General features: G+C 36.9%; 1 non-coding gene across 1 annotated transcript; it reads left to right on the top strand.

The window, feature by feature from the left end:
• The first annotated feature begins 69,272 nt into the window (after positions 1-69,272).
• LOC149996276 (U6 spliceosomal RNA) lies at positions 69,273-69,374 on the top strand. The gene has a single exon (XR_016507591.1). It is a non-coding gene; the product is annotated as a U6 spliceosomal RNA (small nuclear RNA).
• Positions 69,375-144,179: the final 74,805 nt, after the last annotated feature.

A 144,179-nucleotide genomic window follows, 5' to 3' on the forward strand; every position in this document is an offset into this window, starting at 1 on the left:
ATTTCTATGTATTTTTTAGTGCTTGTGTAGTTCTCAGTAAGTTCCTTGGAGCTTCCCTGAGATTCATTGTAGTTTCCCTGGAGTTCTCTGTAATTCGCCTGGGGTTCATTGTAGTTTTCTCTGAGTTTGTCAAGTTCATTGAGCTCCCTTAAAACCATTTTTTTGAATTGCATGTCTGATAGTTTGCTTGCTTGTTTCATATAGCCCTCTTTCTGGGGATGCCTCTTTTCCTTTTGTTGGGAGGTTGTTTCTTTGTCTTTCCATTTTAGATGCCTCATATTGTTTGTTTTTATTTCTTAGATTTGTCTGCCTTGATTACCCACCTTTGTGGTGTGACCTTCTGTAATAAGAGAACTGTGGGATTTTGTGGTGTATTCTTTTTCATCTCTTGATCTTGATGCTCTGTAGATGTCCTTTATGCCATTTGTTTAAGCTGTCTGGTTGTATTTCAGTTTTGGTTGTTGTTGTGTTACTCTTTGGTGGAACCTTCCCTATGGCTCATTGATTGAGAGTCACTTTTGTGGAGATGTTGTTAAAACATAAACATACAACCCAGGCAAGAAACTCACACCCTCAAAAATATCCTTGACCCACAATCACACTATCAGCAGCAAATGAGCCAGTATTAATATAGATGAAAAGAGATTAAGACTGTTATACTAAAGGAAAAACAAATAAAAGTTGGCTAACTGAAAGAAAGATGATTTTTGAGAGGGAAGGTGGTAGAGTAATAATAATAGCAAGTAAGGACAAGACAGTGTGAGACAGTAAGTAATATTTACATTGCATGTTGAAAAGGGAGGGAAGAAGGCAGAATAAAGTGAAAAAGTGGAAGCATATAGTATTAGGTTTATACAGCAGTTATATGTTATATATTTAGTGTGATAGGGAGGATAAACAAAACAAACAAACAAAAAACTTAAAGAAGATGAAGATTAAGAGGGAGAGAAGGTAGGAAACAGATTTAGGAAAGAGTTTTCCCCAGTACAACTTTTGGGCACTGTCTTCTCTTTCTGGATATGTCCCTGGTCAAAATTCCATGTGTTTCGTATCTTCCTTTCTGGCTGTCTGTCTGTGAGGAGATTTAACTTGATACTCAGGTTGCTATTTTCTCACCCATGGGTCTGCCACAGCTCTCCGCTATGAGCCGCACTGAATTGAGTACTTCCACCCTGCACTGCTCCTGTGGCACCCTCCAGTGCTCTTTGCACTTGTCTAGCAATGCTACTCTTCCAGGGAGCCAGTGTGCACACCCATAGTCCTTTTCCAGCCTCAGATCCAGTCTCCAAAAAAGTCTCTGTTGTGCCTCCAAACTGCAGCATTGGCCCATATCCCTGCCTGGTATAACCTTGGTGCATGCACGAGTGTGCAAGGTTGTCTGCCTGGGATCCCTACCAACCACGAGGTTCCACCTCAGCTTTCCCATGTGGGCCCCTCTCTGTGGCTCAGTTTTGCATTTTTGTAGGTGGAGCCTTGGTCTGAAAGCCCACAGGCACAGGATTACCAGCCCAGGGAGTCCCCAACAAGACTCAATTCACTGTTTCTCACAGTCTGAGCTGTTCTCTGTCTTCCCATGCTTCCAGCTGTTTAACCAAACCTTCTCACTGACTCCCTCCGGAACTTTGAGGAGGTGCAGTTTCTAAACAGATCCCATCTAATGAGCTGGTCAGCAGCTGCCCCTTTCGGTACAGTGGAGGCTCTGGGCTGGGATGCTCAGCGACTCCGCATGAAGAGTATGGGCTACGTTTTCTGTTCTCTTCCACACTGTTCCCATGCTCCTGTCCCTGTTTGCCCTATCTGAAAGCCGCACTCACTCACTCTGCTCCATGTTTGTACTTCAAGTCCTTCCATAATGGAAGCAAGTAGACAACACTGCTACTTACTCGGCTGCCATATTTCCCTCCTCAGAAGTAATATTTTTAAATTATTGTTATAAATATTACTTGTAATTTTTATTTTTTATGAAATGACAATTAAGTTGTCTATATTATTAATATATCAGATTAGACTATATTGGTAAGATTACATTTTTATCATTACCACCTACAAATTGGTATTTGAAGTTGTTGAAAATATTTTTCTACTTAGTATGGAGTAATTAAAATAAAAAAGAAATGTCATTTGGTAAATATGAGTTAATTTTGTTGTTGTTTTTATCTCCAGTTAACCACTTAGGGTGGTAGAATAACTTTAACAATGAATTTCTTTAAGTGTGTATGTGTGATTTATTCTCTTAGTGCAAAAATCTTTCTGCTTTACTTGTAAAGGTGGAAGGAAGTGATGGAGGGGCAAAATGAAATATTTTGCAAAGTTTCAGATTTGAGCTCTATAGCTTAGTTGTTCACAAAAAAAATGCAATGTACAACCAAATACAATAACTGAAAAAAGGTGATAAGGTATATAACAAAAAGAAAATAGTGTATATTCAAGAACTAGAGCATAACTTTTGGTATGATTTGCAGAGAATGAATGACCATTTGGAATCAGATTTTAGAAAGGTTTGACAATCATGCAAGGAGATTAAACTATATTTCTGAGGTAATGTGGGGCTCTCAGAGGGTTGAAAACAAGAAAGGGTGCACTCCAATATACATTGTAAAACATATCATAATTTGAAATATATAAAACAGATGGGAGAGAAAGTATAGAGAACCTTACTATCAAACCACTGTTTGATAATATGGATCTGACCTATTGCTTTAAGAGAAATATTAGAAGAAAAGGGATATTTTCTAAGTTCATTTTTCTAATATAGTCACTTCATGGGTTGGCCATTTAGGACATTTACAATCCCTAGTTTTGTTGTGTGTGTGTGTGTGTGTGTGTGTGTGTGTGTGTGTGTGTGTGTGTGTGTTTTTAATATAACCTCACTCTCAGCTATTTACATGCTTTTCAGAACATCAGAAAAACTCTTTTCTTTTGTAAACTTCTGTTTATTATTTAACACAATGTATTTGTCTCTTGTAGAAAGCATTTTCTCCCAACTTTGCACTATTGGATACACTTCTTTGCTTCCTAGAATAGAAAACAGGGAAAACAAATATAATTTAAATTTAATTTCCAAAGAAAACTAATATGATTCAGATACAGAATCACATTGTAATTCATGCAGACAACTCATGTAAAAAGATAAAATTACTGAAGTTAATTGGAAAGTTCAGCAGAATATAGATTATGTGAAAAGAACATTAAAGTATTCATTATACAAGAGAAACATGACAATGAACTGTTAGTTTCTGCAAACAATTACCAACATCATCAGAGTTTTTGTAGCTTATTATTTTTCTCTCTATAGAAAATATTATCACATGTCAATTCTTTCTTTAAGATATATCTTGGCTTTTTAATTTTTGTTTATTTAGGCCACATGCCTTGGCCCTACTACATACCACTTTATTTCTAAATAATTAGTACAGTTCATTTTGCTAGTTCCTTTCTTTTCCCCAACTAATTTATACATCTGATTGATCTTTCTGAAAAAATGTTTTCAACATGTCCCTTAGATATTTATATTCATTTATTTTATCTATAATATTGTTAAACTAAATTAAACTGTATGATTTGTAAATATGTCAACAATCTGGATACTTCATTTACCTAATTTCCTATTTCTTTACCCCAATCTCTTTTCTTAATGCACAGACCATGTCTACCCATTGCTGACCATATATATATATATATATATATATATATATATATATATATATATGATGTATAGATATCCATCTTTATTCAAATTATTACTCCTATATGAAATGCCGTAGGTCTTCCTTGTTTTATTGAGAGCTAGGTCTTAAGTCTTATAAGAGACAAAAACACAGTGACTTGAAGAATGTTAATTCACTTATATATACCTCTCTTAGTTGACTGATAAGCTGGGAAGCTCTGGACTATATGAACATCAGTGATTTAATGTTCTTCAATAATGTAGCTTCACAAATATCTAAGTTCTTATCTACATCTACATGACCAAAGCTGAGGTTTAAGCATATCCATGTTGTGGTTATAAAGACGAAGTCAGGAAAAGCCATGAAAGCAATTTTCTTTTAAGCAAGAAAGGTAGAAACTAAATGTTTCTGAATCTAGTTAATGGAGACTTAATTACATGGCTGGATAAATATTCAAAGAGAGAAACCAGAATGTATACACTAAATATATATCCTCATTTCTTGTTTAAACTCCATTATTATGGCTACCAGTCTCTGAAACACACCATTTTGCATATTAAATTTGCCTTATATTTAACGTTTCATAACTTTATTTCTTCCCACATTTTCAAGTATTTCTCTGTCATCTGATAAGAAATTTTGGAAAATAGGTCTATATTTTACTTATTAAAAATCAAGTTGGGAACTAATTGGACAAAAGATGTTAATGTTAATATTATGGTTTCACATCAAGATTGGGAGAATGATTAAATATTATATTAGTTGTCTGTTGCTGCTCTAAAAATTACCTAAACCTAAAAGGTTTGAAATAACACAAATTTATCTCACAGAATCTGTATGTCAGAAGCCTGGGCAATGTATGCTTATGGTTGAGTTCTCTGGACTGAGATCTAGATATTAACCATGGCTCTGGTTCTCCTGTAGGCTCAGGATCCTCTTCCAAGTTAACTGGTTTTGGCAGAATTTCTTTCCTTATGGTTGTAGGATTAAGGCCCCATTTTCTTTCTACTGTAGTGGGAAACAACTATCAGCTTTATACATGTTCCATAGTTATTTGCTATGTGGCCTAGAAAGCAGTTCACAAAAGGGATCTTTGCTTATTCACACCAATGAAATGCGCTCTCTTACTTCCTCTTTTGTGACCTGCTGGAGAAAATTTTCTGCTTTAAAAGAAGACCTATGTTCTGGCTCAGTTGGTTAGATCATTGGCCCAATATGCCAAGATTGTGGATTTTATCCTTTGATCTTGGATCAGAGCACATACAAGAATCAAGGTGAATGTATAAAGATGTGAAACAACAAATTAATTTCAACTTTCTCTCTCAAATAAATTTATTTTTTTTCTAGGATTATATCAGGCTCACCTCAATAATCGTCCTGATTTGAAAGTCAACTGATTTGAGATTTTAATTAAATCTACATTTTTAATCACAGCACCATCTAGATTAGTGTTTGAATAAAAAGCTAGTCAGGCCAAGACAGACATGCTGCATCTCCCTCCACAACTAAGGAATACAACTACGTCAAAACTAGAGACAATCAGAAAGTCCAGAATACTAAGCTGCATGGAAGTCAAACAAAGAAAGACATAAAGGAGAAATGCTCATCCAGACAGGTAAGAGGGGTGGAGCCAGTGCAGAGAAAATGTGGTGTGGTAGCAGCAGCAGTGGTGGCAGTGGCAGTGTGCCAGAAAGTGCAGTCACACTTTTTAAAAAGTCAGGAGGGACACCTGGGGACCACTCCCAACACCAGACCAGATAATGCAGCTCATGGTCCCAGTGCTGGGGAAAATAAAGCCTCATTGCTTCTGACTGTGCATACCAGTGGGGTTTGGGGCAGCCAGTCTCTCAGCAGAGTCTTCTTGTTTAAAGGATTGCCACAGTCATAGAATGTCCGCAGACCCACCCACTCTGGGAACGACAGCCAGGGCAACAACTAGAGAGGTGCCAGTCCCATACAAAGTGGGAAAAGTGCTTGGAAAAGGGGCGAGTTCTGAGCAAGTGACATTGTTCCCTCTCGGACCCTTGCCCCACATACAGTGCCACAACATGGCGAAACAGGTTGCCTTCTAGTGATGAAGTGACAGTACTTCCTAAGACACAGAGGCAAACAAACACAGGAACCTGTCAAAATGAGGAGACAGAGAAGTATAGCCCCAAAGGGGGAACAGATCAAGGTTCCAGTGGGAGAACTAAGCGATGAGGCGATAGCCAACCTAACAGATGTAGAGTTCAGGATACTGGTGATAAAGATGCTCACAGACCTGACAGATATGCTCAAGTGTGGCAAATGCATAAGGGAAGAAGTGAAGGCTAGGCTAAATAAAACTAAGGAAAATCCACACAAAACCAATGTTGAAGGGAAGGAAACTGGTGTTCAAATGGATGATTTGGAACAAGAAGAGGAAAACAACAGTCGACCAGGACAGAATGAGGAAACAAGAATTGAAATAAATTAGGAGAGGCTTAGGAACCTCTGGGACAACTTTAAACGTGCCAACATCTGAATCATAGGGGTGCTAGAAGGAGAAGAGGAAGAACAAGAAATAGAAATTTTATGTGAAAATGTAACAAAGGAGAACTTCCAAAATTTGGTGAAGGAAATAGACATACAAGTCCAGGAAGCACAGAGAGTCCCAAACAAGCTAGACCCACAAAAGACCATACCAAGACACATCATAATTAAAATGCCAAAGGGTTAAGATAAAGAGAGAATTTTTAAAGTAGCAAAAGAAATGCAGGTGTGCCTATAAGACTCTTAGCTGATTTCTCAAAAGAAACTGCAGACAAGATGGGATTGGCAAGAAGTATTCAAGGTGATGAAAAGCAAGGACTTACAACCAAGATTACTCTCTTCAGCAAAGCAATCATTTAGAATGGAAGGGCAGATGAAGTGCTTCCCAGACAAGATAAAGCTAAAGGAGTTCATCATAATAAAGCCATTATTACATGAAAGGTCAAAGGGACTTGCTTAAGAAAAAGAAGATCAAAACTATGAACACTAAAATGACAACAAACTCACAACTATCAAAAACTGAATCTAAAAAATAAGAACAAAATCCAACTAAGCAAACTAGAACAGGAACATAATCACAGGTATGGGGATCATTCGGAGGGTTTTCAGCTGGGAGGGGGAATGGAGTGTAGTCGGGAAATGGTGCAGGGATTAAGAAGTGTAATTGGTAAATACAAAATAAACAGAGGGAAGTTAAGAATAATATAGAAAATGCTGGAGCCAAAGAATGTATATGCATGACCCATGGACATGAACTAAGGGGGTGGGATTGCTGGAGGGAAGGGGAGTAGGGTTGCTGGGCAGAGGGGAGCAAATGGGGAAAAATCAAAACTACTGTAAAAACATAATCAATAAAATATATTAAAAAAAAAAAAAAACTCAAAGATTATGTGGGTACTCTAGGGCTTGGGAATCTTAGAATTCTTCCTATCACAAATACCATTAGGAAAATATTAAAATCAGATTTATGAGAAGATCTTCAGATAAAAATGATTATGGAAGTTACACAGGTAATCTAAATAAATAGATCCAACTGTTAGGGAAATATAACAAAACTTTAGCAATAGAGAAAGGATGGGATCACAGTGAACTGAGTGCTGGGAAATCATTCACATAAGAATTAGAGTTGCCATGAGAGAAACAGTGGCCAGTTTGCCAGATTTTCAGTCTTTTTAAAAGAAGCCAGAAGCTCAGATTTTTATATATCTCCCACTTTTTAAATGTTGGCAACTGTTTCAAAAGATTTTTAACTGCAGACAGGCCAAAATTATGTAGGCCAAACAAAACATACCTGAGGGCAAAAGTTCTTGCCTGTAGATTGCCAGTTTTTGACCTGTGCTCTACAGTAATAAGATTAATTTTTAAAAATTGCTTATTAAATCACTCATTTATGTGTAGTTATACCTCAGGCTGGAGTAAGTCAGACTGTTTTTGAAAAAACCGAGTGACCTCAAAATTACATTTTATATTTTTCTAAGTTAATTTAAAGTGTCTTAATGATAGGTATTTTGTAAGGTTATTGATGTAGAAGAATGAAATGTGAATTTTACTATTTTTAGAAATTATGAAGAGGCTTCTGGAAATTTAATTTGAATGGTATTGCTAATAGATATTGATAAAAGTAGAATTGTAGAATTTTTCAGACAGTATAATTCAGATTTATAAATAGATTAGCCAAGAGGAAGACAAACTCACCCTATAGTGGACATTTTGCTTTATATCAAAGCATTACTCTATAACAGGGCTTCATAGGCTTCCTAACATCTGCACAGAGGTGCATTGTTTATTGTTAACAGCTTTTATGCATCAAGTATTACATAAGGATGCACATACATATTTAAAGAGTGATGCACATATTAGAAGGAACATTACCATATAACAGTAACTAAGAATAAGGTGTTGAGTGAGATTCAATAATTTTATCACCTTTGGTCCTGATTTTAAACAGTGTCATTAAACTAATCTTCACTTTACTCATCTGTCAAATGGAGCTAATAATATTACTGATCTTTATGGTTTAAAACAATATATGAGGTCTATCCAAAAGGTATGCACTATGAATATGTAATATGAAAAACAGAGGCATTTATTGAAGAAGATGCAAGAAACATTGTATATAGGACAATGGACACTTCAGCCTCCTTCAAAGTAAGCACATTGAGACCTCACACCATTCTTCCAGCTTTGCTTCCACTGTTCAAAACTGCAAAATCCTTTGTTGGAATTGCCATTAGGGGTCCCATTGTACTTTTCTGAATCTAATCAACAGTTAGAAATCTCTTTCCTTTTCAGAGGAGATTTTCGTTTTGGGAAAATACAAAAGCCACAAGATGCCAAATCTGGCCTGTAGGGGGGCTGAGTGACCTGGGTGATTTGATGTTTTGCCAAAAACTCTGCATGAGATGTGATGCATGAGAGAGCATATTGTTGTTGCCCATAGCTATGGCTGTTTTCCTCACATTGCACTTCACTACTGAGAAAGAATATTGATGTAGTACTCCTTATGAATTGTCTGGCCTGGAGGGGCATTCTTGTGATGGGCAACACTTACCCAATCAAAAAACAATTAACATGGTCTTGATCTTGCTGTGACTTTGCCACACCTTCTTTGGGAGTAAAGAACTAGGTGACTTCCACTGAGATGACTAGGCCTTCGTTTCCAGATCATAGACATAGACCTGGTATTCATCTCCTGTTATGACCTTCTTGAGGAAATCTGGTTCATTGGTAGTGGTTTGAATCAAGTCATTAGCCACTGCAGCACAATGTTCCTTCCACTCTGGTAACAGAAGCTGTGGAACATATTTTGCCATGACAGGTTTCATGCCAGGATTGCCTCAAAACTCTAATACAGTAGTTTTTGGAATCCCCAGATAGGTTTCTAGCTCTTGCAATGTCAGCCACTGATCTTTGTTGATTGTAGCCCATACACGTTCAGCATTTTCAGGGGTTCTGCTTGTTTCAGGCTTTCAAGGATGTGGATCACTTTCAACAGATTCTCAGCCATCTTTGAAGCATTTGTGCCACACTTTTATTTATGCTACAAAAAAAAATAAAAAAAGATTTGAAAGAGAAAGAGTATTTTCAAGGTCACTGTGAGTGATATTCATTGGAAAACTATGGCCAAATGCATCATTCAATTATGTAGAGTACATAACAGGAATTTGCATGCAGCATATGTGGACAGGATCCCTGCAGACAATGACCTCAGTGGACAAAATTCAGCTGCAGAGAAAGATATAGGTGTATCAAAATCACAGACTAAGTACTTCCATTACTTCCCTGGCTACTGTGGCTCAGTGGATTGAGCGTCGGCCTGCGAACCAAGTGTTGCTGGTTCGATTCCCAGTCAGGGGACATGACCAGGTTGCATGCCAGGTCCCAAGTTGGGGGTGCATGAAAGGCAACCACACATTGATGTTTCTCTCCCTCTCTTTCTCCTTTCCCCTATCTCTAAGAAAACAGATAAATAAATGAATGAATAAATAAATAAAATCTAATAAATAAATATATAAATAAGTACTTCCATTACTGAACATCATATCCACTGAGTCATTAGTAAAGGCATAATTCTTAAGTGTCAATAATTAGGCATGAACATTGTAGAGATTAAAAATCTATCCAATGACACAAATGACAGTGCCCAGACTTATAGCCAGGTGTTTACAGTAAGGTCCCTGTAGCTCCCATAGAAATTTATTTTTGCATTTATAAATATACTTTGCTTCACCATGTTGCCTTTATAAAATGTATGCAGGTCTGTCTCTTTAATTAACTATTTACCTTGAACATACGATTGACATCTTTGTTTCTCACGTATCTAGTAAAATTGTGCTAAGTATTATTTTAAAATAATTGAATGATGTATATCTTTATATATTTTAGAAATAAAAATGATGTAGCCTGAAAAAAAGTTTACTTTACATGTTATCCTTTTAATTCTCATTGTGAGATATAAAACGAATATCATCCCATTTAGTAGATGAAAAAAACAAAGGTTCAGAAATAGAGTTCTGATTAAGTTCACATGGATAGTAAGTGGCTCAACAAATTTTTGAGTACTGTATAGATATTTTATTTCCTAATGAAATGCTATATAACAGACCTTGAATGTTCTTTTATTAAAATATTGTTATATAAATTTGAAATAATTTATATTTCAGAGTAAAATTTTTTGCTTTCCTGAAGTTATTGGACAACATTTAAGATGGAAAAGGAGGCTATGGCTTGTGTGGCTCAGTGAATTGAGGACCAGCCTGTGAATTGAAAGGTCGCTGTTTTGATTCCCTGCTAGGGCAGATGACTGGGTTGCAGGCCAGGTCCTCAGTTAGGGGAATGAGAAAGGCAACTGATTCAATGTCTCTCACACAATCTCCTTCTCTTTCTCCCTTCCTTCCTATCTCTCTAAAAATTTTAAAAATTGATTGAAAAGGAGAAGAATTTTGCTGCTTGGTGCTATAACTCACAATAAATCCAATCAAAGACAACACATTTTCTTAAAAATTAAAATTTCATAGCCTATTTTTTCAGTCGTTTAGTTGTTTAGGAAGATAATGCTTTTCCTTTAGTACTTGAGAATGTTCTGCCACTTTCTCTGGCGTCCATAGTTTCTTATGAGAAATTTACTGTCTTTTGAATTATTTATCCATTAAGGGTAAGATGACATGTATTTCTTACTGCTTTTAAAGTATTTTTCTTTGTTTTTGTTTTCAAAGGTTTGATTATGATGTATCTTGGTATGAATTTATTTGGGTTTGTCCTGTTTGAGGTTCACTCAGCTTTTTAATTAGCAGGTTTATTTTTTCCAGATTTGATAAGTTCTCAGCCATTATTATTGGAATATATTTTCATCCCCACTCTATTTCTCCATTTCTCCTAAGACTCAGATAATATGAAATGTTCGAACTTGTGTTTTATTCCTACAGATTCCTGAGGCTCTGTTCATTTTTCTTGAGTCATTTTCTCCCTGTTCAACAGATTGGATGTTTTATTCTTCTGTATTTAAATTAACTGATTCTTTCTTGTGCCATCTCCATTCTTCTATTGGAACCATTCACAGATTTTTAAATTTTAGTTAAGCTTTTGTATTTTTCATTTCTTTTCTTAAAGTATATTTTATTGATTAGGTTGTTATAGTTGTTCCCATTTCTTTTACCCTTGCTTCCTTCTTCCCAGTACCCCCTTCCTTCCAGCAATCCCACCCCCACCTTATTTAATCCACGGGTCATGCATATAAGTTCTTTGGCTTCACCCTTTCCTATATTATTCTTCATTTTCGCCTATCTATTTTGTACCAACCAATTATGCTCCTTAATCCCAGCACCATTTCCTCATTTCTTCCCCCTCCCCCTCCCAGCTGATAACCCTCCAAATGATCCCCATACCGATGATGATGATTCTGTTTCTGTTCTGGTTGTTTGCTTAGTTTCTTTCTGTTTTTATTTTTTTAATACAATAGTTGATAGCTGTGAGTTTGTTGTCATTTTAATGTTCATAGTTTTGATCTTCTTTTTCTTAAATAAGTCCCTTTAACATTTCATATAATAATGACTTGGTGATGATGAACCCCTTTAGCTTTACTTTGTCTGGGAAGCACCTTATCTGACCTACCATTCTAAATGATAGCTTTGCTGGATAGAGTAATCTTGGCTGTAGGTCCTTGCTTTTCATGACTTTGAGTACTTCTTGCCAGTCCTTTCTTGCCTGCAAAGTTTCTTTTGAGAAATCAGCTAATAGGCTTATAGGCACCCCTTTGTAGGTAACTCTCTGCTTTTCTCTTGCTACTTTGAAGATTCTCTCTTTATCTTGAACATTTGGCATTTTAATTATGATGTGTTTTGGTGTGGTCCCTTTTGGGTCTAGCTTGTTTGGGACTTTGTGCTTCCTGGACTTGTATGTCTATTTCCTTCACCAAATTTGGGAAGTTTTCCTTCATTATTTTTTCACATAAGCTTTCCATTTCTCGTTCTTTCTCTTCTCCTCTGGCACCCCTGTGGTTCAGATGTTGGCACGTTTAAAGTCCCAGAGGTTCCTAAGATTCTCCTCATTTTTTTCAATTCTTATTTCCTTATTCTGTACTGGTTGACCGTTTTTGTCTTCTTTATGTTCCAAATCATCTATTTGAACCCTGGTTTTCTTCCCTTTACCACTGGTTTTGTGTGGATTTTCCTTAGTTTCATTTAACATAGCCTTCACTTCTTCCCTTATGCATTTGCCATATTTAAGCATATCTGTCAGGACTGTGAGCATCTTTATCACCAGTGTTCTGAACTCTGCATCTGTTAGGTTGGCTATCTCCTCATCTGTTACTTTAGCTACCTCCTTATCTCTTAGTTCTTCCACTGGAACCTTGAACCGTTCCCTCTTTTGGGCCATACTTCTCTGTCTCCTCATCTTGACAGGTTCCTGTGTTTGTTTACCTCTGTGTCTTAGGTAGAGCTGTCACACATGTTATGTGTAAGGGGAAGATCCTTCGGTATTCTTCAGCAAAGGGCAACCTGTTTCATGACGTTGTGGCTCTCTGTAGAAGTGAGGGGTCTGAGAGGGAACAATGCCACTTTCTCAGCACTCACCCTTTTTCCAGGTACTTCTCCCACTTCCATGTGGGACTGACACCTCTCTAGTTGTTGCCCTGGCTGTTGTTCCTAGAGTGGGTGGGTTTGTGGATGTTTTGGGACCATGGGGGCCCCTCTCAGCAAGCAGACTCTGCTGACAGACTGGCAGTTTTTCCTCCACACCAGCCCCTACTGGTTTTCACAGACAGAAGCAATGAGGCTTTATTTTCCCTTGCACTGGAACTGTGGGCTCTGGGGTCTGGCCTGGTGATGGGAGCACTCCCCATGTATCCCATCTGACTTTTTAAAATGTGTGACTGAACTTCCTGCTGGCCTGGTGCTGCCACCACTGCTGCCACCACCACACTATGTCCTCTCCGCCCCAGCTACGCCCCTCCTACCTGTCTGGATGAGTATTTCTTCTTTATATATTTGTTTGTTGGACATCCATGCAGCTCAATTTTCTGGAACTTCTGGTTTTCTCTAGTTTTGAGGTAGTTGTATTTTTTCTTAGTTGTGGAGGGAGACGCAGTGTGTCTAAGTCTCCATCTTGGCTGGAAGTCAAAATGTTGTTTTGTATTTTTCACTTCTGATCTTTGATTCCTCTTTATGTTTTCTTTTGTGATACTATTTCTTTGACAAGGTTTTTTACATTTTTATTCCCTTCAATCATGTTCATAATTCTTCATTGAAATATCTTTATGATGGCTGCTTTAAAATCCTTTTCAGATAATTCCAAGATCTGTATCATCACAGTGTTGGTATAGGTTGATTTTTATATCTAATGTCATTTGAAATATTTTCTGTTTTTTAGCTTAACAGGTTATTTTTATTTTTATTTTTTGTTCTTTTAATATGCTTTATTGATTATGCTGTTACAGTTGTCCCAATTTCTTTTCCCTTTGTTCTCTTCCATCTAGTGACACCCCGCCCTCCAGTTGTCCTCTTCCCCTTAGTCCATGCCCATTTGGTTGTGCATATTGTTCTTCTCAACATCTTCCTGTCTACCACACTCCCTCCTACTATGCTTCTTAATTCCTCTACCATCTCCCTCTCTTTCTCCCTGTCCCCCCTCCCCACTGACCTCCCCCAAAATGTTCCTCATATCTATAATTCTTTACCACTCTTGTTGCCTACTTAGTTTGCCTTTGTTTCGGTTCCCTAGCTTCTGTTGTTGGTTGTAATACAGTTTTTATTTTAATGTTAACAGTTTTGATCCTCTTTCTCTTAAACAAGTACCTTTAACATTTCATATAACAGTGGTTTGGATCTGATGAACTCCTTCAGTTTTACTTTGTCCTGGAAGTACATTTTCTGCCCTTCTATTATGAATGACAGCTTAGCTGGATAGAGTAATCATGGTTGTAGGTTTTTGCTTTTCATGACTTTGAATATTTCTTGCCAGTCCCTTCTTGCCTGCAGAGTTTCTTTTGAGAAATCAGCTGAGAGACTTATTGGGACCCATTTGTGTGTATTTCTCTTCTTCTCTCTTGCTGCTTTTAAGATTCTCTCTTTATCCTTAATTTTTGACATTTTGAATATAATTGGGGTTCTCCCAGGGTCCAGTTTTTTTTGTACTCTCTGTGCTTCCTGGACATGTAAGTCTATTTCTTTCCCCCAGTTAGAGAAGTTCTGCTTCATTACTTTTTCACACAATTTTTCAATTTCTAGTTCTTCTTCTTCACCTTTTGGCAATCCTATGCTTCAGACGTTGGCCCACTTATAGCTGTCTGATAAGTTTTTGAGCCTCTCCTCACTTTTCTGACTTTTAGTTTCCTCTTTCTGCACTGGTTGACTATTTGTTCCTTCCCTATGTTCCAATTTGTTGATTTGACTCCTGGTTTTCTTTCCCTCACCACTAGTTTCATATGTGTTTTTGTTTATTTCAGCAGGACTAGCCTTCATTCCTTCCCCCATCTTGTTTAAGATCTGCTGTTATGTCTGTAAGCATTTTTATAAGCAAAGCTCTGAACTGAGTCTCAGAAAGATTATCTATCTGCTGGTCCATTAGATTAGATATTTGCGTCTGGTCAGCTGCGTCACTGGGATATCTATCATGATCTGTGCCATTCTGACAGTTTTACATTTACCTTTGCTTCCTGGGCAGTGCTGTCACACCTTTTATGCTATAGGGGGTGGAGCCCTGTGCACTCATCACAACTGGGCAACCCTTCTCACAACACTGTGGTGTTTTCTGCGGGAGTGGGGGTTCAAGATGGGTTCCTCTTATTCACTCTACATGGTGAGACCGGGAGCCTCCTCCTCCATCCCCACCCTGTCCGGACCTCACAGTCCATGGCAATGGAGGTCAGCCTTCTCCAGCTTTGGATTAGCAAGCTGACAGGTCTGGTCTGCAGCCAGGGTGCTCCTCAGGCATTTGTAGCCTTCCCTTAAATATGGTTGTCTGTGCTTACAGCTGTCCCACTGCCATCGCTGCTGCTGCCGCTGCCAGCACAGCTTGACCTCTCTGCCCCGGCTTCACCCCTCCTACCTGTCTGGATGAGCACCATTTCTTTATAACTTCATACGTTGGACTTCCATTTATTTTCTGGAACTTCTGGTTATTTATGGTTATTTCTGGTTTTGTGGTAGTTGTATTCCGTCTTAGTCGTGGAGGGATATGAACCGTGTCAGTCTAGGCCTCCATCTTGGCTGGAAGTCTCCTGTGTGTGTTTGCCTCTGTGTCTTATGTAGAGCTGTATCTCCTGTTACTTTGTAAGGGGAGAAGCCTTAGGAATTCCTCAGTACAGACAACTTGTTTCCCCACGTTGTGGCGCTGCATGTGGGGGAGGAGTCTGAGAAGGAACAATGCCACTTTCCTAGCACTCGCCCCCTTCCCAGACACCTCTGCCACCTCCATATGGGTCTGGCACCTGTCCAGCTACCACCCTGGCCCTCATTCCCAGAGTGGGTGGGTCTGCGAATGCTCTACGACTGTGGGGGCCCTCCAAACAAGCAGACTCTGCCAAGAGACCAGCAGTCTCTGCCTCCACCCCAAACCCCACTGGCCTGCACAATCAGAAGCAATGAGGCTTGACCCTCCCTGGTGCTGGGACCATGATCTGTGCAGCCCACCGAGGAGCTGGGAATGCTCCCCAGGTGTCCCTCCTGACTTTTTTAGATGTGTGACTGCACTTTCTGTTGGCCTGCTGCTGCCGCCACTGCTGCCATCACCACACTGTGTCCTTTTTGCCCTGGCTCCGCCCCTCCAATCTGTCTGGTTGAGCATTTCTTCTTTATATTTTTGTTTTCTGGACTTCTATGTGGTCTGATTTCCTGGAACTTCTGGTTGTTTCTAATTTTGAGGTACTTGTATTCCTTCTTAGTTTTTGAGGGTGTCACAGCGTGTCTGTCTATGCCTCAATCTTAGCCAGAAGTCCCGCTTTTTTCTATTTTTATGGCTGTATGTGCTGCAAGTTATCATAAGTAAGACCTTTTATAAAAATAAGAGGTTTAAATACTAGAATCTTTACAATACTTTGGAATCAAATATGTTAACTTTATAATTATTTTGTACAATTTTGAAATCCACTGGGTAGCTCATGATAAAATAATTTAATCTTTCAATTCAAAAATGAACTTCATAAATTTCCAGGGTTGGCTAAGATGGAGCAAGCCCAAGACACTTCAGATCCTGGGTAAATAGGAAAAGCAACTAGTAAAATCAAAGTGATTGGGGAGTAAAGTCAAAACTAGAAGCAATCTCTATGGTTATTTGTTTGTTTGTGGTTTTTTTTTTTTCTGCTTTCTCTCTTGATCTTGACCTGAGGATGAAACCCCAGTAGGGTTGCATGATTAACAAAAACTTGGAGGAGACTTGTATCTTTGGACATAGAAGTAGAAATAAGGACCATTATAAAAAGAGAGTGTGAAAGATCCTCCCCTCAACACACCATTTTGCTATACTAGTTCTGCCTCAAGGGCAGTTGTATTCACTGCACTGTAGCAGACAGAGCAAATGAAATAACTTAGTTTCTATTGTGATTATGATATTTAAGCTGAGGCCTATTGGCAAGTAAATGGGGAAAAGTTGGCTTGTGAAAACAATTAAATAAATATTTATATTACTAAACAAAAAGCAACATGGGTGAATCTCAGTACCAAGAGAATGATACACAGTGGGTGAAAGAGAAAAGCAGAGGCTGAATTAGGCCAGGGTTGGAAGGTGAAGTCAAGAACAATAGCTATGTGCCTTGCTTTACATGTCAGTTTGATAATTGCGGCTTTTACTGAAGATGGGGAACACTAGACTAGACACAAGCTAGTTTATGACATGTCACATGAGAGATAACTATGACATTTCCATGTAATGTTCAAATAAGTAATTATATAAGCATAACCTCAGAAAACACGACAGGGTTGGAGATATAAGTTTAGGTGTCATAAATAGTAATGGCATTTAAAGCAACAAGAATGAATTTGATGACTTTGAGGGAGGAGGCAGAATGGGAATTTTTAAAAAGTCAAAAGCAAGTTCTTACTAACTCCAATTTAAAAGGTGGTAGAGGAAATATTTCTGGCCACAGAATGTTCTCATTTTTCTTCTCTCTCTCAACACTTTACCACTTATCACCTGACACTTAATCCAGTAATTTGGTGCACTTGGGCAATTTCTGTGCTTATAAATTAGTCCCAAAAACAATGGCCATGGTTGATAAATGTTCCTTAAAAGATAAGTGAAACTTATAAGCAACCAGTGAATAATGTCTCCCTAGAATACCTCTAGTATCCATTCCTCCATGACCTTGGTTTTCTACAAGTCCATCCCACCAAAAAGGTATCACAACACAAAGATTGTAGATCTAAGGCTGGCAGCTGTGTTTGCATGTACTTTCTTGTGGAAATGCTGTATTCCTTTAGTCTTTAGTTTTAGTCTGCCAACCTGACAGCTTTAAAATTGCTGCAGAAAAGGTCATTGAAATAGATAAATCAGTATATTACCTGCATAAAAATGACAATACACCATCATGGTAAATACAATGACTAAATGAAACATAGATTCTGGGAAAAAAAACTCTCATAGGTAGGTTCAATAAGACTAGAGAGTACAGGAAAGCTAAAAACAAAACAAAACAAAATCCATATGACTATAAAGTAATAGAAAATCTCATAAATGAAAGTCTCTCTCTCTCTCTCTCTCTCTCTCACACACACACACACACACACACACACACACACAGAATCATGTGCTTCAAACATTCCTTGAAATTGGCAAGACACCTTGAGTCTGAAATTACAGTTAAGGAATAAACAAATATAAAAATTTAGACGTATATTGATTATCTTTTAGATAATCAATTTTAAGACCAAATTAAAGTTGGAATTTAAATAATAATTTAATACATTTGATCCCAAAGTCCTGATGAAGTTAATTTAAGAAATACAAAGTGACACATAAATTGGAACTATCATACCATAATATGTAGTAAAGAAAGCCTTTACTGGTGTGGCTAAGTGGGTTGATTATTGTCCTGTGAACCAAGAGGTCCTTGGTTCTATTCCAGGTTAGGGTACATGCCTAGGTTGTAGGCAGCATCCCCAGTTGAGGGCATGCAAAAGGCAACATACCTATGTTTCTCTCCCATATGGATGTTTCTCTCCCTCTATTTCTCCCTCCCTTCCTTTTCTATGAAAATAAATAAAACTTTTAAAGAAATAGGGTGGGTTTGAAAAAAAGAAATCTGATTAATTTTTGGAGACAGGGAGCTCTTACATTATTGAAAGCATAAATAACTGCTTCAATATTGACCAGCTGATAAAGTGGTAATATAAATGCTCTCAAATACTGCAGATCTCTTATGAGTTATCATAAGATAAGTAGTTTTGTGCTGCTAATCTTGTACTCCTTTGGTGATGAAAGACACTAAAGAAATTTCAATATATACTGTAGAAGCTGAAATAGGCAGATCAGAATCAATGGGTCATTCAATGTCAGGAGAAAAAAATTATGTCATTCAGAGATGGTCAACTGCTAAAATTCTCATTTATTTTTTACCAGAAAATAGATTCAAATGCTCTAATATATTCTCAGTATACTCTATGGATTAACACACAGCAGCCTTTTCATCATCTTTTATGTCATTTTTTCAAGAAATGTCATACATATTTTATAAAAAGCAAATATTTGTTCAGAAAATGTCACAATACAATGAGTTGGTGAATAGAGCTACAAAACAAGAAGAAAATAAAGAGTGCTTCTGGGAAAAAGGTGTAAACAATAATGTAAAATAAGTTTAAAACCATGTTTTCTACTATATAGTGAACATGCATAAGTCTTAATGTTACAGAAACAGGGGAGTCCAAAAACAAACCCCAGAGTTTGCAGCTGGGAGATAGCGAAAAGGAAGCAGCTTTCAGGATGCCTTTGCATGCCTGAGGCTAGTGGCTGGAAACTTTGTTGCACAAAGATCTGCTTTATTTCCAAGGCTCAGGAAGATGGGAGGGGTCTTGGACTGCGGGATGGTATGGAAGGAGCACAAAGAACCTGCGTAGGGTTCTGTGAATGGTCAGAACTGTTTTTGCAACACCCACTGTGTCAGAGGACGCAGTCAGGGAGATATAAGCAGCTGCAGACATTTTAGCTGGCTCTCTGGCTCTCTGGGGCTCGCTCTCTCTCTGGCCCTGGCTCTCATGGGCTCCCTCCATGTGGCTTGGAGGAGCAGGTATTTCCTGGCTGCTTTAAGAAGAGGCTCTTGCCATGCAGTTTTGAGAAGGAGAGGAGATCCACGTGGTTTGCAGGAAGAAGGCAGTTTACAAGGAGGCTGAGAATCCAGGGGGTCCTGCATTGAGAGCTGGCGGGCACCACAGCACAGAAAGGACCTCCCCAATCAGAATTGAGTGATTGGCAGCTACTGGTAAAGCTGAACTGTGCCTAGGAAGTAGGGAAACCGTGTCTCTGACTTTCCTAAGACTGGCCAGGTCTGGGAGGGGGAGGCAGAACTATGTGCAAATAAATAATTAATTTTTCTTTTCACTAAACTCTGGTATTGAGAATTATAATTCTGGCAGCGGGCAATCAGGCCCCTAACTAAACAATCCGTGGGTTCTGTTTCAATGGGAGCAGCCCAGGGGTTCTGTTACCTTAAAACTACCAACAAATGTTACTCTTAGACAATGCTAATATAATAGGCAAATTTTATATTCATCTTTTCAGAATTTCAAGTTGTTATCTCTTCAAGCAGGTGAAAAAGGAGAAAAACCTAATTTATTTTTTCAAATGGATGTTTCTTAACTAAGATACAAAATAATTAAATAAATATACCAAAAAAGAAAAATCAAAGAAAGTGTACCTCAATTAAAGAAAAAAACAGAAGTGATCTTAGGAATTTAGAATAAAGGAACTATATTGTTTTGATTCAAGAACTCTCCTAGACAAAGTAAACAAAGAAAAGAACTAAATGCTCATAACTCTGAATAAAAAAAAACCTGAAGTAAAATTGGATTTATCATTTCGTATACACTTTGAACAGAGACAACTGAGAAACATCTAAGCTTGTTCTCTCTTAAACACTTCTTTTTTGTCTTTCTTTAACTTTCTCATTTAAAATTTTACTTTAAATACTTAAACTGTATGAAGGCATCTACCCACAATTATGGGATTTATTTTCTAGATTAAATAAGATCCAAGCTAATGATGAAGGTGCCTATTTATGTGCATAATCTGGAAAAGAACTCTCTCACTTTGGCAGCTATCAATTTTCTCTATTAGTCATACAGTAAATCAAGTTCAGTATAAGTGTCAACAGAAAAAGAGAACGTTATTAAGCAAAAAAAAAAAAAATGAGATTGGGTCTAAAGTTCTCTGAAGAACAAGTACCTGCTCAGTTGGTAAAAAAGAAAAAAAAATGTTCTTGAGACTAGGTTAACAGGGAATTTGAATAGTAAGCATTGTCACATCCAAAATGGTAAGGATTAAAAATTGGTTTGGGGGAGTAACTGGTATAATTGTTAGAATGCTTACCTGTCCAAGAAAGTTCTTTTTCAATGCTCAAGATATTGCTTTTACATGGAGGCCTTTTAGGTGTTAAACTCATTCAATATTCAAACCCTTATTTTAATATCTGATAAATAAAATATGCAGTAAGTTTAAAGTTAGCACAGGTAAGTGTAGGAAAAGAGGTTTTGAAATGGTGTGAATTAGAGGAAAATGAAAAATATGTCACATTTAGAGAAATGTGATCTTAAAGTTATTTCTAGGGAGAAGTTTTCAGAGCTAATGTCAGTAACTTTAAAGAAAGTAAAGTTTACCATAGAACACCAACTTTCAATCAAGGTCAATTTTGACACCTCCCACTTTCCAATCCTCAGGATTCTGGGCAATGTCTGAAAACATTTTTGCTTGGCACAACTAAATAGACTTCAAGGAAGCTATTAAGCATCTTACAATGCAAAGAACAGCTCCTCAAAACAAACATTATTCAACACAAAATATCAATGCAAGATTGAGCAACTCTGTTATGAATAGTTCTGGAAGTCTAGGATTATACATTCATTATGATTACAAAGCCAAAAAGAAAATAAAGTACTAGAATCTGGGTAGTCAGAAAAAGAGATTTTTAATACAAAAGAAAGATCATTTTGTTCTTATTAATATTCATATAGTACTGTCTGACATGAAAACACCTCTAGTGAGTATGAATGAGTGTTTTCATTTCAGACAAGCCTCATTTAAAATTTTTATTTTTCTCATCCTGAGCTCTTTGCTTTGGCATATACACAAAACTCTTCAATAATAGTTATTTTTTTATTTCTGAAAGATGACATTGTTATACTTCTATTTTAGCAATGCTATAAAGAATAAAGTAAATAATTAGAAGGACCACACAGAGAAAAATAGTAACAACTGGTATTATTATTGTTGTTATCACTACTTTATATAGAATGTCAGTCTAATTAAATGCAATTAAAGTGTGCAAAGTATTAAAATACCAATTTTTTTCAGTAGAAGATACCAATAATAAAGGATAAAAAAGCATTATTGTTCTCAATTCTCAAAATTTCCAGCTGACTTGATTTCTTTCAGAAACTGCCCTTGATATAGCAGCAAGGAAAACTGACTAAGGCCAACTTGTCTCCTATATGAAACACAGAAAAATACTAGAATAGGGATTTGGTGCATTTTAAACTGATGAAATTCATTGGTTCAATGGGAGAGATTCATGTCATGTACAAAGCCTAAGGTGAATGCCAATGAATCACATTTCTGTAATTCCTTCTCCTTGTATAGAGGTCAAAATGTGACTTACATCTCATTGGTAGAATATAGTAAAGGTCACATGTCACTCCCATGCTTATATCACATTATATAAGGCTCCATCTTAGCAGTTTTGATAGAGAATCTCTTGCTAGTCTTAATGGAGAGGGTCACATGGCAGGGATCTACCAGCAACTTCTAGGACCTGAAGCTGGCTTCTAGCCAGAAGCCAGTAAGAAATCAAGAACCTCAGTTATACAGCCAAAAGAAAATGCATTCAGAGTACACCAATTATTTGGGAAGTGGATTCTTCCACAAGCAAACCTCCAAATGAAACATAGCTTGCCAACACTTTGATTTCAGCTAAGTTTTGCCTGGACTCCTGATCAATGGAAATTGTGAAATAATAAATGTATGTTGTGTTAACCCACACTGTTTGTGGTTATTTGGCATGCAGCGATAGAGGATCGATATAGATAGACTGGCCAATAATATAAATAATATCCCTAGAGTGGAAGTAAAAGCTTGGTTATTTAAGGTATAAAGAATTGTAAATACAGCTAAGACATGAAAAGATCTAATGGTTCCTAAGTTCATACCAGTTAGGCATAATAGTCCTGTCTTATAATCTTATTATCTAATTTAACATATATATTTAAACACACACAGATATAAATGCACACACATACACATATTGGCTTATAGGAGAACAAAACTAATCACAGCTATGAAAAATACTTTTATGATTATTTTACAAAAATTTGCAATTGTATTTGTTTTTATGCAAGACTTCTTTGTCATATGGAAATTAATGAGTCAATTAAGTCAATTTATTAACAGGAACTTTTTAAATTAGCACTACTCCTACAACATATTATCATGCCAGTAATCTGGAGCAATACATGAATATTTCAAAGTTATTAATGTCATAGTAAATATTATAATTACATGAATGTCAACATGAAAATTTAGGGTGCATCTATTCATTGACAAAACATAATATTGAATTAAATGGGCTTAGGAGTGACCTTCTTTCAATTGAATAATGTTCAAGTTGAAGTCAAGTTTTAAAGAAGAGCATGCTATATTACACCCTACATTTTCCTCAATGGAATAGGATGGGTATTTTAATTAATTAAGAAAATATATTATTTATGGAATTATATATAAATATAAAAGAAAGGCAGTAATGTATTAATCAACAGAAGATAAAAACATGAAGCAACATTACATTTCTGTAGATAGTTAACATACGCAATATGTGGAAGAAAAAATTGGGAGAAAAATAAAAAGTGACACTTGTCTGATGAAGAAAGGACTCACATAAAGGCATATCTTTCCCCTGAAACTATCCATGTTCTTTATATGCATCCCTTCATCACCTTTAACTCCAAGGTAAATTTTTAAATGAGCTGTGACAATATAATTTGTCTGAGTTTTAATGGCTTGGAATTTTTATTTCAGCTAATAATATGACTTGAGGCAACATTTACATAACTTGGCTTGTTTTATAAAAATGTACTGTGTTTAAATGTTTGGTGATGTAGTGAAAACCTTTTTGCTCTTGCAATTAAAACACACATACAAAGAAATAACTGGAGAGTAAAACCTCCCCAAAAGATTTTTTGACGGGATGAACTAACAGCAAAAAAAAAAAAAAAAAAAGGTTTGGTCCTGGAACAGGATTTAAAAAGAAACACAGGAGAATACATAAATCTGGATTACTTGTAGTTTCCTTGTCTATAAAGTACAATAATTATGTATATATATCACTACAAAAATGTAGTGTTTTATGACTCTAATAGAACTCTTGTAACATTGTTGATGCTGGTTTTAAGTTATCCAGTCTCTAATTTAAACCACAACCCATCATTTACTTTAATGCAAATAGTAACCACCAGAACATTTTCATAGTAAACTATTTTAAAATTATTTCAATAAAAATTAGTATTTATTGGAGTGTATTTTTTTAATTTAAGAGGCCAAGACTGTAGATGAGCATAAAAAGTTATATCTTCTCACTCAAGTGTTATAGTGACATGGATGCTCTTGCAGAAGAAATTATTGCAGTGAAGTATCAAAACAAAGAAAAATGCAAGGTTATTCCACTTTGAAGGTCTCTGTTGAACTAAAAGATTCATGATAAACCAAGAAATGGAAAAGAAAAATCCAGCATAGGTAGCAGTCACAAACCACTGAATTGTCCCTGTAATATTCTGGCTAATTCTCCCAAGGCAAATGCAACATTAGAGAAGAGAAATTCTCTGTTCTTTGCAAAACATGAGGAAAATATTGGGTTAGAGACACAATACATTTTCTTTTATTATTGCTCCATAAGTGCAGAAATGAAAGGGTGTAACAACAATTCATTTTGGGCACAGGTGGGTTTCCTTATTGTAGAGAGTAGGACTAATAAAATGGCATTGGTCTGATCAAGATAGGATAAAGTATACAAAACTAAGTGGAGTCACTCGTGTCGACCAAGATGGCTGCCAGTCAGCTATGACACTTTGGTTCAAGAGGGAAACTACATAAGTCATGATAGACACATCTGACAAGAATACACACCCAAGATATCTGCACACATGATGAGAATAGTCATGTCTGCCGAGTGGGACCACCCATAGATAGCCTCCTGGGGAAATTCCACACTTGACATCAAGGATGTCATTTACCACCCATAGTCTTCTGAGGAAAGGCCAAACTTGACACCAGATGTGCCAATAAATTTATCAAAAAGACCCAGATGGGTGGAGTATATCACTTTCAAGGTATAACAGGCATGTTCCAGACCACTGTTGAGACAGACAAGCTCCATACAGCAGAGTGCTACTCCATGCCACACTGATCTCCCTTGGCATCAGCTGCTGGAGGCTCTGCCCTGCTGGATTGAGGATTTTGTCTGTCCTGCTACCCACCTGACTCCGAAGATCATTTGTTGTAAGACACTGACAATTCCCTCTCCCACTGTGCTGCCTCCCGTACCTGCAAGCTGAGACTCTGGAACTCAGTCTGTTATCCTCCATTAATTGCTCTGTGTCTGTGTTTTAATTCTCTTAGATTGTTAGAGTGTGAGTAAGATATTAATGCATGTTGATACTCTACTTTTAGTGAGCCTGCATTCAGTAAAATCTGAGTGAATGCATAGTTACTGTGTGTGAGTCTTGTCTATTTTTTTGTGCCGGGCTGCTCGGCAGGTAGCTAGTCAAGTAGCTGCCCAGCTGAATTATAGGAAAGACTATATAATGAAACAATTCTTCTTCTGTTATTAATAGCATTAGTGATTCAATAAATATATAACTTTACATGACTCAGATGAAGTTGATTAACAAATTCAGATACCCTACAAAGCATGTGCCTCTGTTACAGAACCCCTGGGCTGCTCCAATTGAAAACAAACCCATGGGCTCTTTAGTTAGGGGTCTGATTGCCTGCCACCAAAAATTACAACTCTGAATATTATATTTGAGTGGAAAGAAAAATTGTTTATTTAACAGTTACACATATCCTTGCCTCCCCTCTACCAAACCTAACCAGTTTTAGGGGGGTCGGAAACACCGTTTCCCTACTTCCTAGGCACAGTTCAGCTTTACCAGCAGCTGCCAATCACTCAATCTGATTGGGGAGGTCCTTTCTGTGCTGTGGTGTCCTCCAGCTCTCAATGCAGGACCACCTGGATTCTCAGCCTCTTTGCGAACTGTCTTCTTTCTATAAACCACATGGATCTCCTCTCCTTCTCCAGAGCACCTCTGCGAACACTCACCAGCGAGGGAGACAGCCCCAGAGTGTGCCCCCCCCCTAAAGTGTTCACAGCTGCCTATATATCCCTGACTGCGTCCTCTGATGCAGTGGGTGTTGCCAATAGTTCTGACCATTCACAGAACCCCACGTAGGCTCTGTGTGCTTTCCATACCATCACCTGGCGGTTTGACGTTGTAGTCAACACCGGCAACTCCTGCAGCGCACCTGAAGCCAAGCTGTATTGACTCCGTATTTCCCTTGGACCCTTCAGCTGCGAAGAGAGGGGGGGTCTGCTGCATGGGCAACAGCAGACCCTCCATATCACCCTGCCCAGGCTCTGTAGCTTCAGCTTCACTGGAGAGGACACTCCAGCATCATCGCAAGATGTCGATTTAACACGGGAGGAGACAGATACCGTGTCACTCCCGAGTCGGACTGCACAACCATTCTCGGCGGTGCAGATAGACTCTTAAGAAGCTACACCATCGTCTCTCGAGACGGACGGCTGCCGCCGCCGCCGCCGCCGACATGGTTTAAGACTCCTCCCATCCACCTGAGGCTTTGGATGCATTAAAGCAATTTACATAATGAAAGACACTGGCCATCAGACTCAGGCATGTGGAGGCATTCTGAAAGCTGCTTCCTTCTCCCTATCCCCTAGCCACAAACTCTGGGGATTTTTGAACTCCCCTGTTTCTGTAACAGTTTCCCCCCTCTCAGACTTAGACCCTTTATAATCTTATAAAGGACAATGGACGAAGGTCTCATGCTCTTCTAACTGCTTCCTGGTGGATGTGGTCATCGTCCTACCTACCCTTGGGTCTAGAGATCCTTAATAAGAGTGGGGATGTAGGGGAGGGTGGCCTTTCCACATAGGGAAAGATCTTGCAGAGTCCAGGTCAGTTGGCTGTTTCTGGGTAGCGGTATGCTTATTTTCCAAGGGCTGGCACTGCTGGACAAGCTGACATCCTTGTCGTATTCTGGAGGCAACAGATTTAAAAGGCAACAGGGTTAAAAAAACACAATTCAACCTACAACCAAACCACTATATACAAAAGGCATCATTAAAACCATGATCACTATATGACAAAAAAAGCAGGGATTTATCTCTCAATGCCTCACATTACAAAAAGAAATGGCTTCTTTGGAGGAAGGTGTGCAGGGCGTGTCACACCTGTCCAAAGCCCTTTTGCCCACTTAGCTTGGGATGAGGGGTAAACTTTAAGATTTCCCCCCTCTGGGCCCTTTCTTTCCAAACCACTATGACAGAAAAGACAGACCAGTTTTAAGGTGAAGCCCACAGACCACCCCATACTTCACCAACTCAACCACTCAGTTCAGCCAAGCCGTTGAGTCTCAGGAGGTGGGAATGCAGATGGGCTTCTTAAGTGAGGTCTATATATATGGACAATCACTCAGGTAGAGATCATAGGTTTATGCTCTATGAAAACAGAAAAAAACAAAAAAACAAAACACACACGTTAATCCACACAACACGATTCACAAACCAATCTCTAAATTTGCAAGACTGTCTTATTGGGAAGATCTCCAGTTGCAAGGCACTTGCTATTCTTCTTGCCTGTAAATAAAATGTCCTTTATAATGTCACAGACCTGGCCCAACATTTTAAATGAAAACAACCTTTAAATGAAAATAACTTTAGGGACAGTTAGCTGCACTAGTTTATGGCCTACCACTGAGCATTATGATTTTCCTTGAGTCTTGATTTTTCTCCCTAAGATCACACTCCTTGTCAGTAAAGGGACTGCATTAAGTCCATTTATAATTTAGCCTGTTCATTTGCATAAAAACAACAAGAGCAGTGATTGATCACATATGATCTTTAAGTTTACTTTGCTGGAACTTGCAGTAGGAACCTTCATGTTGACTTTTAGTTTGCCCGTCAGGGCACAGGAGCTGAGCCACACACCTGCCATTCAGTCTTGTCTTTAAGCACCTGCTTTCCCAAGTCCTTCAGGTTTTCCATTATGCCTCAAGGTTCCTTCTAGCCACCTTTCAGGAAAGCAACCTTCGTTCCTTCCCTGGAAAGACTGCCATGAACCGCACAACCAACCAAGGTGCCAGGCTTTTTCTTCTGGGCTTTCCTTAGCTTCAAAAGTCAAGTCTAGTTCCTCAGGGCTTTCTGGTGACAACCAGAGCCCAAGCATGCCTTCCTCAGGCATGTCATTCCAGCCAAAGTCTTGGTAAATGCCTCTATTAGCAACTGGTCTTGTCAGTTTTATGCAAAGAAACCCAATGTCATTACCTAATTCTTCAAAATTGCCAAACTCTGGAGGGATCAGGTAAGGAGAAAAATACACAGTGTGGAGGAAAGTCTTTGTCCTTCTATATATGGTCAGTACCAATAAAGAGAATTCCAGACCTCTCCTAGGTCTCAGAAAATTCTAACCAATACAGAGAATTCCAGACCTTTCCTAGGTCTGAGAATCCTAGACCTTTCATAGGTCTCAATGGCCAATACCAATACAGAGAATTCCAGACCTCTCCTAGGTCTCAGAATTCTAGACCTTTCATAGGTCTCAATGGCCAATACCAATACAGAGAATTCCAGACCTTTCCTAGGTTTGAGAATTCTAGACCTTTTGCAACATACACAAACTTTCCATATATATTTACCCATTCAGATTTAACCATAACTTATTTTCCAATTCTTGTTCTTTTCCACACTGTAAAGGACTCTACCCAAACTCAGTATTTGGCAGCTAAAATTTTTTTCTAGATTTGCAAACACATGCCTAAAGCTAAAGAAACATTTTTATTCTGTGTTGCGGTTCACTGTCCTTTTTCAAAAGATTAATTTTAAATCTTCTTCCAGAGTACAGGTCCAGCTTTCCCTTTCGATGTCAGTCACAGCAGCAGGGTCTGTGTCCTCCTCAGGCGGTGCATGTTTTACCCGTGTGTGGTGTATCCAGGGCTTGATTCCTACTAGCTTTAGTGAAGAATGTGTTGTTAACAAAACATCATAGGGACCAGTCCATTGTTCAGCCAGCTGCTGTTCGGGACCTTGCGTCTTCCAGATCTTCAGTAAGACTCTGTCCCCAGGTCCGAATGGGTGCAAGGGTTCATCGGATGGATATACTGATCTGCAATGAGCAAACTTGTGCAAAGTGTTTAGTGTTTGCCCTAAATGTTGTACATATTGTTTAATTCTTGCCTCGTGTTCCAAATCCAGAGGGGGTGTTCCTAAACCAGAGACTTGGAGGGGTCTCCCATAAACAATTTCAAAAGGGCTCAATTTAAGCCCACTTCTGGGTGCCACCCTAATTCGGAGCAGAGCAATGGAAAGTACCTGGTCCCACTGTAAATGTGTTTCTTGACATATTTTTGCCAGAGTTTTCTTTATGGTATGATTCATTTTTTTCAATCTTTCCTGTAGATTGAGGTCTCCAAGATGCATGTAATTTCCACTGTATTTATAATGCCTGTCCAACTTTCTGGGAGATTTCCGAAGTGAACGATGGTCCATTGTCACTTTGAATGCTGTGAGGAAGTCCAAACCTAGGAATTATTTCTTTAAGCAACAGTTTTGCTACCTCAGTTGCCTTTTCAGTTCTAGTCAGGTATGTCTCTACCCATTCAGAGGAGGTATCTACAAAAACCAAAAGAAATTTGAAATTGCCCCTGGTCTTAGGCATTTGTGTGAAGTCCACCTGCCAGTCTTCAAATGGGCACGTCCCTTTATATTGTATGCCCTTTTCCATTGGGACACGCTCTGTCTTAGGATTGCTCTTTGCACATATTTGACAGGTGTGTGTGATCCTCTGAACAGTCCTTTGTAAATATGGGCCATTTAAATAGGGCCTAATGAAGTTCATTAAAGCATCCCTTCCATAATGGATCCCTTCATGCAAGTGTTTAAGGACAGGATACACTAGAGCTTCAGGGAGTAAAATCATACCATGGTTGTTGACCTTCCACACAGAATTGGGGTCCGTGTTAGTGAATCCCCATTCACGGGCCTGTTCCTCATCCCGTTCTGTGTAATGAGGTTTAAACTCCGACAAGTCTAGATGGGGAACTAAAGCCCCTAGGCGTGGCAGCTCTCTGGCTGCCTGCCTGGCTGCTTTATCAGCAGCTTGGTTTCCCTGGCTCGTTTGGGATCCATCCCTCAGGTGTCCCGGGGAGTGCATTATGGCGACCTGGTCTGGTAAATTCACTGCCTCCATCAACTGCAAGACTTCTTCTGCATGCTTAACATCCTTGTTACCTGAGGTCAAGAGTCCCCTTTCTCTCCATATTGCTCCATGGGCATGAACTACCGTGAAGGCATATCTGGAGTCTGTATATATATTAGCCTTCTTTCCTTGGGACAGCATTAAAGCTCTGGTGAGGGCTACTAGTTCAGCCTTTTGTGCTGAGGTTCCTGGTGCAAGGGCTTGGGCTTCAATTACCTTGTCGGTGGTGACTACTGCATACCCAGCTCGTCGCTGACCATTGTCTATGAAGCTGCTCCCATCTGTATACAGCTCCCAGTCTGGTGCTGCCAGCGGTTGGTCCAGAAGATCTGGCCTGCTGGAATAAACTTGCTCAATAACTTCTAAGCAATTATGCTGAAGGGCTGAGTCCTCCTCTACATCTGGAAGTAGAGTGGCTGGGTTCAGGGTTGTGGTAACCTGTAAGGTGACATTCGGATTGTCCAGCAGAATGGCCTGATATTTCCCCATGCACCCTGCCATCAGCCAGTACCCTCCTTTTTGTTCCAAAAGAGTTAATACCTAATATGGTACCAGTACTGTAGTGGGCTGGTTTAGCTCAGTGGATTGAGCGTCGGCCTGCGAGCTAAGTGTCGCTGGTTCGATCTTCCAGTCAGGGCACATCAGAGAAGGAAAACTCTGACTCCAAAAAACCTCCGCTGCCTTGCGGCATACCTCTTCAGGGGAAAGGCTAAGGGAGTAAACCCCGACAGAAAATCCGGAGCCGGAGTCCCTAAGGCGGTTCGACGTTGTAGTCAACACCGGCAACTCCTGCGGCGCACCTGAACCCAAGCTGTATTGACTCCGTCTTTCCCTTGGATCCTTCAGCTGCGAAGAGAGGGGGGGTCTGCTGCATGGGCAACAGCTGGCCCTCCATATCACCCTTCCCAGGCTCTGTAGCTTCAGCGTCATCGCAAGATGTCGATTCAACACGGGAGGAGACAGATACCGTGTCACTCCCGAGTCCGACTGCACAGCCATTCTCGGCCGTGCAGATAGACTCTTAAGAAGCTACACCATCGTCTCTCGAGACGGACGGCTGCCGACGACGACTGTAGTGGGCTGTCCCAAAGTAAATTTCTCAGCTTCCTGTAGCATGTCACAAGTAGCTGCTACTGCCCTGAGGCATGGTGGCCATCCCTTTGTTGTATGATCCAACTTATTTGAGAGATAAGCTATGGGTTGGGGTATATTTCCCAGAGTCTGGGTTAGTACCCCTAGTCCAATTCCCTGCCTTTCATGAACATACAACTTGAAAGGCTTCTGTAAGTTAGGCAATCCTAGTGCAGGAGATGAAACCTGCTTTTCCTTCAAGGTATCAAATGTTACCTGACAATCCCCTGTCCATTCTAGGGGTTTAGAGTCCAGTCCCTTCAAGGAATTATACAGTGGTTTCGCTATGAGTCCAAAGTTTGGAATCCAAATCCGACAAAACCCTGTGATTCCTAAGAACCCACGAAGCTGCCTTCTGTTTTCTGGGACTTTTAGCATAGCAATGGCTTGCTTTCTATCTGCCATTAGGCTTCTGGTACCCTGTTTCAGTTGAAATCCTAGATATGCCACCTCCTGTTTGCAAATCTGGGCCTTGTGAGGTGATACCTTGTATCCTTTTTCTGCCAAATGGTTTAGGACTGTAATGGTATTGTGCAAACAGTCCTCATAGCTGCTGCTGGTTATTAACAGGTCATCTACATATTGTAAAAGGACTCCTGACTTCAATTAAACATCCCTTAGGTCCTTTGCCAACACTTCCCTGAATATAGTTGGGGAGTTTTTAAATCCTTGTGGCAGTACAGTCCAGCAGCGTTGGAATGTGGCTTTATTTTCCATATTTTGCCATTCAAAGGCAAATAGTTGCTGAGCCTGTTCATCTATTGGGATGCAGAAGAAGGCATCCTTCAAGTCTAGGACTGAAAACCATTTGCTATTCCCAGGCACCATGGTCAACAGAGTGTAAGGATTAGGCACTGTACGATGGATATCCTGTACAATATCATTAATGGCTATCAAATCCTGTACAAACCGATACTCGTTAGAATGTGGCTTTTTAACTGGTAAAATGGGGGTATTGTAGGGTGACTGACATGGCCGAATTAGTCCTGATTTTAAAAACTTTTGCAACACTGGCTGGATTCCTTCTAATGCCTCCTTCTTGAGGGGGTACTGCTTCTTTCGTGGGACCTTTGCCCCTTCTTTTAGATTAATCTTAATAGGTTGCACATTAACTGCTTTACCTGGGGTCCCATCAGCCCAAACAGTTCTGTTAACCTGCTCATGGATCTCAGGTGGGAATAGTTCACCTCTGGGAACTTCTGGATGGGTCAAAACTGCCTGTAGTCGAAAAGCATGCTCCAGCGGGACTTCTTCACATATCTGCTGTTTTTCAGGAGAAAAAGTTATTTGTGTACGCAATTTACAAAGTAAATCTCGGCCCAGTAGTGGAATGGGACAATCCGGCATATAGAGAAAACTATGTGTTAATTTTTGATCCCCTAGCTGGCATTCCAAGGGTTGCAGGAATGTTTGTTTTTGTAACTGGCCAGTCACCCCAGTAACTGTTACTTCATCCGGACCTTTCTTGGCTAATTTTGTATTCAATACTGAATACATTGCTCCTGCATCCACGAGAAAGTCAACTTGCTTATTCCCCACCTTCAACTTTACCTGGGGCTCCCGTGGGGAAATAGTAATAGGTCGTGAGATGTCCAATGGAGCCCCTGGGCCTCCTCATTCATCATTGTCCTTCTTTCTTCTTTCCAACATTGCTTGGAAAGGGTTTTCATTTCTACTTCCCTCCTTATGATTTGGACACTCATTTTTCCAATGGCCCTTCTTTCTGCAATAGGCACATTGGTCCTTGCCCAATGGCTCTTTCCTCCTCTCTTTAGGGTCCTGTCTCTTCCTTTGGCCTCTCCAGCCTGTTTTGAAGAACATCAGGCCCTGTCTTCTCTTTCCTACTCCTCTCGCAGGGTATACTTTAAATGCGATGTCCACTAACTGAGAGGGGCTCATTCCTAATACTCCATCTATACGCTGGAGTTTCCGTCTAATATCTGGGGCACTCTGCCCAATAAATGTCATGTTCACCATTCTTAAATTCTCTTGTGCCTGTGGATCAACATCAGTGTACTTCCTATAAGCTTGGTAAATCCTTTCTAGGAACTCAGAAGGATCCTCATCTGGTTTTTGCTGAATAGTCTGTACCATATTCAGGCTTTTTGGCTTGGGTACCCCTTTTCTAAGTCCTTCCAGTATACACCTCCTATAATATTTCAAATGGACCAGGCCTCCACCATTTGGGTCCCAGTTAGGCTCTGTCCAAGGAATTGCCACAGTTGGGTCAGGGGTCCCATGGGGATCCTCTCCATGGAGACGCTGAGTCTCTTCATTAGCCTTATTTATAACCGGCCGCTTCTCATCCCCAGTCAACAGAATATTTAGGAGAGCCTGTACATCTGCCCAGTTTGGGTTATGGGTGGCAAAAATGGAAGCTACAAGCTCTGCCATTTTCTGAGGATCATCCCTATATGAGGGGTTAGAATTTTTCCAATTCAGCAAGTCTGAAGTGGAAAATGGAATATGGGCCCAATAGTAGCCAGAGGGCTGGCTTTGCTGATTTATTCCACCTATTGGGTACTGCCATAGAGGGAATTGGCCTGCTCTGAATTGGGAGGCCCCCTGACTATACTGAGTTCCTTGGCAGGTTCTGGTTGGGGAGACCTGCTCCTCCTCCTGTAAGGGTGGAGTCATTGAATTTACAGTCACTTCAGAGGCCGGCACCAAAACGGGTGGCTCAAGAGAAGTCCCTTGAGTTTGCAAAGGGGTGGGCACCGCGGAAGCCACACCCATCTCTGGAGGTGGTATGGTGGAAGCAACCTCCACCTGCAGAGGGTGCTGTACCACAGGAACTGCTGCCACCTGCAGTGGGGGCGGAGCTGCTGCCTTGGTTTCCTGAACCGCCCCCACCTGTGCCTGGTTTGGCGCCAAATTAGGGCCTTTGTCTCCCGGATTTAGAGAGTTAAAGAGGGCTACTTCCTCATTTTCCCTTTCTTCCGGCGTTTTATTCTCCGGTAAAGGCTTTGTGGCCTCTTTTTTCCTCTGCACCATTATTCGGCCCTCCATTTCTGCTAAGGTCTTATTATGCAACTCTGCAAATGCATTTAGATAATATACACCTTCCTAATTTCCCGATTGCAGACAGTAACTCTTTAATTGATTAATAATAAGGTGATTCAGAGAACCATTCACAGGCCACCTTTCCTTACCATCCAGAACATACTTAGGCCAAACGGTGTTACAGTAATAAATTAATATTTTCCTAGTCATAGGATAACGAGAGTACTTATCCCAATTTTCCAAAATTCTCCCGAGCGGGCTGCCCTCAGGGACTTGCCCAGCACTGCTTTTATTAACCCAAACATATATGACAATAGCTATATTCAAAAAAATCTCAAGGACCAGGAAACATATATACCACTCAGGCATCCATAGTTCTATTACTTCCAGGAATTCTCCTAATTGGACAAGCAAATCTAGTATCCACGATGCCATTATTTCAGAAATGAGTTTTTAGCAAACAATCTTACTTCTCTAATCCCTCTCAGTTCTGTTTTCTTTTCACTCTCCAGGCGTATTTAGGCGGTTGGCACCCTCAGAAGATGTCTTCCAAGTGGGTCGACCTGCCACGGACAATTATTAATGTCCCATCTGGGTCGCCAAATTGTTACAGAACCCCTGGGCTGCTCCAATTGAAAACAAACCCATGGGCTCTTTAGTTAGGGGTCCGATTGCCTGCCACCAAAAATTACAACTCTGAATATTATATTTGAGTGGAAAGAAAAATTGTTTATTTAACAGTTACACATATCCTTGCCTCCCCTCTACCAAACCTAACCAGTTTTAGGGGGGTCGGAAACACCGTTTCCCTATTTCCTAGGCACAGTTCAGCTTTACCAGCAGCTGCCAATCACTCAATCTGATTGGGGAGGTCCTTTCTGTGCTGTGGTGTCCTCCAGCTCTCAATGCAGGACCACCTGGATTCTCAGCCTCCTTGTGAGCTGTCTTCTTTCTGTAAACCACATGGATCTCCTCTCCTTCTCCAGAGCACCTCTGTGAACACTCACCAGCGAGGGAGACAGCCCCAGAGTGTGCCCCCCCCTAAAGTGTTCACAGCTGCCTATATATCCCTGACTGCGTCCTCTGACGCAGTGGGTGTTGCCAATAGTTCTGACCATTCACAGAACCCCACGTAGGCTCTGTGTGCTTTCCATACCATCACCTGGTTCAAGACTCCTCCCATCCACCTGAGGCTTTGGATGCATTAAAGCAATTTACATAATGAAAGATACTGGCCATCAGCCTCAGGCATGTGGAGGCATTCTGAAAGCTGATTCCTTCTCCCTATCCCCCAGCCACAAACTCCGGGGATTTTTGGACTCCCCTGTTTCTGTAACACCTCCTGTAATTCTCTCTGCCTTCTGGAGCTGCAATAGTGAAATGGCATAATTCACTGGCTCTCTAGAGGATCATAGGTTAATGGTATTTCACAACCATGGCACACACATTATATTATATTCACAGCATAGTACCATAAAGCAATAAAATCGCATAATGGGACGTACAAACCAAATGTGATGTGACATACAAGAACATCAGTGCAGCATATTACTTAAAGCACCCCAGTTTGTAAGGAAGTACCTATGGGCATTTCAAATGAATTTATAGATCATTCATTTCCTACATAATTCTGTATTTAATTTTTGTGTATCAGTAGGCTTCCACGGAGAAATCTAATGTGGGACTTGCAAACTGAGCAATTGCACAACCATATTTCTTTTTCAGAGGAAGCCATGGGATAAAATTCAAATATGTAAAAATTTAAATAAGGGTAGGTAGTTCTTTTTAAAGGTGTTTTTCTTTGCAAATATTATATAAAAAGCTATCATCTCTTAAACAGGCACAATTTTAACCTCTACATGAAAAAATAGAGCACACTTTAAAAAAGGAAGAAATTATAAAATGATTAAAAGCTATAATTTATCAGGAGAGGCCACACAGAACAAGAAATACTAGGTAGAATTGTACACTAAAGGAATAAGCAGTTATTCAGCATTAGTCTTTTATTGTAGCAGGAAGCCTTTCCAGCCAACACTACCCCAAAGCAAGGCAACAAGTTACTATGGAAACTCTCAAAGACCAAATTTCTACCACCAATCCACTGCCTTTGCATTTTGCACAAGAAGGACAGTAATAATGCTATCAGATATTCTGATGAACAAAATCTCACATCAGTTATAACAAGTACAAGGACACATAGAGGTTGTGCCAGTTAGAAATAGTTCAGTTATTAGATGGTGTACTGGTCAAGGGAGTCTGCAAACAGGAATCATTGAACTGAAAAATTGTACAACAAACTGACTGGAAATATTGGGTTAGACAAGAAGATATACTTAAGGCAATTTTAGAACTTTGAGTTTGTTATTTTTCAGTCTTTATGGCATTTTTAAGACAGTCAAAATTCTTAGAAAAATAGATTTAAAATAATACTAAAATTGTAGTGAAAGAAGTTTTTCTAAAGGTTTTCATTTTTATGCAAATTTAAAACAACCCTATATAGTTAAGGTGGAAATGTGTTTTATCATCCACTTACTTTGACTACTTCCTATTTGAAATTTAATAAGACCGGCAACATTAGCACTGCTTCTGAATCCACCAACTAGTTCTGCCTATTCCCTTTCTCCCCAGTTCTTATTTTATACCATGTTTGGCATGACATATTTTTGTGTGTGAATTAGGAATACCCCTCCCCCAAATGATCAGAATTTATTTAGAATTTAAAATAGACATAAAACCTTAGAAATTATAATTAGGGTTTTAAATAAAACAGGCAAGTTTTATATTATTATTGTTTTTGTGTGTGTTAAAATCAGTGACATTTGGTCTAGTCTATCAATCTACCTAAGCCCATGTGCCATGACCAGCCAGGCTACTGAGGCAAGAAGAGTTATCATTTGCAATACAGTCACAATATAATTATTGGGCCAAAAAAACCATAATAGTTCTTATGTATTAATTTCATAAACCAAAGTTATAAATAAATGTTATGGGTTCTTTGAATTCAGAGACACTTTCAAAGCATGGGTGTTTTTACAGGACCATTAGATACATACCAAATATGCTTATAGACATTTTCTACAGGACCAAAGTACAAGGACCTTTATATGTGAACCAATGTCCCATCGGCATTTTGGACAGAATCAAATGTCCTGCAAGGGTTGAAATGCATAACATGAGACCTACTTACCCCATAACAAAATTTTAAGTTAACTATAAGGATAATATTCTAAATAAAATCCTTCAAATTTTTTTATTCTGCATAACTGGAAATTTAAACGCTTCGAATAGCAACTTTCCATTTTCCCCTCCCCCAGCTACTAGTAACTACCATTTTATTCTCTCCTTCAATAAATTCAACTACTTCAGATACTTCATATAAGGGAAATCACGCAGTCTTTGTCTTTCTGTGACTGGTTTATTTCACTTTGCATAATGTTCTCAAGGTTCATACATATTATCAGTATGAGACAGGATATCCTTCTGTTTTTAAGGTTGAATGGTATTTCATTTATATATATACATTTTCCATTCATTAGTCTATAGAAATTTATGTCGTTCCCATTTCTTTGCTATTATTAATGATACTGCAATGAACTTCAGAGTGAAAATATCTTTTTGGTCCCATTTTTAATTTTTTTGAATAAGATAGGATCTCTGGCTACATGGCAGTTACATTTTGAATGTTTTGAGGAACCTCCATACTATTTTCCATAGACGCTGCTTCATTTTACACTCCCACCAACAGCCACCAACAGTGTATAAGGATTCCACATCTTCCATATACTCACAAAAGAACATATTTTCTATTTTTTTAAAATAATGACTGTCCTAACAGGTATGAGATTATATATTATTGAGGCGTTGATCTGCATTCCCCTGAAGATTAGTGATGTTGAGCATCTTTTCATATGGCTGCTAATTATTTGTATGTCTTCTTTGATTAAATATTTATTTAAGTCCTTTCTCATTTTTTAATTTAGTAATTTGCTTGTTTTGCTGTTGAGTTGTATAAGTTCCTCATATATTTTGGGTATTAACTTCTTATCAGATATATGGTTTTCAAATATTTTCTTCCATTCTGTGGTTTCACTTTTAACTGTGGACTGTTTTCATTGTTGTGAAGATTTTCAGTATGATGTTGTCTCACTTGTTGAAGCTTTTGATATCATAATAGGGAGTCATTGCCAAGATCAATGTTATGAAGCATTTTTCTTTTTCTACAAATTTTCTCCTAGAATGTTTACAGTTTTAGTTATGTTTTATTGTTTATGCTATTAGAGTTGTCTCAATTTTGTCCCCCACTGCCCCACTCCCACCAGCCCGACCTCCCACAAGCAATCCCCAGACCATTATCCATGTCCATGAGTGTTCTTTGACTAATTCCTTCCCCTTCTTTCAACCAGTCTCCACCTCCCCACTCCCCTTTTATAGCTGTCAGTCTGTTCCATGTTTCTATGCCTCTGATTCTATTTTGTTAATTATTTACTTTGTCCATTAGTTTCCAATTATGAGTGAGATCATACAGTATTTGTCTTTCAATGTCTGGCTTAGTTCACTTAGCATAATAGTCTCCAGTTCCATCTGATGTTGCAAAAGGTAGGAATTCCTTATTTTTCACTGCTGCATAGTGTTCTATTGTGTAAATGTACCACAGCTATTTTTATCCACTCATCTACTAATGAGAACTTATGCTGTTTCAAAATCTTGACTATTGTAAAAATCACTGCTATTAATATAGGGGTGCATATATTCTTTTGAATTAGTGGTTTGTGATTCTTAGGATATATTGCCAGAAGTGGAATTGCTGGGTCAAAAAACAGTTCCATTTTTAATTTTATTAGGAAACTTCATACTGTTTTCCACAGTGGCTGCACAATCTGCATTCTAACCAATTGTTCATGAGGGTTCTGTTTTCTCCACATCCTCACCAGCACATGCTGCTTGTTCATTTATTAGTGAGGGCCATTTTGGCAGGTGTGAAGTGATATCTCATTGTGGGTTTTTTTTGCATCTCTCCAATTGTTAGTAATGTTGAGCATTTTTTCCTGTGACTATGGGCCATCTGTATGTCCTCCTTGGAGTAGTGTTTATTCAGGTCTTTGCCCATTTCTTAACTGGATTGTTTATCTTTCTGGTGTTAAGTCATATAAGTTCTTTATATATTTTGGAGATTAAACCCTTTCCAATATATCATTGACAAATATGTTCTGCGATAGAATGAGGTTTTTTAAAATTTTGATGATGGTTTCTTTAGCTATGAAGAAGCCTTTTAATTTGATGTAGTTCTATTTGTTTATTTTTTTTCCTGTTTCCCTTGCCCTAAGAGATATATCAGCAAAAACATTGCTACATGAGATATCTGAAATTTTACTGCTTATATTCTCCTCTAGAACTTCTGTGGTGTGACAACTTATATTTAAATATTTTATACACTTCAAGCTTATTCCAGTGTAAGCTGTAAATTGGTGGTATAGTTTCATTTTTCTTACCAGTCCAGTTTTCCCAACACTATTTACTGAAGAGACTGTCCTTAGTCCATTCTGTGCTCTTGCCTTCTTTGTCAAATATCAATTGACCATAAAGGCATGTGTTTATTTCTGGACTCCCTGTTCTGTTCTTTATGCCAGTACCAGACCGTTTTAATTAAAATGGGTTTATAGTTTGATATTAGTATTGTGATCCCTCCAACTTTGTTCTACTTTCTCAAGATTGCTGAGGCTATTCATGGTCTTTTTGGTTCCATATAAAATTTTGGAATATTTGTTCTATATCAGTGAAATATGTCATGGTATTTTAATAAGAATTGTGTTGAATCTATATATTGCTTTGTATAGTATAGATATTTTAAAGATGTTTATTCTTCTAATGAAGACAGTATATTCTTCCATTTATTTGTATTCTTGCTCAATTTCTTTCTTCAGTGTCTTATGATTTTCTGAGCACAGATCTTTTAAATCCTTTGTTAAATTTATTCCTAGGTACTTCTTTTTTCTTTGCAATAGTAACTGGGATTGTTTTTAGTTTTTCTTTCTGAAAGTTCATTACTGGTGTATAAAAATGGCATTGTTTTCTGAATATTGAATTTGTATCCCACTACTTTGCATAATTCATGTATTAGGTTGAATTGTTCTTTGGTGGATCCTATAGGGTTTTCTATGTACAGTATCATGTCACCTGCAACTAAAGACAGTTTTACTTCTTCCTTTCTAATTTTAATGCTTTTCGTTTCTTTTTCTTGTCTGATCACTGTGGCTAGAACTTCCAATACTATGTTGAATAGAAGTGGAGAAAGTGGCCACCCTTGCCTTGTTCCTGATCTTAGGGGGAAAGCCATTTAGTTTTTGCCCATTGAGTATGATGTTGGCTGCAAGATATTTCATATATGGCCTTTATTATTTTTACGTACGATTTCTTTTTCACATCTTTCTGAGATATTTTTAATTACAAATGGGTGATGGATTTTATCTAATGACTTTTCTGCATCTTTGATATGATCATGTGATTTTTATCTTTCATTTTGCTTATGTGATGTATCACATTTATTCATTTTCAAATATTGTACCCACCTTGTATCTATAGGATATATACCACTTGATCATAGAGTATGATCTTTTTATTACATTGTTAGATCTGGTTTGCTAATATATTGCTGAGGATTTTAGTATTTTCATTGAGGATATTGGCCTTCAATTTTCTTTATTTGTTGTGTCTTTACCTGGTTTAGCAATTAGTTTCATACTGACCTTGTAAAAAGAGCTTGGAAGTCTTCCTTATTCTTGAATTTTTTGGAATAGTCTGAGAAGGATAAGTGTTAGTTTTTCTTTGACTGATTGGCAAAATGTGCCTGTGAAGTCATCTGGTCCAGGACTTTTTTTTGCTGGGAGTAATGTTTGTTTGTTTGTTTTCTCTGTTTCAACTTCATTAGTTGTTGTCAGTCTTTTGAAGTTTTCTGCTTCTTCCTGATTCAGTTTTGGAAGATCATATATTTCTAGAAATTTATTCATTCTGTACACGTTGTCAAATTTCTTGGCACGCAGTTGTCATAGTTTTTGTTGTTGTTGTTGATGTTGTTTTATAATCCTTTGCATTTTTTTGGTGTCAGTTGTTAATTCTCTTCTTTCATTTCTGAATTTTAATTATTTGGGTACTCTCTTTTTTTTTGATGAGTCTGCTTAAATATTCATCAATTCTGTTTATTTTTCAAGGAACTACTTCCTGGGTTCATTTGTCTTTTGAATTGTTTTTTCAGCCTCTATGTCGTTTGTTTCTCCTCTTATCTTGATTATTTCCTACATTCTACTTATGCTGGGCTTTATTTGTTGTTCTTTTTATAGTTCTTTCAGGTGTAGGGTTAGATGGTTTAATTGAGATATTTTTATCTTTTTGAGGTAGGCCTGTAATGCTCTGAACTACCCTTTCAGTATTGCTTTGACTGTGTCCCATAGATATTGGGTTGTTGTGTTTTCATTTTTATTTGTTTCCCGATACTTTTTTATTTCTTCCTTGATATTACTGATGCTTCATTTATTATTTAATAATATGTTATTTGGCCTCCATATATTTGAATGTTTTGAGGTTTTTTATGGAGGTTGATTTCCAGTTTCATAACATTTAGATCTGAATAGATACCTGATATGATTTCAATTTTATTGAATTTGTTAACACTTATTTTGTGTACTACTATGTGGTCTATCTTTAAGAATGATCTATGTGCAGTTGAGAAGAATGTATTCTGTTGTATTGGATTGAATGTTCTGTAAATATCAATTTAATCCATTCAATTTAGTGTGTCATTTCAGGTCACTGTTTCTTTGTTTATTTTTTTCTCTGAAAGATCTATCCATTGTTGATAGTGGGGTATTAAAATTACCTGCTATGACTCTGTTACTGTTGATATCTTCCTTAAAGTTCACCAAGATTTTCTTTATATATTTAGATGCTCCTATATTGAGTGTGTATATGTTTACAAGGGTTATATCCTCTTGTTGGATTGATCATTTTAGTATTATATAGTGATCTCCATTGTCTGTTGTAATGGCCTTTACCTTGAAGTCTATTTTGTCAAATATAAGTATTGCTACCTCATATTCTTTGTCTCCATTTGCATGGAATATCTCTTTTTCCATCCCTTCACTTTCAGCCTGTGTATATCTTTTGTTCTGAGGAGGATCTCTTGTACACAGCTTATATATGGGTCATGTTTCCTTATCCATTCAGTTACCTTATGTCTTTTTATTGCATCTTAAAATTTATTTACATTTAAGGTTATTGTTGATAGTTACTTAGGCATTATCATTTTTTCTTTTATACCTATATTCTTCTCTATATACACTTCTTCTTAAAAATATTCTTTTAACATTTCTTACCACGCTGGTTTCCTGGTAATGAACTCCGTTAGCCCTTTCTGTGTGTGTGTCTTGGGATACTTTATTTTGCCTTTAATTTTAAATGATAGCCTTGCTGGAATTTTCAGGTTTCTTTTTGCTTTTCATTACTTTGAATACTTCATGCCAAACCATTCAGGCCTGTAGTGTTTCTTTTGAGAAATCAGCTGAAAGTTATGGGAACTCCCTTGTAGGTTACTTTTTCTCTCTTGCTCTTTTTAAGACTCTCTTTTACTTTCAGGTTTTTCTTGAAAGGGACTCTGCTTCCTGAACTTGTGTGGCATTTTTCTTCACCAGGTTAGGAAAGTTTTGTCATTATTTCTTCAAACAGGTTTTCTATCCCTTGTTCACTTTCTTCTCCCAGTACCCGTTTGATGTAGATATGTTACATTTCACGTTGTCCCAGAGATTCGTTAAATCACCCTTGTTCTTTTTAACTCTCTTCTATTTATTTCTCTAAATGGGTAGTTTTTTAATCTACTTTGTCTTCCAAATCACTGGTTTGATCCTCTGCTTCATCTAGCCTTTTTAAAATTGCTTCTAGTGTATTATTTACTTCAGATATTTAATTCTTTATTTCAAACGTGTTCTTATCCAAAGTTTTTATGTCTTTTTTTATGTTTATGTAGTTTCCCTGTAGTTCTCACCTAGTTTCTTGAGAATCCTTATAACCATTACTTTGAATTTTGTGTGATAAATTGCTTGCCTTAATTTAATTTAGCTCTTTTTCTGGGGATCCCTCCTTTTTCTTTGTTTGGAGGTTATTTCTTTGTATCCCCACTTTAGCTATCTCTTTTTGTTTATTTCTATGTATTAGATTGATCTGCTTCAACTCTCTCTATTTGTGGAATGGCCTGCTATGGCAGGAGTCCTGTGGGACACAGTGGTGTCCCTGAGCTGGATACTCTAGGAATGTCTCCTATGTTATCCAGTTATGGTTAAAAAAAAAACCCATATAACCTTCATATTTAACTATCAAAGGTTGGAGTGTCACTGTATATTTCCTCTGTGGTGTGATTAACAAAAAGAAGATCAGATTGGAGGACATGACATCTTTGCAGCAGATGCGGAGGACTTTTTGATATCAAAGAAAACATTTATAAAGATGTTGACCTCAAAAGCAAATTCAAACGCTGCATTTTGTACCATACTAAATGGTGTAATAAGCCTTCCTCTTTTATGTGTGAAACCGTGCTTTTATATTATGACAGTGACATTTTATAAATTTAGCCCATAGTTTTAACAGCTCCTAAATATTCAGAATGCTAATTTTAAGTCACAGCATGGTTTGTTAATTCTTAAAACTCGGCCAAACCTTGACAAATTGGGCTAAATTTGAACCAGATTTTCTAAGTCTCTCAGGGACATATTAATTCAATATTATTACTGTCAAGTATAAAATATGTTCAGAAGCTTCCAGCATCACATCACACCACTTCACAGCTGAACTGCCATTTTGTTCCCTTCAACTGAATAACTTACCTGCCTTTGAAATAACCAATAATGTTGCTTATTGTTCAGGTATTTAATGTGGTTCATTCTCTTGACCAAAACTGTAGAGAGAAAATAAAAGAGAGAGAGAAAAAATTATGTTAAGATAAGTAATAGCTTAGGTAGTTAACAAATATAAACTCTTATTTTCACAAAGTTAAAAATGTCAAGAAAGAAAAAAAGCTAAATATATAAATGGTAAGTGGCTGTAAATAAGCAAAGTGGAAAAATATCTGTTCTTTCCTTCGGGAACATTTCAAAGGAAGTAAACATGCTTATTGCATTTTATCACTTATAGTGTATTATAAGTTAAAATCTATTGATATTATCTGAGAAAATTTTATTTCCTTGATATTTACCTGTGTCACTTCAACATTATCATACTTTTATAACAAAAATCCAAACCTGATTTAGATTTTGATTTATGAAAAAGAGGTTTCCTATTTTATTTTATCTGACCCTCCATTTCCCAGGGCAAGTTAGTCACACCTATAGTTATAAAACAAAAAAACTAAAATAATCTTGATGTCAATAACTTAAAAGATAAGTGGCACATTTCTTCAATAAGTTTCATCTCTTGTGGTATTTCTTCTACTTACTATTACTCTGAATAACTATCTTTATTCTTCTATCTGATGTTCTTTCTCTAAACTTAGCCTTCTCTCTCATGCCTCTGAATCTAATTCCCTTTTGCTGATTTAAGGTTTTCTAATTTGGAAATTGTTCCCCCTTTTACACAATTTTCATTTTCTATCTTTCTTATACACCTTACTTTAAAAATGCCATCATAAAACAAAAATCTTCCTTTGGCCATGCCTTTGTGTACCATTTTATTTTCTTGTCATATTTAGAGAAAAACATATTTTTAAAGTATATTCTCAAATTCCTCAAGAGCATATACTCGTATTATATAAAAATTCTGTATTTATTAATATGCTTCTTTTTTCTTTCTTTTAAATTTTTTATTTATTTATTTTCTAAAGCTGGAGGGAGAGAAAGAGAAAGACAGGGAGAGAAACATCAAATGAGAAAAAAAAATCAACTGGTTACCTCTCCTAAGTGCCCCAACCAGGAACAAAACCCACAACCAAGGCATGTATCAAGAATCTAACAGGTGATCTGTTGCTTTGTGAGACAATGCCCAATGTACTGAGCCACACTAAGGCTGCTTGTTTTTTCTTAAAAGACTATTTTTCAGAGAAGTTTTAAGTTCACAGAAAAAATGAGCAGAAAGTACAGAGATTTCCCATATTTTTTCCCCTCTCACACACAGAGCCCCCTCCCACTATCTATACCTAGTATTAGTGACACACATATTATAATTGATAAATGTACATTGACACATCATTATCACTCAAAGTGCATCGTTTACATTAGAGTTCACTCTTGGTGTTATATACAAGGTCCATCCGGAAAAATTCCAGTCATTTTTAATATAACGCAAACAGTTTGTGTGATGTTGATGTACCCTGGCTGCCAAGGAGAGTGGGCTGAAATTGCATACATGAAAGATGACAACTTTACTATACTAGTTAGTGGGGATGGTAAACATCATTGAGTGAACTTATGTACTATGTGCATTGTGTCCAAAACAACTGAGTGAATAGAGCAATAAATTTACATCAAGTTTTGCATTAAGCTTGAACATTCCTCCATGGAAACTAGTTGTATGATTCAGAAGGCCTCATCTATGGACAACTGATGATTGGCAGCTTCATCATGACAACATGCCTGCTCTTGTATCACATTTCATGCAGAGTTTTTTAAAAAACATCAAGTCACCCAGGTGACTTATCCCCCATAAGCCCACCCAGATTTGGCACCCTGAAACTTCTAGCTTTTCCCAAAACTAAAATCACCTTTGAAAGGGAAGCAATTTCAGACTATTGATGAGATTCAGGAAACTATGACAGGGCAGCTTATGGTAATTGGGAGAACTGTATGAGGTCCCAAAGTGCTTACTTTGAAGGGAACTGAGGTGTCATTATCCTTTCTACAATGTTTATTATGTATTCTTCAGTAAATGTTTCTATTTTTCATATTATGTGGCTGGATAATTTCTGGAAAGACCTCATATACTACAGGTTTTGACAAATGTATAGTCATGTATCCATTATTCTAGAATCATAAAAATTAGCTTCACTGCCCTAAAAATCCTCTGTGCTTGGTTATTCATCCCTCCTACCCCCTAACTCTTGGAAACTGCTAATGTTTTCACTATCTTCATAGTTTTGCCTTCAACATTACTTTTAAACCCATTTAAATGTTTTCATCCAACTACTACACAACTACTCCTTTTGAGAGTAATAATAATTATTTCAAGCAAAAACAATGGTCATGTAATAGCACTCAACTTAGTTCAGTATCTCATCATTGACAGTTGCTCCTACCCATATTTTTGGAAAACAGATGTATCTTGGTTTCCACGATACCATATCTTTCTGGTTTTATTTCTTTCCCCTATAGACATTTTATTCAATCTTGTTCACTGATTTATTCCTCTTCTCATGAGATTTCAAATGTTAAGGTACTCTAACTTTGGATCTGTCCCTCTCTTCCATGCTAACTACATGGACTTTATCTTATTCAACTGAAAGCTTTCAAATAACATTAGTTTGTCAAAGTTGCAGTATTTCTATATGACTTCTATTCTTAGGAGCAATATATAGTAGATATATTTCTCCACTTTTCTCTTACAAAAGATACCTAAAAATCTCTGGAAATTATATATAAAGCAAAGAGAAGATTCTGAAAGATGAACATAAAAAGACAGACCATTAAAGAAGCTCAAGACTCAATGAATGACATAGTGGTTCTCTTTTTGCTTGATATAGTCCAGACTCAGTGCTAAATAAGACATCAACCTGGAAATATCAATGAATACAGACCGAAAAGTCAAAGCAAGCTATTCTCTTTAGGCAAAATACCAGGAAAGAAGCATCATAACAAGACAGAAAATTTTCAGAAAAGCACCATGAATTAAACTGTGGCTCCACTATCACTACTGTCAGCAGAGGCCAAATTGGGAACTAGACTTCCAATTTTGCCTGTCACAAGGTTCCCCTTTTCTCACTGGGGTGGTAAAAGAATACTAAATGGGAACCTATGACTTCATCTCCACTTGGAAGTAAGGGGTCTCACTACACACACCCAGAATGTCATGGAGCCCACATGAATAGCAATAACAATGTTTCCATCCCAATCTTTGAGAGTTAAAGTGATCTTTTCAAAGACCTGTTGGGAAGCCTGAGTTATCATTCCATCCAGCAGTAATGATGTCATGTTTCTTTGTTGGCATGGTATAAGAGGACTGCTAACATGAAAGACTTAAATAAAATACATATTCTCATGGTATAATATACAAAATGTCCCAGATACATTAAAAATAATCTATTAAAAACACAGGAGACTTCCAGCCAAGATGGAGGACTAGAATGACACACTCCATCTGCCCCCACAACTAAGAAGGAATACAAATACTGCAAAACCAGAAATACCTAGAAGTTCCAGAAAATAAATGGAACTCCAACATATAAAGTTATAAAGAAATGGTATTCATCCAGACAGGTAGAAGGGGTGAAGCCAGAGTGGAGGGGTCAAATTGTGCTGGCATCAGCAGCAGCGGTGATGGCAACGGGATGGTGGTAAGCATAGACACCCATATTTAAGAGGAGGATAGAACTGGCTCCAGCGGGCAGCAAAGGAGCGCAATATACCGGCCACGGCGGGCGCACACCATTGCTGCAAGGAACAAGAACCTCTGAACCGCCACACTAGACCAGCTGCGGATGCAGAAAAAGAAGACGACACACCAAAGCTGAACTGAGTAAAAACATTTTTTTTAACTTTTTTCTTTTTTTCTTTATGCTTTCTGCTCTCTTTTCTTTCTTTCTTTCTTTCTTCTTTTCTTCCTTATTTTTTCTTTTTCTTTCTTTTTTTTCCCTTCCTTAAAAAAAGGAAAGAGAAGGAGAGGAGAGGAGGGGAAGAAAAAAGAAAAAGGAAGAAAGGAAAAAGAAAAGAAACACAAACTATATCTCTAATGCGTTTCATATAACCTCTCCTTCGCATCCCTTCTCTTTAATCGTTGTTTATTTGTTTGTGTGTCTAGTTAGCTCCCCTATCACTCTAAATAATAGAATATAATTACTATATAAACCCAATACAATACAATCCCACTTTCTTACTATATAATCCATTTTCCCACCCTTTTCTACTATTTTTGTTAACATACAATGTAAATATTACCTACTGGCTTGCATAGTCTCAACTATTATTAATCTATCATTCCCTCTATCAAAAATTATATTTTTCCTCCCTAAAAACAACTCTTATCTATTCTTCTTATAGTATAAAAACTCTAATCTCTTTACATTTATATTAATACTGGCTCGTTGGCTGACGATAGCGGGATAGAGGGTGGGTAATATTTTTGAGGGTGTGGGTCTCCTGCCTGGGCTGTGTGTTTATGTTTTAAACAGCAACTCCACAAAAGAACTCAAGACAAAGTGGATAGCGTGACTCTCAATTAACTAGCCAGAAGGAAGATCCTACCAAAGAGCATCTGAAATATAACGAGACAGCATAAACAAACGACATAAAGGGTAACCCAAGAACATCAGGCTCAGGAGATCAAAGAGACTGCACCACTGAAACCCCCAGATCTACCATAAAGAATCTCACACCACAAAGGAGGGAAGTCAAAGCAGACCATCCCCCCTAAAATAAATAAATAAATAAAAACAAGAAGAATCCAACATGGTAAGTTGCAAAAATAACCCCTCAATGAAAAGAAAAGAGGAATCCCCAGAAAGAGAGGTAGATGAAATAGACATAGCCCAAATATCAGACATGGAATTCAAAACAATGGTGGTAAAGAAGCTCAATATACTCGACAACCTTAAAAACAACTATGACAACCTCCAAGGAAGTTACCAACAGCTCCAAGAAAATTACAGGGAACTTGCAGAGAACTACACCAGCATAAAAATAAAAGACATAGAAACTATTAACAAGAACCAGGAACAATTGAAGAATTCAATCTCTGAACTGAAAAACACAGTAGAATCAGTCAAAAGCAGACTAAACGAAGCAGAGAATTGGATTAGTGAGTTAGAAGATAATGTAGAGAAAAACTCCCAGAAAATACAGCAAAATGAAAAAAGATTGAAAAAATATGAACAAGATGTAAGGGAATTACAAGATAGCATGAGAAGAAATAGTATCAGGATCATCCAAATTAGAGAGGGAGAAGAAAAGGAGCATGAAATTCAAAAACTGATAAGAGAAATAATGACAGAAAATTTTCTGAACTTGATGAGAGAAAAAGTTATACAAGTTCAGGAAGCACAGAGAATTCCAATGAAGAGGAACCCAAAAAACCCACTCCAAGGCACATCATAATTAAAATGGCAACATTCCAAGAAAAACAGAGAATTCTAAAATCAGCAAGAGAAAAACAGCAAAGAACATACAAGGGAGCTCCCATAAGGCTATCAACTGATTTCTCAACAGAAACATTACAAGCCAGAAGGGAATGGTCAAAAATACTTCAAGCAATGAAAAACAAAGGCCTACAACCAAGAATACTCTACCCAGCAAGGCTCTCATTCAAAATAGAAGGTGAAATAAGGAGTTTCTCGGACAAAGGAAGACTAAAAGAATACATCTCCACAAAATCAGCATTGCAAAAGATGCTAAAGAGAGTGTTCTAAGAAAAAAGAAGAAAAAAAAAAAAGAGGAGAGGAAAAGAAGTACAAAAGGAAATGAATCAATACACGTCAATAATAACCTTAAATGTAAATGGATTAAATGCTCCCATTAAAAGACATAGGGTAACGGAATGGATAAGAAAACAGGACCCACATATTTGCTGTCTACAAGAAACACACCTCAAAACAAAAGATTTACACAGACTGAAAGTAAAAGGATATAAAAAAATATTCCAAGCAAACGGACCTGAAAAAAAAAAAAGCCAGAGTAGCAGTCCTCATATCAGACAAAATGGATTTCAAAGCAAGGGCAATAAAAAGAGACAAAGAAAGACATTTCATAATACTTAAAGGAGCAATCCATCAAGAAGATATAACACTGATAAACATATATGCACCCAATATAGGAACACCCAAATACATAAAGCAAATACTAGAAGACTACAAGAAGGATATCAACAACAACACACTCATAGTAGGGGACTTCAACACTCCATTATCAACAATAGACAGATCATCCACGCAAAGAAACACTAAGGATATACAAGCATTGAACAACACACTAAACCACATGGATCTATCTGAGATATATATATATATAACTTTCCACCCCAAAGAAGCAAAATATACATTCTTTTCAAAGACACATGGGACATTTTCAAAGATAGACCACATGATAGGACACAAAACAAGCCTCAACAAATTCAAGAAAGTTGAAATCATATCAAGCATCTTTTCAGACCACAATGCCTTGAAACTAGAAACCAATCTCAGAGAAAAAAATCAAAGACACCCAAACTCATGGAGAATGAATAACATGCTATTAAATAATGAATGGGTTAACAATGACATCAAAGAAGAAATCAAGAAATTTCTAGAAACTAATGCTAATGAGCACACAACAGTTCAAAACCTGTGGGACACAGCAAAAGCAGTCCTGAGAGGGAAGGAAGTTCATAGCAATACAGGCATATCTGAAAAGGTTAGAAGAATCTCAAATAAAAAACCTAACCATAAAGCTACAAGAACTAGAACAACAACAAACAAAGCCTAGGGCAAGAAGAAGGAATGAAATCATCAAGATCAGAGCAGAACTAAATGACATAGAGACTAAACAAACAATCCAAAAGATCAACAAAACTAGGAACTGTTTCTTCGAAAATATAAACAAAATCGACAAGCCTCTTGCCAGTTTAATCAAGAAAAACAGAGGGAAGACCCAAATAAACAAAATCAGAAATGAAAGAAGAGAAATCATGACTGATACCACAGAAATACAAATGAGAGTTAGAAATTACTACGGAAAACTGTATGGCAAGAAATTTGACAATCTAGAAGAAATGGACAAATTTCTAGAAACATACGACATTCCAAAACTGAATCAAGAAGAAGTGGAAACTCTCCACAGACAAATAACAAAGAAGGAAATTGAAACAGTAATCCAAAATCTCCCTGCACACAAAAGCCCTGGAAAGGATGGCTTCACAGACGAATTCCACAAAATATTTAGGGAGGAACTAACTCCTGTCCTCCTCAAACTGTTCCGAAAAATCCAAGAAGAGGGGAAAATCCCAAATTATTTCTATGAACCCAGTATTATCCTAATCTCCAAACCAGGTCAAGACACAACAGAGAAAGAAAACTACAGGCCAATATCACTGATGAACATAGATGCTAAAATCCTCAACAAAATTTTGGCAAACAGGATCCAACAATACATCAAAAAGATCATACACCATGATCAAGTGGAATTCATCCCAGGGATGCAAGGATGGTTTAATATTCACAAATCAATAAATATAATACATCACCTAAACAAAATGAAAGACAGAAATCACATGATCATATCAATAGATGCAGAAAAAGCATTTGATAAAGTACAACACCCATTTATGATGAAAACATTCAGAAAAATGGGAATAGAGGGAGCATACCTAAACATAATCAAGGCTATATATGAGAAGCCTGAAGTCAACATCATACTCAATGGACAAAAACTAAAAGCATACCCCCTGAATTCAGGAACTAGACAAGTTTGTCTACTCTCTCCACTCCTATTCAACATAGTGTTGGAAGTTCTAGCCACAGCAATCAGAGAAGAAAAAGAAATAAAAAGCATCCAAATTTGGAAATAAGAAGTAAAACTATCATTATATGCAGATGACATGATTCGTCGTCGTCGTCGGCAGCCGTCCGTCTCGAGAGACGATGGTGTAGCTTCTTAAGAGTCTATCTGCACCGCCGAGAATGGCTGTGCAGTCCGACTCGGGAGTGACATGGCATCTGTCTCCTCCCATGTTGAATCGACATCTTGTGATGACGCTGAAGCTACAGAGCCTGGGCAGGGTAATATGGAGGGTCTGCTGTTGCCCATGCAGCAGACTCCCCCTCTCTTCGCAGCTGAAGGGTCCAAGGGAAAGACGGAGTCGATACAGCTTGGGTTCAGGTGCGCCGCAGGAGTTGCCGGTGTTGACTACAACGTCAAACCGCCTTAGGGACTCCGGCTCCAGATTTTCTGTCAGGGTTTACTCCCTTAGCCTTTCCCCTGAAGAGGTATGCCGCAAGGCAGCGGAGGTTTTTTGGAGTCAGAGTTTTCCTTCTCTGATGTACCCTGACTGGAAGATCGAACCAGCGACACTTAGCTCGCAGGCCGACGCTCAATCCACTGAGCTAAACCAGCCAGGGTCTGACATGATTATATACCTAGAAAATCCTATAAACTCCACTAAAAGACTACTGGATATAATAAGTGAATTTGGCAAAATAACAGGGTACAAAATAAATATACAGAAATCTAAGGCATTTCTGTACACCAACAATAAAATATCAGAGACAGAGACAAAAAAGAAAATACCATTTACTATAGCAACAAGAAAAATAAAGTACCTAGGAGTAAACTTAACCAAAGAGATAAGAGACCTGTACTCTGAAAATTACACAACATTGAAGAAAGAAATTAAGGAAGATACAAATAAATGGAAGCAAATACCATGTTCTTGGATGGGAAGAATCAACATCATCAAAATGGCCATACTACCCAAAGCAATTTACAGATTCAATACAATCCCTATTAAAATACCAATGATATATTTCACAGACTTAGAACAAATACTCCATAAATTCATATGGAACCAAAAAAGACCCCAAGTAGCAAAAGCAATCTTGAGACAGAAGAACACAGCAGGAGGAATCACAACACCAGATATTAAGCAATACTACAAAGCCACTGTGATCAAAACAGTCTGGTACTGGCATAAGAACTGACATATAGATCAGTGGAACAGAATAGAGAGTCCAGAACTAAACCCAGGCCTCTACGGTCAACTAATATTTGATAAAGGAGGAAGGAACATAAAATGGAATGAGAAGAGCCTCTTTAACAAATGGTGCTGGGAGAACTGGATAGGGACTTGCAAAAACATGAAACTAGACCACCAACTTCAGATATCTCACGTAACAATTTCTTCACGGATACATCTCCTAAAGCAAGAGAAATAAAGGAAAAAATAAACAAATGGGATCACATCAAACTAAAGAGTTTCTGCTCAGCAAAAAAAAAAACATCAACAAGATGAAAAGGAAACCAACCATATGGGAAAACATATTTGCCAATGACATCACAGACAGGGGACTGATTTCCAAAATATATAAAGAGCTTATACGACTCAACAGCAAGAAAACAAACAACCCAATTAAAAAATGGGCAGAAGACCTGAACAAACACTTCTCCAAAGAGGACATACAGAAGGTCCATAGACACATGAAAAAATGAACAACATCATTAGCCATCAGGGAGATGCAAATAAAAACCACAATAAGATACCATTTTACACCAGTCAGAATGGCCATCATCAACAAATCAACAAACAAGTGCTGGTGAGGATGTGGAGAAACGGGAACCCTACTGCACTGTTGGTGGGAATGCAGACTGGTACAGCCACTATGGAAAACAGTATGGAATTACCTCAAAAAAACTAAAAATGGAACTGCCTTTTAAACCAGCAATTCCACTACTAGTATTATACCCGAAGAATCTTGAAACACCAATTCAAAAGAGCTTATGCACCGCTATGTTCATTGCAGCACTGTTTACAATAGCTAAGTGCTGGAAAAAACCTAAGTGCCCATCTGTAGATGAGTGGATCAAAAAACTGTGGTACATTTACACAACGGAATACTATGTAGCAGAAAGAAAGAAGGAACTCCTGCCATTTGCAACAACGTGGATGGAACTAGATAGAATTATGCTCAGTGAAATAAGCCAGGGAAAGAAAGAAAAATACCATATGATATCACCTAATACAGGAATCTAAAGAACAACAAAAACAAAATAACTAAATAGAACAAAGAGCAGAATAGCAGTCAACAGGGGTAGAGGGGAGGGAGAGAAGTGGGATAAGTAAGGGAAGGGTCTCGTCAAAGAACATGTATAAATAACTCATGGATATGGTCAATGGGGAGGGTTATGATTGCGGGAGGGGGTGTGGGCTGGGTTGGGGAGAGAAATGGGGGAAAAATGGGACAATTGTAATTGAAAAAACAAAAATAAAAATAAATAAAGTTGATGTTAGTAAGCTACAAAAAAAAAGAGGAGGCTAAAAGGGCCTGAGGAGCACCCCCCGGCTGCAGACCAGATCTGCCAGCTTGTGATTCCAAAGCTGGGGAAGGCAGATCCCTATTGCCTTCAACTCTGAGGCCCAGAAGAGGTGGTGATGGAGGAGGAGGCTCCTGGTCTCTTAGCAGAGAATGAATGGCAGGAATCCATCTTGAATCTCCACCCCCACTGAGAACACCACAGCATGGTGAGAAGGGTCACCTAGTTGTGAGGAGTGCATGGGGCTCCACACCCTGTAGCGAAGGAAGTGTGACAGCCCTGCCAAGAAAGCAAAGGTAAACACAAAAGTATCAGGGTGGCACATATCATGATAGAGATCCTGGTGACACAGCGACCAGACAGCAAATTTCTAATCTAATGAAGCAGCAGATAGAAAATCTTTCTGAGGTATAGTTCAGAGCTTTGGTTATAAAAATGCTTACAGACTTAACAGCAGATCTTAAATAAGACAGGGAGGGAACGAAGGCTAGTCCTGCGGAAATAAACAAAAACACATATAAAACTAGTGGTGAGGGAAAGAAAACCAGGGATCAAATTAACAAATCAGAACATAGGGAAGGAACAAACAGTCGACCAGTGCAGAAATAGGAAACGAGAAGTGAGGAAAATGAGGATAGGCTCAGAAACCTATGGGACAGCTATAAGCAGGCCAACATCTGAATCATAGGGTTGCCATCAGGTGAAGAAGAAAAACTAGAAATTGAAAAATTATGTGAAAAAAATAATGAAGCAGAACTTCCCTAACTTAGAGAATGAAATAGACTTACAGGTCCAGGAAGCACAGAGAGTTCCGAAAACACTGGACCCAGGGAGAACCACACCAAAACATATTATAATCAAATTATAAAAAATTAAGAATAAAGAGAGGATCTTAAAAGCAGCAAGAGAGAAGAAAAGAACTATGCACAAAGGGGTCCCAATAAGACTCTCAGCTGATTTATTAAAAGAAACTCTGCAGGCAAGAAGGGACTGGCAAGAAATATACAAAGTCATGAAAAGCAAAAACCTACAACCATGATTACTCTATCCAGCAAAGCTGTCATTCATAATAGAAGGGCAGAAAATGTACTTCCAGGACAAAGTGAAACTGAAGGAGTTCATCAGATCCAACCCACTGTTACATGAAATGTTAAAGGAACTAGTTTAGGAGAAAGAGGATCAAAACTATGAATATTAAAATGAAAACTGCATCACAACAACCAACAACAGAAGCTAGGGAACCGAAACAAAGGCAAACTAAGTAGGCAACAAGAGTGGGAAATGAATTATAGGAATGGGGAACATTATGGTGGGAGTTCAGCAGTGAAGGGGAAGGGGGTAAGGGATGGAGATGGTACAGGATTAAGAAGCATAGTAGGAATGAGTGGAGCAGATAAGAAGATGTTGAGAAGTACAATATGCACAACCAATGGGTACGAACTAAGGGGGGACAACTGGAGGGAGGGGTTCACTGGGTGGAGGGGAACAAAGGGAAAAGTCATTGGAACAACTGTAACAGCATAATCAATAAAGCATATTAAAAAATAAAGAAAAAGTGAGTACTACTGTCAGCTTCATAGAGTTTTAGCACTTCTTTTTCCTTAGATATCTTTCATAACTTGAAAGATATGTTATGGCACAAGTGTAGGCCTTCATAGAATTATGTATATTAATAATAAGTAAATAATTTTCTATTATTTAAGGATAAACAAATAAATGCTAATAACAAAAATATTTGTTTTCCTCAGTCCAATGAATCATCTTGCACACTCCTTGTAATGTACCCATATGTAGATATCATTGGTTAAAAATACATAATTTCAAGTCAAAAAGAACTCAGTTAAATTCCCAGCATAGTATTTATTAGTTATGGAACCAAGGAAAAATTCCCTATTCTGAATTTGTTACTTCATCTGTAACATAGGAATCATGGTAATGATTAAATGAGATACAGTATATCTATTATAGTGCACAAAATCTTTTACAAATAATCTCTCAACATATACACCTTTATTTACATATAGTATATTTTCCACTCAAAGTTATTACATTTTTATGAACTATAATTACTACATATTTAAAATAAGATTTATTAATATTGCTGAGCCTTTATCACTGGCTGATCTTTTCTTGTCAATTCAACATCACTGCCACGCCATTTAGTTTTTGGCTTTTCATTGTAGGTTTAGACATGACATTATATTGCCCTAAAATTTCTAGGCTCTTAAATACCAACAGTGAGAAGCACTGAAGATGATTCTGGTCAGGTAGCTTAGCTTATCCAGTGGCAATTTCTTTAGACTTCACAATGTTTCTCGAACTATTTTTGTGCTGCAGATATTTTGGATCATCAGATGCAGCTCCCTGGATGCCTGATGGCTTAAAAGCAGATGCTGACATTCCCTCCCTCAACTCTTCCAACTATAAGTCTTCAGTTACTTATTTTAAATCTGTGTCTAATGAAAACAAAAACAAACAAACAAACAAAAATGACAACAGAGAGTAACTTTGGATTTGCCAAAGTTATTCTGACTGATATGTGCTCAAAAGGCTTAATGTTTGTAAAGTTTCTATTAGACTGTTAGCTACTTTTTCTCTCTTCTTCTGAGAATAAATCTCATTTCTTTTCCACATTACTATACATTTTTCTTTTGCAATATTTTTAAAGCCATAATAAAGCAATGTGAAAAATGTACAAAAATTAATTTTGAGTAGAAGGTTATATAATTTATATTGTAGAGTTATACCAACCTTTTATGATTACAAACAGATTTAAGAGATTATTTCTTGAGTAAAATAAAGTGTAGATTTGTTATTTTTTTGTAACACTTTTTTGAAATGAGTGTCTTTAAAGTAGAGGTGCTATTACAATGATAGTATTTTTCAACAAATTGTCAATTAAAAATGGAATTTCTGCCTTGGCTGGGGTGGTTCGGTGTATTGAGTGCTGGCCTGCAAACCAAAGGGTCACCAGTTCAATTCCCAGTCAGAGCACATGCCTGGGTTGTGGACCAGGTCCCTAGTTGGGGAAATGTGAGAGGCAACTACACATTGATCTTTCTCTCTCTCTATTTCTCTCTCCCTCACCCTTCTCTAAAAATAAATAAATAAAATCTTTAAAAAAATAAAAATAAATAAAAATGGAACTTCCTTATTCATACAACAGTATAAAGTATGCACACAATAGCTCTGACTATCTGACTAACCTGTTGCAGACCTCATCACTAAAGGATAATAATGAGATGTACAATGAAGCTTATTCTGATCAAACTACCAAAGGATCTCTAACAGAGAATGTCATAACATAAATGCCCAGAATGTCACTCAGAAAACATGGGACAGAATGTGCTATAATTTTAAAGGCTTTAATGAAAATAATTTTAATGAGGAAGATGGATAAATAAAAAAAAATATCAATGTAATGTAAGAATTACTGTCTCTAGGGGAAAGAACTCCAAGTACCAGGTTAACTTCATAACTTTTATTGGAAGCCAGGGTCATTTTTCCTTGAGGAAGCCATAAAGGCTGCCCCAGGCTTCAATGAGAAAAGCTATCTGATTCCCAAAGAAGCTGAAGACGGGTGCAATGATAATGAAAGTTCTAATGTTTATTGCCTGGGGAAAGATTTTCAAAGATGGCAGGATGCCAAAAATAAATTACATTTAAAAACAAATCCCTCCTCACTTAATCCTGTCTGCAGCGCTGCCTCCTGAGACTCAATGGTTTGTCTGAACTAAGTGTCTGGGTTGGTGAAGAATGGGGTAGTCTGTGGGCTTCACTTTAAAACTGGTTTCTCTTTTCTATCCTAATGGCTTGGACAGAAAGGGCCCAGAGGTCCGAAAGGGGGGAAACCTAAAATATTTCCCTCAGCCCAAACTAAGTGTAATGGGCAAAAGGGTTTTGGACAGGTGACATGTGCCTGGGACACTTTCCTCCAAAGAAGCCCTTTTTTTCTCTAATGTGGGACATTGAAAAATTAATACCTGTCTTTTGTCATCTAGTGGTTATGGAGTGAATGATGTCTTTTAACCCTTTTGCCAAATCTGTTGCCCCCAGAATACAACAAGGATGCCAGCCTGTTAAACCAAGCATGCCATTGTCCGGGAACAGCCAACTGACCTGGAGTCTGCACGTTCCTTCCCAATGTGGGAAGGCCACCCTCCCCTCCACACCCCCACTCTTATTAGGGATATCTGGACCCAAGGGCAAGTAGGACAATGATCATGCCCAGCTTGAAGCAGCTAGAGGAGCTTGAGACCTTCGCCCATTGTTCTTTATAAGATTATAAAGGGTCTTAATATCTGAGAGGGAAGGATTGTTATTTTTTATTATTAAAATAATTAAGTAATCATTTATTTATTTTAAAAAAGAATATATGAAAGGGTGAAGCGGGAGAGCTTGTATGTACAAACCATGGGCATGGATTTGGAGAGGGGATTGCTGGGGGAGTGGGGGTGCTGGGTGGAGGGTAGCAAAGGGGAAAAATTGGAACTATTGTAACAATATAATCAATGAAATATACTTAAAAAAAAACCCAAAAAACAAATCCCTGAGCCTTTGCTCTTTGTGGCTTCCCTTTGGTGTCTTGTCAAATATCTTGAGTCTGATAGCCCACTTCATATTGAAATAGGTGCATCCATAATTTATCTTAAGCCTGGCAGAGAAAACTTTTTTTAAATCCCATTTAGAAATGTTCTAAGTTATATCAGCAATACTATTATCAATATCTAAGTCAGAAACTAGTTAATATGAATATTTACTTCTGCCTAAAGTTGTATCATAGAGCAAAATTTAAAAACTGACTAGATTAATATAAAAATGTAGCTGTTATTTCTTTCTTCTGTTTTTTAATATACAGAGCAAATATATAAACTGCATAATATAGAACATATATTAAACCAAATTCTTATACATACTAGTTACTCCAGGGTATATTTTTGAGTAAGTTATTTCAAAACTCATTAAATTGAGTTTAACTAATATCTGATATAAAGTTTTTTTCTAGAGTTTCAATCTTCCCCAAGTTGAATCAAATAAACTAGAAATACAAAACATATTCATTGATCACAAAATATAATTTAAATTCATATAGATTTTTTGTATGCACATATTTTTTAACCAAAATTCACATTATGCCAAGGAGTGACTTGTGATTAATATATACAAAACCAATGATGCAAGACTGTTAATACTGTATCAATTTCCAACACAAAATGATATAAAACAAACAAAAAACATGCCATTACCCAATTATTGAGATGAAGTTAACTGCATTCAGGAAAGAGCAAAAAAAGAAGCATCAACCGGAATATTTCAGCTAAATACAAAAATAAGTCATAGCCTTTACCTGAGTTAAATAAAACTATTTATTGCATGTGTTTTTCATAATCTCTATTTTCTCTGATTTAAGTAGAATTTCATTAGATGTGACAAAAAAGAAATATATGTAATGATAATGCCCTCCAATCAATGAAGAAACGATTTCTATCAAAAAGTCTATGTTATTCAAATTATTGATCAAGAGTGAGAGAATAGAGTCTTATAAGACACTCAAAGAGATATAAAATTTGTGTCCTATTAACCCTTTCTTAAAAAATCATCTAAGGTAATATTCTAGCAAAGTAAGGGGATAAAACCAGCAAGAGAAAGTTGATGACTCAGGAGATTATTGAAGGTAAATCCTGGAACAAAATCTCACAGTCCAGCTTAGAGTAGAAGAACTGCAATCTCCAGGACAAGTAATTGTAGAAGGAAAACTTTATAGTGTAAATCTAAAATTCACATGAGACATTCAAAATAAAACAATAAAATATTTAATTAAACATATTAATGTTAAATAAATAAATTAGCAACAATGAACTCCAAGAAAAATTAAATAACTTTAAAAATGTTAGGGTAGAAATTTAAAGCAAACTAAAATATAGCTTCATTTCGAGCAACTCATTGAATGTCATTATGAGACTCAGTTTATCTTGACCATCTAATCTTATCTTGTGAATGGCATAGCATAAGTAACACTAAAAGAATTGTAATCATAATATCCCACGGTATAAATAAAAGTATTATCAATCCAATGGTAACACTTGGATTTACAGTGACCAATATTTACATAATTTAATTTCTTGAAAAAATTTTTTTCTTTTGTAATCAACAATGGACACATCACAGACAATTAAGGTTGGAGAACATAAAGTAAATGTTAGAAGTCTTGTCAATATAAAAATACATGTACATTTTACAGAGATTGGACAGAAGAAAAGGAAGAGAAGTATAAGGGAGAATCAGAGTCCTTATCTTTTAAAGTGAGCATTTTGGAATATTTTAAATCTCTAATAGAAACAATAACTAGAAGATTAAGTATGATTAAGCAGCAGGTGAACTAAGAATTCTGATATAACTAAGTTAGAAAGAGGAGAGGTAAGAGAAGTATAGTGTTGTAAATTCACATATATGAACAAAAAGTAGTTAAGGAAAAATTGGTTGACCTTTTCAAAATTAGTTAAAATATTTGCTTTTGAAAATTGGAACTGGGAGTTGAGAAGCGTAAATTGGGACCATGTTTTTTGTTAAATTTATCTGTGCTATTAAATTATTTTAAAGCATGTGTGCATATGTTTCTTTAGCCAAATTATAAAGCAATTTGAAAACAAAAATTTCATATAAAAGGAGATACACAGAATAGCAAAAGTTCTTAAGAATGGAAAGTATAATAAATTTATCAGTGCTATTCTGCAAATCCTTTAACATGCATTACTTCCCATCAAATTCCCCAAAGTTTCTTCTCCAAAGAACAATTATTTAACCTCAATTTCCCAAATTTTGATTCTCAACTCCTAAGAAGAATTTTTCCTTGCTCCCTATTTAAATAAGAAGGTAGATGCTTCTAGAGGAAACTTCTTACATTTCTTTTTTCTCACCTATGAATGCCTGCCTGTTCAGCTCTTCTTTTTCTTCTGCTCTGATAGGTATGTATCTGTTCCTATCTAAGACTAATTCTTAATGTAAGTATCCTTCTTAGTTCAATCTCAGCCATCCAACCTCCTAAATGTAATCTCCTCTATTTGTTCCTCATCTCTGCCGGTGTTGTCTCCCTTCCTGCCCACCAACATGTTCCGATATTGTGTATCAGATTCACATTTTTTAGATGGCCTGTGCTTCTAACCTTTCCCTTGTCATACCCAATCTTATAATAAGTACAACATATACTATATATATATTTACCTCTTGGAACTATTTGATAAACTTTTAAAATCTGATCTCTATTGATCTAAAAAAGAAATATATATTTTTATGTTAATAATAGCTTTGCAAATATAAAAAAATAATTTTTCTCAGTTTTTATCCTCATATACTCCCTCAATTTATCTGTTCTGATCACTCAGCAATGATTGAAATTTTCCTTTTCTATAATTTATCATCAATTTTTCCTTGTGCTTTTATTAAAATGTGGCTTTTGTTGCCATTGTTTGCTCTTCTTACTCTTTAAAATTTCTAAATGATGTTACTCTAAAAGTTTATTTTTGAAACATCTTTTTCCTATATTTGCTCTCTTTCTTTGTGATTTCTTACATTTAACAAAGCTGTATCTTTACTCATGCCTTGACAGTTACATTGCTGCATTTGAAACCAAAACATACTTCAATTCATCTTATCTATTATTTAACTTATTACTTTTCACTGCCAAATCATTTTCTCCTGCTGACTGTTTATCTCTTGTTATGCTTTCCATTACTAAGCTTAAGATTTTGGGCAGCCAGTCTCATGTCTTCATTGCACAAATGCATTCATATTATCCATTCCAAGTACATGTCCTCCAAGTTAGTTGTGCATTTATCCTCTGGCTAATATTCACACTGCTTTTGTTGTCAGCTTCCACATTTTTTTACTTCATTCTTTCACACATGTTCATCACTTACTTCTAGTTCTTAAAGCAATTTAGACTAATTTAAGAAATATTTTGATAACTTCAGGCTTACAATCTGGCAGGGCTTGAATATAAGTCATGAAGCCCATGATTTAGACATATGCTGGAGTTAAAAGCCAGCCTATATTTCTGCATGTTTTTGCACAAACATATATATATATATAAGCCCTGGCTGGTTTAGCTCAGTGGATTGAGCGTCGGCCTGCGAGCTAAGTGTCGCTGGTTCGATCTTCCAGTCAGGGTACATCAGAGAAGGAAAACTCTGACTCCAAAAAACCTCCGCTGCCTTGCGGCATACCTCTTCAGGGGAAAGGCTAAGGGAGTAAACCCCGACAGAAAATCCGGAGCCGGAGTCCCTAAGGCGGTTTGACGTTGTAGTCAACACCGGCAACTCCTGCGGCGCACCTGAACCCAAGCTGTATCGACTCCGTCTTTCCCTTGGACCCTTCAGCTGCGAAGAGAGGGGGGTTCTGCTGCATGGGCAACAGCAGACCCTCCATATTACCCTGCCCAGGCTCTGTAGCTTCAGCGTCATCGCAAGATGTCGATTCAACACGGGAGGAGACAGATACCATGTCACTCCCGAGTCGGACTGCACAGCCATTCTCGGCGGTGCAGATAGACTCTTAAGAAGCTACACCATCGTCTCTCGAGACGGACGGCTGCCGACGACGATATATATATATATATAACCCTGCCTGGTTTGGCTCAGTGGATTGAGCGTCGGCCTGCGAGCTAAGTGTCGCTGGTTCGATCTTCCAGTCAGGGCACATCAGAGAAGGAAAACTCTGATTCCAAAAAACCTCCGCTGCCTTGCGGCATACCTCTTCAGGGGAAAGGCTAAGGGAGTAAACCCCGACAGAAAATCTGGAGCCGGAGTCCCTAAGGCGGTTTGACGTTGTAGTCAACACCGGCAACTCCTGCGGCGCACCTGAAGCCAAGCTGTATTGACTCCGTCTTTCCCTTGGACCCTTCAGCTGCGAAGAGAGGGGGGGTCTGCTGCATGGGCAACAGCAGACCCTCCATATCACCCTGCCCAGGCTCTGTAGCTTCACCTCCACTGGAGAGGACACTCCAGCGTCATCGCAAGATGTCGATTCAACACGGGAGGAGACAGATACCGTGTCACTCCCGAGTCGGACTGCACAGCCATTCTCGGCGGTGCAGATAGACTCTTAAGAAGCTACACCATCGTCTCTCGAGACGGACGGCTGCCGACGACGACGACGACGACGATATATATATATATATATATATTTGCCAGCAAGCAGACACATCTCAAGAGTCCACAAGGCTACAAAATTCAGGACACTCTTTGCCTCTTGGACATGGCTCAGTCCTCTGAATTTGATTTCAAATTTAGCTAATATATCTCTATTATCTTCCCAGATTGCCAAACATGAACAGCATTCCCCTTCAGGATTTGGGATCCCACTCTAAACCATAGCTTATGTCTTGGGCACTTTTTTATTCAACTTTCCCAGATATACAATCTACTTCTTTTATATCCCCCATTGTCCAGCAAAAGTCTTGCTGTAGTTGGACAATATCTTGTAAGGACTACCACTCAACTATCTTCTGATTTTAATGGTATGGTTTTTCAATGGTAGTGTACCACTCAGTACCAATGGTGCCCCAAGTTGTGTCTGAGATTGCTGCTTTTTAGATACTATTCTTTTTTGCAACCAGGCTTTATAACTGATTTATTTCTTTTTGCTCCCACCTTACCTTAGTGACATATATTGCAAGGTAGGTTTTAGATACTGTCTCCTCCCATTGTCCTAACTGCTGTAATCCTTGGTACAAACATAAATAATACTACTATCCTAATTCAAGCCCTTTACTCTCTCCAATAATAATACTTTTAAAATAATATTTATTAGTTATAGTATACTTTCTAATTTTCTTTGTATATTACTAATAAATCATTTTTTCTATGAGTAGGGACTATGCATTTATATAAATTATTATTTTCTGCATTAGTTTATTAGTTCATTAACTCAACACACTTGGGTGGACAAAAGCAGGTTTAAAGTTGCAAGTACACAAAATGGAGTTTATTCTTGTTATTACTTATTAATTATCGTGTGATTTATTATTATTGATTTACTTTTTCCCACTATATATGTTGATTTATATATCAATTCACTAAACATTTATTAATTTGAAAACACTAAACTTATCCGATATTCTCTTTTTCAAAGACTCAGTGGCTTTACATTTTTCTGAAAAAGAAAATAGAAAACCCATTTATTTCAAACTACTTTAACTGTATTAACATCTTTACATACAACTTATATTTCAAAGAAGTTAAATTTTTTATTTTTCTATGCTAATTCTACACATATATTCCTTAAGCTAAGAATAATGTCCAATTGGCCTTTGAATATCAAGGTCTATTTCTGCATAATATAAAACAATGTATGCTGAAAAACATGAAAAACCTTTTCTTATTCTTTGCTCATTTTATCTTTAATATATGTATTTTGTGCACATATAGTTTTATTTTATTTTATTTTTTGTCATTTCATAGAGTCAAACACTGCCTAAAATATTAATTATACCTACATCTTATTTACTTTAGAAAACAGGTGGAGATATTTTCATACGAGGCTAATATTGTTGAATAAACTATTATGTTTGCTAAATTAACTGTGTCATACTCATAACTGCCTAGGTAAATTATTTTCGGGAACCAAATGGAATGTGTCAGTTTGAAGCACAGAGATTTCCATTTTTCTCTGAGGTGTGACCTTTGGTACCATTGGTAAAAAGAAAGAATGGAATTACATCTGCCCATGCCAATCAATATAAATATAACAATTTGTTGATCTAGAATTTTTCTTCTTAGTTACTGAACCTTTAAACCCTGGCTGGTTTGGCTCAGTGGATTGAGCGTCGGCCTGCGAGCTAAGTGTCGCTGGTTCGATCTTCCAGTCAGGGCACATCAGAGAAGGAAAACTCTGACTCCAAAAAACCTCCGCTGCCTTGCGGCATACCTCTTCAGGGGAAAGGCTAAGGGAGTAAACCCCGACAGAAAATCCGGAGCCGGAGTCCCTAAGGCGGTTTGACGTTGTAGTCAACACCGGCAACTCCTGCGGCGCACCGAAGCCAAGCTGTATTGACTCCGTCTTTCCCTTGGACCCTTCAGCTGCGAAGAGAGGGGGGTTCTGCTGCATGGGCAACAGCAGACCCTCCATATCACCCTGCCCAGGCTCTGTAGCTTCAGCTTCACTGGAGAGGACACTCCAGCGTCATCACAAGATGTCGATTCAACACGGGAGGAGACAGATACCGTGTCACTCCCGAGTCGGACTGCACAGCCATTCTCGGCGGTGCAGATAGACTCTTAAGAAGCTACACCATCGTCTCTTGAGACGGACGGCTGCCAACGACGACGACGACTGAACCTTTAAAAACATAAACACTAGGGAACTAGATTTACAGTTTTTAATATGTCTGGTGCACTATTACTTTTTATAATATGGGAGAAAAATTAAAACAGTCGCTCTTTATATGTTGGCTATTGCTTGGCATCTCTCTTTAAGCTATTACACACATGGCCAAATATGGACCTTCCTTGAAGATTTCTCTGGCACAGAAAAGGAGAAATTGACTATGTTGTTTGTACCAAACGTGTTGATCAAAACAAAAGACATCTCTTTTATTATAAAATCATATATATTTTCAAAAATAACAGTTTTAGTTTTGTTATATCACTCTGAAATGTAAGAATTTTTCTAAACTGAACAAAGAAAGAAAAACATGGTTAAATAATATTTTTCATCTTTAGTTCAGTATACATTAAATTACTTCCTAATACATTCTTTCTTTATGTAAGTTTGTAGTCACACGCAACACCATGGTTATTAACACACTTAGGATAAATTCAGCATATTTGATGAGCTACCTAGATTTGGGAGTTTCAGACTTCCAATAGTATGACATTTTACTATCCTTTCATTTTTTATTATAAAATGATTTGAAAATATTAATGAACTATGTTATGTAATTTTTAATGCCTATATTCTAAATCACAAGTTATAGGGGCCTAAATGATTGTTTAGTTAGTTTACTTCATTGTTTAATGACATTTATGTTGGTCAGAAGAGGGAAGGCTATGAGAGAAAAAGAGAACAGCACAAGCTTAAAATACACCAGTTGCCTGAAAAAAATAAATAAAGGTTCATTTCTTTCTCCCATTAGACAACTGTAACAGGATGAGTGAGGTGTCCTGTCTTCCATCATCCTCACTAAAGGATCCAGGCCAGGGGAGACTCCATCTCCCTTCTGTGATTCCATGATTGCCCTGGGAGTAGAAAGAGATCATGGGGTTTACACCTCAGTTCTTAAAGGTCCTACCTGGAAGTGACACATGCCATTTCTGATTTTATTCTTTAGTCAAAGAAAGTCGTGTGGCCACATCTAAGTTCAAGATGGTGGGGACTTGCAGCATTATCCTCTTCCCTGAGGGAAAATCAGAAATATTTTATCAACAAAGGTGACCACTGCAATTTCTGCTTCATCCCTATTGAATCTCAGGAATGAATAAAAAATCCTATTGTCCAAAAACTTACTCATAATCTATACTCAACATACATTTTCAACTTTATCTCCAACAAACCCACATACTCTTTGTGCATTCATGTTTATATTCCCATTGTCCTCTCAAAATCAGTATATTAAATGTCTTCCTCATTTTTGACATACTGCTTCTAATGTCTGACATCTCCTTATTTTCCTCTTCTTACTCTTTCTTTACAGTGTAAGTCAGGTTTCAATTTCTTGGAGAATCCTCTCGACTCTCCCAGGTCAACACAATTGCTTTATTCTGAGGAGCCACAGTACATGTAAAAATATTTAATTATCTTAAGTCTTTGTATCTAGAGTTTAAGTTCTATGACATCAAGTTAATTATTAATATTTAATATAGAGCAAAAATTTGATGATAAAGTAGTTTTCCTAAATTATAAGATGCTATTACTGGACACATACATCATCTTTCCATTACCTATGAATGAATTACACATAGCTTTACTTGTCTATGAGATTTAACTATAGGTCTGGAGTTGGTAAAATTCTATCTATAGGTCAAATACAGCATGTTTCCTGTTTAAGATAAAGGTTTATTGGAATGCAGACATATTTGTTTATGTATTATGCATTGTTGCTTTTGTGCTAAAGCAGAAGAATATATTCCAGGTAGCCTAAAATATTTACTGTCTGACAGCAATGGACTGAATGTTTGTGTCCCTCAAAATTCATATATTAAATTTTTAACATCTAACTTGATGGTGTTAAGAGATGAGACCTTTAGGAAGTTTTAGGTCCTTAAGGTAGAACCATCATGAATGTGGGAATGTGATTAGTGCCCTTATAAAAAGCACCCCAGAGAGCTGTTTGTTATTCATTCTACCATGTGAGGATACAATGAGAAGGAGCAACCTGAAATCTAAAAGAGGTTCCTCATGGAAACCCAACCTTGTTGGTACTCTGATCTCAAACTTCCAACTTCCAGAACTGTAAGAAATACATTTCTGTTTATTACAAGCCCTTGGCCTATTTTATTACAATAACCTGAGCTAACTATCAGGGACACTGAGCTTTTACAGGAAATGTGTGGAACCCCCAGTCTAAATAAAAATGTGATCTTCACTAAAAGGTAGAAAGAAATTCAATAGTTGTTGAACAATTTTTTCTATAAGGTATTATGCTATATTTTGTATCTTTGTTATCTCCATTAACTCTCAAAATAGACATAGATGAGGCCTGTCCTGAAATTACCCAGCCATGTAATATGAAAAATAGGCATTTATTGAAGAAGATATGAAATACAAGAAACATTGTATGTAGGACAATGATGCCTCAGTTCCTTCAAAGTAAGCACCTTGGAATCTCACAGTTCTCCCAATCACTATCAGCTGTCACATTGTATTTTTCTTAATCTCATTGGTGGTCTGAAATGTCATTCATTTCCAAGGCAATTTTAATTTTAGGAAAAGCCTGAAGTCTTAGGGTGCCAAATATTGGCTGTAGGGAGACTGAATCATTTAGGTGATTTGATGTTTTGCCATGAAACTCTGCATGAGACATGATGCATGAGTGGGCACATTGTTGTCATAAAGCTGCCAATCACCAGTTGCCCCTACAACCTTTTGAATCATCCGAATAGTTTCCATGGAGGACTGTTTAAGCCTAAGACAAAATTTAATGCAGATTCATTGCTCTACTTGCTCAGGCATTTTGAATGTGATGACCACACAGTACACATGCTCACTCAATGATGTCTATCGCTGCTACTGACTAGTACAGTGAAGTTGTCATTGTTCACGCATGGGCATTCCAGTCCATGCCCCTTGATTGCCAGGTTACACTGATGTCTTGCAGACAGTTTTCATTATATTAGCAACAGTTGGACTTGTTCTGGAAAGACCTCATATTCTTACCTCATCTACTTTTCTACATAAAATAATCATGTCTTTATTAGGGTAAATTTTCCGAATCATTTATGTAGACTTGATATCCAAATTTTTAACTGACAATATTTCTTGTTTTTCCACTTTATTACTTTATTTATGGTGTTTTTACATGAAGGACTCTGTTTATAATAATTATATAATTGAATCAATTATTTTTCAAAATTAATTTGAAGGACAAGTAATATTCTGAGTAGCATGAGATGTAGTAGAAGAATAACTATTAACTAAATTCCCTAATGCAAAAATAATCCCTAAGTTTGCATTGCAGATTTTATTATTATCACCATAAGTCTAGCTAATGCTCAACACTATACCTATTAATTTTCTTGAACCTAAACCTATCCTTTCCTTTTACTTCCTACAACTGAACATGTTTGGTTCAGGCCCATTATATGTATTGCCTGAGCTATTACAATCACCTTCTTAATTTTCTTTCCTCAAGATTTTTACTCTCGAATTGTAAGATTGACTCTATGATTCACTCCTTTTCCTATCTTAAATGATAATCTTAAGACCCCCTCACTCAAAGAAAAATAACTTAATGAAAAACTCATTTTAATAGTGCCAATTCATTTACACACACGCGCGCGCGCACACACACACACACACACATATATATATATACATAATCTAACATAACAGTCTATACTGTACTCCAAAGTAATGAGATGGTAAGATATTGGTCAAAAATAATGAATGTTACTTACACATATACTAAAACTGAAATGATACAGAGATTAGCATGGTCCCTGTGCAAGCATGACACACAAAATCATAAAGTGTTCCACATAAAGAAACAAACAAATAAATAGTCAGCAGTATCACATTTCTTCCATTACTCTATCCACTTGGATTTTATTTTGTCTAAATGTTCATATGTCTCATATTCCTTATCTTGACCTTAAAGTTTGCAGTAGAGTTAGTATTTTCTTCTAAATGTTTCTCTGATATAAATGGTACCATTCTGAATTTCTGTGGAACGTTTATATCTCAAATGAAAATGGTCACATTATATCTTGCTCAATAATAAAGTGATTTGTGTAATTTTCAATTTATTTTATGCATTAGCTTGGCTTAATGTAGTAAATATATATATTTATAGGTCCAATAAACTACAGTTCAAATTCCAAATCATTCATTTAGTACCCATTCCCATAAAAACTGAGGCAAACCATCTTATTTTTATTATGGTCAGTTTCTTCATTTATATTAATTGTAGTTATATAACTTTTTAAAGATTGTAGATACAAAACAATAAATTACTATCATTATAAACATATTAAATGTGTGTAAGTTAGGGATCATGTAAAATTTATTATTGCAATGCAAATACAATAGTTTGCTATATTCTGCATTAAACATTTGCTAAATTGAATGGTATTTGTCATTATTTCTTTATGGACTCAGTCATAATTGATACTTGTTATGAAGTTTGTTTCTTGGAATAGGTGTGGGAGAGCTCTTCAATCTACCTCTCTCTCTCTCTCTATTGGCCTATCATCTATCTATATATTTTAAGTTAGGACAAAGCAAAATGACTTGATATATAAAAAATGGCTCTCTGTCTCTGAAATGGAAGTAATGTGAATCATAAATCCTACAAATTAAATGTGTTGCCTCTTTCCCTAAAGTCTCAAATAATGAGAATATTATTAAAAGATGACTATAAAAGAGAACGTAGATAAGAGTCATTATTTCCCAAATGACTGTTTTATCCTAGTGGCATTTTATTAAGAAATTGATCTTTATTAAATCAGCCCATGTGGGTAAGTATAAATTTCTTAGTGTATTGAAATGAGAGAATAAATGGGCAGCATTAACAGAAATAAAGTATGAGCATGAAGTAGTTCTGTTCAATTGTTGAGTTTATATTAACCATTTTGATATTAGCCAATGTAGCTTATATGGTCAGAAAACTTAGAAACAAAATATGACTACAGAGATTTCAATCCTTTGTTATGTTAATAACATTGAATTTTCTTAGAGATTCTGCTGACTTAAAGTTTTAGTAATTAAAAAAATTAATATGAGCATTTTAGTTTATTCTAGAAATTGCTAACCAGAAATGAAACTCACATGGTACTACTTATGGAGCTGATAATGTTAAAAAATCGCCTTTGATTAAAGCATTGTTAAGTAATACATTACTGATTAAATCATAAACATTACAATAAATGATAAAAGTAAAATTCAAATATATGTGTGATGGATAGGATACTTTAAATGATAAACCTTTTTAAAAATAAAAAACCTGAATTATATTTAAGTATTAAAAGTAAAATCCTTTATCAAATGTTACATTAAGATATCATATTGTTTATCTATTCCCATATACAGATTTGAAAATTTAAACTTTTCTTTTCACCTTAATATTTGTATGGATTTGCTTTTAAAAAACTTCAATACAAAAGCATTGATTTTGTACTTAGTTGTTTTATTTTTTCTCCTGATAGATTTTCCTTTGTTAGACTTTAAGTCTACAATTTGCAAAATCAATACAAACACAGCTTTCCCCAAGAGGGTGGGGGGAAGCCACCCAGAGATTTACCTAAGAGTGTCTCAGGCAAAATTTCTGTGACCTTGAACTATTTGTAAAGTACCAGCAGTGACTTTTCATAGTGTCACATCAAAATTGGTTTTCCGTCTCTAAGGAAAGTTCAGCATGTAATGTCAGTAACAGCTGGGTTAAAGGCAACAATTACATGTCAGCTCTGTTTTCTTTTCAAAAAGAGCATTTTCCCAGGCTGATGCATTACTGGAGAGAAAAGGGACACATACAAAAGTTTGTTTTCATTTTCAATTATTTTCAGAGATATTGAGCCTGTGACAAGTCCATAATAGTAAACAAAAATGACAAGAATTGACACTGGTGACCATTAAGATGTGGAAGCTACTGTGGTTAGTGTGCATTTGGTTGACTTCTTTCAATTTTATGAATTTGAAAAAGAGGAAGGAAAGAGATCCAGAAAGCCATACTCATTTAATAAGAATTTATAGCTATAAAAATACACACTCCCTTGTGCCTTTGAAACTCTCATCATTTAAGGAATATATAAATAATTGCTCAGCATGAAATCATTGCAAAATAGTTTAAGATTAGCTTAACCAAGCATCTATGCCCTTTCTGAAGCCTAAAGCTATGCCATTGTTCATACATTATAGGACCTTATTTGTGTTGTTTGAGAACTAGTTTTAATAAGTTGAAAATGTTGAAACTTAGCTATGACTAATTAATGTTTAATCTACACTTTATAAAATATAAAAAAGAAAACTCATTTATTGGAAACAGTTGTGTGGGCTTGCTGGCAGAAGGAACCACTATGTTATGTTATGAAATAATCAGAGGAAAAACTCTAATGCGCTTTTCATAATACTTAAAGGAGGTATTCTAATATCACAGAAACCTTGGGGAAAGGTTACAGAGAAAAAGCAACATAATTAAATTTCAGTGAAAGGCCTGCCAGAAAGGAATTAAATCAATGGTTCTGTTATTCCTGGTAGACTTCACAGTGGGGGCTCAACCAACAGGGTAAACATCAATCATAAGAAGTTGTCTTGGTTCAGGTTTTGCTTGATCAGGATTTTCAACTATTTATTTTCAAAATTTACTATAGATTAAAATGTAAGGGTAAATTGCTCTTGTTTTACTGGTGAAAATTCCAATAATATTTTATTTCAACATGTATTGTCTTATATGTTGAATAAAATAAGCTACTATAGAGAAGAAAACAAATTCTAATCATCCTTGGTTTGTGATTTATTTCATGTTGTTCTTTATACTAGGCCAAATCCAGGTTTGTTTGGTTGTTTTAAACATTTTCCATCATAGTACTTCATCACAAGCACTAATTCAGTCTTTGAAAATAACTTAGGGAGGGATAGGTGAGTGTTAAACCCAAGAAGATACCCAACAGAAGACCTGCATAAAGTATGGGCAAATAAAAATGTTTAGCAGAGTCACTTGTTGGCAGGCCATTAAGACAGTTAGTTATAGATCTTTTCTTCTATAGAATGAAAAACAAAATAAAAAAACATGTGAACCTGGAGGAAATTATGCTAAGTTAATTAAGTCAGTAACAGAAGGATAAATACTGCATGATTCCACTTAAATGAATTATCTAAAATGGTCAGCCTCTAGAAGCAGAGTAAAATTGTTTTTGCCAGGGGTCAGGGAAAGGATGCAATTGTGGTTGTTGTTCAATGGGTACAGAGTTTTAGTTATGAAAGATGAATACATTTTAGAGATCATGGTACAACGTTGTGGTTATAGTTAAGAACATGATATTGCTCATTTAAAATTTTGTTATGAAAATTGAGCTCATATTAAATTTCCTCACCAAAATTTTAAAATGTGGAAAAAATACATTCAAGTTCTTCCTGACAATTCTGAATGGAAGAAACAATACCGTTATTTGAATGAGCCAAGAGCAATTGGACCTGAATCCCTTAAATAGTTGCAGTTATTTGCATGGGTGGAAGAAAAAAGATAAGTAAGGACACAATCATGAAAAAGGGTATTTAGGCTTAGTCAGACAGAGCTTTTAAAGAGAAAACTACTTTGGCAGATTTTCTTTGCTTAACTAAAGCCACAAAATTTTAAAAGTTCTGCCATTTCAGCCATAGACAGGAATTCATTAAAATTTCAAGCCAGACATTTTACTGGAGGGTATTTATAAAACATCACCAGCAGTGGTCATCTTTAAAATTACTCAGGCAAAAGAAAGAGAAGTAAAAGTTGCTACATGTTGCAAAGACTGCTGATGAAGTTTATGTACAATTGTAATTTAAGTTGGGAGTATTTTAGCTATTGAGCTTCAGATATCTAGTAATAATGTATTAGCTCTGAGCCAAGGAAAAGTCTGGACATTAAGGGAGGAGGTTAAATCAATGCAGAATATAGAAGCAAATCAGAGTGACCCAAAACTAGAAGATAAAAATAAGAGAACTGGCCTGGAACCAAATTCCTCATCACACTTGGCTAGAGATGTTACCAATATTCTACTGTGTGACACATATTCTAGGATATTACTAATATTCTTATATTAGGCATATAAAGTAGCAACATACATGCAATGTACCTTGTTAAAAATAGTATGTATGTACTTATGTGTATATATACACAATTGGACATAAAGCCCTTATATAGAGTTGCAGTACTTGTGTGTATTTTTCTACATATGTATATATGTTTATCTTTAGTTAAAGGTTTTAATTTTTTCTATAAATTATTTTATTCCCTTAAAAATTCAGATTAAATAACTTTTCCAGATATTTTTTATTAAATGCCTCCCAACCTTATCTGTAATCACAGTCCAAAGGCCTAAAGTGCACAACTGAGATAAACTTAGCTCCTTAGAAGCTACCCACAGACACTACTCTTTGTGTTCCTGCATGACATTCAGAGCCCAGCCAACTCTTTTGCTCTAAGTTCTGTGAATGTGTCAATAACAACCCCCAAGGAACAATTCCCTTTACACCTAAATTAAATAATAATATAAATAAAAACCATAGGAAATCCTAGAAAAGGACATTAGTTTTGGTCTCTTTTCTGTCTTTTTAAAGTACAAAAAAGTGTGAATGTACACTACATAAAAAAGGAGGAAGATGAGTTTAGATAAATTATTAGGGCCACTGACTTCATACCCTGAGAAGTAGCATCACAGGTAATTTGAGATATGACAAAGAGGCTTGAAATAATTTAAATGCCATGAAAAAATAATATCTTAGACATATTTGTAAAATTAACCACATAAATAAAGTCTGGTTTTGTATCTCTTTGCTTGCCTGTTCAGGTTACAAATAACTTATGCTGACATTTAAGCTTCACATTTTCATGGAATCTGATAATAATTATCTAAAAAATGAGCTAAACCTTTTTATGAACTTGGTGTATGCCAACTATTATCCTGAGTGTTTTACATGTGTTTTTTATCTTATTTTCACATTGAAGTAAGAAGTATTATTTCTTCATTTTGAAGATGAAGAAACTAAAGCTTTGAGCAGTTAATTAAATTGTCAGGGCTAATCAAAAGTGTGTCTGTCTCCACGATCTAGGCTGATCAATGCTCTGATACTTACTTCTCTTTTTTGTCCAGTGTTCCGAGATTTAAAAGAGGGACACAAAAAAAATTTTTGCAAATGTTGAGTGTGACACTGTTGTAATCCTCCATGATAGTGAATAATACTAAAAACACTACTCTAGATTTGATTCAACAACAGTGGATTGTTTTATAACTAGGATCATTAAACAACATTGAAGTAATTGCAAGCATATCTTCATAAATATTTCTTGTCAAATTTTTTGAGATTCCTTTGCGATGAGATTTTTTTTGGACTTAGGGTCTTTCAGAAGTCAGATCCTCCTGATTAAAAAAATATTGTTAGGTACAGGAGTATGCTAGATACTTAAATAACATATTTGCAAAAAGCTCACATCCCATAAAATACTTACATCCCAAATATATGAGGACTGATTCCTCTCAGTAATTAGGCAGACTAAACGATAAGTAGATATTCAAGTGATTTAAAGACACTTTGCTCAAGATCTACAGATAACAAATAAGCACATGACATTTTCAACATCTCTATTGAAATATGAATTATAACCACAGTTGAATATTCTGACACCCAAAAATTATTGATTTCTTAACCAAACATTGTTGAGAATTTAGCAACTAAAAAGCTCTTACCTTTCTGGTGGAAATTCAAAATTATAACTATATCTACTTTGGATAACATCTCAGCGGTTACATATAAACGTAAAGCCAGCATTGCTACTTATTGTTATTTAATCAAGAGAAATTAAAACATCCCCATAGGAAGACATAATCAAATACCAACTGCAGTTTCTTCATAAATAGCTTCAAGTTGGAAACAGCTTTCAGCTGCCAAGAATTAATATATGAACAAATTGTGGTACATTCATACAATAGAATGCTCAGCAATAAACAAGCAAACAAACAAAAAACCAAACACATAGAGTATATACAACAATATCAAAAACAAAGTGACAAAACCAGGCACCATGAATTATATATGACTCTATTCACATAAATTTTTAGAACAGACACAACCAGATTGATGAAAAGCAGGTCAGTAGTTGCCCAAGTCTGGGGTTGGGAAGAGGTGATCCACTGCACCAAGACAAGAGGGAAATTTTGGAATGTTGGAAATGTTTTATATTGTTGTAGTGGCAGTTAATTATATGCTTCAATATATTTAGTACTCATCAATTATACACTTAAAATTGGAGAATTTTATTGTAATATTTTACTTCAATAAAACTGCTTTAAAAATATCATTATATTCACACAATCTGCCAATAATAGAATCAGCATTAATTCAGTTTTGCAGAAAAATAATAAAGTACCCAAAATCAAGCATCTAAGTAATAAGACTATGCCTTTGAAGCAAATATTTGAAATAGCAAACTGAAAGCTTTTTCTGTTGCACTATGCTTCCCCAGTGGCATTATCTCATCCTCAGTCACTGCATCTATCAACTTTTGATATGAAGCCTTACTCTCAGGACCTATGTTTATTTCTAGCATAGGCTCACATGTCATAGACTCAATCTTAGTGTTTCATACTCTTAGTGTTCTCCCCCCTTTTGTTGTTTACATATAATTTCTTTTCCCCTATAATAATAAACAAAGCAGAAATAACAAAGCTTTTTTATTTTTAATGTAGGAGAAATTGTTTTAAAATAATATATTATTAAATTAATTCAACTTTAAAAAGTAATCTATGTTGCCACTAGGAAAAGAGAATCACCATCCCCTCAACGATGTTCACGTCAAGGAAAACCCAGGTTTAATTATGAATACAGAAGCCAAGGCTTTAGATAAGTATAAGTTTCTGTGCTATTTATAGGCAATGAAAAAATATAATAAACAGACACTAAAGATGGAAATATTGGTATTTCTTTGAAGAGTTTATTTGGAGTGAGGCTTGTAATAAAAATAAATTGAAAGTTATGGTGGCCATGAAAAATCAGACTAAAATAGTTTTGTCCTTTCAACTTTTAGTAGTCAGCTGTAGAGAAAAACATAACTCATGTATCTATAGCCAGTTCCATGAACAAATGATGGAAGCCACTGTGATAATATGTCAAGGTGAAATAATAGAACTTGAGGGAAATTCAGAAATACATTACCTATGTGTCAAAAATTAGAGAATAATAGGGTCTGATTTGATCTGAGATGTTTCAATCTAAAGAGATGTAAGTATTTACCTTTACTATAGTGTGTGGGGGGGTGTATGTGCAGACTGTGCAATATAAATAGTGACTAAACTCTATGAATAAACAAAAAAATTGCTTCAACTATAAAATCGATATTTATCTATAAAGTTAATTACATAACTTTTTGGTATATACTCCCATAGAATTTACTAATTAGATATATTAATACTCATTCTCTAGTATAGAATTATTCCTTTGTGAAGTGAACTGTATAATCTATTGTAATTTAGATTAACTTAACATTAAAATTTCTTTACATTTAATGAACAATTCTTACTATGACCATTTTTCCTTAAAATTTAATTGACAAAAGCAAATTATGTAATTATTATATGTATGCATGTGCTTAATCAAAACTAAATTATGTGACTTGCAGAATTTTAATTCAAAATGTGTTATTGAAAATTCTACCTTTAGACCAAATAGACTGAACAAGACATATACAAAACATTTCATCAATAGCTGCAAAAAAATTACATTCTTCTCAAGATCACACAGAATATTCTACAGGATATTTTACATATCAGGTCACAAAATAATTAATGACAAATTCAGTAAGATGAAAAAATATCCAGTATCTTTTTCGATTACCATGATGTGAAACTTGAAATTCATATTAGAAGTAATATTGAAAAAGCCACGAAAAATGTGGAAATAAAACACTGTTGAACCACCTATTGCCCCCCCAAAACATATATTTAGAGAAATTAAAATAAAAACACAGCATACCAAAACTTATGAGATACAGTAAAGCAGTACTAAGAGGAAAAGTTAGGGCAATAAACACCTAAATTAAGAAAGAAGAAAAAATTCAAATAATCAAACCATCTTACACCTTAACAAACTAGAAAATGAATACTAAACTAAGCCCATAGTTATCAAAGAAATAACATAATAATTATTAGAACATAAATAAATAAAATAGATACTAGAAAAGCAATAGAAAACATCAAAGAAAGTAAAGACTTCTGGCCAAGATAGAGGCATAGACAGACACACTGCACAACTAAGAAGGAATACAACTACCTCAAAACTAGAGACAACCAGAAGTTCCAGAAAATTAAGCTGCATGGAAGTCCAACAAACAAAGATATAAAGAAGAAATACTCATCCAGACAGGTAGGAGGTGTGGAGCTGGGGCGGAAAAGATGTGGTGTGGTGGTGACAGCAGCAGTGTTGGCAGCGGGATGGTGGTAAGCACAGACACCCATATTTAAGGGAAGGCAAGAAGTGCCTGGGGAGCTCCCTTGGATGCAGATCAAACCCATCAGCTTGCGATCCCAATGCCAGGAAAGGCAGACCCCCATTGCCTCTGACTGTGAGGGCCAGAAAGGCGGGGGGGACAGAGAAGGAGGCTCTTCATCTCTCAGTGGAGAATAAATGGCAGGAATCCACCTTGGACCCCTGCCCCCACGCAGGACACTGCAGTGTGGTGAGAAGGGTCCCCTGGTTGTGATGAATGCATGGGGTTCCGCCCTGTATAGCATATGAGGTGTGACAGTCCTGCCCTGGAAGAAAAGCTAAACACAAAACTGTCAGGATGGCACATATCATAATAGAGATCCCAGTGACACAGCTGACCAGACAGCAAATATCTGATCTAACAGCTCAGCATAGGAAATCTTTCTGAGGTACAGTTCAGAGATTTGGTCATAAGAACGCTTACAGACTTAACAGCAGATCTGAAACAAGTTGGGGACGGAATTAAGGATAGCCCTGCTGAAATGAAAGAAAACACATATAAAACTAGTGGTGAGGGAAAGAAAACCAGGGATCAAATCAACAAATCAGAACATAGGGAAGGAACAAACAGTCAACCAGTGCAGAATGAGGAAACAAAAAGTGAAGAAAATGAGGAGAGGCTTAGAAACATATGGGACAGCTATAAGCAGGCCAACATCCAAATCATATGGTTGCCATAAGGTGAAGAAGAAAAAGTAGAAATTGAAAAATTATGTGAAAAAATAATGAAGCAGAACTTCCCTAACTTAGAAAATGAAATAGACTTACAGGTCCAGGAAGCACAGAGAGTTCCAAAAACACTGGACCCAGGGAGAACCACACCAAGATACATTATAATCAAAATGTCAAAAATTAAGGATAAAGAGAAGATTTTAAAAGCAGCAAGAGAGAAGAAGAGAATTACATACAAAGGGGTCCCAATAAGACTCTCAGCTGATTTCTCAAAAGAAACTCTGCAGGGAAGAAGGGACTGGCAAGAAATATTCAAAGTCATGAAAAGCAAAAACTTACAACTATGATTACTCTATCCAGCAAAGCTATCATTCAGAATAGAAGGGCAGAGAATGTGCTTCCAGGCCAAAGTAAAACTGAAGTTCATCAGATCCAAACCACTGTTATATGAAATGTTAAAGGGACTTGTTTAGAAGAAAGAAGATCAAAACCATGAACATTAAAATAAAAACTAACACAACAACCAACAACAGAAGCTGGAGAACCAAAACAAAGGCAAACTAAGTAGGCAATGAGAGTGGAAAAAGAGTTATAGGTTGGGAAACATTATGGGGGGAGGTCAGCAGGGAGGGGGATGGGGGAAAGGGAGGAAGATGGTACAGGAATTAAGAAGCATAGTAGGAGGGAGTGGAGTAGATAAGATGTTGAGAAGAACTATATGCGCAACCAATGGGCATGGACTACAGGAGGGGGGACAACTGGAGGGAATAGGGGGCCACTAGATGGAGGGGAACAAAGGGAAAAGAAATTAAGAGAGCTGTAACAGCATAATCAATAAAGTATATTAAAATTAAAGAGAAAAAAAGTAAGAGTTGGTTTTGAGAAAAGATCAACAAAATTGACAAGTCCTTACAAAGATTAAGAAAAAAGAGATAGATAACTAGGGGAATAACATTACAAATGAAAGAGGAGACTTTACAATTTGTTCCACAAAAATATAAATAAGTATAGAAATACTATAAACATTTATGTATCAATAAAATGGATAACCAGAAAAATGGATACATTTCTAGAATCATACAACTTACTGAGACTGAATTGTGAAAAAATAGATCATTTGAATAAGCCTTTAATTAGTAAGAAAATTGAATCCATAGTCAAAACTCCTTCAACCAGGGAAAATCCAGAACTACATGGTTTCCTTGGTTAATTCTACCAAACATTTAAAGATGAGTTAATGCCAATCATTCTCAAACTCTTCCAAAAAAATTTTTTTAATGCTATACTTCTAAATTTATTTTGTAAAGACAGAATTTCCCCAATAGTTAAGCCAGACAAAAACACTATAACACAAGAAAACTGCAAGCCAATATCTCTGATGTAAATATCAACAAAATTCTTGCAAACTGAATTCAATGGCACATTAAAAGGATCATACATAATGAACATGTGAGGATTATCCTTGGAATGCAAAGACAATTCAACATGTGAAAATTGATAAATGTGATATACCACATTGCAGAATAAAAGACAAAGTCATGCAGTTCTATCAATTGAAAGAGAGAGAGAGAGAGCTTTTAGCAAAATTCCACACTCTTTCAGGATAGAAAATGATCAGTCAATTAAATATAGAAGGGATGTACTTCAATATATTTCAACATCTTTTTAAGCTCACAGCTAATATCATACCTAATAATGAAAAGTTAAAAGCTTTTTCTTTAATATTAGAAATAAAACAAGGATGTATATTATCATCACTTCTATTCAACATAATACAGAAAGTCTTAGCCAGAGCAATTAGGTAAGAAAAAGAAATAAAGATATCCACATTGGAAAGGGAAAACTAAAATTGCTTCTGTGTGCAGATGACGTGATCTACATACAAAACACCAGAGTCTCCACCAAAAAACTGTTGAAACTAATAGATGAATTCAGAAAGTTTCAGGATACAAAATCAACTAACAGCCATGTGTTTTTATCAAATTTTTTGCTGAGGTGGAAAAAGATCTTAGTGAAGTTTGAGTTGAGATGTGTTTTCTGGATTCCCCAACAAGAAAAAGATTAATGTTTGAAACTTTAAAATAACTTTAATACATAGCAGAGAAAGTATGTTTCTTAAGTGATAAAAAGCAGAAACATATTTTTATTATATTATTGATATTGATTTTAATGGTCTCCGTGTTAGTAGAATTAAAGTTGTATCTTTATGGTAACTCCTTCCATATAAAAACTAGCTCTTAAAGAAACACAAAAGGTGATATATAAGACTTGAAAATAAGATTCAAGGCATCTAGTTTTCATACTTATTTTTACCCCTTTTGTGATTATGGGATAAGATGTACCATATTTCTATACTAAATTTTATCATCTAAGAAAATAGGTGATTGCTGTTATAATACGATCTTTTCGAAGTGACTGGCAAAGACATGGAGATATAAAAAATCAAAGGAAATTAATTAAAAATTAATCAAAGGAAAATTCTGTGTGGCTTGAGACTGCTTGGAATAGAGCGATGTAGAATTGGAAGCCTAGGAAATCAGAGTGAAATTATCAGTTTGGGCTAAGGGAAGATGAAAAAAGGGCAATTAATGTTTCTCATCTAGGGCCTTGCCTTTCAGAGAGTTCTTCAAGGTTGAACACTAAAATACACATCCAACAGAAGGGACTGTTAAAAGCTGTAGCAAAGTTAAAGGTATGGGATCAAGGAATTTCTTTTAGACTAGCTATCTACTAACAGTTTATGAGATTAAAAAATAAATATTTGCATTCTGATTACATAGTACAGTCATAGAGCACACATTTGAAAAAGTATAAATATTTTATGTACTGTGCTATAAGTATCTCTGTATTCTGTATAGCCACTGTGTCCAACTCCAGAAAATAATTAGCAGTAATAGTTCCTTGTGTTATTTTTCCAAATATTTTATTCATATAGAAGGAAACATGATTCTATACAAACATTTGTTTATCTGCCCACTTTTTTTCCCTATAATTATGTTAGCTTAACTTCCGTTTCTCCAATTATCTTACTTTCGTTTCTACAATTATTTTGCTAACTCTTCAGAGAGGTGTTGCATTTCTGATTTTTACTTTTTCTCCAATTAAAAAAAATACTCATGAAAATATTTTAAGTTATTGTTCTTATCTTTTTTGTTGCAAACACTTAATGCCATCTTAATTCTTTTTTTATGTGGTATTTTGTATAGAGTCTGTGTCAATTCCTTTTTCATTATACATCACACACACACACAAAGACAATTTTACCATTCCATCAACCCCTAACAGCTACTTGCAAGTGGTTTGTTTGGGGAGTTGTTTGGATATGCTTGATATTTGAAATTTTGAGCACTATTGTTTGTTTGTTTTCTTAAACCCACATTTTTTCTGAGATTGGTAATGCTTTTCTTCTTCCTACTTAAACAAGGTAAATGTCAGCTCACTGAAAAACCAAATGCAAAAACCCTTTTTGTCTACTGTCATTGAGACAGTATACATTCTATAAAGTTGACTCCACCCCTCCAAATTCTCCTCTCTTTCTGCCTTCTTTGTTTCTGAGAACAAGTCACCTCAATATTAACCTAGTGTTTTTACAAATGAGTGTGCATCTCAGCTTCTGAGAGTTGCTCTTATTCTTTCTCTGCTTGAGATCTATCAGAACTGAGTCATTTCAATATTAGCTCCACTTTTTCCTGAGTGTCAGCTTTATTTATAACCTTCCTGGTAGCCACTCCACCTGTTTTGGTGTCTGACTTCCCAGCTGTCTCATTTCACAGGAAAATGATCTTTTAATTTTTTTATTTGTAATTTTTCCAATGACCTCCAAGAAGAAATAAGAGAAAACTAAAGTTTACCTTCATGTTCAAACTAAAAACAACTTTTAACTCCAACATATTTTATGTTCCTTTGTTTTGGAAAATTCTAAGACTAAGATTCAACAATACACCTTAAAATTAATTTAATGGAGTACTTTTATAAAAAATCTGTCCAGATAGATGAATCTGTGTGAATATCATTTTAATACCTTCATATATTCACTACATATGTTATCACAAATATTTTATTCATATAGAAGAAACCATAATATGAATATTCCTGTAACCTTCGAGGATGACATCATTGCAAAGTTATATGATAATGGGCCAGAAGTTTTGATATGATCACTAAAATACTCAGGCATGAACTTTACTTTTTAAGGTATTTTTGAATATACGATAACACCCCACCCCCCAAAAAACCCCACAAGGTTGCAAATGAGCCAGCGACCTTTCACATCATCTTTTTTTTCCCTGTTTTTTATTGTTATTCTATTAGAGTTGTCCCAATTTCCCCCATTGCTCTCCCTTGCCCCTCCCACCTCTCTGCCTTCCCACAGCAAAACACCCTGTTGTCCATGTCCATGGGTCATTTCCATTAGTTCTTTGACTAAACCCATTCTTTTCTTTCACTCTTTTCCCCGCTCCCCCTTCCCGTCAGGTCACTGTCTTTTCCTTGTTTTCATGATTCTGGTTCTATTTTGCTCATTTGTTTGATTTGTTCATTAGGTTCCTGTATTAGGTGATATCAGATGGCATTTTCCTTTGGCTGCCTGGTTTATTTCACTAAGCATAATACTTTCCAGTTCCATCCACGTCATCATAATAGGTAGGAGTTCCTCCTTTCTTTCTGCTGCATAGTATTCCATTGTGTAATTGTGCCACAGTTTTTTGATCCACTCATCCACTGATGGGCAATTAGGCTGTCTCCAGTGTTTGGCTATTGCAGATAGGGCTGCTATAAACATAGGGGTGCATAGGTTCTTCTGAATTGGTGTTTGAGGATTCTTTGGGTATAATCCTAGCAGTAGAATCACTGGATCAAAAGGCAGTTACTTTTTTTTTTTGAGGAAATTCCATTCTGTTTTTCATAGTGGCTGTAACAGTCTGCATTCCCACCAACAGTGTACTAGGGTTCCCGTTTCTCCACATCCTCATCAGCACTTGTTGTTTATTGATTTGTTGATGATGGTCATTCTTACCGGTGTGAAGTGTATCTCATTGTGATTTTTATTTGCATTTCTCTGATGGTTAGTGATGTTGAGCATTCTTTCATATGTCTATGGACCCTCTGTGTATCCTCCCTGGAGAAGTGTCTGTTCAGGTCCTTTGCCCATATTTTAATTTGATTGTCTGTCTTCTTGGTGTTGAGTCCTATAATTTCTTCATATATTTTGTAGCTCAAACGCTTATCCAAGGTATCATTGGCAAATATATTTTCCCATACGTTTCATTCTTTTTTCATCTTGCTGATTTTTCTTTCACTGAGCATAAACTTTTTAGTTTGGGGTTGTTCCAGTTTTTTATTCTGTCCTTTATTTCCCTTGCCCTGGTAGGTATATCAGCAAAAGTATTGCTGTGTGGGATACCTGAGGTTTTACGGCCTACATTTTGCTCTGACTTTTCTGGTATCACAGCTTATATGTAATTCTTTGATCCATATTGTGTTTATTCTGGTGTATGATGTAAGTTGGTGGTCTAGTCACATTTTTTGCACATCCCTGTCCAGTTATACCAACACCATTTTTTTTTGTTTTTAAGTATAATTCATTGATTATATTGTTACAATGGCTCCAACCTTCTCCCCTTTGCTCCCCTCCGCCAAGCACACCCTTCCCCCAGCAATCCCACAACCCCAGTCCATGCCCATGGCTCATGCATATAAGTTCTCTGGCTTCTCTCTTTCCTACATTATTATTTTTTAAATAATTTAATTAATTAAGTTTTATAACCATAAATAATAACAGTCCCCTCCCCATCAGACTAGACACTTTATAATTTTATAGAAGAAAATGGGCGATGGCCTCATGCTTCTCTATGCTTCAAGCTGGGCACGGTTGTTGACCTACTTACCCTTGGGTCCAGAAATCCCTAATAAGAATGGGGATGTGGAGGGGAGGGTGGTCTTCCCACATGGGGAAAGATCTTGCAGACTCCAGGTTGATTGGATGTCCCCAGACAATGGTGTGTTTGGTTTAACAGGTTGGCATCCTTGTTGTAGTCTGGGGTCAACAGATTTGGCAACAGGGTTAAAAGACATCATTAAATCCATAACCACTAGATGGTAAAAGGCAGATATTAATTTTTCAATGTCCCACAGTAGGAAAATAAGGGCTTCTTTGGAGGAAGGTGTTCCAGGCACATCATACCTGTCCAAAACCTTTTGCCCACTACACTTAGTTTGGGCTGAGGGAAATATTTAGTTTCCCTCCTCTCAGACCTCTGGGTCCTTTCTGTCCAAGCCATTAGGATAGAAAAAAAAAAAACAGTTTTAAGGTGAAGCCCATAGACCACCCCATTTTCAACCGACCCAACCACTTAGTTCAGCCAAACCATTGAGTCTCAGGAGGTAGTGAAGCAGACAGGATTAAGTGAGGCCTATACATACAGACAATCACTTAAGTAATGAGATCATAGGCTTATGCCCTTTGAAAACAGAAAACACATGTTAATTTATGCAATATAACCCACAAACCAGTCTCTAAATCTGTAAAACTGTCTTATTGGAAAGATATCCAGTTAGTTGCAAGGCATTTGACATTCTTCTTGCCTGTAAATTAAGCATCTTTGATGATGGTACAGACATAGTTTAACTTACAAATGAAAAGAAACTTTAAAGTCGGTTATCTGCACTACTTTACAGTCTACCACTGATTAATGTGATTTTCTTTGAATCATCATTTTTCTCCTTAAGATTACCCTTCTTGTCATTAAAGGGACTGCATTGGGTCCATTTTTAATTTATTCTGTTCATTTGCATAAACACAATAGGGGGAGGAAATGATCACTTATGATCTTTGTCTGTTTTGCTGGAACTTACACAAGGAACATTTAGGGTGACCTTCAGTTTGCCCTTCAGGGCACAGAAGCTGAGCCACATACCTGTCATTCACCCTTGCCTGTAAACACCTGTATTTTCTAAGTCTTTCAGATTTTCCATTGTGCCTTAAGGTCCCTTCCAGCCATCTTTCAGGAAAGCTACTTTATTTCCTTCCCTGGAAATATTGCCATGGACTGCACATCCAACCTAGGTACCAGGCCTTTTTTCTCATGGGTTTTTATTACTTTATAAAGTCATTCCCAGTTCCTCAGGGCTTTTAGGTGACAACCAGAGCCCAAGCATGTCTTCTTTAGGCATGACATTCTAGTCAAAGACTGGTAAAAAAAAAAACTTCTATTAACAACTGGTCTTATTAGTTTCATGCAAAGAACCTTATGTCATTACTTACTTCTACAGAATGCGAAATTCTGGAAGGATCAGGTAGGGAGAAAAATATACAATGTGAAGGAAAATCCTTGTCTTTCTAGGATTCACTAGAATTGCATTTCCATTCTTTATATTTTCTTTTTTTCTGCCACTAAAAATTTGTTTGTTTGTTTGTTTTTCTATTATATTTGTCCCACTTTTTCCCTATTGTTTCCCTGCACCCAGTCAACCCCTTCTCCCACAGTCAGTCCCCACCCAGTTGTCCATGTCCATGGGTAATTTATACATGTTCCTTGACTTGACACTTCCCCTTCTTACCCCCTTCTCTCCCTCCTGTTACTGTTAGTCTACTTCTTGTTTACATAGCTCTGGTTCAATTTTGCTCATTTGTTTATGTTCATTAGTTTCCTGTAATAGGTGACAGCATAAAGTATTTTTCTTTCGTTGCCTGGCTTATTTCGCTAAGCATAATTCTCTCTAGTTAGTTCCATCCATGTTGTTGCAAATGGTAGAAGTTCCTTCTTTCTTTCTGCTAAATAGTACTCCATTGTGTAAATGTACCACAGTTTTTTGATCCACTCATCTACAGATGGGCATTTAGGTTGTTTCCAGCACTTGGCTATTGTAAATAGTGCTGCTATGAACATTGGAGTGCATAGGTTCTTTTGAATTGGTGTTTCGGGATTTTTCGGATATAACCCTAGCAATGGAATTGTTGGTTCAAAAGACAGTTCCATTTTTAGTTTTTTGAGGAAATTCCAAACTGTTTTCCACAGTGGCTGCACCAGTCTGCATTCCTACCAGCAGTGCACCAGGGATCCCTTTTCTCCATATCCTTGCTGACGCAAGTTGTTTGTTGATTTGTTGATGATGGCCATTCTGACTGGTGTGAGGTGATATCTCATTGTGGTTTTTATTTGCATCTCTCTGATGGCTAGTAGTGATGTTGAGCATTCTTTCATGTGTCTATGGACCCTCTGTATGTCCTCTTTGGAGAAGTGTTTGTTCAGGTCCTTTGCTTATTTTTTAATTGGGTTGTCTGTCTTCTTGATGTTGAGTCATATATGTTCTTTATATATTTTGGAGATCAATGCTTTGTCTGAGGTATCATTGGCAAATATATTTTCCCATATGGTTGGTTTCCTATTCATCTTGCTGATGTTTCCTTTTGCTGAGAAGAAACTCTTTAGTTTGATGTAGTCTCATTTGTTTATTTTTTCCTTTATTTCCCTTGCCTTAGGAGATATATCAGTGAAAATTTTGCTATGCGGGATATCTGAAATTTTCCTGCCTATGTTTTCCTCTAGGACTTTTATGGTGCCATGGCTTACTTTTAAGTTTTTGATCCACCTTGAGTTTATTCGGGTATATGGTGTAAGTTGGTGGTCTAGTTTCATTTCTTTGCATGTCCCTGTCCAGTTCTCGCAACACCATTTGTTGAAGAGGCTCTTTTCACTCCGTTTTATGTTCCTTCCTCTTTTGTCAAATATTAGTTGGCCATATAGACCTGGATTTATTTCTGGGCTCTCTATCCAACACCATTTGTTGAGAAGGCTATTTTCAATCGATTTTATCCTCCTTTTCCCTTTTTCAAATAAAAATTGACCATAGAGCGACTTCCAGTCAAGATAGAGGCATAGACAGACATGCTGCATCTTCCTCCACAAAAAATAAGGAATACAATTACCTCAAAACTAGAAACAACCAGAAGTTTCAGAAAATCAAATGGTATGGAAGTCCAACAAACAAAAATATAAAGAATAAATACTCAGTCAGACAGGTAGGAGATGCAGAGCCGGGGCAGAGAGGACACAGTGTGGTGGCTGCAACAGTGCCGGCAGTGACAGGCCTGTGGAAAGTACAGTAACACAATTTTTTGAAATAGTTTGAGAAGGATAGAAGTTAGTTCTTCCCTAAACATTTTGTAGTATTCACCAGTGAAGCCATCCAGTCCAGGGCTTTTGTGTGCCAGGATCTTTTTTATCACTGTTTCAATTTCACTTTTTGTTATCAGTCTGTTCGGGCTTTTTGATTCTTCTTTCTTTAGTTTTGGAAGATTGTATGTTTTCAGAAATTTGACCATTTCACTTAAGTTGTAAATTTCCTTGTCATACAGTTGTTCATAGTAATTTCTTACAATCTTTTGTATTTCTGTGGTATTGATTGTGATTTCTCTCCTTTGGTTTCTGATTTTATTTATTTGGGTCTTCTCTCTTTTTTTCTTTTTTTTATTATTATCTTTTTAATAATTTTTTTGGTTATTCAATTACAGTTGTCCCATTTTTCCACCATTGCCCCCCAATCCCAGCCCATCCCTTCTCCCACAATTATATCCCTCCCCATTGTCCGTATCCATGAGTCATTCATATACGTTCCTTGACCAGACCCTTCCCTTACTAATCCCCCTTCTCTCCCTCCCCCCTCCCCCCTACTAACTACTATTCTAGTCTTTGCCTATTTAGTTCGTTTGTTTGTGTTGCTCTTTAGTTTCCTGTATTGGGTGATATCATATGGTATTTTGCTTTCTTTACCTGGCTTATTTCACTAAGCATAATTCTCTCTAGTTCCATCCATGTTGTCGCAAATGGCAGGAGTTCCTTTTTTCTTTCTGCTACATAGTATTCCATTGTGTAGATGTACCATAGTTTTTTGATAAACTCATCTACAGATGGGCACTTAGGCTGTCCAGCACTTAGCTATTGTAAACAGGGCTGCTATGAACATAGGGGTGCATAAGTTTTTTTTGAATTAGGGTATTAGGATTTTTTGGGTATAATCCTAGCAGTGGACTCATTGGTTCAAATGGCAGTTCCATTTTTAGTTTTTTGAGGTAATTCCATACTGTTTTCCATAGTGGCTGCACCAGTCTGCATTCCCACCAACAGTGCAGTAGGGTTCCTGTGTCTCCACATCCTCACCAGCATTTGTTGTTTATTGATTTGTTGATGATGGCCATTCTGACAGGTGTAAGGTGGTATCTCATTGTGGTTTTTATTTACATCTCTCTGATGGACAATGATGTTGAGCATTTTTTCATGTGCCTATGAACCTTCTGTATGTCCTCTTCAGAGAAGTGTTTGTTCAGGACCTTTGCCCATTTTTCAGTTGGGTTGTTTGTTTTCTTGATGTTGAATTGTATAAGCTCTTTATATATTTTGGAGATCAGTCCCCTGTCTGTGATACCATTGGCAAATATGTTTTCCCATATGGTTGGTTTCCTTGTCATCTTGCTGATGTTTTCTTTTGCTGAGCAGAAACTTTTTAGTTTGATGTAGTCCCATTTGTTTATTTTTCCCTTTATTTCTCTTGCCTTAGGAGATGTATCCGTGAAGATATTGTTACGTGTGATATCTGAAATTTTCCTGCCTATGTTTTCCTCTAGGACTTTTATGGTATCACGGCTTACATTTAAGTCTTTAATCCATCTTGAGTTTATTCTCATGTGTGGTGTAAGTTGGTGGTCTAGTTTCATTTTTTTGCAGGTCCCTGTCCAGTTCTCCCAGTAACATTTGTTAAAGAGGCTCTTCTCACTCCGTTTTATGCTCCTTCCTCCTTTATCAAAGATTAGTTGACCATAGAGGCCTGGGTTTATTTCTGGGCTTTCAATTCTGTTCCACTGATCTATGTGTCTGTTTTTATGCCAGTACCAGACTGTTTTGATCACAGTGGCTTTGTAGTATTGCTTGATGTCTGGTATCGTGATTCTTCCTGCTGTGTTCTTCTGTTTCAAAATTGTTTTTGCTATTCGGGGTCTTTTTTGGTTCCATATGAATTTTTGGAGGATTTGTTATAGGTCTGTGAAATAGGTCATTGGTGTTTTAATAGGGATTGCATTGAATTTGTAAATTGCTTTGTGTAGTATGGCCATTTTGATGATGTTGATTCTTCCCATCCAAGAACATGGTATTTGCCTCCATTTATTTGTATCTTCCTTAATTTCTTTCTTCAATGTTGCATAATTTTCAGTGTACAGATCTTTTATCTCTTTGGTTAAGTTTATTCCTAGGTACTTTATTTTTCTTGTTGCTATAGTAAATGGTATTTTCTTTTTTGTCTCTGTCTCTGATATTTTATTGTTGGTGTACAGAAATGCCTTAGATTTCTGTATATTTATTCTGTACCCTGCTATTTTGCCAAATTCACTTATTATATCAAGTAGTCTTTTAATGGATTTTATAGGGTTTTCTAGATATACTATCATGTCGTCTGCAAATAGTGATAGTTTTACTTCTTCTTTCCCAATTTGGATGCCTTTTATTTCTTTGTCTTCTCTGATTGCTATGGCTTGACCTTCCAACACTATGTTGAATAGAAGTGGGGAGAGTGGACAGCCTTGTCCAGTTCCTGATTTCGGGGGGAATACTTTCAGTTTTTGTCCATTGAGTATGATGCTGGCTTCAGGCTTCTCATATATAGCCTTAATTATGTTTAGGTATGCTCCCTCTATTCCCATTTTGCTGAGTGTTTTCAACATAAATGGGTGTTGTACTTTATCAAATGATTTTTCGGCATCTATAGATATGATCATGTGATTTTTGTCTTTCATTTTGTTTAGGTGATGTATTATATTTATTGATATGTGAATATTAAACCATCCTTGCATCCCTGGGATGAATTCCACTTGATCATGGTGTATGATCTTTTTGATGTATTGTTGGATCCTATTTGCCAAAATTTTATTGAGGATTTTAGCATCTATGTTCATCAGTGATATTGGCCTGTAGTTTTCTTTCTTTGCTGTGTCTTGACCTGGTTTTGGGATTAGGGTAATACTGGCTTCATAGAAAGAGTTTGGGATTTTTCCCTCTACTTGAATTTTTTGGAATAGTTTGAGGAGGGTGGGAGTTAGTTCTTCCCTAAATGTTTTGTAAAATTCGCCTGTGAAGCCATCCGATCCAGAACGTCTTTTTGCAGGGAGATTTTTGATTACTGTTTCAATTTCCTTCTTTGTTATTGGTCTGTTGAGACTTTCTACTTCTTCTTGATTCAGTTTTGGAAAGTTATATGTTACTAGAAATCTGTCCATTTCTACTAGGTTGTCAAATTTCTTGCCATATAGTTGTTTGTAGTAATTTTTTATAATTGTTTGTATTTCTGAGGTATCAGTCGTGATTTCTCCTCTTTCATTTCTGATTTTGTTTATTTGGGTCTTCTCTCTTTTTTTCTTAATGAGCCTGGCTAGAGGCTTGTCAATTTTTTTTTTTTCAAAGAACCAGCTCCTTGTTTTGTTGATTTTTTGGATTGTTTGTTTAGTTTCTATGTCGTTTAATTCTGCTTTGATCTTGATGATTTCCTTTCTTCTTTTTGCCCCAGGCTTTGTTTGTTGTTGCTGTTCTAGTTCTTGTAGCTTTATTGTTAGGTTTTTTATTTGAGATTCTTCTATCCTTTTCAGATATGCCTGTATTGCTATGAACTTCCCTCTTAGGACTGCTTTTGCTGTGTCCCATAGGTTTTGGGCTGTTGTGTGTTCATTGTCATTAGTTTCTAGAAATTTCTTGATTTCTTCTTTGATGTCATTGTTAACCCATTCGTTATTTAAGAGCATGTTATTTATTCTCCATGAGTTTGGGTGTCTTTGATTTTTTTCTCTGAGGTTGATTTTTAGTTTCAAGGCATTGTGGTCTGAAAAGATGCTTGATATAATTTCAATTTTCTTGAATTTGTTGAGGCTTGTTTTGTGTCCTATTATGTGATCTATCTTTGAAAATGTCCCATGTGCCTTTGAAAAGAATGTATATTTTTCTTCTTTGGGGTGAAAATTTCTATATATATCAGTTAAGTCCATGTGGTTTAGTGTGTTGTTCAATGCCTGTATATCCTTGGGGTTTCTTTGCTTGGATGATCTGTCTATTGTTGATAATGGAGTGTTGAAGTCCCCTACTATGAGTGTGTTGTTGTTAATATCTTTCTTGTGGTCTTCTAATATTTGCTTTATGTATTTGGGTGCTCCTATGTTTGGTGCATATGTGTTTATCAGTGTTATATCTTCTTGATGAATTGTTCCTTTAAGTATTATGAAATGTCCTTTTTTGTCTCTTTTTATTGTCCTTTCTTTGAAATCCGTTTTGTCTGATATGAGGACTGTTACCCCAGCTTGTTTTTCAGGTCCATTTGCTTGAAATATTTTTTTATATCTCTTTACTTTCAGTCTACATAAATCTTTTGTTTTGAGGCGTGTTTCTTGTAGACAGCAAATATGTGGGTCCTGTTTTCTTATCCATTCCGTTACCCTATGTCTTTTAATGCCTTCCCTCACCCGTCTGGGTGGGCATGAACAGAGCCTGCACTAGTGGTATGCTTTCCAGCCTGGGGCCCGGCGCCCACGGGAGCTGTCTAGGGGTATCTGTGCACGGTCCTCTGTGTGTTCAGTGGGCCCTCCCTGTGCCCATTGGGGCACTGATCTTATGTCCATTGGGGAGTGTCCGTGGGACACCTGGACTCAAGGCCCCACACAGCTGGGTCAGTGAGTGAGAGCACTTCCCTATGCGCGCTCCCGCGCCCACTGTGCCTGCGCTCCTCAAGAATGGCCTACCACCCCAAAATTTTCCTCCCCTCTCCACCATCCACTAGAGAAAAATATAAAGGAGAATTATGTTCTCACTTGCCCGGCAGCACGCTGTCTCCTGTCCTTCAGCGCCAATGCCACGTGGTCGAGTCCTATCTCTGCCACCAGGCAGAGATCCGCTCTCCTCCCAACTCCTCTCTCGGGTAGCCTGTGGTCGCCAAAAAGCTTTTGTGTACTGTACTTCCAGCCACAGCTCGGGCAGCCGCCCCAGTCAGGAATCCCTTTTCGTCCCTTTTTCCTCCACTATCCTCACTAAACAGGTTGTTCCCAGATGGATTTTCTCTAATCCAGCAGTGCCTTGGCTTGACTCCTGCCAGTGTCCAGCTGCTCACTGAGATGTTCTGTCTGCAATTAGCCCAAACTGCAGACGGGTCTCCGGAGCCTAAAACCACAGCCTCTCCTCACTCCTCTGCCATCTTCCTCTCTTTTTTTCTTGGTGTGTTTGGTTATAAGTTTGTCAATTTTGTTTATCTTTTTAAGAAAACAGATACTGGTTTTATTATCCTTTGAATTATTCTTTTAGGCTCTATGTCATTATATTCTGCTCTCATCTTGTTGATTTCATTCGTTCTTCTTGCTCTGGGCTTTGCTTGTTGTTGTTCCTCTAATTCTTGTATGCAGGGTTAGATTGTTTATTTGAAACTCTTCTATCCTTTGTAGGTAAGCCTGTATTGCTATGAACTTCCTTCTCAAGACTGCCTTCACTGTGTCCCATAGGTTTTGGGCTGTTGTTTGTTCATTATCATTGGTTTCCAGAGACTTTTTGATTTCTTCCTTGATGTCATTTTAAACCATTACACAAGGGAACGGTTTTTAACATAATTACTGTTGAGTTTTATTTTTCCACTGTTTTAGACTTAAATAGGCACTCTGATTTCAAAACTGCAGTTAGTTTTCTTCTATAACATCAAGTTTTTTTTCTGTACAGCTTATCTTAATGTGACCACTCTAGGTTGGGTTGATCCTGGATCAAAGGAAACAGTAGCGCTCTCCTACTGGCTGAGAGCAAACCTCCCTCAAGTTAGGAAGGGTGGGGGATAACCTTGGAGACCTATGACAGGTTCATACTTATCTAGGTTATTCAGTTACATATAAGACAGTGTGGTGAGAGGTTGTGTGCCACTCTATATAGTGAATCATATTCCGAAATGTAGTCTGAGTTTTTGTCTGTATACAAGAAGTTAGCAGAATTTATTTTTTTATTTACATACGTACTTATTTTCTTTCCTTCAGATCATGTCTGCCTCTGCTGTTTCTCATCATATGTGCCTAAAAAACCCTGACTCATTTTGTTATATCTGTGACAGTGGCACCATTCCCAGTCAAAGGACAAACGTCAGTGCATTTGTCAGGTAAGCTCATTTTGCATATTTTAAAGTAAAACTTAGTGATCAAGGTAAGTCTTGGGCCCCTTGCAAGGTGTGTGAGCAGTGTGTTGAGAGTTTACATATGTGGATGAAGGGAATATGTGATAAATTTCCATTTGATATACCTATGGTTTGGCGAGAGCCCAGAGGTCATTCAAGTGACTGTTACTTTTGAATAGTGAAAATGTCAGGATATAACAAGAAAAATAAATGTAAAAAAGAGTATCCTAGTCTATCATCAGCTATACATCCAGTGCCTCATTCAGCTGAAATCCCAGTGCCAGTTTTCATTGAACTACCCTCTTTCAAAAAACAGGAATATGGTGAAGAACTAAGTGACAGCAATGATGAAGATTTTGAAATTGAAGATGACTCAGTTCATAAGGGATTTGATCAGCAGAAGTTGAATGATTTGGCATGAGATTTTGGACTATCTAAAAAGGCTTCAGAACTCCTAGCATCATGACTGCATGAGAGAAACATTTTTGAAAAAGGAACCAAGGCATCCTACATTCGATTAAGAGAAAGTGCATTTCTGCAGTACTTTTGAAGTGATGGTGGCTTTGTTTATTGCCATAACATACATGGTTTAACGGAGGAATTGGGAATCCTAATCTATAATGCAATTGAATGGCTCATCAATAGTTCAAAGCAGAGCTTGAAGTGTGTCCTCCTCCACAATGGCAATTTATTTGGTGCAGTCACAATTGGCCATTCAATTTGCTTTCATGAAGAATATGAAGACATAAAGAGAGTCATTGATCTGTTGCACTATCACAAGCACAATTGGATCATCTGTCTTGACCTTCAGATGGTCTGTTTCCTTCTTGGTCAGCAATACAGATACACCAAATATCTCTGTTTTCTGTGTATGTGGGACAGCAGAGCTCATGAGAAGCATTGGGTGGAGTCGAATTGGCCTCCATGATCTGATCTCAAACCTGGTAATCCAAACATCCTCCATGAGCCACTGTTGACAGAAAGAACATTCTATTCACACTTCTGCACATAAAACTGGGTCTCATGAAGCAATTTGTGAAAGCTTTGCCAACTGAAGGAGACTGTTTCAAGTATCTCATTTTCGCATTTCCTAGTCTGTCATTTGAAAAGATAAAATACCTTAATATGTATGTTTGGTAACAGAACTTTACTACTTGTATACAATTTGACTTACAGTAACAATATACAGGCTTTATATGAATAAAGTAACTAAATAAGCAGTATATTCAGGTAATTTTTTCTTTATTTTCCTTTATATGTACATTTTATACAACTTTTGGGTCAAAGGGAGGGTATTCTGTACCTTAAAAAGTTGATGTGATAGAGAAAACTGGGATTATTTTTGGATTCAGATGCCAAAAGTTAGTCAAAAATAAGTGTCTGATCTAACTCAATGAAAATTGTCTTCCCCAGTGTAATAGCATGTTATTCAGTCTCCATGAATTTGAATGTTTTTGAGTTTTTCCTTGAGGTTGGTTTCCAGTTTTAGCCAATTGTTATCTGAGAAGATATAATTTCAATTTTCTAGGATTTGTTGAGTTTATTTTGTGTCTTACCATGTGGCCTAGCTTTGTAAACATTCCACCTGCATTTGATAAGAATGTATATTTTGCTTTTTGGGGGTGAAAGGTTCTGTATATATGAATTAAGTTTATATAATCTAGAGTATTTTTCAGTGCCACAATATCCTTGGTGTTTTTTTGCTTGAAAGATCTGTCCATTGTTGACAGTGGGGTGTTAAAATACCATATTATGTGTGTGTTGCTGTTGATATCTTTCTTGAAGTCCTCCAAGATTTTTCTTATATGTTTGACTGCTCCTATGTTGAGTGCATATTTGTTTACAAGGGTTAAATCTTTTTTTACAGTACATTTTATTATGTTGTTACAGTAGTCCCAATTTTTCCCTCTTTGCTCACCTATGCTCAGTATCCCCCTTCCCTACAGCAATCCAATCCTTCTTAGTTCATGTCCATGGGTCATGCATATAAGTTACTTGGCTTAATTCTTTCATATATTATTATTAACTTCCTCATGTCTATTTTGTGCCAACAAATTATGCTTCTTAATTCCTGCACCATTTCCCAATTTCTCCCCTTTACCCCTCACAGCTGATAACCCTCCAAATGATCTCTATACCTATGATTCAGTTCCTATTCTTATTTGCTTAGTTGGATTTTGTTTTTATTTTTAGATTCATTTGTTTATGGTCGTGAGTTTGTCATTTTAATATTCATAGTTTTTCATCTTCTTTTTCTTAAATAAGTCCCTTTAACATTTCATATAATAATGGCTGGGTGACGATGAACTCCTTTAGCTTTACCTTGTCTGGGAAGCACTTCATCTGCCCTTCCATTCTAAATGATAGCTTTGCTGGATAGAGTAATCTTGGTTGTAGGTCCTTGCTTTTCATCATATTGAATACTTCTTGCCATTCCCTTCTTGCCTGCAGTTTCTTTTGAGAAATCAGCTGATACTCTTATAGGCACCCCTTTGTAGGTAATTCTGTTTTTCTCTGGCTGCTTTTAAGATTCTCCCTTTATCTTGAAACTTTGGCATTTTAATTATAATGTGTCTTGGTGTGGTTCTATTATTGGGTCTGTCTTGTTTGTGACTCTCTGTGCTCCTCGACTTTTATGTCTATTTCTTTCGCCAAATGAGAGAAGTTTTCCTTAATTATTTTTTTACACAAGCTTTCCAGTTCTTGTGCTTCATCTTCTCTTTCTGGCACCTCTATAATTTGGATGTTGGCACGTTTGAAGTTGTCCCAGAAGTTCCTATGCCACTCCTCATTTTTTTCAATTCTTGTTTTTTTATTCTGTACTGGTTGACTGTTTTTGTGTTCCTCACAGTCCAAATCATTGATTTGAAGCCCGGTTCCCTTCCCTTAACCATTGGTTTTGTGTGGATTTTTCATAGCTTCATTTAGCATAGCCTTCACTTCTTCTTTCATGCGTTTCCTATACTGAAGCATGTGTGTCAAATCTATGAGCATCTTTATCACCAGTGTTTTTAACTCTACATATGTTAGGTTGGCTATCTCCTCATCGCTTAGTTCTCCTACTGGAACTTTGATTCATTTTGTCTTTTGGCCATACTTCTCTGTTTCCAAATATTGACAGGCTTCTGTGTTTATTTGCCTCTGCATATTAGGTAGAGCTCTTGCACACATTACATTGTAAGGGGTGGAACCTTAGGTATGCATCTGTATAGGTGACCCGTTTCACCACATTGTGGCACTGCTTGTGAGAGGGGAGTCTGAGAGGGAACAATGCCACTTGCTTAGCACTCACCCCTTTTCCAGGCACTTCTCCCACTTCCTAATGGGACTGGCATCTCTCTAGCTGTTGCCCTGGCCATCGTTCCCATAGTGTGTGGGTTTGTGAATTATATAGGATCAAGGGGCCCTTTGAACAAGTGGACTCTACTGAGAGACTGGCAATTTCTTCCTCTGTCCCAACCCCCACTTGTTTGCACATTCAGAAGTAATGAGGCTTTATTTTCCCTGGCACTGGAACTGTGAGCTGTGTGGTCTGGTCTGGTGCTGGGAGCACTAGGGTGTTCCCCCCTAGTTTTCAAATGTGTGACCACACTTTCTGCCAACCTGCTGCTGCTGCCGCTGCTGCCACTGCTGTCACCACCACACCACATCCTCTTCACCCTGGGTTCATCCTTCTTACCTGTCTATTTCTTCTTTATATTTTTGTTTGTTGGTCTTCCATGCAGCTTGATTTTCTGGAACTTCTAGTTGTCTCTAGTTTTGAGGTATTTGTATTTTTTATTAGTTGTGGAGGGAGATGCAGCATGTCTGTCTAGGCCTTCATCTTGGCTGGAAGTCCTAAAGGTTATATCTGCTTGATGGATTGTTTCTTTAAGTATTATGAAATGTCCTTTATCTCTCTTTATAATTTTTGTTTAGAAATCTGTCTTGTCTGATATAAGTATTGCTACCCTAACTTTTTTTTTCATGTCTATTTGATTGAAAAAAATTTTTTTTCTATCCCTTTCCTTTCAGTCTGTGTAGGTCTTTTGTTCTGAGGTGTGTCTCTTGTAGATAGCATATATGTAGGTCATGTTTCCTTATCCATTCAGCTACTCCATGTCTTTTGATTGGTGCATTTAATCCATTTACATTTATGATTATTATTGATAGGTCTTTATTCATTGTCTTTTTTCTTATTCATAACTGTGTTTCCCTGTGTCTCTCTCTGTCTCTTTATCTTCTTAAAGCAAACCCTTGCAGATGTATTCTTTTAGCCTTCTTTTGTCTGGGAAACTCTTTATTTCACCTTCCATTTTGAATAAAAGCTTTGATGGGTAGAGTAGTCTTGGTTATAGGCCTTTGTTTTTCATTGCTTAGAATATTTTTTGCCATTCCTTTCTGGATTGTAATGTTTCTGTTGAGAAATCTGATCATAGCCTTATTGTAGTTCCCTTGTATCTTATTTGCTATTTCTTTCTTGCTGCTTTTAGGATTCTCTCTTTGTCTTTGAGTTTGCCATTTTAATTTGATATATCTCGGAGTGGGCCTCTTTGATTTCATCTTCATTGGGACCCTCTGTGTTTCCTGGACATGTGTGATATTTTCTCTCCTCAAGTCAGGAAAGTTTTCTGTCATTATTTTTTCAAACAGGTTCTCTATCTTTTGCTTTTCTTCTTCTCATTCTGCTATTCCTATGATAAGAATATTATTATATTTCATGTTGTCTGTAGCTCTCTTAAATCCTCTTTATTTTTTTTCAATCTTTTATCGTTTTGTTGCACTGTCTGGGAATTTTTTTTTACATTGTACTCCAGCTAACTGATCTTATCTTCTGTTTCATCTAGCCTGTTTTTGATTTCTTCTACTATGTTAGTCAGTTCAGAAATTGTATTCTTCATTTCCTCCTGGCTCTTACTGGTAATTTCTATGTCTTTTTTAATGCTGATGTAGTTCTCAGTAAGTTCCTTGTAGCTTCCCTGATGTTCATTGTAGTTTCTCTGGAGTTCTTTGTAGTTCCCCTGGAGTTCTTTGTAGTTTTCTTTGAGCTCACTGAGCTCATTGAGCTTCCCTATAATCATTTTGAATTCCATGTCTGATAGTTTGCTGACCTCTATTTCATTTAGTACTCTTTCTGAGGATTCCTTTTTCCCTTTGATGGGGAATTGTTTCTTTGTCTTCCCATTTTTTTTGTGACTCTTCTTGTTTATTTATGCATATTAGTTTGATCTGCTTTGACTTCGTCTTTGTGTTCTGACCTTCTGTGGTAGGATACCTGTGGGATTCAGTGATTCAGTCTCTTTGATCTCCTGAATTTGACACTTTTAGGATATCCTTTATGCCATTTATTTGGGATGGCTGGTTGTACGTAGGTTTTGGTTGTTGCATTGCTTTTTGGGTGGGTCTTTCTCTCTAGCTAGCTGACTGAGAGTCACCCCTCCCACCACATCTTTTATACTGCTGTAGAGGTGCATTTTCTTTACTTCCTGGATCTGCCCCTGGTGGTGTCAGATTATTTACCAGTCTGGGCCTAGGCAGTCTGTTGGAGACACCAGAGGCCTACTGTCTTTGTCTCCTTTAGTTGTTAATTTATTCAACCTGTGATCAGCAGTCAGGATTAAGGATTGAAGGTGGGGCAGATTAATTCTTGCAGGTGGGTCTATTGCTTCACCTCAGGCTAATGCCACTTGGAGGGGAGTGGTCTGCCTGCTGTATGGGGAATATGTCAGCACTGGGACCTGGTTGGCTGCCCCTTCAGTTCTCTCCTCAAAGCTACCACCCAATACTTTCCTTAAATGTCTCTAGTCCTCTCTGCCCTCCCTCTGTTGGAGCCCAAGGTAAGTGGGTGCCAATGTATTTTCATAGGTGGTCCCATTATGAGCTTTTCATCTCCAGCCCTTTCTCTCATGCAAGCAAAAAACTCTGCAGCTATTTGCTTTTCACAGCTGGATGCTATTTAACTTTCCGCTCTGTTGTTGTAGGCTGGGAAGCCCAGCTGGGGGTTTAGACTCCACCTTTTTCAGGGGGAACCCCTGGCTGCTGAGATGTTTCTCCATCTCTTAAGCTGCCACTCATGGGAGCCCAGCCAGTCCTCTCACATCTCCACACTTACTACCACTCATATTGTGATGAAGCGCTCTTTTCTGTTGGTCCCTGATAATAAGGCTTCTTCTCTCCAGCTAGTGTTCAGTTGGTTATTCCAGATGATTTTTCCAAAATTAAGTTGTAATTCCAGATTGGTCCTGGAAGGAGGTTAGTGTAGCTTCCACTTACTTCTTCACCATCTTTCACACCATCTTTTAAAAGCAAAAAGATAGAATTGTTTGAAAAAGTCAAAACAAGTAACTAGTACCCGTAATTGACATATTTCTGATCAACTTCTTTTTCACAAATGTAGCTCACAGTGCATGTCTAGATCTTTGATACGCTTAATTTTTCCTACATAACAACTAGCATACATTTTCACCAAATATTATTTAAAGTGATCTATAGGATGTGAATCATTTAATGTGGCAAACATTATTGCCATTGTGGGGGAGGAGAAATTTACCCCTTTTTCTACTCAGTTCATCTTTCTGTTCTTATAATTAATTGACACGAGACAGATTAGTAAGAAAAATAATCATATATAATTATGTGTGTACATATGGGGGTTCATATGAATATGGGCTGCAGAGAAATAGGTCAGCAAGTTGATGTTTATGTGCCATTTTGAGCTAAGAAGAAAGGTGGTGGGGGAAAGAGTTTGAGATCTCAAAGGGCAGGAAGACAATTTACATAGAGAAGGAAAAGCAAATGTTTGATACATAAATGTTTTATGGACCATCATGAACAATAGGGCACAGTGAGGACTTTGATCAAACAGGCCTTGCTAGGTCCTCCCTGACTGTCACATGCATTCCTTTTAAATTATAGTTATCGATGATGATAGCTTCCTTCTTAGAGCAGGTCCTATGTCTGCATTCTTTTAGGCAATTAGAGGAAAGATCAAAGGTGCTTCCTGAATATTTTATTTCTTAAAAATAACCTGCTTAATATAATCAATATCCTCCAAATGATATATTTTGGGGTGGCAAACTTTACTTCCCCACACTATTGTTAAAAAATAAGGAAATAAATTATTGTATAAAAGTGATAAAAATAGAAAAGCTTTTGAAGCTATAGCACTACTGTGTATAGCATCTAGAGATAATAATAAAGAAATAGAATGAGGCACATGGTAGACATGAGGTTGAATTGGAACAAGAGAAAGACAGGAGATTAATCTTTGCAAAGCTCAGAGAATGAATAAGATCTTCAATGAAATCTACAAATGAAAGATTTAAAAATATATACTGCTTATGCAGAATTCCAGGGGGTTCCATAGGGATTTCTCAGGGATTTTGAAGAAGATAGAAGGGTCAGGTGGGCAGAGCTACCAAACAAAGCCACTTTAAAAATAACATCTATACTGTGTAGGTCTGTAAAATTACACTTAAAAAAAGAATTTAATGTTTATGAATGTTTAGATAGCACTCTTTGATACTGTATTCAATTATCAGAATATGCAGTGTGTTCAGCAGCATTGTACTTAAGCTACTTTGGGTAGACTTAGGGTTAAAAAAAACTTGATGAACATCTTAGTTTTTCTTCACCATTGCTCACATAGACTTACATGGATGAAACTATCCAGCTGTTCACAGTAAGAACATATGCCTCCTCCTCAGTACCTAGTATCTTTTGCCATACAAGACTTATCCTGGTGTCTTAAGACCATGGTTTTACAATAATAATGGACTCAAGTAAAAAATCCATTGTTAATAGTTGCTTTTTGGAAGTTAAATATGGGGTCCAATTCTTTTGCTCTCTTTTATTGTTTTTAACTCCTTCTGTGGCCAGTCTGAACTTTGAAAACAAATTTATCCCAGATAAATTAAAACATGGAAACAGTCAGTACCTTTTGACACATAATTATGATTATGACTGCACTATAATAATTAATAAAAATGCTTGATGTAAGGCAAAAAAGAATGTGCTCAATAGTGAGTAACAGAAATCTGGAAAAACTGGTATTTAAATAAATATGATCTCAGATATAAGTGAAACCTAATTAAAAAAACAAACAAACAAGCAAACTAGAACCAGACATATAGAAATAAGGAACAAACTGACAGCATCTGGAGGGGAGTGGGGAGGGAGATGTTTGGGGAAAGTGACTGGGTCTAGTCAAGGAAAAAGTATAAAGGACCTATGGAAACAGAGTGAGGATTTACTGTGGGAGTGGAATTGTGGTCAAGGCAGGGGAGAGCAATGAGGAAAAATTGGGACAACTGTAATTGAACAACAATAAAATATAAATAAATAAATAAATTAGATTTTCATTTTATTTAATGAGTGTATTAGTCGAAGTTTTCCAAAGAAACAGAACCAATATGGTGTGTTTATGTGTGTGGAGAGAGAGAGAGAGAGAGAGAGAGAGAGAGAGAGACAGAGACAGAGACAGAGACAGAGAATAATTTATTTTAAAGAATTGACTTATGAGTCTGTGGAGGCCAGTAGGTTAAGGACCAGAGAAGAGAAGAGTTAGTATTTTAGTCTGAAGGCAGTCTGCTGACAGAATTCTTTTTTTTTTCCCCCCCCTTGGGGATCTCAGTCTTTTCTATTAAGGATCTATTAATTGGATGAGGCCTACCCACATTATGGAGGACAGTCAGCTTTACTCAAAGTCTTCAGACTTAAATGCTAATCTAATAAAAAATATCTTCACAGAAACATCTAGAATAAAATTTGACAAAATATCTAGGTATTATGTACTAATCAAGTCAACACATAAAATTAACTATCATAAGTAAGCAATTAATACTTGTTTTGGTGGTTGTATGCTATCATCAGGAACCTAAAAATCTTTCATTAATTATGCTTTATTATATTTAGCACATGACTTTCATATTCCCCATGACACAAAATGGCTATTAATGATCAGACCACATAGCTATGATTCCAGGCAGGAAGAGAGGATAAAAGCAGAATGATTTTCTTCATGCCACACTCACAAATTTCATGGCATCCCCTTGGTCATATGTTTTATATGCTCACCTTTATTTGCAGAATATATTAAACAATATAGTTTTTAGTGGGCATAATCAACTCCCCAATAGACTATAATTTTGTTAGTACAAAAGAAAGCAAGTACGTATATTTAATAGGCAACTCTCAGCCTTTGCCACAGCAACTGATGCTTAAAAAGCTCTTATTTTATATGCTAGCTTCTATGCTGAGTATTTTGTATACATTATCTTAAGTATTCTTCAAAAAAATCCCTATAAAATAGAAATAATTATAATTATACTCACTTAGAGGAAGAAAAGTATAATCTTAAAAACTTTAAACAACTGGGTCCAGTTCAAACTCATACTAAGGCATACCTGGAAATTGACTGTGGGTCTTTCTGCCAACTCCACTTTGTTTTATGGCTCCCATTTCTCTTCAGGCAACTAACAGTTTCTCCTCACATCCTGTGGCTTTGAGTTAGTAGGTTTATATGCCCTTTGTTCTTAAACTCAAAACGACAGTGTCAAAAGAATCATTCTACAACTTCTAATTTTATATAAAATATTAACCTTAGCAATTGTTTTCTAAATATTCACTTATATTAACTACATAATATTAAATCCCTTCTATTTGTTATCTCAAATTATCTCAATTAAATAAAATTAATCCAATGATGATATTTGTGCAATAATTTAATAAAATATCAAATACATCATTTTTATGGAACTCACTTGCTTCCAACCGATATGTAAACACTTGCTCATTTTGTGCCTATGTATACAAGCCATTCTTTCCCAAGTGATTAAAACCACTGAGAAAATCAGTGGCTCTGTTTTTAATCACAATGCTGTTAGTCTGAAATGATTCTTAATTTTCTTCTTTGTTTCTATCTTGAGCCCAACAAATCATCTTGCCCCCTTCCAGTATCCTCAATGTTCCATCCGGAGTTGGCTTCCCTCTTGTAATAATGGGTGAGTGGGAAGGGCCCTCATTTCATGCTCATTTATTCTGAAGGGTGCACAATAAATTTTCTATATCCATCCCATAAGACCATTTAGGTGTTGCTGTATATGTTGAAACGGTAACGATTTCATTATATTAATTAAATTTGTTGCAGATTTTGTTTTTCTACTCAACTGACACTGTAGACTCTGAACTTGATTCTTTTTTCACCAATGCTACTGATCCTAATTTGACTCTGCTGCTTTGCTGCCACCATGGTCCAACAGTTCTAACAGTTAGAATATCGCCTCCTGAAAGTTAATTATTTCCAAAGGACATAAAATTATTTCCTCTTCGGATTTTTTTTCCAGAAGCTTCTAATATGTCTTTTAAATAACCTCTTAATGATTACCAGAAAGTGGCTGTGTCTTAGACTGGTTCTGTTCTCATATTGAATGTCTTACTTTCTGGATAAAACCTTTTGTCTTTAATACAGACCAAACCTTCCTCTCAGATGGTCAGCATAAGCTCAACACTTCTTATACAATGCCACCAGCTACTCAGCCCTCTCCACACATAAGCAGTTTAATAGTCATCATTAATATTCCCATCTCATTGGTGAAAAGATGACAGAGGTGACTAGTATCTTGAGATCATGCGTTCTTTTCCAGGTGTTAAAACTGTCACAGATTTAAAGGGAATTATGCAAAAGGGATGCTTCCAATTAAATGCACACTCACTTTAAACACTAGAGGACTTGTCTCCAACTGTGACCTTAGCACATGGGGATGAAAGAAGTATAGAAAACAAGGCCTTTATTTGCCCCTAACTCGATAATTTTTTTTTTTAGTATTATATCCTAATGCTAGCAGTTGTATTTCATGGAGAAAGGGAGAGAGAAGAAAGAGAGAAAGGGAAGGGGAAGGAGAGAGAGAAATGATTTCAAGGACAACCTCAGCAAACTGCAGGAGAATTCCCATTTGTACAAAACAGAACTATCTTAGGCAGCCTATACTAGGATTTTTTTTTCCTTAGAAGGAAGATTGCTTCAAATGGTAGATTGAACAAGAGCAATCTTTCCACACAAGCTAAAAAAAAAAAAAAAAAAAAAAAAAAAAAAAAAAAAAAAAAAAAAACAGAGTGAGAGGGAGATTTCTCACAAAAAAAAAACAAAAAAAAAAAAACAAAAACAGCACTGACATCAACAAGATGGGGAAAGGTCTAGTCAAGGAACTAATATAAATGACCCATGGACATAGACAAGAGGGTAGGATTGACTTTGAGAGAGGAGGTAGGTGAGTAGAGCAGAGTAGAGCAGGGGTGGTGGGGCAGGGCAACTATAATAGAACAACAATACAAAAATGAAAAGAAAAAAAACAGCTAAAATGATTGTCCTTACTTCTACCCTTCCATATGTACATTTATTGGTACTAATAACATGCAAGCTTCCCTTCTTAGAATATTTCTACAGAAGAATAGAATGTCTGCCTGTCCTGGAAATAATCTGAATCAGAATTTCCCAAACTCAAATACTTACACTAGTCACTATGAGAATTAAACAAATATACAGGCTAAAAATCAAACTCTGGTCAGTTTGAAAAATTCTAATTTTTAAAATTGGTGAAGTTACCCTTGAATTAATAGTATGCTAATTAGCATTGTGATACATGTGGTATCACAAAACTTAGTTGAGTGGGAGGAGATTTCAGCTGAGATAGTCTACCATCTTATTTTTCACCAAGTATTTAAAATAAATGTTTAATGTCCTTTGTTTGCAATTAGAGGTGGCACAGCAGAGTGCTTAAGCACCTAGACCCTGAAGCCTCACCACTTTCTAGCTATGATATCTTGAATGATCATTTAATCTCTATTTTAGCCAAAGATCAATCTCTCTCCTACCATCTCTTTTTCTTTCAGTTGTTTTATCCGTAAAATGGAGTTGAAAGTACTATAAATCTCGTGGGGTAGCTATGAAAACAAAATGAGGTGGTTTATAAAGCACATAGACTAATGTCTGACACACAATAAATACTACATAAGGTATAGTCCTATGTATAAAGAGAAATTACGTGAATAAAAATTTGTGTAAAATACAAGTTAAGTGCAATTTTTTTCCTTTATTTGGGCTTGTTAGATGTACTTTAAATTTTATTGAGAGTTTTATAATTGCCAATTTTTTCCATATCATTAAAAATATAAAAGGGAAAGGCAAAATAATTTTAAAATTATAGAAATGGTAGCATGTTTTGAATAGACAAGAGTGAATATATACATTCAGAGATAGGTTTTGAACAGCCCCATCTTCATGTTCAACTTCTACAGAGACATGAGTTAGGCAATATTATTATAACTATTTTAAAGATGAGCAATTTTAAAAAGAAGGAAGTTAGATAATTTGTCTAAGCACATGCTTCAATTATTTGGCAAAGGTGATATTTGAACATAGGCATACATGCTCTGGAATTCACTCTCTAACCATTACATTTTTAGGTTAACCTTGCAACATCTCAAGTAACTGGTTTTAACTACAGATTGGCAATGAAAAACTTGTTGGCACAGATAAAATACTTTCTTAAAGACTCTGAAATCTGGAAATCTTTTTGTTTTACTCTACTTGATATCTCCTCCACCTCCTAAAAAACAATAATTCTTTGCAGCTGGTCAGGAAAATTAAATTCTAGACTTCACAATGTATATTTAATTTTAGCACACATGTTTTATTGCAGAACTTTGTAATAGTGTAATTGGAACTTAGATCATAAACTGCTGTTTGTCATATTTAATTGTTATTTTGGTTGTTTCCACATTGTGTGGATGCAAGGGTGATGCAATGGGATTCTTTGGTGTTCTTAGTATTCCCTAAAACTATAGCAAGATGTTATTAGAAAGAGCACTTTTTTGAAGTACTGAAATGATTTTGGTGGAAAGATATATCAGGCCTCAGATATTGAAGAAATTCTTGAAATTTCATTCATTTGGTTGACTTGTATTGAATATGTGTGTGTGTGTGTGTGTGTGTGTGTATTAACATATATCTATATGTTAATACTCAAATTGCACCAAGTTGATATGTGAGAACATAGGAGTGGGCTTTTATTCTTTTAGCAAGATTTCTCAAGGAGAACAAGAACTAACTTGGGGAGAGGGAAGTCATAATGTTACATTTTACTTGCCCACCCACTTTCTTTCAAAAGCATAGTCCTAATCAATGACCTCAGATCTAGTCTCTTTTCTGGTGATTCCTAATCTTATAGTTCTATCCTTTATCTATATACATTGAGCTCTTAAGTCCAACTGCTTATTCACATGGATGCCATGTAAACACCTTTGACTTAACTTATTCAAAGCAGAGTAATTGATTTCTTTCCATACTCACAAAAAGTTTTTCTTTCTCAGTCTTCTGCATTTCAACAATCTATTGAGGTGCCTAAGCCAGAATCTCAGGACATACTTTCATGTGTCCTTTTTTTAAAGCTATCATCTCATTGATCTGCAAATACTGCCAATATTACTTCTACAATATAGAAGGGATCCACCCACCTCTTGTCATCTTTTATTGCTACTACCTTAATCCAAACCATCACCACCCAGCAATAGATTCTCTTCTAGATATTTGCATCACATCTGACTCAAACTCCTTGCTTCTACTTTATTACCTGACAGTCAGTTCTTCACATAGTATCCAGGGTGATACGTAATAGCTCTAGGAGATAACAATTCACCATGAATAATAGACCATAGGAGGTTATCCACCTACTGTTTTCACCATTACTACACAAGAGCAACATATGGGGTTGGTGAAAAACTTCATTTGATTTTTTCCCATAATATGGTTCTAGTAGTGCTTAATTGTCTTTACTTCATTTGAAACAGTTCTGTTAGATTGTATTATGACAGCTGTTATATCAGTGTGCATTAAAAAAAAAACAGCAAATTTGGTAAATTTTTGTGTAATACACAACATTTTTGGCATATTATGCTTTATTATTTCAAGAAAGGAAAAAACATGAATAAAACATGAAAAAGTAAGATTTGTGCAGTGTAGGGAGAAGGTGCTATGACTGACTGAACATGCCAAAAGTAGTTTGCAAAGTTTCTTGCTGGAGATTTCTCACTGGACAATGCTCCACAGTTGGGCGGAGCATTTGAAGTAGATAACAATCAAATCAAGACATTAATTGAGAAAATCAACATTATACCACATGGGAGATAGCTGACATACTCATGATATCCAAATCAATAAAGTTATTGGTGAACATTAAAAATGTGTTTTTTGTTTTATGGTAAAAACTAAACAGGATTTTTGGCCAATTCAATAAATTATTTGGAAATGAGTTCCCAAGGGAGCAAGCAGAATTCTAGAATGAGGCTTCTCTTATGTGAAGAGCACTAGGAACCTTATTAATTGGGTTTAAGTGTTAAATCGCTGAAAGGAAAGGAGGAACCAATTTAAGTGTGTTCACCACACATGGCACTCTAACTACAGTGTCCCCATGCCTATTTAATATAGTCAACATAAATACTGTAGAAAGCCCACAGCTCACTTATCCTATCTACTCTCATTTAACAGTGGGAAAATGAAGAAATCAGAACCAAGAACTGAATCCACTATTCTCTGGAGGCCATGGGTTACACCTGAAGGTCTCTGTTTTATAAGTTGCTAAAATGCCACTCTATCCTGATTGTCCATTCTGCCTCAAGGGAGGAAATGCTCTGCCAGAGGACAAGGGCAAAGTGGAATTCTCTAATCCACAGAGAGATAGAGAAAGGCATTTGGTCTGCTTGTGGATGAGATAAATTATTAAATATGAAATGTAAAAGGTGCAATATTTCTTTCTTGGTTGGACTTCTCTTGGAACTCATAAAGTTGGTGTGGAAAAATGAAACTGGAATTTATTCTAGATTGTGAAGCATTTTGCAAAATGCAGAGTAGAAAGAGTGTAAGATCGTTGCTAGTGGAAAAATGGCATTCAACCTAAGAGTTTTCATACTCTGCTCTTTCTGAGTTTATAAACCAGAATATGAGATCAGATAGGCTTTGGGAAAAATGCAGCAGGTCCTTTACATGATTAAAAATCATTCTCTAAATAGTGTCATACTTGAGCTTTTAGCAAGATAATGATGTCTGTAGTATTTAAATTAGAAATTCTAGATTTATGGTTTTACTTGGAGTCATGACCAAATGGTCTTTATTTTCTTTTAAAGAAATTTGAGTATATTCTCTAAATACTTGTATTCACGTGCAGAGGTTTTAAAGGAAGATGAAAAGCTAACTGATTGCATAAACATTCGATTTTTGCAAATGTCGCTGGTTCGATTCCCAGTCAGGGCACATAACTAGATTGCATGTCAGGTCCCCAGTTGGGGGCACGAGGGAGAGGCAACCACACAGTGATGTTTCTCTCCCTCTTTTTCTCCTTTCCCCGCTCTCTAAAAATAAATAAACAAACAAATGAATAAATAAATTACTTTTTAAAAACATTCAATTTTTAAAAATCTTTTCACTTTACTTAACTTTAAATTTTACTTAACTAATTTCTTGAGTTTTTAATGTTGAGAGTCATATCTTCAAGGATATCGAGTGTAATGCTCATGGTAGTGATTTTAGCAGATATTCTTGCTTCCCCCTTTTCCTTGAATGTAATGGAATGCACAATGATTCACAATTTTTAAAAAATTTAGCTAATGCCATTGGTCAGGTTAATGACTATCATGTCTAAACCCACTCTGCTAAGTTTTCATTGTAGATGTTTTAATTTTATAAAATATATTTTGCATATATTAAGATGATTACTTTATTCTTTTATTTGTGGCATACACTGTGTTATTCAATTTACTCAAATGAAACAACCTTGTACTTCTAGAATATGACTACTTGGTTAGGATATATTATTTAAAAACACTGCTAAATTAAATATAGTTATATTTTTAGTTGAAATTTTTACTCTTTTCAGTTTTGGAATTTTTGTGAAATAAGTTATGGAATTTTATTACATTTATTTATAAGAAGAAAATGCATAAAATTGATGAAGGGTTTACATAAGATCGCAATTGCTCTTTTGTGAAATTTAGAAAACATATGCCTAAAAAGCTGTGCCTTTAATTTTAATATGTTCAGAATAAGGGTAAATTATTTATAAGAAAGTTTTTTTTTAACTATGTATTGAACTAGTCAGGTGTGTGTGTGTGTGTGTGTGTTTAGAATTACTTTACTGTTGTACATGCACGTTTCTAGTCACTTGCCCATATAACTTAGACTTTAAACTCAAACCTGTATTAGAATAAAAATGTGCCTTATAAGATTTTAGTCATTTTTTTTTTCCTTCAGGAGATAAGGCCTTTCTTTTGTTTTTACTATTGTTTCCCTTCTTTAGTAAGATTGCATTTTTATGGTTTCTGAGTGTTGGCTTACATTCATTTTTTATTTCATATATTGTTCATATTTTTTCTTTATTTTACTTGTATTTACTGTAGTCTTTTCCTGCTCTTCAAGGTAAATGTCACCTTAATTATTTTTAATATTTTTGTCTTATACTAAAAACACTTAAAGCTACAATTTTTACTTAAATACAACTATATTTGGCCACATTTTATATCAATTGCTTTTGCTATCATTTGATTCTAAGTATTTTGTAGTTTTCATTAGGATGCTATTCTATGACTTATGCATGATGAAAAACAGTTTTGATGGTGTTTGTTTCTCAACATTTAGAGAGTTAACATTTTTCATGTATTTATTACCAAAGAAGTTATACATAAACTAGATATTTTTTCTACAGTACAAAAAAGAAATACTGTGAAAATTTCTCTCCTTTCTTCCTGCCCAGCTAGTCTAAACCTTTCTGGATGCATTCACCACTCTTGAGTGTCATTTCAGATTATTGTATGCACTTCATGCATTACAGAAGCATTTATTTTGTTCTACACAAATAGAGACATAATATGCTTTCTTTTTTTTTTGACAGTACATGTAGAGATGCCGTACTGAATCTAAAATTGTAAGATATTCTATTGTATTCTATTGTGTAAATGTAGCATAATTTATTTAACTTGTCCCATATTGGCAGGCTTATAGGTAGTATAACTATAACACACAATGGCTGTAATGAATGTCTTTATGCATACACTACTTTATAAGTATGCGGGACATAAGCCCAGAAAGATAATTGCTGAGTCACAGAGTATTTGCACAGCATTTTGATACTTATTGTCAAATTATGTTTCATGAGAGTTATAAAATGTATATTAGCATCAGCCATCTGCAGTGCAGCAGTGTATTTTTTTAAGAATACTTTACTGTATATATGAGGGTGATCCCAAAAAACCCCAGAATTATCTTCTGGAGGGCAGCATTTTGTAGTAGTACAAGCTTGTCCTGCTAGGTGAGTGTTCTAGGAAGCTATCTTTATCAGTGTACCAGGTGGCATTATTGTGAGAGGCTGTGTTAGGCTTCAGTAATTTTTTTTGAAAATTCTTTTAAAGCATTTGCCCATTTCATGATTGGTAATTTATGAGCACATGTACCCAAACTGCATTGATATTCAGCAGTTTTTATTTTTTTAATTATTTATTTGTTTGTTTGCTTGTTTGTTTATGTTTAGAGAGAGGGGGAAGGAGAAAGAGAGGGAGAGAAACATCACTGTGTGGTTGTCCCAACTGGGGACCTGACGTGCAACCTAGTTATGTGCCCTGAGTGGGAACTGAACCAGCGACATCTGGTTCTCAGGCTGATGGATATTCGGCAGTTTTTAACCAAAAACAGCATGACCCACATGCCTCCCCACTCCATATTCACCCAATCTTGTCCCAAGTAACTTAGTTTGTTTCCTGGATCAAAAAAGTCCTCAAAGGGAAACATTTTCCCGGTATGGAAAGGGTGAAACAAAAACATCAGAGGCACTAAAAGGCATCAAAATTGGTGAGTTCAAAAACTGTTTTGAGCAGCAGAAAAGACTTTGTGATAGATGTATCAAATCATATTGAAAGTACTTTGAAGGTGACTGAAATTTAAACATATAAGAATAAACACACAATTTTTTATAAATAAATTTCAGTTTTTTGGGGGTCCCCATTCATATATAACTATTAATTGCCCTTTGCTTTGTTCTTCCAGTTGGTGTTTTGCTTTTCCCATTTAATTTACAAATAAATTTATATATTAAAAACATTTCATGGTGTGTGTGATGCAAATTAAATTCTTTTTCCAAATTAACATTAGCCTTTGACTTTATAAAATTTTTCTGCAAAAAAAAACCTTAAAATAATGTATGTATTAAAATTTTTTAGTGTTTTATTTGGTGTATTTTGCGGTTTGTTTTGTACTTAGACATGCAATGCCACCATATACTTTTAAAACCAAATTACCTTTCATACTTTAATTTGGTACTTTTCATTTTTTTCCCAGTTGTTTCAATTATTGATCCATATGGATTTATTTTAATAGAAGACATAACTAATCTCGAAGATGACAGTGTAGGCAGACAAGGCTCATCTCTTCATGCATCCACTTCAAAATTATAACTAAAATATAGAAAACCATCACTCAAAACTGCCAGAAATGGAGTTGAACGGAAGTCGACAACTACGGAATTAAAGAAATCAAATCCATCTGGACTGGTAGAAGGGCCACAGACATAGAATGGACTGATCCCACACCCATATGTGGTAGATAAAAATTCAGAAGGGATATTTCAGAAGCGAGGACTCTTAGCCCCATACCTGGTTCCCCAGCCAAAGTTCCAGGGCAAGGAAAATAAGTCCCCACATCTTCTGGCCGCACAAGCAAGTGGGGATTAATTTGGTGGCAAATCTGCTGGAACCCCAAGCAGTTCCTCTTAAAGAACTCACACACAAACTCACCTACTCAGATTCACTCCCTCTGAACTCCAGCACTGGCATAGCAGCTTAAAAGGCACCAGCAGCATAGTGGGAGAAACTTAAGTGTCTGGTATCAAGGGGATAGACATGGACATTGCTCCTTTTCTAAACTGTCCCTCCATAAAACCACAGAGCTGGCAAACTGGTGCTCTATCTAAGACTCCATCAACCTATCTAACACTGTTTGACTTGCCCTGGAGATCCTCAGATACTCTGGCCCACCTAACTTACAGGCCCACCCAAGTAGCTTCTCCATATGACAGGCTGGTCTTGGTTCATACTGAACAACTTTCTAAATCCTCTCAAACAAGCAACAACTGGCCTCAGAGAGCCCCAGGCCTGGCACTAGCAGCTGCCAGCCTAGATTCACCACTTGGCTTCCCTTGGGAATCTCCAAGCCCAGAACAAGTAGCAGCCAATTCGGGTTTCTTTATACCTCAAGCAGGGTGCCCCATGCAAAACACAGGCAGACCAAGTTAACCCAACCCAGGAAACCCCGGGGCCAGCACACCCAGTGAACAGCTACAGACAATGTTGAAACACCACCACACTGCCCCTGCACAGCTGATTTTCCACAGAAGGCAGAGATTGGTGGTAAGTGATCATAGCCAATCCTTGCAGCTGCCTGGCCTGAGTAAATCCCTCCCATTGATCTGCCAACAGAAACCAAGGCTCAACTACAAGAGAAGGTGTATTCAGCCCACACAAAGGGCACACCTGCAATAACCAGCTTGGCTGATAGGGGAGGCTGTGACACTGGACCCTACAGGACACCTACTACATTAGGCCACACTATCAAGACATAGAGTCAAAGCTACTTTACCTAATACATAGAAACAAACATAGGGAGTCTACCTAAATGAAAAGACAAAGAAACAGGGCTCAAAAGAAAGAACAGATCGATACTCCAGAAAAAGAGCTAAACGAAATGGACATAAGCAATCTATCAGATGCAGAGTTCAAAACACTGGTTATTATGATATAAGGATGCTCAAGGAATATAATGAGGACCTCAGCAGCATAAAAAACACCCAGCCAGAAATGAAAGATAAATTAATTGAAATAAAGAACAATTTACACGTAAACAACAATAAGAGTGGATGAAACCTAGAATCTGATCAATGACTTGGAACATAAGTAAGAAAAGAAAACCCAATCAGAATACCAAGGGGAAAAAATAATTTAAAAAATGAGGATAGTATAAACAGCCTTGCCCTGGCTGGTTTAGCTCAGTGGATTGAGCGTCGGCCTGCAAGCTAAGTGTCGCTGGTTCGATCTTCCAGTCAGGGTACATCAGAGAAGGAAAACTCTGACTCCAAAAAACCTCCGCTGCCTTGCGGCATACCTCTTCAGGGGAAAGGCTAAGGGAGTAAACCCCGACAGAAAATCCGGAGCCGGAGTCCCTAAGGCGGTTTGACGTTGTAGTCAACACCGGCAACTCCTGCGGCGCACCTGAACCCAAGCTGTATCGACTCCGTCTTTCCCTTGGACCCTTCAGCTGCGAAGAGAGGGGGGGTCTGCTGCATGGTCAACAGCAGACCCTCCATATTACCCTGCCCAGGCTCTGTAGCTTCAGCGTCATCGCAAGATGTTGATTCAACACGGGAGGAGACAGATACCATGTCACTCCCGAGTCGGACTGCACAGCCATTCTCGGCGGTGCAGATAGACTCTGAAGAAGCTACACCATCCTCTCTCGAGACGGACGGCTGCCGACGACGACGATAAACAGCCTTAAGGACAACTTCAGGAAGTCCAACATTCACATCATAGGAATACCAAAAGAAGAAAAAGAAGATAAATAACTTGAAAATCTACTTGAAAAAAATAATGAACGAAAACTTCCCTAATTTGGTAAAGAAAATAGACATGCAAATCCAGGAAGCACAGAGAGTCCCAAACAAGATGGATGCAAAGAAGCGTACTCCAAGACACATCCTTATTAAAATGCCAAAGGTTAAAAATAAAGAGAGAATCTTAAATGCAACAAGAGCAAAGAAGTTATTTACCTACAGGGGAGTTCTCATAAGACTGTCAGCTGAATTCTCAAAAGTAACTTTGCAGGCTAGAAGGGATCGACAAGAAATATTTAAAGTCATGAAATGCAAGGACCTACAACCAAGATTGCTCTATCCAGCAAAGCTATCATTTAGAATCAAAGGGCACATAAAGACCTTCACAGGCAAGAAAAACTAGTGTTCAACATCATCAAACCATTATTATATAAAATGTTAAAGGGACATAGTTAAAAAAGAAGAAGACCAAAACTGTGAACAATAAAATGGCAAAAATAATATTTATCAACAATTGAATCCAAAAAACAAACTAAGCAAACAAGAACAGAGACAAAATCATGGATACATAGAGCATTTTGATGGTTGCCAGGTGGGATGGGAGTGTGAGGGAATGGATTAAGAGGTGAAAGAATTAAGAAGTACAAATAGTTACAAAATAGCCATGGGGATATAAAGCACAGTATAGGAAATGGAGTAGCCAATGAACTTTTTTGCATGATGCATGTACATGAACAATGTTGTGAGCATTGTAAGAGGGAGTGGGGTGCTGGGGGAGGTGAGAAAAGGGGGGGAAATCAGGACAACTGTAATGGCCTAATCAATAAAATATAATTTTTAAAAATTACAAAAGTAGACATGCAGTAAATTTCCAAATTATTATTTTTTCAAATGACTACTCAGTTTTCCTATTTGTTGAAAAATGATTCTTTTCCATTGATTTGAAATGTCATTTTTTATTATATTTTCAATACTCCTTTCTCCTCAACCCTTTAAATCTTCTACTTGTTGGACAACCCTGCCTTTTGCTTCCATGATCTTAAGTCTTTCAAAAACAGTATGTCTTAAGTATTCTTTAAAACAAAGAAAAATTTGGGTCTCTAGACATAAATACCTGTTTATCTCCTCTTTTGTGGGCAAAATACCTTTCATTCTTTCTTCATCAGCCTAGAGAAAAAAAGGTATAATTAATGACTTTATCTAATTCTTTGAAAAAATGGGATAGAGCAAAAAACACAAGTGAAATAATTATACTTAAAATATTTGCTCCTCATAAAGTTTTTAACCTTATAAATTATTGGTATTTTAACTTGTTGTAAAGGAAGATAGTTTAAATTGTATAATGATGTTTTAATCAAATATAATTATGTAAACTCCTATTCCACCCCTCTTTCTCTGATAAAGTCAGTCCATAATTTTTAACCTGTAACTCACTTTATAAGACTTAGGGGTTTAGGAAAAAGAGTCTGTGGAGGTCCCAGATATGACTGAGTGTCTAGTGACACTTCTACATCATTGAGACTTGTTATAATTACATCTGTTTTATTTAATGGAATTTTAAAATACAATGTTATTTGAAAGAAGTTTCTGGTGTTAAAAATTTTTAAATATACCAAAGTTTACTGTATTTTTCTTTCATAATGACTACAATTTGCATAAATATTTAAAATAGTTAAATTAAACTTCATATTAATCGTTTAATCCATTGAGAAGCCATCTGTAATTATTCTATAATTCATTGTATGATCTTTCTTCCATAATCTCATAATATACACTGTAAACCCCTTTAGCAGTTAGAGTTCTCTAGAGAGATAGAACTAATGGGATATAATATATCTTTATTATTAGTAATGGGCTCATGTAATTAGGAAGGTGGATAACTTCTAAGACCTGCAGTCAGCACACTAGAGACTCAAGAGAGTTGGTAATGTAGCTCCGGTATAAAAGCTGACAGTCTTGAGACCCAGAAAAAGCTAATGTTTCAAATCAAGTCCAAAAGCACTCAAGAGGAGTTCTCTTTTATTCAAAAGAGGGGCAACATTTGTTCTAGTCATACTTTCAACTGATTGGATGAGACCCACTCATAGTAGGGAAAGCAATATGTTTTACTCACTCTTTAGACTTAAACATTAATATCATCTAAAAAACACTTGCACAAAAAACATCCAGAGTATGTGGGCACCCCACCCAGTCAAGTTGACACATACAAATAACCATAACAATCTTCATCAATTAATTTATCATATTTTGCACCTAGAACTCCATACAGGCAAGGACCAAGTCTTTGAGCCTATGTATTTTTAGTAGCAAGCACTGTGTTTGATGTATGAGTCCTGTTTATAAGGCATCCAGCCATGTACTATCAAAAAAAAATAGACATTTATTGAAGAAGATGCAAAATAAAAGGAACATTGTAAATATGAAAAGTGATGCCTCGGTCCTTTTCAACATAGGCACCTTGGGACATCACACAGTTCTCCCAGTCACCATCAGCTGCCCTGCTGTTTTATTCTGAATCTCATTGATGGTTTGAAATCTCTTCCCTTTCAATGGTGATTTTAGTTTTGGGAAAGCCAGAAGTTTCAGGGTGCCAAATCTAGGCTGTAGGAGGTCTGAGTCACCTGGGTGATTTGATGTTTTGCCAACAAACTCTGCATAAGATGTGATGCTTGAGTGGGGGCATTGTTTTGATGAAGCTGCCAATCACCAGTTGCCCATAGCTGCAGGCTTCTGAATCAACCAAATAGTTTCCATGGAGGAATGTTCAAGCTTAACACAAAATTTGATGAAGATTCCCTTCTCTACTCACTCAGTCATTTTGAATGGGACAGCCACACCGTACACATGCTCACTCAACAGCATCTTCTGCCTTCACTGATGAATACAGTGAAGTTGCCATTGTTCACACATGTGCATTAAAGTCGACTCTCCTTGGTTTCCAGGTTACATCAATGCGAGTTAAACAATTCTCATTATGTTAACAATAGGTTGGACTTTTTCCAGACAGTTTTCATGTAATAAATTCCAAAGAATCCCGAATAAACTAATACATTAACAGTAATAAAACTGTGTATGATGAATTAAGTATACTGTAATAAATATTTTGGCAAGAATTTGATTTATTTTAATACCAAATACAAATGACTTCTCATAGTTGAAGAAGTATTAGACTATATTTTTAATTAATTGAACAATTTTTATAATAAATAAATTAGCTCACTGCCCTATAAATTCTGGACATTGAATCCATAAAATATTGTATTGAACCATAACTCAAATGATAAAGTGTTTAAATAGGTATGTAGAATTTCTCTAATAAGAACAATATATATTTATATACTATGTTTATCTAGTTCATATAGGACTTTAAATTTCCTTAGTTCAAATGAAAACAAAATCTTATTTCCTTATTTATTTTTTTAAATTTTATTTTTTGGTTTTTCAATTACAGTTGTCCCATTTTTTCCCCATTGTACACCTCCACTCAGCCCACCCCTTCTCCCACAATCATATCCTTCCCCATTGTCCATGTCCATGAGTTATTTATATACGTTCTTTGACTAAATCTTTCCCTTATCCCCCTTCTCTCCCTCCGCCTCCCACCTATTGACTGTTATTCTGCTCCTTGTGCTATTTAGTTTGTTTGTTTATGTTGTTCTTTAGTTTCCTGTATTAGGTGATATAATATAGTATTTTTCTTTCCTTGCTTGGCTTATTTCACTAGGCATAATTCTCTCTAGTTCCATCCATGTTGTCGCAAATGGAAGGAGTTCTTTCTCTCTGCTGCATAGTATTCCATTGTGTAAATGTACCAGGTTTTTTGATCCACTCATCTACAGATGGGCACTTAGGCTGTTTCCAGCACTTAGCTATTGTAAACAGTGCTGCTATGAACATAGGAAAGCATAAGTTCTTTTGAATTAGGTTTTTATGATTTTTTGGGTATAATCCTAGCAGTGGAATCGCTGGTTCGAAAGGCAGTTCCATTTTTAGTTTTTTGTGGTAATTCCATACTGTTTTCATAATGGCTGCACCAGTCTGCATTCTCACCAACAATGCAGTAGGGTTCCCATTTCCCCACATCTTCGCCAGCACCTGTTGTTTGTTGATTTGTTGATGATGGCCATTCTGACTGGTGTAAAGTGGTATACCATTGTGATTTTTATTTGCATCTCTCTGATAGATAGTGATGCTGAGCATTTTTTCATCTGTCTATGAACCTTCTGTAGGTCTTCTTTGGAGAAGTGTTTGTTCAGGTCCTTTGCCCATTTTCTAATAAGGTTGTCTGTTTTCTTGATGTTGAGCCATATAAGCTCTTTAGATATTTTGGAGATCAGTCCCCTGTATGAGATGTCATTGGCAAATATGTTTTCCCATATGGTTGGTTTCCTTTTCATCTTGCTGATGTTTTCTTTTGATGAGCAGAAACTCTTTAGTTTGATGTACTCCCATTTGTTTAATTTTTTCCTTTATTTCTCTTGACTTAGGAGATGTATCCATGAAAATATTGTTTTGTGGGCTATCTGAAAGTTTTATGCCTATGTTTTCTTCTAGGACTTTTATGGTGTCACAGCTTACATTTAAGTCTTTGATCCATCTTGAGTTTATTCTGTTGTGTGGTGTAAGTTGGTGGTCTAGTTTCATTTTTTTTTTGCACGTCCCTATCCTGTTCTCCCAGCACCATTTGATAAAGAGACTCTTCTCACTCCATTTTATGTTCCTTCCTCCTTTATCAAATATTAGTGGACCATATATTTCTGGATTTATTTCTGGACTCATTATTCTGTTCCATTGATCTATATGTCTGTTCTTATGCCAGTACCAGACTGTTTTGATCACAGTGGCTTTGTAGTATTGTTTGATGTCTGGTATCATGATTCCTCCTGCTGTGTTCTTCTGTCTCAAGATTGCTTTGGTATTAGGGTTCTTTTTTGGTTCCATATGGATTTTTGGAGTATTTGTTCTAGGTCTTTTAAATATGTCATTAGTACTTTTAAAGGATTGCATTGAATCTGTAAATTGCTTTGGGTAATATGGCCATTTTGATGATGGTGATTCCTCTCATCAAAGAACATGGTATTTGGAGGAGAGGTAAGATGGCGGAGGAGTGAGGAGAGGTTGTGGTTTTAGGCTCCGGAGACCCGTCTGCAGTTTGGTCTAATTGCAGACAGAACATCTCAGTGAGCAGCTGGACATTGGCGGGAGTTGAGCCAAGGCACTGCTGGATTAGAGAAAATCCATCTGGGAACAACCTGTTTAGTGAGGATAGCGGAGAAAAGGGGGACGAAATGGGATTCCTGACTGGGGCGGCTGCCCGAGCTGTGGCGGGAAGCACACAAAGGATTTTTGGCGACCACAGGCTGCCCCGGAGAGGAGTCAGGCGGAGAGCGGATCTCTGCCCGCTGGCAGAGACGGGACTCGACCAAGTGGCATTGGCGCTGAAGGACAGGAGACAGCGTGCTGCCGGGCAAGTGAGAACATAATTCTCCTTTATATTCTTCTCTAGTGGATGGTGGAGACGGGAGGAAAGTTTGGGGGTGGTAGGCCGTTCTGGAGGAGCCCAGGCGCAGAGGCCCGCTCATCCACTCCTCAACCCTACCATTGGGTCGCGGGGGCGCACATAGGGAAGTGCTCTCATTCACTGGCCCAGGTGCGAGGGGCCGTGAGTCCAGGCGTCCCTCGGACACTCCCCAACGGACATAAGATCAGTGCCCCAACGGGCACAGGTAGGGCCCATTGAACATGCAGAGGACTGTGCACAGACACCCCTAGACAGCTCCCGTGGGCGCAGGGCCCCAGGCAGGAAAGCAGACCACTAGCGCAGGCTCTGTTTGTGCCCACCCAGACGGGTGAGGGAAGGTGGGCAGCTGCAGCACGGGAACAGCGGGAGGCGGCGACCCACAGACGCTCAATTCCACTGAGCACAAGTGTCCCTGGGCCTGCCCTAAGAGGCGAGAGACCAACTCCCGGAGCTCGGCTCAGCGGGACTGAGGGCACGGGGCGGCGCGTGAGCGCAAAAGCACCTCAGCCCGGGGTCAGTTGGCGCCAATCCCGGGGAAAGCTCTCGGGCCGCCTGCGTGGGCAGGGACACCTTGGCACGAGCGCGGAACCGCCGCGGCCCAGCGAAGGCAGGAGCCAATCCCGGGGAAAGCGCTCGGGCCGCCCGCGCGGGCAGGGGCACCTCGGCGCGAACGGGGAACCGCCGCGGCCCATCGAAAGCAGGAGCGAATCCCGGGGAAAGAGCTCGGGCCGCCCGCGCGGGCAGGGACACCTCGGCGCGAACTGGGAACCGCCGCGGCCCGGCAGCAGTGGGCTCCAACCGCGGGGCAAACTCTCGGGCCGCCCGAGAGCGCAGGGGCTTGCGCGCAAGGGCACCTCAACTGGCTCCAGCAAGCAGCAAGGGAGCGCGCCGTGCCGGCAACCGCGGGCGCGCACCATTGCAGCAACCGGGGGCGCACACCATAGCGGCAACCGGGGGCGCACACCAGTCCTGCAAAAAACAAGAACCTCTGACCTGCCACACTAGACCAGCTGCGGACCCAGTAAAAGAAGGCAACACACCAAGGCTAAAACGGAGTAAAAACATCAATTTTTTTTTCCAAATTTTTTCTCCCAAATTTTTTCTCCCTTGTTCTTTCTTTCTTCTTAATTATTTCTTTTCTTTCCTTCTTTCTTTATTCTTTTCCTGGGTTTTTTTGGGGGGGTTTTTGGGGGGTATATATATATATTTTTTTCTCTCTTTTTTCTTTCTTTCTTTCTTCTTTATTCTTTCTTTTCTATCTTTCTTTGTTCCTTTCTTTCTTCCCTTTTGAGTTTTTTTTTTTTTAGGGGGGGTTTGTGGTAAATTTTTTATTTTCTTCTCTTTCTCTCTTCTTTTCTTTCTTCTATTTTCTTGGGGATTTTTTTGGGGGGTGTTTTTCCTTCACCTCTTCCAATAATACCAAACTTTATCTCTAACGTGTTGCATATAACCTCTCCTTCTCATCCTTTCTCTTTAATCGTGGTTTATTCGTTTATGTGTCTAGCTTAGCCCCCCTATCACTCTAAATAATATAATATAATTACTATATAAACCCAAATACAATACAATCCCACTTTCTTACTATACTATGTATTTTTCTATCCTTTTCTTCTATTTTTATTAACATACAATGTAAATATTACTAACTGGCTTGCACAGTCTCAACTATTATTAATCTATCAACCCCTCTATCAAAAATTATATTTTTCCTCCCCCAAAACAACTCTTATCTATTCTTCTTATAGTATAAAAGCTCAAATCTCTTTACATTTATATTAATACGGGCTAGTTGGCTAACGATAGCAGGATAGAGTGGGGGATACTTTCTGAGGGTGTGGGTCTCCTGCCTGGGCTGTGTGTTTATGTCTTTAACAGCATATCCACAAAAGAACTCAAGACAAAGCAGATAGAGTGACTCTCAACCAAGTAGCCAGAAGGAAGATCCTATCAAAGAACATCTGAAATATAACCGAACAGCATAAACAAATGACATAAAGGGTAACTCAAGACCATCAGGCTCAGGATATCAAAGAGACTGCACCACTGAAACTCCCAGACCTTCGATAAAGAATATTACCCCACAAAGGAGGGAAGTCAAAGCAGACTACCCACCCCCAAATAAATAAATAAATAAATAAATAAATAAATAAATAAAAACAAAAAGAATCCAACATGGTAAGACGCAAAAATAACCCCACAATGAAAAGAAAAGAGGAATCCTCAGAAAGAGAGATAGACGAAATAGACATAACCCAAATGTCAGACATGGAATTCAAAACAATGGTGGTGAAGAAGCTCAATATACTCGACATCCTTAAAATCAACTATGACAACCTTCAAGGAAGTTACCAGCAGCTCCAACAAAATTACAGGGAACTGGCAGAGAACTACACCAGCATAAAAAAAGACATAGAAATTGTTAACAGGAACCAGGAAGAAATTAAGAATACAATCTCTGAACTGAAAAACACAGTAGAATCAGTCAAAAGCAGACTTAACGAAGCAGAGGATCGGATTAGTGAGTTAGAAGATAATGTAGAGAAAAACTCCCAGACAATACAGCAAAATGAAAAACGATTGAAAAAATATGAACAAGATGTAAGGGAATTACAGGATAGCATTAGGAAAAATAATTTAAGGATCATCGGAATACGAGAGGGAGAAGAAAAGGAACATGGAATTGAAAATCTGATAAGAGAAATAGTGACAGAAAATTTTCCGAACCTGATGAGAGGAAAAGCTATGCAAGTCCAAGAAGCACTGAGAGTTCCAATCAAGAGGAACCCCCAAAAACCCACTCCAAAGCACATCATTGTTAAAATGGCAACATTCCAAGACAAAGAGAGAATCCTAAAAGCAGCAAGAGAAAAGCAGCAAATAACATACAAGGGAGCTCCGATAAGGCTATCAACTGATTTCTCAACAGAAACATTACAAGCCAGAAGGGAATGGTCAAAAATATTTCAAGCAATGAAAAACAAAGGCCTACAACCAAGAATACTCTACCCAGCAAGGCTCTCATTCAAAATAGAAGGTGAAATAAGGAGTTTCTCAGACAAAGGAAGACTGAAAGAATACATCTCCACAAAATCAGCATTGCAAGAGATGCTAAAGGGAGTGTTCTAAGAAAAAAGAAGAAAAGAACAAGAGAGGAGAGGAACAGAGGTACAAAGGGAAATGAATAAATACACGTCAGTAATAACCTTAAATGTAAATGGATTAAATGCTCCAATTAAAAGACATAGGGTAACGGAATGGAAAAGAAAACAGGATCCACATATTTGCTTTCTACAAGAAACACACCTCAAAACAAAAGATTTACACAGACTGAAAGTAAAGGGATATAACAAAATATTCCAAGCAAACAGACCGGAAAAAAAAGCCGGGGGAGCAGTTCTCATATCAGACAAAATGGATTTCAAAGCAAGGACAATAAAAAGAGACAAAGAAGGACACTTCATAATACTTAAAGGAACAATCCATCAAGAAGATATGACTTTGATAAACATATATGCACCCAACATAGGAGCACCCAAATACATAAAGCAAATACTAGAAAACCACAAAAAGGATATCAACAACAACACACTCATTGTAGGGGACTTCAACACTCCATTATCAACAATAGACAGATCATTAAAGCAAAGAAACACCAAGGATATACAGGCATTGAACAACACACTAAACCACATGGACTTAACTGATATATATAGAACTTTTCACCCCAAAGAAGCAAAATATACATTCTTTTCAAGTGCACATGGGACATTTTCAAAGATAGACCACATGATAGGTCATAAAACAAGCCTCAACAAATTCAAGAAAATTGAAATCATATCAAGCATCTTTTCAGATCACAATGCCCTGAAACTAGAAATCAACCTCAGAGAAAAAAATCAAAGACACCAAACTCATGGAGATTGAATAACATGCTATTAAATAATGAATGGGTTAACAATGACATCAAAGAAGAAACCAAGAAATTTCTAGAAACTAATGATAATGAGCACACAACAACCCAAAACCTGTGGGACACAGCAAAAGCAGTCCTGAGAGGGAAGTTTATAGCAATACAGGCATATCTGAAAAGGCTAGAAGAATCTCAAATAAAAAACCTAACCACAATGCTACAAGAACTAGAACAACAACAACAAACAAAGCCTAGGGCAAGAAGAAGGAATGAAATCATCAAGATCAGAGCAGAACTAAATGACAAAGAGACTAAACAAACAATCCAAAAGATCAACAAAACTAGGAGCTGGTTCTTCGAAAAAATCAACAAAATCGACAAGCCTCTAGCCAGTTTAATCAAGAAAAAAAGAGAGAAGACACAATAAACAAAATCAGAAATGAAAGAGGAGAAATCACGACTGATACCTCAGAAATACAAATGATAGTTAGAAATTACTTCAGACAACTGTATGACAAGAAATTTGACAATCTAGAAGAAATGGACAAATTTCTAGAAACATACAACCTCCCAAAACTAAATAAGAAGAAGTGGAAAGTCTCAAGAAACCAATAACAAAAAAGGAAATTGAAACAGTAATCCAAAATCTCCCAGCACACAAAAGCCCTGGACCGGATGGCTTCACAGGCGAATTCTACAAAACATTCAGGGAAGAACTAACTCCTATCCTCCTCAAACTGTTCCAAAAAATCCAAGAAGAGGGGAAAATCCCAAACTCTTTCTATGAAGCCAGTATTATCCTAATCCCCAAACCAGGTCAAGACACAACAAAGAAAGAAAACTACAGGCCAATATCACTGATGAACATCGATGCTAAAATCCTCAATAAAATATTGGCAAACAGGATCCAGCAATACATCAAAAAGATCATACATCATGATCAAGTGGGCTTCATTCCAGGGATGCAAGGATGGTTTAATATTCGCAAATCAATAAATATAATACATCACCTAAACAGAATGAAAGACAAAAATCACATGATCATATCAATAGATGCAGAAAAACCATTTGATAAAGTACAACACCCATTTATGATGAAAACACTCAGCAAAATGGGAATAAAGGGAGCATATCTTAACATAATTAAGACTATATATGAGAAGCCTGAGGCCAACATCATACTCAATAGACAAAAACTGAAAGCATTCCCCCTGAACTCAGGAACTAGACAAGGTTGTCCACTCTCTTTACTCCTTTTCAACATAGTGTTGGAAGTCCTAGCCACAGCAATCAGAAAAGAAAAAGAAATAAAAGGCATCCAAATTGGGAAAGAGGAAGTGAAACTTTCATTATATGCAGATGACATGATAGTATACCTAGAAAATCCTATAAACTCCACTAAAAGACTACTCAAAATAATAAGTGAATTTGGCAAAATCGCAGGGTACAAAATAAATATACAGAAATCTAAGGCATTTCTGTACACCAACAATAAAATATCAGAGACAGAGACAAAAAAGAAAATACCATTTACTATAGCAACAAGAAAAATAAAGTACCTAGGAGTAAACTTAACCAAAGTGATAAAAGACCTGTACTCTGAAAATTACATAACATTGAAGAAAGAAATTAAGGAAGAAACAAATAAATGGAAGCAAATACCATGTTCTTGGATGGGAACAATCAACATCATCAAAATGGCCATACTACCCAAAGCAATTTACAAATTCAATGCAATCCCTATTAAAATATCAATGACATATTTCACAGACCTAGAACAAATACTCCATAAATTCATATGGAACCAAAAAAGACCCCGAATAGCAAAAGCAATCTTGAGACAGAAGAACACAGCAGGAGGAATCACAACACCAGATATCAAACAATACTACAAAGCCACTGTAATCAAAACAGTCTGGTACTGGCATAAGAACAGACATATAGATCAGTGGAACAGAATAGAGAGTCCAGAAATAAACCCAGGCCTCTATGGTCAACTAATCTTTGATAAAGGAGGAAGGAACATAAAATGGAGTGAGAAGAGCCTCTTTAACAAATGGTGCTGGGAGAACTGGATAGGGACCTGCAAAAAAATGAAACTAGACCACCAACTTACACCACACACGAGAATAAACTCAAGATGGATCAAAGACTTAAATGTAAACCGTGACACCATAAAAGTCCTAGAGGAAAACATAGGCAAGAAAATATCAGATATCTCACGTAACAATCTCTTCAGGGATACATCTCCTAAAGCAAGAGAAATAAAGGAAAAAATAAATAAATGGGATTACATCAAGCTGAAGAGTTTCTGCTCAGCAAAAGAAAACATCAACAAGATGAAAAGGAAACCAACCATATGGGAAAACATATTTGCCAATGACATCACAGACAGGGGACTGATTTCCAAAATATATAAAGAGCTGATACGACTCAACCTCAAGAAAACAAACAACCCAATTAAAAAATGGGCAAGGGACCTCAACAAACACTTCTCCGAAGAGGACATACAGAAGGTCCATAGACACATGAAAAAATGCTCAACATCATTAGCCATCAGGGAGATGCAAATAAAAACCACAATGAGATACCATTTTACACCAGTCAGAATGGCCATCATCAACAAATCAACAAGCAACAAGTGCTGGCGAGGATGTGGAGAAACGGGAACCCTACTGCACTGTTGGTGGGAATGCAGACCGGTGCAGCCACTATGGAGAACAGTATGGAATTACCTCAAAAGATTAAAAATGGAACTGCCTTTTGAACCCATGACTCCACTACTAGGATTATACCCGAAGAATCTTGAAACACCAATTCAAAAGAACTTATGCACCCCTATGTTCATTGCAGCACTGTTTACAATAGCTAAGTGCTGGAAACAACCTAATGCCCATCTGTAGATGAGTGGATCAAAAAACTGTGGTACATTTACACAATGGAGTTCTATGTAGCAGAAAGAAAGAAGGAACTTCTACCATTTGCAACAACATGGATGGAACTAGAGAGAATTATGCTTAGTGAAATAAGCCAGGCAAAGATAGAAAAATACCATATGATATCACCTAATACAAGAAACTAAAGAACAACACAAACAAAGGAACTAAATAGAACAAAGAGCAGAATAGCAGTCAATAGGGGGGAGGGGAGAGGGAGAGAAGGGGGATAAGTAAGGGAAGGGTTTAATTAAAGAGCCTGTATGAAAGACTCATGGACATGGACAACGGGGAGGGATATGATTGTGGGAGAGGGGGTGGGTTGGGTGGGGGAGAGAAATTGGGGGAAAAGGGGACAACTATAATTGAAAAACCAAAATAAAAAAATTAAAAAAAAAAAAAGAACATGGTATTTGCTTCCATTTATTTGTATCATCCTTTATTTCTTTTTTTTTTTAAAGTTATGTAATTTTCAGAGCACAGGTCTTTTATCTCTTTGGTTAAGTTTATTCCTAGGTACTTAATTTTTCTTATTGCTATAGTAAATGGTATTTTCTTTTTTTTTTTTTTAAATATATTTTATTGATTATGCTGTTACAGTAGTTCCAATTTTTTCCCCTTTACTCCCCTCCACCCAGTATCTCCCTCCCCCAGCATCCCCCCCCAAGTCCATACCCATGGTTCGTAAAAAATAACTATCCCTCCCTCTCAGATATTAAGACCCTTTGTAATCTTGTAAAGGACAATGGGCGAAGGTCTCAAGCTCCTCTAGCTGCTTCAAGCTGGACATGGTCGTTGTCCTACCTACCCTTGGGTCCAGAAAACCCTAATAAGAGTGGGGGTGTGGAGGGGAAGGTGGCCCTCCCACATAGGGAAGGATCGTGCAGACTCCAGGTCAGTTGGTTGTCTCCGGTCAACTGCGTGCTTGGTTTAACAGGCTGGCATCCTTGTTGTGTTGTGAGGGCAACAGATTTGGCGAAAAGGGTTAAAAGACATCATTCAATCCATAACTACTAGATGACAAAAGGCAGGGATTAATTTTTCAATGTTCCATATTAGGAGAAAAAAAGGGGGGGGGGGCTTCTTTGTAGGAAGGTGTGCTAGGCACATCTCACCTGTCCAAAACCTTTTTGCCCATTATACTTAGTTTGGGCTGAGGGAAATAGTTTTGGTTTTCCCCCTCTCAGACCTCTGGGCCCTTTCTGTCCAAGCCATTAGGATAGAAAAGAGAATTCAGTTTTAAAGTGAAGCCCACAGACCACCCCATTCTTCACCAACTCAGCCATTTAGTTCAGCCAAACTGTTGAGTCTCCGAAGGCAGCGCTGCAGAGAGGATTAAGTGAGGCTTATGCGTACAGACAATCACTCAGGTAATGCGGTCATAGGCTTATGCCCTTTGAAAACAGAAAACACATGTTAATTTATGTAACATAACCAACAAAAAAGTCTCTAAATCTGTAAGACTGTCTTATTGGGAAGACATACAGTTGCAAGGCACTTGACATTCTACTTGCCTGCAACTTGAATCTCTTTGGTGATATCACAGATATGGTTTAATTTTCAAGTGAAACCATTTTTTAAATGAGAAGAAACTTTTAAGACGGTTAGCTGCCCTACTTTACAGTCTGCCACTGATCATTGTGATTTCCCTTGAATACTGATTTTTCTCCCTAAGATTACTCTCCTTGTCTTTAAAGGGACTACATTAAGTCCATTTTTAATTTATCCTGTTCATTTGCATAAGCATAACAAGAGCAGCAAATGATCACTTATGATCTTTAGTTCTGTTTTGCTGGAACTTACCCAAGGAACATTTAGGGTGGCCCTCAGTCTGCTCTTCAGTGCACAGAAGCTGGGCCACATACCTGGCATTCATCCTTGCCTGTACACACCTGTCCTTTCCAAGTCTTTCTGGTTTTCCATTGTGCCTTAAGGTCCCTTCTAGCCATCTTTCAGGAAAACAACCTTCGTTCCTTCCCTGGAGAGATTGCTGTGGACCGCACAACCAACCATGGCAGCAGGCCTTTTATTTCGCGGGCTTTTATTACCTTTGAAAGTCATTCCCAGTTCCTTAGGGCTTTTTGGTAACAACATGAGCCCAAGCATGTCTCCTTTAGGCTTGACATTCCAGTCAAAGGCTTGTTCAGAAAAAGGAACCTCTATTAACAACTGGTCTTATTAGGTCTATGCAAAGAAACTTAAGTCATTACTTACTTGTTTAGAATGCCAAACTCTGGAGAGATCAAATAGGGAGAAAAATATACAACGTGAAGGAAAATCTTTGTCCTAATATTCACTGAACTGGCATTTCCATTCTTCATATTTTCATTTTCCCCCACTAAAAAAAATTTTTTTGTTTGTTTTTCCATTACAGTTGTCTCTCTTTTTTTTTTTTTCCCCTCTTGCTTCCCTGTATCCTGCCCCTCCCTTCCCCCACATTCAGTCCCCACTCAGTTGCCCATGTCTGTGGGTCATTTATACATGTTCTTTGATTTTACACTTCCCCTTCTTACCCCCTTTTCTCCCTCCCCCCTCCCCCCTTGTTACTGTTAGTCTACTCCTTGTTTACATACCTCTGGTTCAATTTTGTTCATTTGTTTGTGTTGTTCATTAGTTTCCTGTAATAGGTGACAGCATAACGTATTTTTCTTTCGTTGCCTGGCTTATTTCGCTAAGCATAATTCTCTCTAGTTCCATCCATGTTGTTGCAAATGGTAGAAGTTCCTTCTTTCTTTCTGCTACATAGAACTCCATTGTGTAAATGTACCACAGTTTTTTGATCCACTCATCTACAGATGGGCATTAGGTTGTTTCCAGCACTTGGCTATTGTAAATAGTGCTGCTATGAACATTGGAGTGCATAGGTTCTTTTGAATTGGTGTTTCAGGATTTTTCGGATATAATCCCAGTAATGGAATTGCTGGTTCAAAAGGCAGTTCCATTTTTAGTTTTTTGAGGAAATTCCAAACTGTTTTCCATAGTGGCTGCACCAGTCTGCATTCCCACCAGCAATGCACCAGGGTTCCCGGTTCTCCGCATCCTCTCCAGCACAAGTTGTTTGTTGATTTGTTGATTATGGCCATTCTGACTGGTGTGAGGTGGTATCTCATTGTGGTTTTTATTTGCATCTCTCTGATGGCTAGTGATGTTGAGCATATTTTCATATGTCTATGGGCCCTCTGTATGTCTTCTTTGGAGAAGTGTTTGTTCAGGTCCTTTGCCCATTTTTTAATTGGGTTGTCTGTCTTCTTGGTGTTGAGTCGTATGAGTTCTTTATATATTTTGGAGATCAATCCCTTGTCTGAGATGTCATTGGCGAATATATTTTCCCATATGGTTGGTTTCCTTTTCATCTTGCTGATGTTTTCTTTAGCTGAGCAGAAACTTTTTAGTTTGATGTAGTCCCATTTGTTTATTCTTTCCTTTATTTCCCTTGCCTTAGGAGATATATCAGTGAAAATGTTGCTACGTGGGATATCTGAAATTTTCCTGCCTATTTTTTCCTCTAGGACTTTTATGGTATCACGGCTTACATTTAAGTCTTTGATCCATTTTGAGTTTATTCTGGTGTATGGTGTAAGTTGGTGATCTAGTTTCATTTTTTTGCATGTCCCTGTCCAGTTCTCCCAACACCATTTGTTGAAGAGGCTCTTTTCACTCCATTTGATGTTCTTTCCCCCTTTGTCAAATATTAGTTGACCATATGAACCTGGGTTTATTTCTGGGCTCTCTATTCTGTCCCATTGATCTATATGTCTGTTTTTATGCCAGTACCAGACTGTTTTGATTACCGTGGCCTTGTAGTATAGTTTGATATCAGGTATTGTGATTCCTCCTACTGTGTTCTTCTTCCTCAAAATTGCTGTGGCTATTCGGGCTCTTTTTTGGTTCCATATAAATTTTTGAAGTATTTGTTCTAGGTCTGTGAAATATGTTGCTGGTATTTTAATAGGGATTGCATTGAATCTATAAATTGCTTTGGGTAGTATGGACATTTTAATGATGTTGATTCTTCCCATCCATGAGCATGGTATATGCTTCCATTTATTTGTATCTTCTTTAATTTCTTTCTTCAATGTTATGTAGTTTTCTGAGTACAGGTCTTTTACCTCCTTGGTTAAGTTTATTCCTAGGTATTTTATTTTTCTTGTTGCTATGGTAAATTGAATTTTTCTTTCAGTTTCTATCTCTGAGTTTTTATTGTTGGTGTATAAAAATGCCTTTGATTTCTTAATATTGACTTTGTATCCTGCTATTTTGCCGAATTCACTTATTAGGTCGAGTAGTTTTTTTGTGGAGTCTATAGGGTTTTCTATGTACACTATCATGTCATCTGCAAATAATGACAGTTTTACTTCCTCTTTTCCAATTTGGATGCCTTTTATTTCTCTTTCTTGTCTGATTGCGGTGGCTAGAACTTCCAAGACTATGTTGAATAGGAGTGGGGAGAGCGGACATCCTTGTCTTGTTCCTGATCTCAGGGGGAATGCTCTCAGTTTTTGCCCATTGAGTATGATGTTGGCTTCAGGTTTCTAATATATGGCCTTTATTATGTTGAGGTATGCTCCCTCTATTCCCATTTTGCTGAGAGTTTTTATCATAAATGGGTGTTGTACTTTATCAAATGCTTTTTCTGCATCTATTGATATTATCATGTGGTTTTTGTCTTTCATTTTGTTTATGTGGTGTATTACGTTTATTGATTTACGAATGTTAAACCATCCTTGCATCCCTGGGATGAATCCTACTTGATCGTGGTGTATGATCTTTCTAATGTGTTGCTGGATCCGGTTTGCCAATATTTTGTTGAGGATTTTAGCATCTATGTTCATCAGCGATATTGGCCTGTAGTTTTCTTTCTTTGTTGTGTCTTGACCTGGTTTTGGAATTAGGGTTATACTGGCTTCATAGAATGAGTTTGGCAGTCTTCCCTCTTCTTGTATCTTTTGGAATAGTCTGAGAAGGATAGGAGTTAGTTCTTTCCTAAATGTTTTGTAGAATTCACTTGTGAAGCCATCCGGTCCAGGGCTTTTGTGTGCTGGGAGTTTTTTGATTACTGCTTCAATTTCACTAGCTGTTATTGGTCTATTCAGACTTTCTGCTTCTTCTTGATTCAGTTTGGGAAGACTATAGGTTTCCAGGTATTTTCTTTTTTGTCTCTGTCTCTGATATTTTATTTTTGATATACAGAAATGCCTTAGATATCTTTATATTTATTCTGCAACCTGCTATTTTTCCAAATTCACTTATTATATTGAATAGCCTTCTAGTGGAGTTTATAGGGTTTTCTATGTATACTATTATGTCATCTGCATATAATAATAGTTTTACTTCTTCTTTCCCAATTTGGATGCCTTTTATTTCTTTCTCTTGTCTGATTGTGGTGACTAGGTCTTCCAACACTATGTTGAATAGGAGTGGAGAGAGTGGACAGCCTTGTCTTGTTCCTGATTGCAGGGGGAATGCTTTCAGTTTTTGTCCATTGGGTATAATTTTGGCTTCAGGCTTCTCATATATAGCCTAATTATGTTAAGGTATGCTCCCTCTATTCCCATTTTGCTGAGTGTCTTCATAATAAGTGGGTATTGTACTTTAGCAAATGCTTTTTCTGCATTTATTGACATGATCATGTGGTTTTTGTCTTTCATTTTGTTTAGGTGATGTGTTATATTTATTTATTTGCAAATATTAAGCCATCCTTGCATCCCTGGGATGAATCCCACTTGATCGTGTTGTATGATCTTTTTGATGTATTGTTGGATCCTGTTTGCCAAAATTTTATTGAGGATTTTAGCACCTATGTTCATCAGTGATATCGGCCTGTAGTTTTCTTTCTTTGTTGTGTCTTGACCTGATTTTGAAATTAGGGTAACACTGGCTTCATAAATAGAGTTTGGGATTTTTCCCTCTTCTTGAATTTTTTGGAATAGTTTGAGGAGGATAGGAGTTAGTTCTTCCCTAAATGTTTCGTAAAGTTCACCTGTGAAACCATCCGGTCCAGGGCTTTTGTGTGCAGGGAGATTTTGGATTCCTGTTTCAATTTCCTTCTTTGTTATTGATGTGTTGAGACTTTCCACTTCTTCTTGATTCAGTTTTGGAAGATTATATCTTTCTAGAAATTTGTGCATTTCTTCTCGGTTTTCAATTTTTTTGCCATACAGTTGTTTGTAGTAATTTCTTACATTCTTTGTATTTCTGTGGTATCAGTGGTGATTTCCCCTTTTTTGTTTATTTGGGTCTTCTCCTCTTTTTCTTGATGAACCTGGCTAAAGGCTTGTCAATTTTGTTTATTTTTTCAAAAAACCAGATCCTAGTTTCGTTGATCTTTTGGATTGTTTGTTTGGTCTCGATGTCATTTAATTCTGCTCTGATCTTGATGATTTCCTTCCTTCTTCTTGCCATAGGCTTTGTTTGTTGTTGTTCTAGTTCTTGTAGCTTTAGGGTTAGATTTTTTATTTGAGATTCTTCTATTTTTTTCAGATATGCCTGTATTGCTATGAACTTTCCTCTCAGGACTTCTTTTGCTGTGTCCCATGGATTTTGGGCTGTTGTGTGTTCATTATTATTAGTTTTGAGAAACTTCTTGATTTCTTCTTTGATGTCAATGTTATTCCATTCATTATTTAATAGCATGTTATTCATTCTCCATGAGTTTGGGTGTCTTTGATTTCTTTCTCTGAGGTTGATTTTTAGTTTCAAGGCATTGTGGTCTGAAAATATGCTTGATATGATTTCATATTTCTTGAATTTGTTGAGGTTTGTTTTGTGTCCTATCATGTCGTCTCTCTGAAAATGTTCCATGTGCCTTTGAAAAAAATGTATATTTTGCTTCTTTGGGGTGAAAAGTTCTATATATATCAGTTAAGTCCATGTGGTTTAGTGTGTTGTTCAGTCTCTGTAGATCCTTGGTGTTTCTTTGCTTTGAAGATCTGTCTATTGTTGATAATGGAATGTTGAAGTCCCCTGCTATGAGTGTGTTGTTGTTAATATCCTTCTTGTGGTCTTCTAGTATTTTCTTTATGTATTTGGGTGCTCCTATGTTGGGTGCATATATGTTTATCAGTGTTATATCTTCTTGACAGATTGTTCCCTTCAGTATTATGAAATGTCCTGCTTTGTCTCCTTTTATGACCCTTGCTTTGAAATACGTTTTCTCTGATATGAGTACTGCTACCACAGCTTTTTTTTAATGTCGGTTTGCTTGGAATACTTTTTTATATCCCTTTACTTTCAGTCTGTGTAAATATTTTGTTTTGAGGTGTTTTTCTTGCAGACACTAAATATGTGGGTCCTGTTTTTGTGTTTATTCCGCTACCTTATGTCTTTTAATTGGAGCATTTAATCCATTTACATTTAAGGTTATTATTGACATATATTTATTCATTTCCCTTTGTACCTGTGTTCCTCTCCTCTTTTTTTCTTCTTTTTCTTAAAACATTCCCTTTAGCATCTCTTGCAATGCTGATATGGTGGAGATGTATTTTTTAGTCTTCCTTTGTCTGGGAAACTTTTTATTTCACCTTCCATTTTGAATGAGAGCCTTGCTGAGTGGAGTATTCTTGGTTGTAGGCCTTTGTTTTTCATTGCTTGTAATATTTTTGATGATTCCCTTCTGGCTTATATTGTTTCTGTTGAGAAATAGGTCGATAGCTTTATCGGAGCTCCCTTATGTTATTTGCTGTTTTTGTCTTGCTGCTTTTAGGATTCTCTCTTTATCTTTGAATGTTTCCATTTTAATTATGATGTGCCTTGGAGTGGGACTTTTAGGGGTCCTCTTCACTGGGACACTCTGTTCTTCCGGAACTTGCATAACTTTTTCTCTCCTCAGGTTTGGACAATTTTCTGTCATTATTTCTCCTATCAGCTTTTCTATTCTTCTTTCTTTTTTTTCTCCCTCTTTTATTCCAGTGATTTAGATGTTATTTTTCCTCATGCTATCTTGTAATTCCCTTACATCTTGTTCATATTTTTTTCATTCTTTTTTCATTTTGTTGTATTGTCTGGGAATTTTTTTCTACATTGTCCTCTAACTCACTGATCCAATCCTCTGCTTTGTTTAGCCTGCTTTTGATTGATTCTACTTTGTTTTTCAGTTCAGAGATTGTATTCTTCATTTCTTCCTGGTTCTTTTTTATAATTTCTATGTCTTTTTTTATGCTGGTGTCATTCTCCATAAGTTCCCTGTAATTTTTTTTCGAGCTGTTTGTAACTTCCTTGGAGGTTTTCATAGTTGTTTTTGAGGTTGTTGACTATATTGAGCTTCTTCACCACCATAGTTTTGAATTCCATGTCTGACATTTGGGCTATGTCTATTCCATCTACCTCTCTTTCTGGGGATTCCTCTTTTCCTTTCATTGAGAGGTTGTTTCTGTGTCTTACCTTGTTGGATTCTTCTTGTTTGTTTTTTTGGATTTGTCTGCTTTGTCTTCCCACCTTTGTGGTATGAGATTCTTTATAGGAGATCTGGGGGTTTCCGTGGTGCAGTCTCTTTGATCTATTGAGCCTGATGTTTTTGGGATACCCTATAGGTCATTTGTTTATGCTCTGGTTATATTTTAGATGCTCTTTGTTAGGATCTTCCTTCTGGCTAGTTGATTAAGAATCACTCTATCCACTTTGTCTTGAGTTATTTTGTGGAGATGCTGAGTGATTGTCTGTGCATATAGGCCTCACTTAATCCTGTCTGCATCACTGCCTCCTGAGACTCAACGGTTTGATTAGTTCAGCCTTTGTGTGTCATCTTTTTTTTCTCGATCCACAGCTGGTCTAATGAGGCGGGCCAGAGGTTCCTGTTCCTTGCAGCAGCGGTGTGTGTCCCCAGTGTCTGGGTTCCTTTGGCGCCTGTTGGAGTGGGCCTGGGTGCTTGTCTGTGTGTGCACACACATGTGTGCGCAAGGTGGCCTTCACGTTAGCCTTAGACCTGCCGAGCCGCGCCCTGGGAGTTGGTCTCTTGCCCCTTGGTGTGGGGCCCCAGACACTTGTGTGTGGTGGAAGTGAGCATCTGTGAATCGCCGCCGCCCATTGTTCCTGAGCTGTAGCTGTCCGCCATTCCCGCACCTGACTGAGCGGGCATGAGCAGAGCTCATGCAAGTGGTCTGCGCTCCAGCCTGGTGCATACTGGGGCTGGCCAGGGGTGTCTGCACATGGTCTTCTGCGTGCCCAGGGGGCCCTCCCTGTGCACATTGGGGCATTGATCTTATGTCTGTTTGAGTGTGTCCGAGGGGCAACTGGACGCGCGGCCCTGCGCACCAGGACCAGTGTATGAGGGCACTTCCCTGTGGGCGCCCCCGCGACCCAAGGGGAGGGTTGGGGAGTGGGTGAGTGCACTTCTGTGCCTGCGCTCCTCAAGAATGTCCTATCATCCCTGATCTTTCCTCCCCTTTCCGCAGTATACAAGAGAAAAATATAAAGCAAAATCATGTTCTCACATGCACTGTAGTATGCTGTTTCTTGTCTTTCAGCACCAGATGCCACCTGGCCCAGTCTTTGCTCTGCCAGTGGGCAGAGATCTGCTGTCCTCCCAATTCCTCTCTGGGGAAGCCTGTGGTCGCCAATAAGCCTTTGTGTATTTCCAGCTGCAGCTCAGGTGGCCAACCCAGTCAGAAACCCTGTCTCATCCCCCTTTCCTCCGTTATCCTCTCCAAATAGGTCGTTCTTAGATGGTTTTCTCTAATCCAGCAGTGCCAAGGTTAGACTCCTGCAAGTATCCAGCTGTTCACTGAGTTGTTCTGTCTGCAATTAGTCCAAACTACAAATGAGCCTCGGGAGCCAGAAAGCGCCGCCTCCCCTCACTCCTTTGCCATCTTCAGTCTCTGGCATCATGTTTATTTGAAAAGCATTTTGGAAAATATAATTAACTATAATTTAATATCTATTTGCTTTTACTAAGGTGAAGAGATCCTGGGTGTATCCTGGCCTTTGAAGAGTTTTACAGTTAATCCCTAATGGGTATGGGAACAATATATCCAGATCTATCTTAAAGTCAGGTTATTGAAACATTGAAAATAATTACCTTGTGAAGTTTTTCTATTATGTTTTAGCCAGAAAATCCTTAGAGAAATATTCAGAAAATTTTCATGTCTTTGCTTTTGCCTAAGATTTAGCTTAAGGAACATTTTTCTTACTGGCATATTTCTGAACAAGCAACACCATACTTGACATAAAATAATAATTCTTTCTATGTATAAGTAAGTTTGAATACCACAGAAAATTTTCATATACCAAATCTCATCTTTGCTGACACCAGAAAACTCTCTGGGGACAATTTTTCAAGAGTGAGGTGCAGACATGTTCAAGGTCATTCTTCTAGTAAGTGAAAGAGTTGAAAGTGGAAAGCAGTTTTCTTTCAGTTACACTGTACTGCTTTGGATATATGAGTGTGACTACAAGACCTGGGCTTAATGAGGACAAAATCTCTCTCTAAAAAGGTAATTATATTTATACCTGGGATGTCTTCCTAGATAATCTGGACCAGTCTGAATATGAACAAAAATAATTATATTTTTTACTAGTCACCCGAACTCTCTTTAGCTAAGTCTCTGTGGTATGGATGAGTAAGAAAGAGATTTAGCCTGAGGCCTTAATGTGCTGTACACTAAATGTGCTCCTTCTTCAGGAAAGATGAAGAGATCATTTTCATTGGAGAATATCTGAGATAAAGAATTAATTTTTAAAGTTTTAATATATCAGGACTATATTTTTATAAAATTTAATAAAAAACAAATTGTTAGAATAAAAAAAGGAGGAAAACTCATACAAGTCACGAACCCACATTAATTAATTAGTGCATTCACTATGCATGCTATTACCAAAGTTACTTTAAAGCTTTCAAATTTGTATGTACACTTTTTATATTCACCTCATCATAGTCCTAACAGAACAGCACTGGTCCAGGCCACACCTTGAGGATAAATACTTTAAATATGGCAGAGCAGCACAAATACTGATGTATTTGAAGATGCCAAGATATTTACAGTGTTCAGAATTCTGCGGTGGAGAGGAAACATCATTCCTTGTTGAACCATGACTGTTAGCTGGTGAGTCTCTTTAACATAGACACTGTCCTTTTTTCTTGCATTTTATTCCTGTCTCTTAGAGCACTAATTATTTTTTATTTTGAATTTGTAGTATTTTATACTTACATTTTATAATAGTATAAAATACTAAAATGTAAGCTTTTTAAAAAGAAGGTCTGTGCCTAACTTACATGTATACCTTTCCCAACCCAGTCCAGCAACTTGCCTATAGGAAATCAATATACATATTCAGACTCAATTAACTTACCCATATTCATAAATATACTAAAGTAATACAAAACAAATTGTCATCTAAATCAAGTTACGGATAATCAAGTGTAGCCAGGTTAAATTATAAAAGGCTCAAATCCTGCTAGAGATAAAATTGTCAGTTGGTACTCTGGATATTATGTGTTGAATCATGTTCCCCTAAAAGATATGATACACTCCTAACCTGTAAATCTATAGATATGACGTTATTTGAAAATAGGGTATTTGTAGGTGTAACTAGTTAAGATGAGGTAATGAACATGGGCCTTAATATAATCTGTCTGATATTCTTCCAAGAAGAGAAGAACAGAAGACAGGAGGCCACATAAAGACAGAGGTAGAGATTGGAGTAACGCAGCCACCAGCAAAGCAAACAAGTAAAAAAAAAACAAACAGAAACAAAATAATACAACATATAGGGCCTATCCTAAGCTGCCAAGGCAAGGAAGGATCCTCTAAAGAGGGTTTTGAGGAACCATGGCCCTGCCAATGCTTTGATATTGTACTTCTGGTTTCCAGAATTGAGAGAATAAATGTTGTTTTAAGCCACTCAGTGATATTTTGTTACGACAGTCTAGGAAACCAATATATCAGGGAAATCTAAAAATAACTGGATGGTGGTTCCATGTGGAACTTCCCCAAAGCCTAGACAACAGACAGAAAACCTTAGAACTTCAGTTTTTGGCCTGAGGTTTTGGACCAGAGCTCACTGATTTTTTGCTTACAAAGATGACTACAACCTCTCTAGCAAGTGTCCAAATTTAAAAACCAAACTAACTGCCTTAGACCCACAGAAGAAAATGACAGATAAAGGAGTGGCTTTGCTTGCAGTCCCTGGTGAACTACATGTACCTTTCTATACTCATGAAGGAAAGGTGTAATCTCCACTATTAAGACCATAGCTATGCCAGCATGTCTTGTACTATTTGAATTCCTGTTTTCCTGAACATTATTAATTATTTCTTGGAAAAATGGTAATACATTTGTAAAGTACCACCTTGTTGTCAATATTTTTACTTTAACATTTATGTTATTTTTCTCTAATTATTGCTTGTTCATGGTACTTTGAAAAATATATTGTTATTTTGCAGGATTTGAATTCACATGTTTATAAAAATAAAACACAAACATGAAACTGTATATAAAAAAGAGCATATAAAAATTAAATTTAAGGACATATATATTAACCCTGTATTGATTCAAACAATTTAGAAACTTGTTAGGTGTATATTAGTGGAAATGCATTAAGTGCAGAATAACGCACTTAAAATTCATAGAATTGAATATATGATCATTAGTGTATATCTATTAAGTAAAAAATATTATAAAATTTATGAAACCAAATATATAAATCTGGTACTATGCTACTATTAATTCTCAATTCTAGATTTATTCAGTCATAACTCATTAAATGTCTTCAATTCATTTAAAAAATGAGAAAAATAATAAAGAAAAACTCCAATGAAAATAAGAATAAGTAGAGTTGGATGAGCACATTTAAAACAAATTAATAACTCTTAAAATATCAACTGCACTTATAAGTGAAAAGAGGATGTTAATATTGAATTTAAGTATAATTTTTCAAAATTATTAAACTTGTAAAAGGAAACGCAGTTATCTGCAACATTTTTAAAGTTCAAAGATATATTAAGAAATGGGTCAGTAAGAATAAGAGTGTCAAGGTACTATGTATGCCTTAGAAAAGATATCTCCCACAGTGGCTGCCCCAACGATCTTCTGTGATGACAGATGAAGAGCAGAGCTGCAGTGGCTGTGAGCAGTCAAGAATATGATGACTGAAAGTGCACCCATAGACATTTGCAGCGATGTAGAAGACTCAGCAATTCTAGGAAAATATTTCTAGTCTATTAAGTCAAGTGAATGAAAACAAATTGAACTTTTAAATATGGACACTCTTTTGGAATAAAACTTAAAAGTCAAACAGAGCTTTTGTCATGTGATTTTGACCCCTCCTTAGAAAGCATCCTAATTAGAAAAAAAAATCACTTCAGCATATTCTTAATATAAGAGAAAATAGTCAAGCAAATGAAAACATGGTAACTTAAAGAAAATGAAACATGGGAGACTGTAACTAATTTAATGATTGTCATGTGGCAGGCAGTTCTCTAAATGAGCTATATTTACCATTGTTAAATCATTTAATTTCAAAATACCTCATAAGGTAAGCACCACTTTAGAAATAAAGTAACTAAAACACAAAGAGGTTAATTTGCTTGCCCAATGTCTCACAGCTGGTGAGAGTTGGTGGTTGGATACAAATCTAGGTAGTCTTTCTCAAGGTCAGTGTCCACTACTTGTGATTAAATAATATTGACAGTCTAGTATTGCATAGTTTAAGGTTGTAGCCTTTTCCCAGCTGTTGTATGTTTATATAAAATGTTTCAAATTGATTCTCAATCTATTTTGTTTTTATATAAAGTGTTTCAAATTGCTACTCATAGGTAATTTTTAAAGATATCTTTACAATTTCACTTAAATATGGAAAGCTAGATAACATGTTTTTATAGGATATGAAACAAATTGAGAAGTAAGTACATTTATTAGCAGATATAATAAGACACTTAATATCTTTATGGTTTATGAAAGATTTTTCCTTTTTAATTTTTCTATTTCAAAGCAGGTTAGGATCCCTTCAGTTAACAGATTTTGGGTTTTCAGTGCAATGATACTATTTTCCATAATTCATGCACTAGCTTCAAAATCAACTCCATGAGTAGAACTGCAAAACTGTTCTATTTAATAACAACATGCTCAAGTGAGTCTATAGCTTCCTAGTGTGACAATGCTTATTCAAAAGCAAATAGAGATAATGCTTGTTCAGATATTAAATTCATTATTTATAGCACAGACCAAGTGCTTTTTTCATTTATTAACTTACATCTATCTATCTATCCATCATTTATTTTTAAAAGCCAAAGGTATGTCTTACATATTGATTTTTAGAGGTAATTGCTTTTATTGGACACTCCAGCTTGATTTAATTGATAAAACAGAGGCAAATGTGAGTTAAAGTGTAATATCCAAAACAGCAATGTCTGATACATTCTTTACATTTTGATCTTCCAAAAACCTTGCATACTGACCTCATTGAAATTGATTAGTAAATAACTGTACGATCATGGAAGATGTTGAAACTGACACAAAATTATAATAGGATATGTGAAAAATATTGTTTTGAACTAACATCGATAAAGTTAACTCATCATTATTGGTTTTAGAGTGAAGAAATAACTTTGAGATTTTGAAATAGCTTGGTTGATGAAGTTAAATATAGTGGGTTGATCACATATATTTACCAGTGTTCCTACTGATAACCCACTAGGGTTGCTATTGCTTCTGGGGTGGTCTTGGTCTTGGTCTAGGCTTTCTGCTAAATAGATCTTGCAAATATATATATTATTATATCAAATGCTAAATTTACATTAATAGAAAGTAATCCAAAAATGCCTTCATAGAAATTACATTTTAATAGTAGGAGACATAATTTAATTGAATAAATAAAAAATATCAATAGAAGAAGAGCCGTGTGAGGTGGCCAGTCCCTTAAAGAAAAACTGTGTATCAATGACATTGTTTAGAATAGCCTGTGCATGGTGTAAATGAAAAGCAAAAGACTTTAGTGGGTTTATTACATCTCTAATTCTCCAAAAATGTACCCCTGTAGTGCCTATATCCAGACAGAATCACCCCTCAGACTCCCAAAGTCGGTAGATCACTGGTAAATATTAAATGATGATAAGTGCTATGGAGGAAAACAGTGGGGAAAGGGACGCAAGCAATACCCTGGGGCATGGGGATTTTTGCTAAGGTGGTTTCATGTGAGCAAATAAGTGCAGGGGTGCAGGAACAGAAGAGAAGCCACTGATGGCCTTCATTCCAATTCTTATTTTTGCTATCACTGTGGTAGACACTCTTCTGCAAGGACAGACTTAACTTTGATAATTACATCCCACCTATAATGATAGTTGTGAGTCCTGCTTTCTGCCCACTAGCCTTCTCCATCACAGCAGGGGTTCAACCAATCAAAGGCAAGGTCTTCCAGCTGCTGAACTTTAGCAGTGAGTTCTGGAGGTCTTTTTGAGTGTTTATTGTCAGGATCTAGCAGAATGGACCCTGAGAGGTGACCCTGATGTTATTTCCTTGTTTGGGCTTTTCCTCTTTTCCTATCTAACCTTTCCACTCTCTTGTTCCTGGTCTCAGTCTCTCTTTGTGGAAAAGTCCAAAACAAAACAATCAATCAACAATGTGACTATGTTTAAGGGGGTCAGTTTAGGCAGAGAGAAGAGTAAGTACCATGGAGCTTAGCTCTCATTTGCTAGGTATAGCAAGGAGGTCACTGTTCTGGAAAAGGGTGTAAACATGCAGAAGAGACGAGACATGCTGTGCTCAGAGGTAATCAGGGCTAAATTGTGTAAAACACATCTTTTATTCCTTTCAGAGAAGCCCAAAGTCTACAGAAATAGGCTCAGGGTAATTATCAGCAAAAAACTTTATAAAACATTAAATTGCTAGTAAATCATGAACCATAAAAGAAGACATAGCTTCAAATTATATAGATTCAGAGAGGACATTAATCTCCTTCTTTAAGATTCACATCAAAGTGTTATCTCCATCCCCCAGGAAGACCTTTGCTTTTTTCTTTCTTTTTTTCTTCCAATCTACTTTGAAACACTCTTAGTTTCCCTGTCTTTTCTCCAATTATATTCACTGTTTTTGTCTATTTCTATTAGTAAAGTGCCTGTCCAAATTTTTATTGGTAGCATACATATTAAGCAATGTGTAAATCTTTTTTTACATTTTGTAAAGCATTGACACAGAGAGAGACAGACAGACAGACATCACAGAGCTTTTCTTCACTTAAATTTTATAAAGTAATAAATATAAATCACATAGTAGAATACTAATAAGTTTGTTTTATGTGAGCCTTCAAAAAATACATTTATGTTCAAAAAAAGAACTGTACAGCTAAATTATTATAATAAAGATTTCTACTTCAGAATCTTTAAAGTATTTTAGATAATAGGGTCACTAAAATTTTATATGCTTGTAAAAAATGAAGTGTATACAGTTATTTAGTAATTATTCATAGTTTCAGAACATTTTCCACTGAAATGATATAGCATCTGCTACATATTTATGCAAAGAGAAAGCCTTCTAATGCCTTTATCTTTAAGTGGTTGTCTAGCAAATAGAATGGATCATTTGGGTATAGATTTAAACCTATCAAAAAGTAAGAAGAAATTGGTCAGGACAGCTAATAAAGAAGATGTTCAATGAATGTTGAATAAATGAATGAAAGAAGGCTTCTTAACAGTTGTTGTTGTACAAGCTCAGTTAAGCTCTCATACTTATTTAGCTCTGTTTGGTCCATCGCATCTTTCTTTTCTTACTATTGTTTTTTTCACAAAGGCTACACTTAAACATTTCACTATTTTTTTTGAAGCAGCAAATTCAAATCCATTCTCTTCTTTGTTACAGCAGACTGTCATTTACACTGGTACAGATTAAGGCCATCTGCATATAAAATGGCCTTGGATTCAAGAAGAGTACTAAAACTCGAACATTTCATTCTGTGCTCTGAAATTATAAGAAGCTGCTACTTTCTATACTCTTTGTAACACTTAATACTCTTGAATTATAGTCACATCTTATATTTTTAGTAGATTCATTAAATTAGTAAATATGTATTTAATGTCACATGTGTTTCAAGTAGACATATTGGAACTAAATAACCAAAACTAAGAAATAAGATTATTTCCTATACAGAATTTACATTTCAAAGGGGATCAGAGAGAAAACACAGAAGTGAATGAAGAGAAACACAAGATTATTTGAGATAAGTGCTATGAAGACAGTACATTATGTGATTTTGTAACAGGGGTCCCCAAAAGTACCCACAGCCCAGGGTTTTTGGGAATGGGGGAAGGAGATTGTGCAGCCTTCAAGGTAATTTGCATATCTATGGCAGGTAGCTAGTTT

This window comes from Furipterus horrens, unplaced genomic scaffold, assembly GCF_987537825.1.
Source record: "Furipterus horrens unplaced genomic scaffold, mFurHor1.1.pri manual_scaffold_12, whole genome shotgun sequence".
Classification (NCBI taxonomy): domain Eukaryota; kingdom Metazoa; phylum Chordata; class Mammalia; order Chiroptera; family Furipteridae; genus Furipterus; species Furipterus horrens.